We start from the raw sequence: 144,179 nt of genomic DNA on the forward strand, positions 1-144,179 counted from the left end.
CCGGCAGTGCTCACTCACTCATTCAAACACACACATGCACCCACCCACAAACGCACACACAATGCACTTCCACACACTTGGATGAGTGTGAGATGGATGAACCAGTCATACAAGGATTACGTCCTAGTGAAAGTGATTTAATCACTATCGCTCGATTGCACAGTTGATCGAAAAGCTTTTTGTCAGGCCCAGGCTCCCTGGTAGGGGTATATCTCACACTGGCGGTACTTGGTCTCCATCGGTGCCATGTCGCATTATTTGTCTTCGTTATCACTTGCTTGCAGTGGATCAACCGCTCGTTCTCACTGCTTTAGTTTAAACCAGTCCAATTACATTAAGCCAGCAGCACCACATCTCTTTGTGTGTCAATTTGTGGGCCCCTGGAGAGCCAGGAGACAGAGCCATTTGGTCTCTGATTTGGGCACTTTAGACAGGGGCCAAGGGACAAATAGGTCCCTTGTGGGTCAGAATTAATTTCAATGTGCAATATGTGGGCATAGAAATAGTATCTCACCTGATGTACCTAATACCAAAACACCAGTGGAGGCTGGTGACTTGAACATTTTAGGAGTATGGGAGTCTTATTATTTTACTACCTTTTTGTCCCCAATTTCAATCTTGTCTCGTCACTGCAACTCCCCAACGGGCTTGGGAAGCAAAGATTGAGTCCTGCGTTCAAACTGCGCTTCTTAACACAAACCCGCTTAACCCGGGAACCCAGCCACACCAATGTGTCAGAGGAAACACCGTTCAACTTACAACCAAGGTCAGAATGCAGGTGCCCGGCCAGCCACAAGGAGTCGCTAGAACATGATGAGCCAAGTAAAGCCCGCCCGGCCAAACCCTCCCCTAACCCGGACAATGCTGGGCCAATTGTGCGCCGATCACAGCCGATTGTGACACAGCCTGGAATCGAACCCGGGTCTGTAGTGACACCTCTAGCACTGCGGTGCCTTAGACCGCTGCGCCACTCGGGAGGCCCAAAGACTAATTATTTTAAACTAAAGCATTTAATAAATACATTTCTAGTGCAATATTATGGGGAATGGGAATGAGAGGGCTACTAACACGGTGTTGGGAAGGGATCACAGCAGTGATTGAATTAAGGTATGAGGCATGAGTTGAGGTGTTCAGAGGCTTGACTTCAGTGCAGGACAGGCTCATCATGGATAAATAGTGTTGGAGAATAGCTCAACTCTTCAACTGAGGGCAGGACATGATTTGACTGGGAAGACAAAAACAAAAACAATAACATAATACACTACACAGTTAGACAAACGAGCCAAGAATGAGTTAGTCCAAGCAAGGAGTAAAATCATTGATGTTTAATAATGTGATTGTTTTTGTCTATGTGATTGACTCTACAACAGTAATGAGAGAAAATGTACAGGTCTACTGACAGTGCTTGGAGAGGAAACATTCAATGTGCCAGTGGATGAGCAGGCACATGAGACGTGGCTTCAGTTCATGTCAGGAGAAAGTTGACAATGGTAATGGAGTGGAGTGGTCATCACCTTTTAATCAGGGAACAGGAGGGGACTTAGCTGTAAATACAAATAGCAGATATATTCCATTACAGCAGTGACTTTATGATAGGTTTGGGCAACACGTGTCTCCATGAAGTTAAACTTAGACTTCTTAGAATTTCCAATGTCAAACACAGACTGCTCATCTCGCCCACTTGACACGTCAAAGTAGTGTCACACCCTGATCTGTTTCACCTGTCCTTGTGCTTGTCTCCACCCCCTCCAGTTGTCACCCATCTTCCCCATTATCCCCTGTGTATTTATACCTGTGTTTTCTGTCTGTCTGTGCCAGTTTGTCTTGTTTGTCAAGTCAACCAGCGGTTTTGTCTCAGCTCCTGCTTTTCCCCAGTCTTTCTTTTCTCGCCCTCCTGGTTTTGACCCTTGCCTATCCTGACTCTGAGCCCGCCTGCCTGACCACTCTTTCTGCCCATGGCCCTGAGCCTGCCTGCCATCCTGTACCTTTGCCCCATTTCTGGATTACTGACCCCTGCCTGGTATTGGCCTGTCTTTTGCCTGCCCCTGTTGGATTATTAAACTGTTGTTAATTCGAAGTTGTCTGCATCTGGGTCAAACCTGAAACATTTATCAGTAATGCCCTGATCATCCACATACCTGACTATAACTGACAACTGCGAGTAGACTGGTGGCACCATAGGTCCCAGAGTGGTGGGGCAAAAAAAATTATTATCTGGTAACCTAACCTGGGACATTATGGATCATATAGAGTATGACAGTGATTAATCAGTTGTAAAAAGGTTTTATATGGGCTATGATGGGATCAGTTTTTCTAATCCGGTCACATGGTTTAAAAAAACTCCTGGTAAAAACTTGTGGCCCTTGGGAGGATGAAAACCCTATTAAACTGCAGCAACCGTATACTTGTATGAATTATATTTAGACTGGATTAACAGGGGTTCCTCTACCCAGATACAGATAGAACTCAAAGGGCTGAGCTTTATGCATGTTTGCATCATCCAGGCCTATGCAACTGTAGGCCTAATTAAAAATGTACTCACAGTCCATGTCATCACTATTATGTTGATTGATTCATTCCAGTTAATCATTTTGGCTTGAAAATGTGTAGGCAGCCTAACCAGCCCAAGTTTGAATATAAACCAAACCACTTTCACATTTTCTCCTGACAAACAAATGGATTATAAATACATAACCTTACCAATTTGTTTAGCCTGACCAGATGGATACGGCGCATAGGCTGTATACAGCTGCTATTAAAAGTAGCCTACAGTTGATCAGACTGAACAATCGTCTCGTTTTCATCCCATACATCATGTCAGATCTCTAATATTTAGTTAGGCTGCTGCAACATTCATGTAATGAGTTTTTACTTGTCTGCCTGGAGTGATTGTGTTATCACCTTTGCTAAATAAATACTGGAAGAAAGTGGAAAGCCTATTTGAGAGTGTGCTAAAAAATGCTCTCTCTTCAATCTCACTTTTAATGAACGATCAAAATTCATTCTGAATTGATTTCGACATCCCAGAGAAGACAGTAGAAACGTTCATATGCTTAGCAAGTGAAGAATCGTAATGTGCATTTACCTCTGCAAGCTCCTTGTAGTTGGCCTTGTTAGCTGAGCTTTCCCTCTCATTGTGCCCCTAAGTAAAAGCCAACTCTTGCCGATAAGCTTCTTGTGATACTTTCTTCTTACCTTCTCGTTGTGTTGCGCAGTTTGAATAGCGGATGTTCGTCCGTTACATGGTCGATGTGGTTTTTTCCAAGTATCTTGAATCTGATGTGGGGAATGAAAGGGGTTCTTCAACAAAAAATCCACTACTTTGGTTTAAGCATTAGCTAGCTATTCTGCAATTGAAGTCAATGTAACAAGAGGAGGGTGATGAATAGCTGTCCTTCGGTTACACCATGGTGCTAGCCTAGAGTGTGAGTCTACTGTAGAAATTCATTGAAAAACAGTGTTTTAATCAGATATTTGGTGACGTGAATGTATTTAGTATAGTTTTATATAAAAACTAAACTTTTTAAATGTTTCATTATTTTAAATGTTTCTGAAATTCAATGAGTAGGATGGTCCTCACCTTCCTCCTCTGAGGAGCCTCTGCAAAACACCCACATGGAGAGCAAAGAAAACCATATGCTATGGTAGGGGAATCTGGGTAGCTCCTTTTTACCGTACATAATGTATGTCATTGCTAACTTCAGGCATGTATGGGGTAATTTGCCCTGTTAGCTGCTGTTTCTGTGGTAATATAATGCAAAGTGATGCATTGACTCTGTTCTGGGTGCATCACTGCCAAGTTACGGGCTGTTTCTTGAAAGGCTTTCTTGTAAAAGAGATGGACAGGAAAAAGGAGCTACGGTCTTTCTGTCAGGTCATGTCCCTGTCTTTCTGATGAACAGTAATGCTCATGGTATTAAAGTCTGTGCTTTGAAAATCAAGTCTATGAAAAGCTGAGTGTGAAAAGTTTTTAAATATCTACAGTACCAGTCAAAAGTTTGGACACACCTACTCATTCCAGGGTTTTTCTTTATTTTTACTATTTTCTACATTGTAGAAAAATAGTGAAGAAATCAAAACTATGAAATAACACATATGGAATCATGTAGTAACCAAAAAAGTGTTAAACAAATCAAAATATATTTTATATTTGAGGTTCTTCAAAGTAGCCACACTTTGCCTTGACAGCTTTGCACACTCTTGGCATTCTCTCAACCAGCTTCATGAGGTAACTTGTAATGCATTTAAATTAACAGGTGTGCCTTGTTAAAAGTTAATTTGCGTTTGAGCCAATCAGTTGTGTTGTGACAAGGTAGAGGTGGTATACAGAAGATAGCCCTATTTGGTAAAATACCAAGTCCATATTATGGCGAGAACAGCTCAAATAAGCAAAGAGAAACGACAGTCCTTCATTACTTTAAGACATGAAGGTCAGTCAATATGGAACATTTCAAGAACTTTAAAAGCAAAGAAACCACTACTAAAGGACACCAATAAGAAGAAGAGACTAGCTTGGGCCAAGAAACACGAGCAATGGACATTAGACCGGTGGAAATCTGTCCTTTGGTCTGATGAGTCCAAATTTGGGGATGTTGGGTTCCAACCGCCGTGTCTTTGTGAGACGTAGCGTATGTGAACGGATGATCTCCGCATGTGTGGTTTCCACCGTGAAGCATGGAGGACGTGTGATGGTGTGGGGTGTCTTGCTGGGGACACTGTGTATTTAGAATTCAAGGCACACTTAACCAGCATGGCTACCACAGCATTCTGCAGCGATACCCCATTGCATCTGGATTGCGCTTAGTGGGACTATCATTTGTTTTTCAACAGGACAATGACCCAAAACACACCTCCAGGCTGTGTAAGGGCTATTAGACCAAGGAGAGTGATAGGGAGAATGCCAAGAGTGTGCAAAGCTGTCATCAAGGCAAAGGGTGGCTACTTTAATGAATCTAAAATCCAAAATATATTTAGATTTGTTTAATCCTTTTTTGGTTCGTACATGATTCCATATGTGTTATTTCATAGTGTTGATGTCTTGACTATTAACCAACAATGTAGAAAATACTAAAAACAAAGAAAAACCCTTCGTCAACAGGGTGATCCAGCTTGTTTCTTTTGTGTTCAAGGATGGTCAATACCCGTGCAAAATCGAAGAAAAATCTGAACAGACTGGCCTGAACCCACCGTGTTTTTTTCTCGTTTGTTTGTTTGTTTGACTCAGCTGTGATTGTGTATGTAATCCATATTGCACCCACATGGAAAGAAATGTGATGGAGTAGTACTTTCACAGTGTCAAGTTGGATTGTGTACAGTGTCACGACCAGAGTTAGTAAAGGCCACACCAGTGTCTTTGCCTATAGTTGAACATACTCACTCTGGGGCCTTTCCGGAGGAAGACATGTTATGGACTGCTAACTGTCTGGTCTGGACCCTGGTCCACACAGGGGCTATACAGCCTCATGCATTATTCAATCAGTGTAGTCACTTCAACAGAGCACTCTGTCTGTGTTACCATCACTGAAGGGGGGGAGAAAAAAAGAGACAGAGCGAGAGAGAGAGAGAGAGAGAGAAAGTGAGAAATGGGGGGGTAGAATGAGTGAAAGAAGGGGGAAGAGAGAGATAGATAGAGGTAGAGCCATAGAGAGAGAGAGAGAGAGAGAGACGGGGAGTAAGGAACACCACAGGGAATGCAAGGCATATTTGCCATCTGGACCTCTGAGCTGACAGCTTGACACGTTCCAAGAGCAGTGAAACGTAGAAGCAAATTCACAAACTTGGCCCCCTCTTGAGAAAAGTAATGCTGTGGTACGTGGAGCGTAATTATTGGGCCGGTGCAGCGGCTCGGCGCCCGTGGTAAGTGTCACCATGAACAGTATACGGCCGAACAGAGATCAATGCTCCACTCTCCGAATGAATGGGACTAATAATGGTGATGTGACAGGACCATCACTGAGAGATGTGTGGGGAATAGGATAGACTCTATTGAGCATTAACACAGACCAGACCAAACATATACAAATAAACACATACTGTGTGGCAGTCAGTCATTTGCAGTCTCAGTCACACACATTTCTTGTGCTGACATCTTGGTTTGTTGGTACAGTAGCTAGCAGGTACATTGAGTTCATCATACAACTTCATACATGTTTAATACCTGCGTATGGACATAAACACAGGCAGACACCCACCCACCTACACACACACACACACGCACACACACACACACACACACACAGAGACTCAAGTATGGCACTAACAAGCTCATTCAAACACGATTGATACTTTGTCAAGTTTTTGTGCTCATGCTCACGTTTTCTTTGATTTTATTAAATGGTGTACACCCTGAAAATCCATATGCTTAAGAACAGCTTTGTAACAAATGTATATGGTTTCCATTAACGTATGGTAGAAAAAAAGGATCAATGACCATTTCTATTTGACCAATTTCTATTGCTCACCATTGATTCAGTTATTATTTACATTATAAAACAGAAAATTTTTCAGTGAACAAATAATACAGTTAATTATAAAATGTTCAATACCTTTATGGGGAGAAAGCAGAAATATACAGTACAAAATAGTTATCTTTTTAATGTAGAAATCCATTGATACTGTTTTGAGATATGCCAAATGCCTCCAAGCTCAACCCCATTTGAACACTAATGAAGAAAGCAGTGAATATGAGTCCCCAGTCCTCTCTCCACACACACACACACACGTTGGTTTTACTATCCAAGTGTGGGCCGAAAAATGTATTCCCATTCAAAATCCTATTTTCCCTAACCTCTAACCCTAAACCTAACCTTAACCCCAAACCCCTAACCCTAAAACTAAACCTAACTGCTAATCCTAACCCCTAATTCTAATCCTAACCCTAATTCTAGCCCTAAACCTAACCCCTACGCCTAAAATAGCATTTTTCCTTTTGGGGACCTGCGAAATGTCCCACTTGTCCACACACCCACCCACCTACTCACCCACACACACACAAATTCAACACATCTGGGGATTCTGGGGATTTGACATATCCTTTTAAGGAGATTTTGATGTAGACACAGCATGTATTCAGCGTTACTCATAATTTGTTAGCAGTGGCATGAACCGTATTTGTGACACACATACATAATCTCTTGTTCAAAACCACTGTCAAACAATGCAAGCACACTCATGAATGAAGTCAGACACGCTAGACACACACACACACATACACCCACCCACCCACACAGACATGCATGTTGATTTGGCAGAAGAGCATGGTAGTACTATAAGAACGTTGTGGCTTCATCCATCTTCAAAGATTCCAGAGAAATTCAAGGAATCCTCTCTGGAACGTTCCTCATTCTAACACACGCACACACACACGCACACGCACACAGATAAAATGGCTCATACAGAACATCCATTTCTATAGTGTTCTCACCCTATGGCACTAGTCTCATATCAGTGAGAATATCCCCTGAGGCAACTCCGCCTTGAAATGGTTCTGCTGTGAAATCCTCTGGTCCTTTTAATGAGACAGAACCACCAAAGCTAGAGTTCTCCCCAGTGCCCACGAGACAGAGATCCAAAACACCCACCCATAAAGGCCTTTGGTGTCAGAGAGAGAAAGTAGCAACAAATAATACTGTAAATAGTCATATACAGTTGAGAAGTTTGAGTCTCAGTTTTATTTTTAATTTTCTTTCCTGTCCTGAGCCAAGATTTGTAATTACAGTTGTCTGTGTGTCTGGGAATAGATTGAGTTCCTCCACCACCAGGTGTGATTGGCAGGAAGATCAGCTGTTCTCCAGACTAGATCCTCAGACTTCTCAGAAAAGTACTTCCAGCTATTGAATGCAGCTCTCCCCAGGGGACTAAATGAACAATGAGAGCTTTACTCAAATATTACTCAAGAGACAGGTACACGCTGTAAACGTATAAAGCAAACAAAATCCACATGAACACTTCTGAGCCGAGAGCGTAGATGGTTTTGAAGCCATCTTGGCAGAATAGAAATTATTAATATTTTTCGAAACCCCAGCTGCAAATAATGGGTTGTTCAACAGCAAAGAAAAACCATGGACATGTATTTTAAATTACACACAGCAGTTTGCACATTATAATTTTGCTAGGCAGTCAGAACTACTTGTTCAGTGCACATCATCAAATCGTTGCTGGGCTGACACTTCACTGTGAAGCCTGTGGTTCCTAGCCGGGAAAGAAGGGACAATCTGCGTCTGGACGGCCATCGCCCACTAGTCACCTTCATTAACTGTAATGGTCCATATGCTCCACAGCCCATTTTCACTTCGCCAGCCTCCAGCAGAGTGACACCGCCCATCGTGGCACAGGCCGCCCCATCAGAGTCCCAAGTTTCCATGCCAACGGTCAGAGAGGTGCTGCAGACGTGAAGTGTTCCAAACCCCCTCAATCTGGACCAGCCTAATTGGCCAATCAAAGAGTTAACATGGCCAATGCTTTAACAGCAACCTTAGTCATAGTTGGATGAACACTGCTGTAGGGCAGCTGAGAACCTAAGATACAGAAAGAGTATATAGACCTTGTAAAAGAAAACATAAATATTCAGAGTGGTAGAAATCATGAAAGTCATTCTTGCTTCCAAATTAGGTTGTCCATGGGCCTGTTGAGGTATAGTTTGACATATGTCTGTAGCAGATGTTTAGAGAGTGCCACCGTAATGTCAGGACAGACAGTAATGGGGTAGCCATAGTGTTGTAGGCCCTGATTCCTCTTCTTGTTAGCAACTGGCTGGTAAAACGTACATGTCTCCTAGTGAATGGTGGGTATGTCTCCAAGCCAAGCTCCAGGTAGTGGACGGGGACATGTGTATTCACTCTGGGGGGAAATAAAGATACCAAAGTTAAAACAATCTAGCAGCCGGTGAGTATGGTACATTGGTGGTGGTTACAACATAAAGTTAAGTTGAGTTCCTGGTTAATCTGATCATGACACACTGCAGCCATGACAATGCAGGCAAAGCAAATTAGGATAAGCAATTAAGCAGAGAATGAAATTGACACCGCTTGGACGGTTTAGAAGTTTGAAATGGAGTGGCTTCGCTTAATGATAGAGACAGAACTATGAGATTCCACAAAATTAAAATACTGACTCGTCATCCATGTTAATTTTCAAAAATGTTAATTGAAGTTTCGGCAATTAAATCAAATTATTCTATTCTGTTCATTTCACCTTGCTTACATTTGACCTTAAACACATTTTTTAAATCCTTTCTGAATACTAATGGTAATGTGTATTGTGCGCAATGATCATTATCTCCATTACCCTCTAGTTCGATAAAGGCCTCAATGTAAAAAATCGCTCTGGTGCAGACCTACTGTATTAGGCTACATTATGTTTCCCCTTTGAAAGACATCTGTAATTACATGACACGTCTCAGCTAGCAGTTTTCCTCTCTGCAGATATGGGAATGAATTAACCCATGTTGCTCCTCCACACCACAGATGTGACTGTGATTTGGTCTTATGTAGCAAAATTTGAAATTGTGTTTTTTTACTTTGGATAAAAGCAGAGATCCTGAGCTACAAAATGGTATATCATACACCGCATTTGAGGAACAATGGGAAAGTAATTCTGCTGTGAAAGTTGATAAACTTGTAACTTCACTTTTGAGAAAATGGCCTTTGAATGTTTTGGTACATGCTGGAGAGCTCATCTTAGTCTACATCCATTCAGCATCGTTCACACCCTCTTAAGCTTTAGCCCCACCCATCTCTTTAACGGTTGATCCGAGCGGTCTGTCCTAACAATAACAGTCAAGCACTCAAGCTAATTGGCTAACGTGAGAGAACCATTCACTGACCATTTTACTCGCCTTAGCAGAGCTGGTTAGGCTGTTTTTATGTTATCCAGAGTGTTGGTGACTGCATCTATGCAGCTGATAACAATTTACGCTTTTTTGCTAACGTTTACTGACACCGGCCATATTCAACGGGCGTTGTGTGTTCGTAAATTCATCAGTTATTCTGCGCTCTGGTACACTCAGACGAGAGTGCTCTGAAATCGGAGTAGATTGCCAGAGCGAATTTACCAGCTATGTCTATAAACAGTTGTTGCAGCGACATTCTATTGAAATGGTTACTTGCAGGGTGGGTCTTTTGTTAAGACATGTAGCTAGCTAGCTAGGTAAACAATGAGCCATAATCACAACTCATGACGTTACTACCCTGCATGAATCTGCAGGTAGCTAACCAACAAGGTTCAGCCAGCTCATTATCTCAGCCAATAATGGCTAGCGGGAAGGTTCCTTACTTTTTCTGTGGCTAAACCAACTAGGCTCGTAATTTAACAATTGTATTCGTATTTACAGATGGCTGTCACGTCCTGACCCTAGTGAAATGTCATTTTCTATAGTAGAGTAGGTCAGGGCGTGACAGGGGGTGTTTTGGGGTTTTCTATGTTTTCTATTTCTATGTTTTAGTTCTAGTTTTTCTATTTATATGTTGGGGTTGTTTTGGTTAATCTCCAATTGGAGGCAGCTGATCCTCGTTGCCTCTGATTGGACATCATATTTAAGTAGGGGTTTTTCTTCCTGGGTTTTGTGGGTAGTTGTTTTCTGTTTAGTGTATGTCACCTGACGGAACTGTTTTCGGTCGTTTTGTTGTTTTATTAAATTATATTCATTAAAAGTAAATATGAGCACTATCCACGCTGCGCCTCGGTCCCCTTTATATGACCCACGTTACAGAACTACCCACCATGAATGGATCAAGCGGTGTGCCCGTGCAGAAATGGACACCTGGTCACATCAGGAGTGGATTGAGAGGAGAGACTGGACTTGGGGCCAGGTAATCGAGTGATATCGGAGCCTACCTGGGAAGAACGAGAGACAGCCCCAAAATGTATTTTGGGGGGGCACACGGGTAGTTTGGCTGGGCCAGGACTGGGACCTGAGCCAATTCCCCGTGCTTTTTGTGGTGAGCATGTGCCTGCCTCTCGCACTCTCCAGTGCGCCTCCATTGCACAGTACGTCCTGTGCCTGCTCCTCGCGCTCTCCCTCCAGCGCGCCTCCAGAATCCAGTACGTCCTGTGCCTGCTTTGAGCACTCGGTCCTCAGTGCGTCTCCCCAGTCCGGTGAGACCGGTTCCTGCTCCTCGTACAAAGCCTCCAATGATAATCGATGGTCCGACGCCTGTAGAGATGATCCATGGCACTAAGCCTCTAGTGATGATCCATGGCCTGGAGCCTGTAGGGATATTCCATGGCACGAAGCCTGAAGAGGTAATCCATGACCCGGAACCTGAAGAAGTAAGCCTTGGCAAAAAGCCTGGAGGGATTATAAATGGTCCGGAGACTGTAGGGATAAACCATGGCACGAAGCCTGTAAGAATAATCCATGGCACGGAACCTGTAGAAATAATCCATGGTAAGAAGCCTCCAGTGATGATCCTTGGCGCGGAACCTGTAGAGATGATCCATGGCATGGAGCCAGCAGCAACGGTCACTAGTCCGGAACCTATTATGACGCCTCCCAGTCCGGAGCCTCCGGCGACGCATTTCCGTCTGGAGCCTCCAGGGACACTCCTCAGTTCAGAGCCTCCAGCAACGCTCTTCAGTCTGGAGGCTCCAGCTACGCTCCCCAGTCTGGAGCCTCCAGCTACGGTCTGCAGCCCGGAGTCTTCAGTGGCGGTCTGCAGCCCGGAGTCTTCAGCGGCGGTCTGCAGCCCGGAGTCTTTAGCGGCGGTCTGCAGCCCGGAGTCTTCAGCGGCGGTCTGCAGCCCGGAGTCTTCAGCGGCGGTCTGCAGCCCGGAGTCTTCAGTGGCGGTCTGCAGCCCGGAGTCTTCAGCGGCGGTCTGCAGCCCGGAGTCTTCAGCGGCGGTCTGCAGCCCAGAGTCTTCAGCGGCGTCCTGCAGCCCAGAACCTCCAGCGGTGGCCTGCAGCCCAGAACCTCAAGCTATGATCTACAGTCCGGTTGCTTCGACGACGATCCACGGTCAGGTGGTAGTAAAGCAGAAGGATCAGCGGGTGAAGCGGGGAGTACGCCCAGAACCGGAGCCGCCTCCTATGCTGGAGGTTAAGGTTATGTGGACTGCATTTGAGCCGCCATAGACTTTTGTCACCCTCCGTACCCTCCCTTTGTGTTTTGTGGTTGTTTTGTTGGGTTTTGATTTGTTGCATTCGGGGTCTGCACCTTTGGGGGGGGGGGGGGGTACTGTCACGTCCTGACCCTAGTAAGATGTCATTTTCTATAGTAGAGTAGGTCAGGGTGTGTTTTGGGATTTTCTATGTTTTCTATTTCTATGTTTTAGTTCTAGTTTTTCTATTTCTATGTTGGGGTTGTTTGGGTTAATCTCCAATTGGAGGCAGCTGATCCTCGCTGCCTCTGATTGGACATCATATTTAAGTAGGGGTTTTTCTTCCTGGGTTTTGTGGGTAGTTGTTTTCTGTTTAGTGTATGTCACCTGATGGAACTGTTTTCGGTCGTTTTGTTGTTTTGTTAAATTATATTCATTAAAAGTAAATATGAGCACTATCAACGCTGCGCCTTGGTCCCCTTTATACGACCCGCGTTACAATGGCATACAAGTCTGTTATTAAGGTACATGAAAGTTCACATGTTCCAGAAGGCATTTATGCCAAAAACGCATTTTGATAAAAAACTTTATCTTAACTTCAAATGGCTCTCGTGTGAAGTAGTGACCCGCGACATACGCCTAGTTTTCTGAAACGAGTCACATGTGTTTTCTCCCTTGGGTTAAATGTCCATTAACCTGGTAAAAAAAAGATCTTCATTCCTCCTGGAGTGTTTTGAATGCCAATGAAATTCACTGAGCTCCACTCCAGCTTGTATTTAGGTAATGGAATCTCCACACTTACTCTAACTCTAGAGCCACAAGCTGTCAATTCATCTTAAACCCGAACAGTGGACTCAGTCTCTGCCTTACCAAGGTTGCCTCTTTGCCTTTCCCTCCTTAAAACCCCTAGTTTTGCATTTTAACCTTTAAAAAAGCTTATTTTGTGGTCTTGGCTCCAGGTAAATCCAGTTTTAATAATGTACATGTACTGAGACACTTTGGATTTTGCAGTCCTAAGCAATTTCTGGACCTCTTAGAATCTGCATGGAATTATGAAGGTGAAACGTTTTGGTGCCCCAGTTTAGATAACTGTGTGTGAGCGTCAGATCGTGTCTCCCTTTGACGTAAGGCTACATCTAGGACGCCCTGAGCCCAACTCTGATTAAGCCTGTTATCAAACAGCCAGACACAACTCACTCACCTCTCGCTGAATTTAATAATATAATATATGCCATTTTAGTCTCTCAGGTGGGGGAGCTAATGGTGCACTGAGTTAATCTTAGAACTTCATGCAAGTTCAACTTTAACACACCTCCTACAGCCAGAGGGACACACAAACACACAGAGAGAGACTTTGATGACAGACATTCACAGGGACAACCTTTACCTCAGGACACTATAACAAATTCATTCACTGAAGCAAACATGTGACAGAAATGTTACTTATGTGACAGAGACAGATAACTCAATGGGGGTTCTTGTAAAATAGCCTTCCCATTATTGAATTCAGACATACAGTTGAAGTCGGAAGTTTACATACACTTAGGTTGGAGTCATTAAAACTAGTTTTTAAACCACTCCACAAATATCTTGTTAACACACTATAGTTATGGCAAGTCGGTTAGGACATCTACTTTGTGCATGACACAAGTAATTTTTCCAACAATTGTTTACAGACAGATTATTTCACTTATAATTCACTGTATCACAATTCCAGTGGGTCAGAAGTTTACATACACTAAGTTGACTGTGCCTTTAAACAGCTTGGAAAATTCCAAAAAATGATGTCATGCTTTAGAAGCTTCTGATAGGCTTATTGACATTATTTGAGTCAATTTGAGGTGTACCTGTGGATTTATTTCAAGCCATTCCTTCAAACTCAGTGCCTCTTTGCTTGACATCATGGGAAAATCAAAAGAAATCAGCCAAGACCTCAGAATTTTTTTTTTAGACCTTCACAATTCTGGTTCATCCTTGGGAGCAATTTCCAAAAGCCTGAAGGTACCACGTTCATCTGTACAAACGATAGTACACAAGTATAAACACCATGGGACCATGCAGACGTCATACCGCTCAGGAAGGAGACACGTTCTGTCTCCTAGAGATGAATGTACATTGGTGCGAAAAGTGCAAATCAATCCCAGAACAACAGCAAAGGACCTTGTGAAGATGATGGAGGAAACAGGTACAAAAGTATCTATATCCACAGGAAAACGAGTCCTATATCGACATAACCTGAAAGGACGCTCTGCAAGGAAAAAGCCATAGCTCCAAAACTGCCATAAAAAAGCCAGACTACGGTTTGCAACTGCACATGGGGACAAAGATTGCACTTTTAGGAGAAATGTCCTTTTGTCTGATGAAACAAAAATGGAACTGTTTGGCCATAATGACCATCTTTATGTTTGAAGGAAAAAGGGGGAGGCTTGCAAGCACCAGAAATATCTGTATTACTGTTGTTCTACCAACTGAGCCGTGTGGCTCAGTTGGTAGAGCATGGTGTTTGCAACACCAGGGTTGTGGGTTCGATTCCCACGGGGGATCTGTACGGGGTATGAAATGTATGCATTCACTACTGTAAGTCGCTCTGGATAAGAGTGTCTGCTAAATGACTAAAATGAAAAAATGATTTGCGCTTTTCGCACCAAAGTATGTTCATCTCGAGGAGACAGAACATGTCTCCTTCCTGAGTGGTATGACGGCCATGGTGTTTATACTTGCGTACTATCGTTTGTACATAGGAACGTGGTACCTTCAGGCGTTTGGAAATTGCTCCCAAGAATGAACCAGACTTGTGGAGGTCTACAATTTTTGGGGGCTGATTTCTTTAGATTTTTCCATGATGTCAAGCAAAGAGGCACTGAGTTTGAAGGTAAGCCTGAAATACATCCACAGGTACACCTCCAATTGATTCAAATGATGTCAATAAGCCTATCAGAAGCTTCTAAAGCCATGACATCATTTTATGGAATTTTCCAAGCTGTTTAAAGGCACAGTCAACTTAGTGTATGTAAACTTCTGACCCACTGGTATTGTGATACAGTGAATTATAAGTGAAATAATCTGTCTGTAAACAATTGTTGGAAAAATGACTTGTGTGATGCACAAAGTAGATGTCCTAACCGACTTGCCAAAACTATAGTTTGTTAACAAGAAATTTGTGGAGAGGTTGAAAAACTAGTTTTAATGACTCCAACCTAAGTGTATGTAAACTTCCGACTTTAAGTGTATGCATAGGCACCCACCCCGTGTCTTACCAGAGGCTGCAGTTCTACCGATAGAGTGTATAACCCTTCAGCTGTATGTTCTTAATGTCGTAGTTCAACCACTACTCGGTGAAACATAAGATATTACAGTTTTTAATGTACCGTTGGAAGGATATACGTGCTTTCAGCTTGTCCAGTGATTGAACATTAGCTAGCAGGATGGAAGGCAAGGGCAGATTAGCCACTCGTCAACTGATGCTCGCAAGGCACCCTGATCTTTTTCCACAAAATCTCAGTTTCCTTCTCCAGCGAATGACGGGGATCTGAGCCTGGTTGAGTGTCTGTAGTAGTATATCCCTCCCGTCCGACTCATTGAAGAAGAACTCTTCATCCAGTTTGAGGTGAGCAATTGCAGTTCTGATGTCCAGAAGCGTGGTAGCAGTAAAATTATATACAAAACAAGTTACGAACAACGCGAAAAAACCAACAAAATAGCATGGTTGGTTAAGAGCCGATAAGACGGCAGCCCTCCCCTCCGGCGCCATCGTAAAAATGTAATTTTATTTACATACCCTGCCATGGGTGTTAGCTGTGTTACAGATGTAGAATCTTAATTTTCTCACCTTGTTGCTGGATAACTTTCCTGCAATGCAGGACATTTCATATTTGTAGTGTATTTGAGGTTTAAAAAGGTGTCTGAAGTTTGTACTTTACACTTTGACATTTCAAATTTGATTTTCCCTTACGAAAAATGTATCAACCCCTACAAAAATGCCCATTCATTATAATCCACATAATTATTAACATTTCCTGTTGCTGCAGGATTATTTTTCTGCTGTAGTAATCTGGCTCAAATTAAGATTCTACACCTGTAGCTATGATGTAAGGGATAAAAACAGAGCACAAAGACGTATTCATCACAAACAAAGTACAGTTTAGAGATTCCTCACTCCAAAATGTCAACACTTCTTAGACAGTCTTCTACTTTACAGGAAAAATTTAGAGAGTTTGCGACACTGTTGTAATTAGCCTGTTAGAGTGTGTACTAATTAGGATGATATAAACATGAGGTAATTAGTTTGCTCTGTGCCAGAGTAGCGGGAGCTAACAAAGACATATACCAGGCCCTCTTTCTGGGAGCACAGGGTCCTCTCTCCCTATCTCTCCCTCCACCCTGGGCTCCAATTAGCCACCAATTTCTTGTACTACTTTTACTGAAGCTTTCACTCCTCTCCTATTCAACATTATGAGACGAAACAGCAAGCAGAAGAAATTAGAATAGCTAAATGATGCTTCAGTGACCTGTGCATGGATCGTGGAGCGGGTTGCAGTGGCAGTGGATGAACACGGCCAATGCTAGGTCTTTGTAGGGCATGTGATTAACAAGGTCTGCTAGGACTGGGGAGGAGGTGAGTGTGAGGAAGCACACTGGGGACTGTGTGATTCACCTCCGCCAACAAATGAGATCATTATGGACGTGTGGCAGCTCTAATCTTCTCACCAGAAAAGGACAAAAGAGAGAGGGATGAAAGGGGAGTAAAGCTGAGCTTCTCTATCTCCTTCCCTCTGCCTGTCTCTGTAGAGGATAGGACATTGTTAATGATGCATCCTGCTGGTCATATATTAATATACAGTAAAACTCTGGAGCTTTTCACCTCAAATATATTTTGGACGCTCTCTCTCTCCCTCTCGCTCTTTCGCTTTACACCATTCAAATTAGCATTTTGGAAATATCAAATATGTGACTTGTTTCAGGAAACAAGGTGTATGTCGCACGTCACTACTTCAATAAAATCAATCAATCAAATGTATTTATAAAGCACTTTTTACATCAGATGATGTCACAAAGTACTGTACAGAAACTCAGCCTAAAACCCCAAACAACAAGTAATGCAGGTATAGAAGCACGGTGGCTAGGAAGAACTCCCTAGAAAGGCCAGAACCTAGGAAGAAACCTAGAGAGGAACCAGGCTCTGAGGGGTGGCCAGTCCTCTTCTGGCTGTGCCGGGTGGAGATTATAACAGAACATAGCCAAGATGTTCAAACGTTCATAGATGACCTGCGGTTCGTCGCTCCAGTGCCTTTCCGTTCACCTTCACACCCCTGGGCCAGACTGCACTCAATCATAGGACCTACTGAAGAGATGAGTCTTCATTAAAGACTTAAAAGTCGAGACCGAGTCTGCGTCTTTCACATGGATAGGCAGACCATTCCATGAAAATGGAGCTCTATAGGAGAAAGCTCTGCCTCCAGCTGTTTGCTTACAAATTCTAGGGACAGTAAGGAGGCCTGCATCTTGTGACCGTAGCGTACGTGTAGGTATGTACGGCAGGACCAAATCGGAAATATAGGTAGGAGCAAGCCCATGTAATGCTTTGTAGGTTAGCAGTAAAACCTTGAAATCAGCCCTATCCTTAACAGAAAGCCAGTGTAGAGAGGCTAACACTGGAGTCATATGATCACATTTTTTTGGTTCTAGTCAAGACTCTAGCAGCCGTGTTTAGCACTAACTGAAGTTAATTTAGTGCTTTATCTGGATAGCAGGGAAGTAGAGCATTGCAGTAGTTTAATCTAGAAGTGACAAAATAATGGATTAATTTTTCTGCATCATTTTTAGACAGAAAGTTTCAGATTTTTTGCAATGTTACGAAGATAGAAAAAAGCTGTCCTTGAAATACTCTTGAAAGGTTCGTCAAAAGAGAAATCAGGGTCCAGAGTAATGCTGGGGTTCTTCACAGTTTTAGTTGAGATGACTGTACAACTATCAAGATTTATTGTCAGATTCAACAGAAGATCTCTTTGTTTCTTGGGACCTAGAACAAGCATCTCTGTTTTGTCCGAGTGTAAAAGTAAAACACTTGCCGCCATCCACTTCCTCATGTCTGAAACATAGGCTTCCAGGGAGGGCTATTTTGGGGCTTCACCATGTTTCATCGAAATTTACAGCTGTGTATCGTCCGCATAGCAGTGAAAGCTAACATTATATTTCCGAAGGACATCACCAAGAGGTAAAATATATAGTGAATACAATAGTAGTCCTAAAACAAAACCTTGAGGAACACCGACATTTACAGTTGATTTGTCAGAAGACAAACCATCCACAGAGACAAACTGATATCTTTCTGACAGATAAGATCTAAACCAGGCCAGAACTTGTCCGTGCAGACCAATTTGGATTTCCAATCTCTCTCCAAAAGATTGTTGTGATCAATGGTATCAAAAGCAGCACTAAGGTCTAGGAGCACGAGGACAGATGGAGAGCCTTGGTCTGACGCCATTAAAAGGTCATTTACCACCTTCACGAGTGAAATCTCAGTGCTATGATGGGGTCTAAAACCACACTGAAGCATTTCATATACATTGTTTGTCTTCAGGAAGGCAGTGAGTTGCTGCGTAACAGCTTTTTAAATATTTTTGAGAGGAATGGGAGATTCGCTATTTTTTTTATATTTTCTGGGTCAAGGTTTGGCTTTTACAAGGGAGGCTTTATTACTGCCACTTTTAGTGAGTTTGGTACACATCTGGTGGATAGGGAGCCGTTTATTATGTTCAACAGAGGGCCAAGCCAAGCACAGGAAGCAGCTCTTTCAGTAGTTTAGTTGGAATAGGGTCCAGTATGCAGCTTGAAGGTTTAGAGGCTATTTTCATCAGTGTCAAGAGATATAGTATTAAAAAACTTGAGTGTCTCCCTTGATCCTAGGTCCTGGCAGTATTGTGCAGACTCAGGACAACTGAGCTTTGAAGAGGATTCCGTAATTTGCTTTCTAATGATCATGATCTTTTCGTCAAAGAAGTTCATGAATTTATCACTGCTGAAGTGAAAGCCATCCTCTCTTGGGGAATGCTGCTTTTTAGTTAGCTTTGCGACAGTATCAAAATACATTTTGGATTGTTCTTATTCTCCTCAATTAAGTTGGAAAAATAGGATGATTGAGCAGCAGTGAGGGCTCTTTGATACTGCACAGTACTGCCTCCAACTGCTCTTAAACGCTAGTAAAACCAAATGCATGCTTTTCAACCGTTCGCTGCCCGCACCCGCCCGCCCGACTAGCATCACCACCCTGGACGGTTCTGACCTAGAAAATGTGGACAACTATAAATAGCTAGGTGTCTGTTTAGACTGTAAACTCTCCTTCCAGACTCATATTAAACATCTCCAATCCAAAATCAAATCTAGAATCGGCTTACTATTTCGCAACAAAGCCTCCTTCACTCACGCCGCCAAACTTACCCTAGTAAAACTGACTATCCTACCGATCCTCGACTTCGGCGACGTCTTCTACAAAATAGCTTCCATTACTCTACTCAGCAAACTGGATGCAGTCTATCACAGTGCCATCCGTTTTGTTACCAAATCACCTTATACCACCCACTGCGACCTATATGCTCTAGTCGGCTGGCCCTCGCTACATATTCGTCGCCAGACCCACTGGCTACAGGTCATCTATAAGTCAATGCTAGGTAAAGCTCCGCCTTATCTCAGTTCACTGGCCACGATAACAACACTCACCCGTAGCACACGTTCCAGCAGGAATATCTCACTGATCATCCCCAAAGCACCTCATTTGGCCGCCTTTCCTTCCAGTTCTCTGCTGCCAGTGACTGGAACAAATTGCAAAAATCGCTGAAGTTGGAGACTTTTATTTCCCTCACCAACTTTAAACATCAGCTACCTGAGCTGCTAACCGATCGCTGCAGCTGTACATAGTCCATCTGTAAATTGCCCACCCAACCTACCTACCTCATCCCCATACTGTTTTTATTTGATTTACTTTTCTGCTCTTTTGCACACCAGTATTTCTACTTGCACATCATCATATGCTCATTTATCCCTCCAGTGTTAATCTGCTAAATTGTAATTATTCGCTCCTATGGCCTATTTATTGCCTACCTCCTCATGCCTTTTGCACACACTGTATATAGACTTTCTTTTTTTCTACTGTGTCATTGACTTGTTTATTGTGTTATTGGCTTGTTTATTGTTTACTCCATGTGTAACTCTGTGTTGTTGTCTGTGTCACACTGCTTCGCTTTATCTTGGCCAGGTCGCAGTTGTAAATGAGAACTTGTTCTCAACTAGCCTACCTGGTTAAATAAAGGTGAAAAAAAAACTGTCTTTCCAAGCCAGTCGAAAGACTTCCAGTTTGGTGTAGCGCCATTTCCTTTCCAATTTTCTGGAAGCTTGCTTCAGGGCTCGGGTATTTTCTGTATACCAGGATGCTAGTTTCTTATGACAAATGTTTTTTTGCATTTAGGGGTGCGACTGCATCTAGGGTATTACGCAAGGTTAAATTTAGTTCCACAGTTAGGTGGTTAACCGATTTTTGTACTCTGACGTCCTTGGGTAGGTGGAGGGAGTCTGGAAGGGCATCTAGGAATCTTTGGGTTGTCTGAGAATTTATAGCACAGATTTTGATGATCCTTGGTTGGGGTCTGAGTAGATTATTTGTTGCAATTGCAAACATAATAAAATGCTGGTCTGATAGTCCAGGATTATGAGGAAAAACATTAAGATCCACAATATTTATTCCATGGGACAAAACTAGGTCCACAGTATGACTGTGGCAGTGAGTAGGTCCGGAGACATGTTGGACTAAACCCACTGAGTCGATGATGGCTCCGAAAGCCTTTTAGAGTGGGTCTGTGTACTTTTCCATATGAATATTAAAGTCACCAAAAATGTGAATATTATTTGCCATGACTACAGGGTCATGGCAGATAATAAGCAGATGATAGGAATTGGCAGATGATAGGAATTCAGGGAACTCAGGCCCAGGAGGCCTGTAAACAGTAGCTATGAAAAGTGATTGAGTAGGCTGGATAGATTTAATGACTAGAAGCTCAAAAGATGAAAGCGCAGTCATTTTTTTTTGTCAATTGAAATATGCTATCGGAAATGTTAGCAAAACCTCCGCCTTTGCGGGATGCGAGGGGGATATGATCACTAGTATAACCAGTAGGAGAGGCCTCATTTAACACAGTAAATTCATCAGGCTTAAACCATGTTTCAGTCAGGCCAATCCCATCAAGATTATGATCAGTGGTTAGTTCATTGACTATAACTGCCTTAGAAGTGAGGGATCTAACATTAGGTAGCCCTATTTTGAGATGTGAGATATCACAATCTCTTTCAATAATGACAGGAATGGAGGAGGTTTTTCTTCCAGTGAGATTGCTAAGGCGAACTCCGCCATATTTAGTTTTGCCCAACCTAGATCGAGGCACAGACACGGTCTCAATGGGGATAGCTGAGCTGACTACACTGACTATGCTAGTGGTAGATTTCACTAAGCTGGCAGGGTGGCTAACAGCTATGTTGCGCTTGGTGACCTCTGACTGTTTCATCCTAACATCATTGGTGCCGACGTGGATAACAATATCCCTATACTCTCTACACTCACCAGTTCTAGCCTTAGCCAGCACCATCTTCTCCAGATCTGTGCCTCGACACAATCCTGTCTCGGAGCTCTACGGACAATTCATTCAACCTCATGGCTTTGTTTTTGCTCTGACATGCACTGTCAACTGTGGGACCTTGTATAGACGTGTGTGACTTTCCAAATCATGTCCAATCAAGTTGTAGAAACATCTCAAGGATGATCAATGGAAACAGGATGCACCTGAGCTCAATTTCACCTGAGCTCAAAGTCTTATAGCAAAGGGTCTGAACACTTGCAGTATGTAAATAAGGTATTTCTGTTTTTATTTTTAATTTAAAAAAATTAAATGCCTAAAAACCTATTTTCACTTTGTCATTATGTGATATTGTGTGTAGATTGATGAGGAACAAAATAAAATTGAATCAATTTTAGAATAAGGCTGTAATGTAACAAAATGTGGAAAAAGGGAAAGGGTCTGAATTCTTTCCGAATGCACTGTATGTAGACATTTGATCGTTGAATATCTCATTCCAAAATCATGGGCATTAATATGGAGTTGGTCCCCCCTTTGCTGCTATAACAGCCTCCACTCTTCTGGGAAGGCGTTCCACTAGATGTTGGAACATTGCTGCGGGGACTTGCTTCCATTCAGCCACAAAAGCATTAGTGAGGTCGGGCACTGATGTTTGGTGATTAGGCCTGGCTTGCAGTCGGCGCTTCAATTCATCCCAAAGGTGTTTGATGGGGTCGAGGTCAGGGCTCTGTGCAGGGCAGTCAAGTTTTTCCACATCATTTCTGTATGGACCTCACTGTGTGCACGGGGGCATTGTCATGCTGAAACAGGAAAGGGCCATCCCCAAACTGTTGCCATGAAGATAGAAGCACAGAGTCATCTAGAATGTCATTGTATGCTGTAGTGTTAAGATTTCCCTTCACTGGAAGTTAGAGGCCTAGTCTGAACCATGAAAAACAGCCCTATCCCAATATTCCTCCTCCACAAAACTTTACAGTTGGCACCAGTGGGGGCTCCTCAGAGGAGAAAGGGGAGGACCATCCTCCTCAGTGAAATTTCATACAAATAAAAATAGTGAAACACCAAAAAAATGGGATCAGAGAATTAACCTAGTGTGTTTTATTGGGGTTGTGCCGCAGAGCAATATGGGGGGGGGGTTCTATGTGTTGAGAATCTTGGTGAGTTGGTGACATTGTACAGAGATTGAAAAGTGATAGTTGAGCATTTTTTGTATATTATTCCATTCAAATTAGTTTCTTCAAATTACAGGAGACGGAACAGGTAGATTATAAATTATAAATAGGTTAAATCCCCCCCCCACTCTGGGACCTATGGTATCACCAGTCTGCTTTCAGTTTTCAGGTACGTGGATGATCAGGGCTTTATTCAGGAACTTTTCTTGGGCTACTTTGATGTGTCAAGTGGCCGAGATGCGCAGTCTGTGTTTAACTTCATGGACAAACTTGTTGTTCAAACCTAAGATAGCGCAGCTGCAATGGAATGTATCTGCTATTTGTATTTCCGGCTAAGTCCCCTCCTGTTACCTGATTTAAGTGATGACCACTCCCCTACCATTGTCAACTCTCTCCTGACATGAGCTGAAGCCACGTCTCATCTGCCCGCTCATTGAATGTTTCCTCTCTAAGCACTGTGAGTACTCCTATCAATTTTCTCACATCACTGCATGTAGAGTCAATCACATTCACAAACACATTATTACACATCAATGATTTTACTCCTTGCTTTGACTAACTCATTCTTAGCTCTTTTGTCTAACTGTGTAGTGTGTTGATTTATTGTTTTTTGCCACCAGAGGCAGTTTGGAACTCTGTAATGAGTGTTGCAAACCAGGGACAGACAATTTTTACGAGTGCTTCAGCACTCGGTGGTCACGTTCTGTGAGCTTGTGTGGATTACCACTTTGCATCTGAGCCGCTGTTGCTCCTAGACGTTTCCACTTCACAATAACACCACTGCCCCACTCAACCTCAGTTGACAGGGGCAGCTCTAGCAGGGCATAAATTTGACAAACTGACCTGTTGTTAAGGTGGCATCCTATGATGGTGCCACATTGAAAGTCACTGAGCTCTTCAGTAAGACCATTCTACTGCCAATGTTTGTCTATGGAGATTGCATGGCTGTGTGCTTGATTTTATACACCTGTCAGCAACGGGTGTGGCTGAAATAGCCTAATCCACTAATTTGAAGGGGTCCACATACTTTTGTATATGTAGTGTAGTTGGTTAGCTTTAGCTACCTACAGATTCATGCATGGTGGCTAGCTATGACAATCAGTTTGTATTGCTAGTAGTATGGGTTGGCATTATTGCCACGTTCAAAACATCTGGGAACTCGGAAATCTCCTACTTCAGTGCATTCAAGACAAAAGGAAAAATGACTGAATGTGCAGGCCTATGTTTCCCTGAAGGTTTCATGAAAGATGAACAGAAATAGTTTTGAGCCCCTTTGTCTTTGCCTTGTGTTGATCACCGTTTACTTGGAAGCAATCAACAAACATAAAGCATTGCTGCCAGAGCAATGTGCCCCGTTATGCACAGCACGTCTTCATTATTAAAGTCACAAACATTCTAAGATATGTTTACTCAGGACGATACAGCAGGATAATTGCTGGGGTTTATGAGGCTGGGAACTTTAATCGAGCTATTTGCATGTGAAGACATATATGACTGATTGGTCCTCTGTAGCAATTTTTAAAAAACATATATTTTTTTACATTGGATTAAAGTAAAGACTCAGAGCTATGAAATGGTATATCACACACAGCAGTTGAGAAACAATAGGAAATTTGATAAACTTTTAACACCACTTTTGAGAAAATGTCCCTTGAATGTTTTGGTACACCTACTGGAGAGCTCTTCTTTGTCTACACTAGGGTTGCACATTTTGGGGAATATTCAGAGGTGGAAACTTTACGTGGGAATTAACGGGAATATATGGGAATTAACGGAAATATATGCAAATGAATATTAATACCATTTAAATGTTTATGTTTTTTTGCCAGAAACATAAACCTTTGACCTTATCATAAGTACACATAACTGCAAATGATTAAATCCTTCCAATAGAAATAAAACAACTATTTAGTTACGAATTGAACTTTAATTAAATGAGTTGACTCTTCATCTTGGGATGATTTCACTGAACAACATAAGAAAGGGAATATTGAATGATCCCTGATGATCCATCGCATCTCTCAAAACGTTTTCAACATACATCTGTAAAATGATAGTCTAGAAACTAAAGCTTTGGTTGTCTTCCTCTCAGGCTTCCATGTCTTCTCCCTGGACCTCCTCAATGTCCACCTCTTGAATATCAGACTCTGAGGCCTCATCTTCACTGTCAATTTCCAAACTTGTTGAGGATGGCTTGTTGTCAGGCTAGAGTTGGCTAGAGACACGGCGATTCAGACAGCTAGCGGGCCTAGGCTAGCAAGCTAGCAGAAGAGGGACATCGCGACGGAAGAAGCCTTTTATAGCCTCCTCGTGCGGAGCCTCCGGGTGCGGTTGCGTCAGCAGACCAGTCGTGGTGGATTAATAGGGTTCGGTGTAGTAAAGGGGTCCAGTCCAATTGGCAAAATAGGTGTAGTGGCCCAAGAAATTGGCCGATGGATCTCTTCAGCTAACAGTCCAATATGCTCTAGACAGCTAGCGGGCTGCGGCTAGCAGGCTAGCAGATGGGCATTCAGGGGACTTCACAACGTTGTAGCCAGTTGAAGAACCCCCTAGGGCAGATTACATCGGTAGTCCAGTCGTGAAGGATCGGTGGGGCTCCGAACCGGCAGTAAAAGGGGTCCAAGCCAATTGGCAAAATAGGTATTGTAGCCCAGGAGTGGCTGATGGACCTCTTCAGCTAGCTGGGAGATGGGCCTAGCATGGGCTAGCTCCAGGGACAGAGACGTTAGCCAGGAGTAGCCATTCGGATTGCAGCTAGCTAGCTGCGATGATCCAGGTGAAAAGGTTCAGAGCTTACGGTAGGAATCCGGGGATATGGAGAGAAAATAAGTCCAGTATGCTCTGGTTTGAATCGCATTGTGCAAACTGCCGAGAGTTTTCCGAGCTAAAGGGTGATGACCGCTAGCAGTGGTTAGCTGACTACTAGCTAGTAGCTAGTTAGCTGGCTAGCTTCTGTTGGGGTTCCGGTTCAAAAGTAAAGAAGAATAAGGCAGATCCACACCACATTGGGTGAGGCGGGTTGCAGTAGAGTATTCTGACATTGAGGTTTATAAAAATATAAAAAAGATATGCGAAGAAAAAAGATATAAAAAGATATATACATGGGACACGACAAGACGAGGACAAAGATGTCTGACTGCTACGCCATCTTGGTGGTTATGTTGTGTCTGTGCTCTTGTAGAATACTGGTTGAGGGGTGGAGATGATGTAGTTCATTATTCCTTGCCCACGGACATTCAACCACCCCGTCAGAGATGAATGCAATACAGTCTGCTTTCTCTATGATTTGCTTAAACTTCACTTGAACTCTGTTGAACTCTGCATCCAGCAAATGAGTAGATAAAGCATGTCTGGTTGGAAGGGTGTATGCTGGGCGAAGAACATTACAAAATCTCTTCCAATACGCATTGCCTGTGAGCATCAGAGGTGAACCAGTTGCATATACAGCTCCTCCATTGAGTCAAAAAAACTTCTGATTCCAGGAGGACCATGAGCTGTTGCTATCGATAAGGTGTATGATTCATCATTCCCACATCGAATAGAAGTAGAGGGACTTTTGTCAGAGTTTGCTTGTTGTGAGTACTGAGGGAACGTTATGCACTTGGCCAGAAGATTCTACATCTTTGTTGCATTCTTCATAACTCAGCAAAAAAAATAAACGTCCCCTCACTGTCAACTGCGTTTATTTTGAGCAAACTTAACATGTGTAAATATTTGTATGAACATAACAAGATTCAACAACTGAGACATAAACTGAACAAGTTCCACAGACGTGACTAACAGAAATGGAATAATGTGTCCCTGAAAAAAGGGGGGGGGGGGTTAAAATCAAAAGTAACAGTCAGTATCTGGTGTGGCCACCAGCTGCATTAAGTACTGCAGTGCATCTCCTTCTCATGGACTGCACCAGATTTGCCAGTTCTTGCTGTGAGATGTTACCCCACTCTTCCACCAAGGCACCTGCAAGTTACCATACATTTCTGGGGGGAATGACCCTAGCCCTCACCCTCCGATCCAACAGGTCCCAGACGTGCTCAATGGGATTGAGATCCGGGCTCTTCGCTTGCCATGGCAGAACACTGACATTCTTGTCTTGCAGGAAATCATGCACATAACGAGCAGTATGGCTGGTGGCATTGTCATGCTGGAGGGTCATGTCAGGATGAGCCAGCAGGAAGGGTACCACATGAGGGAGGAGGATGTCTTCCCTGTAACGCACAGCATTGAGATTCCCTGCAATGATAACAAGCTCAGTCTGATGATGATGCTGTGACACACCGCCCCAGACCATGACAGACCCTCCACCTCCAAATCGATCCCGCTCCAGAGTACAGGCCTCGGTGTAACGCTCATTCCTTTGACAATAAACGTGAATCCAACCATCACCCCTGGTGAGACAAAACTGCGACTCGTCAATGAAGAGCACTTTTTACCAGTCTTGTCTGGTCCAGGGATGGTGGGTTTGTGCCCATAGGCGACGTTGTTGCCGGTGATGTCTGGTGAGGACCTTGCAGGAGCGGTAGAGATACTCTCAATGATCGGCTATGAAAAGCCAACTGACAACCACTGTGATTAGTATTATTTGACCATGCTGGTCATTTATGAACATTTGAACATCTTGGCCATGTTCTGTTATAATCTCCACCCGGCACAGCCAGAAGAGGACTGGCCACCCCTCATAGCCTGGTTCCTCTCTAGGTTTCTTCCTAGGTTTTGGCCTTTCTAGGGAGTTTTTCCTAGCCACTGTGCTTCTACACCTGCATTGCTTGCTGTTTGGGGTTTTAGGCTGGGTTTCTGTACAGCACTTTGAGATATCAGCTGATGTAAGAAGGGCTATATAAATACATTTGATTTGACCTGCCTTACAACAGGCCTACAACCCCTCAGTCCAGCCTCTCTCAGCCTATTGCGGACAGTCTGAGCACTGGTGGAGGGATTGTGCGTTCCTGGTGTAACTCGGGCAGTTGTTGTTGCCATCCATTACCTATTCCGCAGGTGTGATGTTCGGATGTACCGATCCTGTGCAGGTGTTGTTACACGTGGTCTGCCACTGTGAGGACAATCAGCTGTCCGTCCTGTCTCCCTGTAGTGCTGTCTTAGGCGTCTCACAGTACGGACATTGCAATTTATTTCCCTGGCCACATCTGCAGTCCTCATGCCTCCTTGCAGCATGATGAGCAGGGACCCTGGGCATCTTTCTTTTGGTGTTTTTCAGAGTCAGTAGAAAGGCCTCTTTAGTGTCCTAAGTTTTCATAACTGTGACCTTAATTGCCTACCTTCTGTAAGCTGTTAGTGTCTTAACGACCGTTACACAGGTGCATGTTCATTAATTGTTTATGGTTCATTGAACAAGCATGGGGAAACAGTGTTTAAACCCTTTACAATGAAGATCTGTGAAGTTTTTTTGATTTTTGAAATTACCTTTGAAAGACAGGGTCCTGAAAAAGGGATGTTTCTTTTTTTGCTGAGGGTATATGATTTGGCGGGCCGTTTGGCAAATTTTTGGTAAATTAGAGTATACCCGCTTCTCCAGGAACCACTACACCACTGTTTATTTCTATTGTATGGAATGGGGTACAATCGCCCTTAGTCTGTTCAAAAAGGACTAAATTGTTCAGATTACAATACCAATCAGAGGGCGAACATAAATTGAAAGACTGGTTGCAAGCAGGACTTGTGTAACGGCACATGTATAACTACAACCAGTTAGCAAGTTGGACATTTCAGAGTTTCCTAGTTCTGACTAGCACATGATCGAGGCATAAGGGTAACACCAACATCATCTTTTAGGGGGCCGTAATAAGGTCACCAATAATGAGGCAAATGAGATCAGCCCGTGCTGATGGTTTAATAAGGTGTCAGATGGCGATAATCTAGTTCCATCGATGGTTGCAATAGGCTCCTTGTTATTTGATTAGCCTATCTATTGTCACATAATGAAAGGTGTGAAACCCCATAATAGGCTACAGATTGTGTGTCTCTGGCTGAATTGATGAGTTGATTTGGGCCATCAGTTGATTGACAAATGTAGGCCTACTGTAGAATGATCAACTTTCCTCCAGTGTGGATACTAGTCCACATTTTATAGTTCAGCTATGTATAATTTGTCAATATAGTTCTGTTCTTTGGTGAGGATTGAAAGCATGTATTGTGTGGCTTTAATATTTCATTTCGTAAAGCTGTCAAGATGTTTATGCATGAGCCTATCCAAAGACAATTTTGTTAAGGGTGAGACACTTTTGTTTGATGTGTAAATTATCATATTCATTTTACTGGAAAATATTGAAACAAACACAATTAACTTGTGGGCCTATAGTAGGCTCAGGCTGGTCACTATATCGGCCAGCAGTGCGCGCAAACTCATGAGGCTCGAACCCAGAGGGCACTGCTTGGACCACTGCGCTACGGCAGTTCACGATGCTCTAGCAAGCACCAAGAATATGATTAATACTGATGAAACATAGACATTGTTGTCAGCCTTCCTCAAACCATAACCCAGGGGTAGAGAACTCTGTTCCTAGAGTGCAGGATGTTACACCTAGGCACCACACCTGACCAACTGAGCTAATTGATCAATTTAGTGATGGCTTAAATTCAACACACCCGGTCTTCCAGGTCAGTTAAATCAAAAACATGAAGTGTCTGCGGCACTCCAGGACCAGGGTTGCCTACCCCTGCCATATCCCTAACCTTAATCACTCAGAATTAATGCATAAACTGTTAACCTTTGAGTTGTTTCTGTCTTAACCCAGCAACCACGCAGAATTAATGCATCAGAAATAGATGTTCATCCATGAGCAGTGGACCAGATTCAAACCCATGCCAACTCTGTCATATGTGTGCTGGAGTCAGTGGCTGTGGGTATTGCTTCCCTTCAAAATATAATTAAACAATTGATTTAACAAAAACAGATTTTCCCTAACAAAAATACATCTACCCCTACAAATATGTCAATTTATGATAATCCACATAAGAATTAACACGAGACGTGCTGTAGCCTGCACATAGCCTACATAAGGTACAATGTAGGTACAGTGTGCATTGTATACAAACACCGCTTCCAGCTACTCCCTGGAGGTAATTCAAAATATTTATTCAGATATTCAAATCCTCCTGCTGCAGGATTATTTTCCTGCTGCAACGAAACGGGTCAAATTAGGATCTGACATCGGTAGATCTAAAAACAAACAAGCTAAATGGAGTACCAACCATCTGTAACTATACTGGAGGCAAATTTGATGTTTATAGGAACTCTTTTGATCACATTCTCATGGAGGTCCCTACCTACCGCCCAATATACTGTGCTATTACAGGACAATGTGATCACATCATACGATGTCTAAATATAGTGTTGAATTATTATCTTATTTTGAATGTATACCATTTCCCCCCCTCCTTAAGAAGAAAATAATAAAAGCACAGATTAATTGTAGTGCTGAAAGCATGAATGCATGAATATATAAATCTTGACAGCAAGAGTAATATTTTGCCCAGAGACGTGTATCATGACTCAAACTGGAACGCAAAACTTCAGCGTGACAGGGTGCACAAATCTCCAGGAGCCTTACAAAGGTAGGCAGGCAGCCAGCACAGGCAGTAGCTGAGATATATTGGAACAAATTATCATATATAGGATTTAACTATGGACTGCTGCAGTCACTAAGCATGTGATAGAATAGCGATAAGATCCTGGTGGCGGTGGAGAATGATTGTGTATATACTGTACATGCATTGCAGACAGCAGAAAAAAGACACATAAGCCATGCTTTAGGAATGGTGGTGGCTCAAGGATCTCTCAAAGGAAATGTGATGCAATTTACTTGTAGAGGATCTAACCAAACATGCCACAATGAAATTGTGTGTGTGTGCCTGCGTATGTGTGTGTTATGATTTATGATTTATGACAGTGATGCACGACACCATTAGGAGCGGCAGCTTCCTTCCAACACAATCTCACTCTATACCTCCCTCTCTCAGACACATGCACTCACAAACAAATATATTTTAAAAAATCCAACAAAGTCTTCATCCCAACAAAGAACAAGGCAGTTAACCCACTATTCCCCGGTAGGCCGTCATTGTAAATAAAAACGTGTTCTTAACTGACTTGCCTAGTTAAATAAAGGTTAAATACAAATTAAAATATATTACAAAGAGGTTAAAATAGTTTTCTGTCGCTGACTGAGTGTACCTCTTTAATCCATGTATTTATCCATTTATTCATGTTTTATCAAACGACCTAAATAGGGATAAGCTCTCCACCTTGAATATCTAACAAAGAAATCAGCCTTTTTTATCTGTAATTCGGTGGTTAAATTAGGGCAAACAAGGCTATCTCCTCCCACCATTATTCTTCAAGCGGCATCATTCATTTGTGCACAAAGAAGGATCGTATTGTAATACCACTGAGTAGAAAAGTGGCTTTGTTGGAAAACTGGCGAAAATAAGTAAAGAACACAGGAAGCGTGGGTTGTAGTCTCACTGTGATAGTGACTGTGGCCTAACACAGGCACAGAGTGAACGTATATGCCTATAGGGCACGTTTAAAAAAGATGTGGATCTCGACAAATGTCTCCGTTCCCCTCTGAAAACCACCCTTTAATAATTCAAACATTTGCTAAGAAAGAGAGCCAAAGTCTTTGTGAATTAAAATTAATGTGACAAGAGAACAAAGCTGCAAATAGGTTCTGTAAAAACGTTATGGGCAAAACATTGTCCATGATATAAAACATTTTAATCTTCAAAGCAGAAGTTAGTCGTGTTGATGCCTGCTGGTGCTGTTGATCTGGTTTTCAATGACAGTCTTTCTATTAATGTATTCGTCTTCAGGAGGAGATGACAGAGGTGACACAGGGCATTGTTTAGTCCATTGCTTTCAAAGGAATTGAAGCCCTCTAATATGCCTCCACTCAAGCAACCCTAGGAATGGTACAGTCAAATCATGTGATGTACAGTTAGTGGCTAGGAGGGGGAATCGACAAAAACACTGTTGCTTTATGCTTTTTTGATGGTTCGCATAGATTTTTATTGATACGAGAAAAAAGGGTGCAATGTCTCAACAGCGCAGATATTCAATGCATTTTAGGATCTCCTTATCAAATGATATTGTCTCTATGAGACCTTGGGGCTCTGGACTCCTTAGCTTTGGGCTCTACAATTAAAATAGCCACACTGTGAAGATGCCAAAATGTAACTATTCAGACAATACTCTGAAAGGAAATGTGGTATGTGTATCTACGTATGAAAATACCTTACTTTGTATTTTCAGAAAATAGGTGAAAAGACAAAATCATGTTTTAGAAACTGCCGTATGTGACATGTAATTGTATTCAGCAAGTAAAAGGGAAACAGCTATATTCGCTTGTCAGATGAAAGTCCTTTGTGGTTCCCAGTGTTAACTGGTAAGGTTCACTGTCCTGTAGACCAGGCGTGCCTAGACGCAGATCCATATCTCCTCCTTTACCCTTCAGTAAAGGGACAGACTGAGCTGTAGGACTTAAGCCTCTCTCAAGCGCTGGATCCATGTTTCCCTGATCAAAGTTCATTTAATGCCATCTCCTTGCTGATGGCACATTATCCTCCCACGTCATCTTGATATAGAGTCTGGAGTGCAGGAGCCGCTCATTCTTTGCTTTCAATCCCAGCTGAATCCCTGCAGGCTTTTTTCCCCTCTGTCCATCAGCCCATTTAATTGACCTCTCCTTGCTTATGGACCAGAGGGATACAAGGAAGTGAGGAGGGGAAGGCAGCAAAATAAATGGGGTTGGGGTTTCTAATAAGACAAATGGCTTGACACTGATGACCTGCGTGGAGGCACTTGGACAATACTGTAAAGTAGTTTTTGTCTGTTTGAAAGAATAACACACTCTTAAAATCACCTTCTGTATGTGATTGGACTTTGTGTGTGTGTGCGTGCGTGCGCAAGCTTGAGTGCTAGCCTGCGCACAAACGTGTATGTGTGTGTGTCTGCAACTCTGCGTTGCAGTATGTATACTATAGCAGTGTGTGTGGGTGAGCTGGAAGGTGGGTGGATGTTACTGTTATCCGTGGACACAGTACAAAGTGTCTGCCAGCGCCGGTGGCAAAAGGAAACAGAAGCAGGTAGAAGATTACAAAATTCAATTTAAGGTAATGGAGGGGGTAGCTTTGATATAAGGTGCCACACTGCCACTGCGTTTGCTTCCTTTCGGTGTCACAGCAGCAGATCAGTCTTAGAATCTCTCCCCTCACCGTCTTAGTCTTAGATTTGCTATAAAACAGGCCTACTTTCTCTCCCTATTTGTCTTAGCTCCAGGGCAGCTTTTAAATAACAGCTCAGACGGGTTATAATGGCGCCAGAGGGGATGGCTGCCATTTTACGGACTCCTAAGCAACTGTGCTATTTTGTTTGTTTCTTCGCATTGTTTGTAACTCATTTTGTACATAATGTTGCTGCTACCATCTCTTATGACCGAAAATAGCTTCTGGACATCAGAACAGCGATTACTCACCTCAAACTGGACGAAGATATTTAATGAGTCTGACACAAAGGTTATACTACTTTGTCAAGACAAGGCCCGTCATTAGCGTGAAGAATTTGCAGAGGTAAACCACCACTTCCCTCTGTATTATTTGCCAACGTGCAACCATTGGAAAACAAACTGTACGATCTACAATTAAGACTATCCTACCAACGGGGCATAACAAACTGTAATATCTTATGTTTCACCGAGACTTAGCTGAACGACGACACGGATAATATAGCGCTGGCTAACTTCTCCATGTATCAGCAGGACATGCAGTGTCACGCCCTGATCTGTTTCACCTGTTCTCGTGATTGTCTCCACCCCCTCCAGGTGTCGCTTATTTTTCCCAGTGTATTTATCCCTGTGTTTCCTGTCTCTCTGTGCCAGTTCGTCTTGTATGTTTTCAAGACAGCCAGCGTGTTTTTCCCCATGCTCCTGTTTTATATTCTCTTTCTCTAGTCTTCCCGGTTTTGACCCTTGCCTGTTTTTCTGGACTCTGTACCCGCCTGCCTGACCCTTCTGCCTGCCCTGACATCGAGCCTGTCTGCCACTCTTTACCTTTTGGTCTCAAAATCTGGTTTTGACCTTTTGCCTGTCCACGACCTCTGCCTCATCTGCCTCCTGTGTCTGCATCTGGGTCTCACCTAGTGCCCTTATAGTACGAACTGGCCATGACAGACCCAGCAGACTTGGATCAGCTCTGCCACGCTGTCTCCCTGCAGGGAGCCACTATTAGGAGACATGAGGAGCTGTTACAGGACCTTCTGGGAGGGCTCCGTTCCTTGACGGAATGCCACGACCAAGGGTTTAAGGAGATTATGGAGCAAATCAGGGAGTTAACTCAGAGGCTGCCTGCTACCTCTGAGAATCCCCAACCACCCAGTAATCTTTTCCCTATTAGTGGTGAGCTTGTACAGCCTACCCCAGCTCGCCGAAAACCCCACTTACCTCCTCTGGAGCGATATTCTGGGGATCCTGGTACCTGCCGGGGTTTTCTTTCTCAGTGCTCTCTTATTTTTGAGATACAGCCATCTTTGTTTCCTTCAGACTGATCTAAGATAGCGTTTGTTATTATGCTAATGTCGGGAAGGGCGCTCTCCTGGGCTACGGCAGTTTGGGAGCAACAATCCGCCATTTGTTGTCATCTGGAGAATTTCATGGCAGAAGTGAGGAAGGTATTCGGGAGAGAGGCAGCCAGTAAACTTCTTGAATTACGTCAAAACTCCCGTAATGTGTCAGACTACGCCGTGGATCTTCGTACATTGGCCGCCGAGAGTGCCTGGAATCCGGAGTCTCTTTTCGATACTTTTCTTCACTGATTATCTGAGGTGGTAAAAGATGAGCTAGCTGCTCGGGAACTACCGGTGGACCTCGACTCCCTCATCGCCCTCACCATTAGAATTGATGGACGCCTAAGGGAACGCAGGAGTGAGAGGAGGTCTGGTCTCGGGCACACTCGTTCATCTGCAGTGGCTCGCTCACCTCCGAGGGAACCCGGAAGTCCCCGAGGATGTTTTTTCCGAGAGGATCTGAACCACCTGAGCTCCCTTGAGAATCATCAACGACGGATGAGTCGGAAACCCCAGAACCTATGGAACTGGGAAGAGCTAGATTATCGGCTAGGGAACGTTCACATAAGCTAAGCTCCAACAGTTGTCTGTAATGCGGTGCTAGGGGCATTTCATTGCTACCTCTCCGGTGAGGAGACCTAGATCATTAGTAGGTACAACTACTCTGAGTCAGACTGGGAATTCCCTAATTCCTATTACCCGTACCCCTTTTGCTGTTATTCTGCCGTGGGGAGACCAGTCAAAGTTCGGATACGCGAAGGAGACGAGTGGAAGACTGCTTTCAATACAGCAAGTGGACACTATGAGTACCTGGTCATGCCATTTGGACTCACTAATGCTCCTGCTGTCTTCCAGGCTCTGGTTAACAATGTGCTCCGGGACATGTTGAATCGGTTTGTTTTTGTATACCTTGATGACATCCTGGTTTTCTCCCGTTCTGCCCAGGAACACGTTCTCCATGTTCGACAAGTTCTTCAGCGCCTTCTGGAGAACCAGTTGTTTGTTAAAGCGGAGAAGTGCGAGTTTCACCGCTCCAAAATCACTTTTCTGGGATACATCATCTCTGAAGGGAATGTTCAGATGGATCCAGAAAAAGTGAGAGCGGTGGTGGATTGGCCCCAAGCCATGTCCAGGGTGCAGTTACAGCGGTTTCTGGGGTTTGCTCTTTTTTTCCCCACGGTTTTTCCCGTGCTCCTGTTTTCTATTCTCTTTTTCTAGTCTTCCTGGTTTTGATCCTTGACTGTTTTTCTGGACTCCGTACCTGCCTGCCTGACCCTTCTGCCTGCCCTGACATCGAGCCTGTCTGCCACACTTTACCTTTTGGTCTTAGAATCTGGTTTTGACCTTTCGCCTGTCTACGACCATTCTCTTGCCTACTCCTTTTAGATTATAAATAAACGACAGACTCGAACCATCTGCCTCCTGTGTCTGCATCTGGGTCTCGCCTTTTGCCCTTATATGTGGCTACGTCTGGTAAGACGAGGGGCGGGGGTGTGTGTCTATTTGTCAATAACTGCTGGTGGCGATGTATAATATTAAAGAAGTCTTGAGGTATAGCTCGGCTGAGGTAGAATACCCCATGATAAGCTGTAGACCACACTGTCAACCAAGAGAGTTCTCATGTATATTATTCGTAGCCATCTATTTATCACCACAAACCGATGCTGGCACTAAGACCGCACTCAACGAGCTGTATAAGGCCATTAGCAAACAAGAAAATTATCATCCAGAAGCGGCGCTCTGAGTGGCCAGGGACTTAAATGCAGACAATCTTAAATCAGTTAAAAAATAATTATATTTAACCTTTATTTAAGTAGGCAATTTAGTTAAGAACAAATTCTTATTTACAATGATGGACTACCCCAGCCAAACCCTAACCCGGACGACGCTGGGCCAATTGTTCGCCGCCCTATGGGACTCCCAATCATGGCCAGTTGTGATACAGCCTGGATTCAAAACAGTGGCTGTAGTGACACCTCTAGCACTGAGATGCAGTGCCTTAGACCGCTGCGCCACTCGGGAGCCAAATTTACCTAATTTCCACCTGCATGTCACATGTGAACCAGAAGGAAATAACTCTAGACCACCTTTACTCCACACACAGAGACGCATACAAAGCTCTCCCTCGCCCTCCATTTGGCAAATCTGACCATAATTCTATCCTCCTGATTCCTGCTGACATGCAAAAACTAAAGCAGGACGTACCAGTGACTCGGAAGTGGTCAGATGACGCGGATGCTACGCTACAGGACTGTTTTGCTAGCACAGACTGGAATATGTTCCGGGATTCATCCAATGGCACCTCAATCACCGGCTTCATCAATAAGTGTATTGACGACATCGTCCCCACAGTGACCATACACACATTTCCCAACCAGAAGCCATGGATTACAGGCAACATCGACACTGAGCTAAAGGCTAGAGCTGCCGTTTTCAAGGAGTGGGACACTAATCCGGATGCTTATAAGAAATCCTGCAAAGCCCTCAAACAGGCAAAGTGTCAATACAGGATTAAGATTGAATCCTACTACACCGGATCTGATGCTTGTCGGATGTGGCAGGGCTTGAAAAATCTTACGGACTACAAAAGGAAGCCCAGTTGCAAGCTGCCCAGCAACGCGGGCCTACCAGATGAGCTAAATGGCTTTAATGCTCGCTTCGAGGAAAGCAACACTGAAGCATGCATGAGAGCACCAACTGTTCCGGACGACTGTGTGATCACACAGGTCAACAGGTCAACATTCACAAAGCTGCAGGACCAGACGGATTACGAGGACGTGTACTCAAAGCATGCACGGACCAACTGGCAAGTGTCCTCACTGACATTTTTAACCTCTCCCTGACGGAGTCTGTAATACCTACATGTTTCAAACAGACCATCATAGTCCCTGTGCCCAAGAAAGCAAAGGTAACCTGCCTAAATGATTACCGCCCCTTAGCACTCACGTTGGTAACCATGAAGTGCATTGAAAGGCTGGTCATGGCTCACGTCAATGCCATCATGCCGGAAAACCTAGACCCACCCAATTCGCATACCGCCCCAACATATCCACAGATGACACAATCTCAATCGCACTCCACACTGCCCTTTTCCACCTGGACAAAAAGAACACCTATTTGAGTATGCTGTTCATTGACTACAGCTCAGCGTTCAACATCATAGTGCCCACAAAGCTCATCACTAAGCTAAGGACCCTGAGACTAAACACCTCCCTCTGCAACTAGATCCTGGACTTCCTGTCGGACCGCTCCAAGGTGGTAAGGGTAGGCAACAACACATCTGCCATGCTGATCCTCAACACTGGGGCCCCTCAGGGGTGCATGCTCAGTCCCCTCCTTTACTCCCTGTTCATCCACGACTGCGTGGCCAAGCACGACTCCAACACCATCATTAAGTTTGCTGACAACACAACAGTGGTAGGCCTGAGCATTAAGTCTAGGACCAAAAGGCTCCTTAACAGCTTCTACCCCCCAAGCCATAAGACGGCTGAACAATTAATCAAATGGCCACCTGGATTATTTACATTGCCCCCCCTTTTGTTTTTACACTGCTGCTACACTCTGTTTATTATCTATGCGTAGTCACTTTACAAATTACTAGAGGTCGACCGATTAATCGGAATGGCCGATTAATTGGGGCCGATTTCAAGTTTTCATAACAATCGGTAATCGGTATTTTGGGCCACCGATTTGCCGATATATATATATATATATATAGAGAGAGATTTTTTTAGATATTTTTTTTAACTAGGCAAGTCAGATTAAGAACACATTCTTATTTACAATGACGGCCTAGAAACGGGGGTTGACGGCCTAGAAACGGGGGTTAACTGCCTTGTTCAGGGGGGGATTCGTTTTTGCAACCTTCGGTTACCAGTCCAACGCTCTAACCACCTGCCTTACATTGCACTCCACAAGGATTAACAGGCTGACTACCTGTTACGCGAGGGCAGCAAGAAGCAAAGGTAAGTTGCTAGCTAGCATTAGACTTATAAAAAACTATCAATCTTAACATAATCACTAGTTAACTACACATGGTTGATGATATTACTAGTTTATCTAACGTGTCCTGCGTTGCATATAATCGATGCAGTGCCTGTTAATTTTCATTGAATCACAGCCTACTTCGACAAACGCATTTGCGAAAAAAGTACTGCTGTTGCACCAATGTACCTAACCATAAACATCATTGCCTAACAGGAATATTTAGACTTAGCCACCCGTTAGATAAAATACGTAACGGTTCCGTATGTCACTGAAAGAAAAAAACGTTTGTTTTCGAGATGATAGTTTCCGGATTCGACCATATTAATGACCTAAGGCTCGTATTTCTGTGTGTTTATTATATTATAGTTAAGTCTATGATTTGATAAAGCAGTCTGACTGAGCGGTGGTAGGCAGCAGCAGGCTCGTAAGCGTTCATTCAAACAGCCCTTCACTGTGCTTCAAGCATTGCCCTGTTTATGACTTCTACCTGGGTGGGTATAATTTGTGGAACGTTCCAACAGGAATCTATTCCAAAAACTTCGTAAATAACAAGGTTTCCAAAAAACAACGCATACAAAGTTGTATAGCAGCAGAATAAGATACCGGGTAGGGAGTGGTCTATTTCATTGCGTTTTTCACTCATCACATTTATTCCGAAAAATGTCTGTCCTCACATGTCTGTTTGCCTATGGACAATCATTAAGAATAAGCTACGTGGTGAGTTGATGCCTATTCGGCAGCTAGTTAGCTAGGTTTGTATGCGTTGCTACTTTGTATGCGTTGTTGGTTGACAACCTTTTACTTTACGTTTTTTGGAACAGATTCCTGTTGGAACGTTCCACAAATTATACCCACCCCTTCAAGCCTATCAACTCCCAAGATTAGGCTGGTGTAACCGATGTGAAATGGCTAGCTAGTTAGCCGGATGCACGCTAATAGCGTTTTAAACGTCACTCGCTCTGAGACTTGGAGTAGTTGTTTCCCTTCCTCTGCATGGGTAACGCTGCTTCGAGGGTGGCTGTTGTCGATGTGTTCCTGTTTCGAGCCCAGGTAGGAGCGAGGAGAGGGACGGAAGCTATACTGTTACACTGGTAATACTAAAGTGCTTATAAGAACATCCAATAGTCAAAGGTATATGAAATACAAATCGTATAGAGAGAGAAAATAGTCCTATAATTCCTATAATAACTACAACCTAAAACTTCTTTCCTTGTGTTACTCTTTTTCAATTTTTTTCCCCCACCTTAGTTTATTTGGTAAATATTTTCTTAACTATTTCTTGAACTGCATTGTTGGTTAAGGGCTTGTAATTAAGCATTTCACGGTAAGGTCTACACCTGTCGTATTCGGAGTATGTGACAAATAAGATTAGATTTGATTTGTAGTGCAGGTGGATTGGGATGAGGGAATAATCTGCATAGGCCTGGGGTATCCTATCCATCCAGCCAGTCTTCACACTGGGCGTCCTGAGGAGCTACTGCACACTGACACCAATTTGATGTCATGCCTGCAATCTAGGCAAGGAGGAACAAAGTCATGCCCCTAAGAAACAGAGCTCAGGAGTTCAAGCTTGGGATAACAACATTGGTATGAAAGAACCATCAGGTGGATCATACGTTTGCCTCACAGGCCTCAATGCTATTTAGTCTTGTTTCTGTCAGTCACTGTCTTTTTATAGACAGATTTAGACTCTCCTTGGCAGTGTGATGTAGAGATGGATGGAGAGTTTTCAGGGACTAGTTCATCATCCTCCACCTAAACCCTCCAACCGGGAGACTACCCTACACCCCTATTCTTTACGGAGACAATATTGACCTGATCCCTGAATCAATTCATTTATCAGTTAATTCATAATTAAAGTGTAAGTGAAAAAGATCAGATGACGCACACATTAAGCAGCTCTCTTGCAGACCATAGATCCCGTGAAGAGGGATGAGACGGGATTTGATAAATGGGGACAAAATATCAAACCAGAACCTATTGGATGTTCATTAAGAAGCCTCAGTGGAATGTGTGCGTTTAAGCACTTAATGGCTACTTAAAGCCGATGAGGCAGAGAGAGCGAGAGAGAAAGGGGGGAGAAGGAGATGGAGAGGCAGTGGAGAATGAAAGCATTCTGTAAATGGTGTTTGGAGGAATGCCTGTCAAGTCGAACGGGACTTGAAGGGAAATTAGCCAAGGGAGGCCTTTGTCGGGCTGCAAGACATGCCCCCAGTCTTCAAAGCTGTTTGAGGGGAGGAGGGGCATCTCTGAAAGTCACTCTGTGCTGCAGGGTAGACCCAGTATGAAAGGGGACCCAATGGAGGACCCATTTATTTCCCCTAACACAAGATAGACATGAACAATACCTCAATAGCGGCACTGATTTGACACTGATTTTTATTCATGTGTCTGCCTGATGTAATATTATATTGGAACTTGGATCACAATGCAAAGATTCCGATATATTGTACAAGATCATGTCAGCAGCGATATCTAGAATCTAGATAAATATCCAGGGGTATGAAAACGAGATGATAGTTTATTTGAAATTAAAGAACATTTTACCTTCTTACATACATAGAGGGCTTTGAATAGGGGGCAGCTCTCTTTGAGTAGAGAAGCAGATCAAAAAGGTAGTTAGCGATACCTGACTTGAAATCTTATGACATGGAAATATCTGACACAAAAATTCTAATACTGTACATTTATTTTTCAGTTTGAATTTCCACAGCCGTTGAGGTAGCCAGTAACCTGTTCCTAGCACTCATATGTAGCAATATGTTCATAATCATAACAAACAAGATATCACACTAATAAACATACTGTAGCAACCTTAACCCAACACCTAGCGACCTCGTCAAGCCTGCTGCTGTCAAGCCAACATCTTTGGGCTACCCCCCGAAATTCGCTACATTGGTGTCAGAAGTGGGATGGTGCCCTAGAGGCCATCAGAAAGGCGTGTACATGTGAGGGACTTGGTATACGAGAAGCAGTTCCATTTAGGTTTTAGATGAAAGGGAACATAAAACTGCTCATCGCTGGTGACTGTTAAGTGCCTTTAAACGGCCTATTCTGACCATATCTATCGAGGAAGTAGACAATGTTCAATCACTTAACAGATTACTGAAACAGTTCTATCTAGTAGTGGTGAGCGGAGAGTAGCTCATCATTTCCTGATGAGGAAAAGTGGCTTACTCAATTGAAGCAATGCACCATACTAATACTCAAACTATCATGCTGATTGAATGCTTATCATGATAAGCACTCTTCAATGTAAAATTATTCCATTAATTGCACCAAACCGCAGTTTTTCATCATAAAACCTTGTCTGTTATTTCCTGAGTGGTTCATTGTGTTTCAGCCAATAAGTTCAAATACATCTCTGTTATGACTTCTACCATATGAAAAGGTATTGTGCCTATGCTCTCAGTTTTCTGTCTCAGTGCTATTTTCCATTACCACTGCCAAGAAAACACTCTTTCTCTCTATTTGAAAAGACATTTCAGAGGGGGGCATTGTACAGGTAATTAAATACAAATTCTAGTGTTTTGGAGCTGCCTGAATGTAAATCTCTTCTAATTGAGCTCTTGGAACAAAATGCATGGCCGACTTCTTCTCAATTATTAGAGTTTTGAGAAGGAAGAAGACTTAAGTCTGATTTAGTACGCGAGAGATATGCCTTCCTACAAGGGTCGTTCCACAAAATAAGTCCCATTTGTGACCCTTTACATATTTTAAGTAAAACATTGATTTTAAAAGCCTGTTATATTAAATTGTGTCCTTTAATATAGACCACATTAAAAAAAAATTATATGAATAAAGACCTGCTAAAGTTCTGAAATTCAGCATTTTAACATGTTCCTCTGTGCACACTCTTGTGACTTCTCTGAATATTTTAACCTACTAAACCTCAACATTTCTCCAAGTTTTCACCATCATTGTAAAGCCCTAGTTATTTTGTTGCTTTGACATAGTCATTTCTGAAGATCATAATTATTTAATGTGCTTAGTGATTCATTTTAAGGTAAATATTTTTTTTTAAATATCCCTCATTTTAAGGTCAACCCTGTTACGTGAACTGAACTCTTGTTTTTAAAAATAAATACAAATAAAAATGAATTTCCTGAACCAACACTTCTAGCTCTGCTGATAACCACTTCATTGAGGAAAAGTGTACTTCCTATGCCTGTGATATGTGGTTGTCCCAGCTAGCTATATTAAGATGAATGCACTAAGTGTAAGTCGCTCTGGATAAGAGTGTTTGCTGAATGACTAAAATATAAAATATAAATGTCAAATATGGTGAAACTATTTATTTTTAAAGGGAAAATCCAACAGTCCACTGTTGATACAGTCCCAAAATGTTTTGCATGTCAGCAGTCAAGTTTTCAAGATATTGTACTTACAAGAAGGAAAGTGTCACCGGCCACATCATCATGATGATACAAAACATCATCATTCTGAAATAAAGTTTTGGTGAGTCCGAACATGACCAAATTGAAACAGCCACAGAGGAAAATTCACACCATCTATGATACTTTCTCCTCTGTGCTTTAATTCGGCTTTGACCCGGTATACAGCATTCCTCTCTCATCCTGTTTCTTATTTCATCACAGGCACAGTTGAGATCGTGCCGCAGCTCCCAGTCTTTCTCACCGTTTTCCGTTGGGACTGCCTGCACTGCGCTGAGCCATAATGAAAGGCACAGCCAGCTGTGCCGGCCGGCAATATGGCTCTTTCATCAAGTTAAACCGAGCTGACGCCTGCTCCTCAATTATTAAACGTTCACCGAAATGAGCAACAACATAACATAGAAAAAACTTCTGCAGAACCCCTTTAGTACTTTGCAGAGAACAGGGAGAAGAGTGTCTGTGTTTGAAGGGATGAGATTCACATTGTCACTGTAATTGGGAGAAACAATGAATGAAGTTCCAATCAGAAATAGTATGCCAGCCTTTAAAGTTGAGTTAATCACACTGCAGGTAATAAGAGGTCTCTCTATCTCCATGGATTAAGGGCATAACGCGTTGACAGAGTGCAAAAATAATTAGTTACGCAACAGCTCTCCTTGTCATAGAGTTGCTTTGCCAGTCAGAGGAATTATAATGAATGGCTTGGTAGCTTGGTGCCTATAGGTGATTCATGTCATATTTCTGAAATAACTCATGAAACGTTAGGCATATAAAAATTATTAGAAAAGGTTTTGAGCAGAATAAAATTTTTACATCGGTGCCATGAGAGTTCTGATATTAAATAAACACCTTATTTCTTCAATACAATTAATGATGTTGGAGGCTTACTGAGCAAAAATCTAAACTCTTGATAAAAAAATAATTCTCACAAACTGCAGTCAGCAGAAAGGATAATGTTGAATGTGATAATTAATATGGATAACATGGGCTCTGTGGACTTGTTTTGTTTTGCAGCGCTGTCATTGAATCATTAATTCAACCTGTAAAACCACTGAGTGTGTCAATTAATTTCCTCCTTACAAACCAAACATTTACATGGTTTAAATTTTTGCTTCCTGTGATCTTTGGTTCCTTCCAGTGGAGTGTGTTTTTTCTCTCCTCCTTCCAAAACAGTTCCTCTCTGAACATAAATAATCCCCTTTTACGAAATCACTTCAGGTGAATATCCTTTTATAAAACAGCACATCTGTGCAGGAAAACATGCTTCCTGAGATCAAACGCAGACGCGGTGCGATGGCTGGTGATTGTAATTACCCTGGTACTGGGTATAAATAGGTGCCTCATCTTGGCAGGCAGTTGGGATCCATCCGCATTAATGAGCATTTCATAAGATTTGGGATTACACATATCGCTATGGCTCTTTTGAGATTACCATAAATCTTCCCAAAACAGGCGGGAGCTAATGCCCCTTCCTCTATGCCCTCTACTATTTTACTAAACACACTGTTGAGTTAAGTGGCTAAAGAGATTAGGCTAAAGAGGGCCGTAGCTACTGCAGCCTGGCAGGCAGGTGGACCATGTGGCTCGTACAGGGCCACTGAGGAAGTGAAATAAACCACCAGTAATGGGCATGCAGCCATGCGGACTGGGACCTCTTCTTTTTCTACTCTGCCACATTAGAGGACAGGGAGCTCCAGTCACTCTGTTATGAGGCATCCAATTGAGGCTGATCAATACCTCATTAATCCATGTTGTGATTTGGCTTGAATCGATTTGGAGTTTATTTATTTGGCATCAAATGAGGTGGAGAGCTAACCTTTCCAGTTTGGACAAGTACGGGTAAGCTAGCTGCCTTAAACTAACCCCTGCCCTGTCTTTCATTTTGACCTTGAAAGGCACCTATGGACTAAACACACACACACACACACACACACACACACACACACACACACACACACACACACACACACTCACACTCATTTACTCACACACATTGAGTGTACTACACATAATAAACACTTATACAATCAAACACATATACAGTACCAGTCAAAAGTTTGGACACACCTACTCATTCAAAGGTTTTTCTTTATTTTTACTATTTTCTACATTGTCCTGCTGAAAAACAAATGATAGTCCCACTAAGCGCAAACCAGATGGGATGGCGTATCGCTGCAGAATTCTGTGGTTGCCATGCTGGTTAAGTGTGCCTTGAATTCTAAATAAATCACTGACAGTGTCACCAGCAAAGCACCCCCACACCATCACACCTGCTCCTCCATGCTTCACGGTGGGAACCACACATGCAGAGATCATCCGTTCACCTACTTTGCGTCTCACAAAGACACGGCGGTTGGAACCAAAACTTTCAAATTTGGACTCATCAGACCAAAGGACAGATTTCCACCGGTCTAATGTCCATTGCGCGTTTTTCTTGGCCCAAGCAAGTCTCTTATTATTGGTGTCCTTTAGTAGTGGTTTCTTTGCAGCAAATCGACCATGAAGGCCTGATTCACGCAGTCTCCTCTGAACAGTTGATGTTGAGATGTGTCTGTTACTTGAACTCTGCAGCAGAGGTAACTCTGGGTCTTCCATTCCTGTGGTGGTCCTCATGAGAGTCAGTTTAATTATAGCGCTTGATGGTTTTTGCGACTGCACTTGAAGAAACTTTCAAAGTTCTTGAAGTTTTCCGCATTGACTGACCTTCAAGTAATTACCTTAAAGTAATGATGGACTGTCATTTCTATTTGCTTATTTGAGCTGTTCTTGCCATAATATGGACTTGGTCTTTTACCAAATATTGCCATCTTATGTATACCACCCCTACCTTGTCACAATACAACTGATTGGCTAAAATGCATTAAGAAGGAAAGAAATTCGACAAATTAACTTTTAACAAGGCACATCTGTTAATTGAAATGCATTCCAGGTGACTACCTCATGAAGCTGGTTGAGAGATTGATTTGATGACAGCTTTGCACAATCTTGGCAAAGGGTGGCTACTTTGAAGAACATAAAATACAACGTATATTTTGATATGTTAAACACTTTTTTGGTTACTTCATGATTCCATATGTGTTATTTCATAGTTTTGATGTCTTCACAATTATTCTACAATATAGAAAATAGTAAAAAATAAAGAAAAACCCCGGAATGAGTAGGTGCGTCCAAACGTTTACTGGTTCTGTATATCAAAGCATCCAGTGAGCCATGCCATGATGTCGTAGCAATGACTTGTGTGAGACCTTGAAGCAGGAACAGTGTGCAAGTATACAGGACCTGTCACTGGAGCCATGCAAAAAGTGTGTGCATGATTAAGAATTGTGCTTCAAAACGCTGCTGAAGTGTAACGCTGAACAAAAATAAGCTGATTGGCAAATAAACTATACAAAGAAAAAAGTGAACAAAATGCATTAAAGCCAATGACACATGTGGCAGTGCAATAATGCAGCTCTCTGAACCTGAGCTAGGTTACCGTTGCCTCCTGGTTCTAAATGTAATTTTCATGTTTCCAGTGTCCAATTCAATTTATGAATGAAAACCGCAGAAATAATTGGAAACATTCAAAGTTCTAAGTCGAGCGTGTTATGAACCAAGAGTCAAGGGTGCTTAGCCCTGATTCAAAGTCTCTCTAAACAGTTCATGCCTGAAAAAGGATTTACCTCTCTCTCTTGAGCCTTTGTGTTTTTGCTTTTTGGGTTTTGTTTTTAAAGGCTGATGCGACGGGTCATACCTCGCATTCCCTGGAGCCAGAGATGGTGCAGGTGCAGGAGCCAGTCCCGTTGCCCAGCACCTCCAAGCCCTCCGGGGTGGCGGCCGGATTGTAGCTCATGTAATACTCCTGCAGCTGGGAGCTCAGGTTTTGCTCAGGCTCCGGGCTCTTTTTCCGCCGCTTGCGGCCCACCACGGAGCGCTGCTGCAGGAGCCGTGCCGCATTCGGGTAGCGCCTCCATAACACGTAGATGACGGTCAGGACGAGTGACATGGTGAAGAAGAGTGCCACGCTGCCCACCACCACCTTGTGGAAGGACATGTGCTCCGGCTCTGGGGGCTGAGTCACCACCAGGCTGAGGAGGGAGGGAGGAGCCCGGGGAGGGGAGTCTCTGGGGTCAATCCTTACCCGGCTGGGAAAAGTAGGCCGGGGGGGGGACTGAGGCCGAGGTGGGGGTAGAGGGGCCAGGGTGGTAGGTGGAGGCAGGGGTGGAAGTGGGCTGGTGGGGGCAGGGGTTGGGTCGGGTGTCGTTTCAATGAAATCCGGGGTTGGTGAAGGGGTTTCTGTCTGGAAGTAATCAGCTTCCTCACATATTCCATTGTTCCTCGTAGCCTCCATAATCTTCTCTCCCTGGAGCTGCTTTGGGCTGCTGCATATCATGGTCGTGTCTTTAGTGCCACGAAAGTTCCTCAGCCAGGCCACCAGGGGGCAGATGCCTGTCCCACAGTCCCACACGTTACCTGCAAGGTTGATAGAGTTCAGGGAGATCCATGCAGACACTGCCTCCTGGGACACGTTGGACAGCTTGTTGGACTCCAGGTTGAGGGTCTGGAGGTTAGGCAGGCAATGGAACACGGCAGGGTCCAGCGTCTGGATCTCATTGCCAGACAGATCCAGTTTCTGCAGCGTGTGCCAAGTCCAGGGAAGGCCCTGGTTGACTGCTCGGATGCGGTTCCACTGCAGGTAGAGCGCCCGCAAGTTAGCAAGACGTGGGAACAGAAAGAAGTTGATCCGAGAGAACTGGTTGTGCTCTAGATGCAGCTCCATGAGCCTCTGTAACCCCAGGAAGGTGGTCCTGGTGAGGGCCCGGAGACGGTTGTAGCCCAGGTCCAGAAACTCTAGGCTGCGGCATTCCAGGAAGGCCCGGATGGGGACTATGGTGAGGCCGTTGGAGCGCAAGTGGAGGTTCTGCAGCTTCTTCAGGCCGTGGAACTGCCCCGGCTGAAGCACCTGCAGCTTGTTGTAGGACAGGTCCAGGCTGCGGAGGTTGGGCACCCCGTGGAAGGTGGCGTTGTGGAGCTGAGAGATCTTGTTGGAGCTGAGGATCAGCTCTTTAAGCCTGCGGACTCCCTGGAAGACCCGACTGTCTAGAGAAGAGATCTGGTTGTGGTCCATGTAGAGCCAGAGGAGCTGGTTGAGGTGGGCAAACTGGTAGGGGAGCAGCGTGTGCAGGTCGTTGTAGCGAAGAGAGAGGCCCTGGCAGCCCACTGAGATGTTCTCAGGGACGTCCAAGAAGCCAGCTGACTCGCAGTGGACTATCTTCCCCTCACAACGGCAGCTGTGAGGGCAGGTGCGTTCACCAGAGCAGAGCGGCACCATGGCCTGGAGGACAAGGAGCAGGAGGAGGATGAGGTGCGCCGGTCGTCCATCACACAGCCTGGAACCTAGATAGAGAGACAGCGAGAGAGAAGAAGCAGGCATGTTAGAGAGGAATTTTTACTAATGTTGATCCATGGAAATAGCCATAAAAGGATAAATACTAATAATTGTATAGTTAAATTAGAGTACGTTTATCATGGCCACATTCAAGAAAGCTCCGTACATTGTAAAAGGACATTCTGAAAAATATTTGATTTGAAATGAATGTTTTTAGATTCTCGTTGTAATCAATTTTAAATTGATGCACGAGAAATGAGTACATTATGAATCCCATACCTTCAAGGTCTGTTGCTAGACAGCAGTGAAAAAACATGCCTACTTCATTTGCTATGACAAAGTGCACACACACAATGTTTGTTTTGGGTAACTGGTGTGGTCTCTTTTCACCCCGGTAAACCTGTGCAGTGGTCTTTGTCTTCTGTTACAGCTTTTTACATTTCTAATGCTGAAGCAGACAGCACACAGACTAAGCACATGCCCTGATAAACAGGAGACAAGACCCTACAAATAACACTCCTCTCAACCCCTCGGTGATTCAACGCTTTGATCCTATTCTTTCTTTGCTTTGTTCTCTTTGTGCAGCAGACAGTAACGGCTTGTCTCCATTTTAAACCGTTTGCTGGGAAACAAGAACACCGGTAGATTTAGCTCTAATTGAGACACATTGCTGCCTGCTGTGTGATGTCGTCCCTTTGCACATAAAGACAGCGTGAAGTGACTGTGAGCAAAACGGCTGTGCAGGCAGGCTGAGGTAGCAACAGGATGGGGCTGTTCAGCTGAGCTCTCTCCTTAGACAGACTCCGACCTGACAGCTTCAGATTCTAGTCTCTGGCTGGGTTGGTTTGGCAGTGGAAGGAACCACTTACTAAGGAGAATGGGGGGGGGGGGGGTACTCTGGGCTGGTTTGACAGTGGAAGGAACCATTTACTAGGGAGAATGGGGTGTACTCTGGGCTGGTTTGACAGTTGAATGAACCACTTACTAGGGGGAATGGGGGTGTACTCTGGGCTGGTTTGACAGTGGAATGAACCACTTACTAGGGAGCATATGGGGGCGTGGGTACTCTAGGATGGTTTGACAGTGGAAGGAACAACTTGCTAGAGAGAATGGGGGGGGATAATGATATATACCGATTGATTCTTTATTTTCTCCCCAATTTCGTGATATCCAAATTGGTTGTTACAGTCTTGTCCCATTGCTGCAACTCCCGTACGGACTCGGGAGAGGTGAAAGTCGAGAGCCATGCGTCCTCCAAAACACGACCCCATCAAGTGCTGCTTCTTGACACACTGCTCGCTTAACCCGGAAGCCAGCCGCACCAATGTGTTGGAGGAAATATCGTACCGCCACAAGGAGTCGCTAGAGTGCGATGGGACAAGGACATCCAGGCCAGCCTGACCCTCCCCTAACACAGACGACGCTGGGCCAATTGTGCGCTGCCTCATGGGTCTCCCGGTCACGGCCGGCTGTGACATAGCCTGGGATCAAACCGATGCAGTGCGATGCAGTGCTTTAGACCGCTGCGCCACTCGGGAGGCCCCATACCCATTGATTCTTGAAGAATATAACTTATAATGCCTCATGAGTTTAGTTCAACTGTCACACATCCCGAGAACCCAAAATATAAGCTTATTTTACCAATGTTTGTAAACAATGTAAATGTAAACAAACACTGTATAGCCTTAAAACATGGTTAAAAATATAATTTTGATATCATGGATGGTCAAATCAAATCAAAGTTTACTGGTTATGTAAACAGATTTGTAGATGTTATTGCAAGTGTAGCAAAATGCTTGTGATTCTCGCTCCAACAGTTTAGTAATAACTAGAAATCCAAAACAATACACACAAAATCCAAAAGTAAAAATCTATAAATATCAGCACGAGCAATGTCAGAGTCCGGAATATATATAAGATGGTGTGTATGAACAGTATAGAAAAGGTGTGTACAGCAGTTGTTATATAGGATGAACCATGACTAGAATACAGTATATACATATAAAGTGGGTAAAACAGTATGTACACATTATTAAAGTGAACAGTGTTGTACATAGGGGAGCAGTCTCTAAGGTACGGGTAGAGTACCTAGTGGTAGCTGGCTAGTAACAGTGACTTAGGTTTAGGGCAGGGTACTGGGCGGATGCCGACTAATGGTGACTATTTAACAGTCTGATGGCCTGGAGATAGAAGCTGTTTCTCAGTCTCTCTGTCCCAGCGTTGATGCACCTGTACTGTCTCTACCTTATAGATGGTAGCAAGGTGAACGGGCCGTGGTTCAGGTGGCTGAGATCTTTGATGATCTTCTTGGTCTTCCTGTGACAGAGTGCAGAAGATGTCCTGGAGGGCAGGCAGTGTGCCCCCAATGATGCATTGGGCAGACTACACCACCCCCTGTAGAGCCCTGCGGTTGCGGACAGTGCAATTGCCATACTGGGCGGTGATACAGTCCGACAGGATGCTCTCAATGGTGCAGCTGTAGAAGTTTGTGAGGGTCTTAGGGGCCAAGATTAATTTCTTCAGCTTCCTGTGGTTGAAGAGGTGCTGAGAAGCTGTTTATCAGTTTTTGGGTCCCAGCTTTGATGCATCTGTACTGTCTCTGCCTTCTAGATGGTAGTGTTTCCTCTCCTCTGCAGCCCTGTCGATGTGGATGGGATCGTGCTTTCTCTGCAATTCTCCTGCAGTCCATGATCAGCGCCTTTGTTTTGTTTATTTTTCTGGCACCACTCTGCCAGGGGTCTCGCCTCCTCCCTGTAGGCTGTCTCGTCATTGTTGGTAATCAGGCCTATCACTGTTGTGTAGTCAGCAAACCTGATGATTGAGTTGGCCACGTAGTCATGGGTGAACAGGGAGTACAGGAGGGGGCTGAGCACTTACCCCTGTGGTGCCCCCGTGTTGAGGATCAGCGTAGCAGAGGTGTTGTTGCCGACCTTCTTCACTTGGAGTTGGCCCATCAGGAAGCCCATGACCCAGTTGCACAGAGAGGGGTTCAGACCCAGGGTCCCTGAGCTTAATGATGGGCTTGAAGACTGAGCTGTAGTTGATGAACAGCATTCTTACAAAGGTATTTCTCTTGTCCAGATGGGATAGGGCAGTGTGCAGTGCAATGGTGATTGCGACGTCCATGGATCTGTTGGGGCGGTATGTGAATTGTAGTGGGTCTAGGGTGTCGGGTAAGGTGGAGGTGATATGGTCCTTAGCTAGCCTCTCAAATGACTTCATGATGACAGATGTCTTCACTATTATTCTACAATGTAGAAATAGTAAAAAAAACTGGAATGAGTTGGTGTGTCCAAACTTTTGACTGGTACTGTACATCTCGTGTCTGAGCTGCTGAATTGCGACTCACTTTGTCCCTATACTGTTGTTTTGCCTCTTTGATTGCCTTACAGAGGTCATAGATGGTCTGTTTGTACACGTCCATGTTCCCAGTCACCTTGCCATGGTTGAATGTAGTGGTTCGCACTTTCAGTTTTGTGAGAATGCTGCCATCTATCCACAGTTTTTGGTTGGGATAAGTTCTAATCATCACAGTAGGAACAACATTCTCTATCGACTTCCTGATGAATCCAGTCAGTGTTTATGTCGATATTATTCTCAGAGGCGACATGAACATTTCCCAGTCCGAGTGGTCAGACCAACGTTGAACAGTCCTTACTTCGTATACTTCCTGCTTAAGTTTCTGCCTATAGGTGAGGAGGAGCCGAATGGATGCAATGGCTACAGGGCGGGGGAGGGCCTTGTAGCCATCCTTGAAGGGAGAGTAGCAATGATTCAGTCCATGATGCGCGTGTAGGACAGGAGGTGTCTTGATAGATTTTCGGTAGCGTTTTCCTCAGATTTCGTTTATTAAAGTCCCAGGTTACAATAAATATGGCCTCAGGATACATGGTTTCCAGTTTGCACATAGTCCAGTGTAGTTCCTTTATAGCCATTGTGGTGTTGTTTTGGGGAGGAATATACACGGCAGTGACGATGACCAAAGAAATTATCTTGGGAGGTAATGCAGTCGGCATTTGATGGTGAGGTATTCCAAATCCGGAGAGCAAAAGGAATTCAATTCCTGTACGTTACCACAATCACACCATGAGTTGTTAATAATGAAACAAACCCCTCTGCCTTTCTTTTTCCCAGAATGTTTGTTCTTCCTGTCCCGGGGCTAATATATCCGGAGAGACCCATGATTCCGTAAAACAGAGTATGTTACAGTCCCTGTCTCTCTGTAAGGAGATCCTCACCCTGAGATTGTCTACATTAGTGTCCAGGGACTGAACGTTAGCGAGTAATATACTTAGAAGTGGTGGATGATATCCATGCCACTTGAGTCTGACTAGGGCCCTACTTCTTCTTCCTCTTTTCCGGCGTCAGCATTTCGTTGCAGTCCCCGGATTGAATAGAGCTGCTCAAGTTCAAACAAAGGGTCCAGTTCAGGGAAGTCGAATTTCTGCTCAAATGTCTGGTGAGTGACCACCGATCTAATATCCAAAAGTTATTTTCAGCTGTAGGTAATAATACAAGTAACGTTCTGAGCAAATAATGTAAGTAAAAACACACTCAAAACAAATACTGCAAAGTTGTCTAGGAGCTAGAAACAGGGTGAACATGTCTATCATCACCATCTTGTGATATTACAGTTCTTTCATCCATAGCTCTGTCTATGAATTTGAAAGTTGTTAAATTTCTCTAGGCCCATCCCTCAGATTTATACGAAAACAGAGGGGGGATGCCCGATTAAATTAAGGATTATAGCCTCAGACATGTCATTGGATTCCCTTGAGCACTGACATGTGTCCATGAAGTGGCCCCTTCAGCTGAATTGCTGCTTTAGTTATCAAGGAGGTCTGTAGTCTACGGATGGATGACTGTGTGTGAGATCAGATGCTCTGTACAGTACACTGACATGGTGCCTAGGCTTGGGCGGTAAACCGCGGTATATACAGTATACCGGGGTATTTGGAAATAGCAATGGGATGGTTTTTCAATACCTTCAATACCATTTAAACTATTTCTTTGAAGTTTTAAAAATGTATTTCAATATTTGTAGCTACTTTTAATGTAAATACCTACAGTCAACTTGTGCAATACGTTAGGAGATAAAGCAGATTGCGTTGTTCATTTCACCTATCACATTATTTTTCAATTTGAACATTACCGGTAGTCCCCAGTCAAATGGTGTTTGTTTACAAGCACACAAGGACAAGAGACCAGATCCTTGTGAGTCAGTCACTGCAGCACGCGCCAGGTGATCTACCTACAGTATGGAATCTTATTACTATTAAGTTAACTGTCTAAAATGTGCTAAATGCTCTGCAGTTGTACATTTCGTTTGCTTATTTAGTAGCTAGTTGTCTAGCTAAGTGGTTAGCTTCTTGCAAAATCAAGCTTCTCTTGGTAACAGCAGGGAATCCCCTCCCTTGCTGTCTAATATTTTTTTTGTGCAGCAAACTCTGAGTAGCATTTTTTTGTTACTTGTATAACTTTAGGAGCTGGGATGTCTGTCCTGCAAAGAGTTTGTCAGAGACTGTATACAATGATTGCAATGCGCTCTGTAGCATTTAGCTAGCATTCGCTATAGAATTTTACATGTACTTGTTAGTGTTGCTAATCTCGAATTACAGTGGCACAGTGGGGTTTAAAAATAGCACCCCTTGTGTTCAGTGCCGGTATTACCGAATATCCTGAGATGGCAAAAGGTCAGAATGAAGGTATGACAAGTCTAATGGGGCCCCTGGTCAGAGCAGCCAATTTTCTAGAGCAGTGTTCCTCACTCGATATCCGTGAGGACATAAAGGTGCAACTATTATCTATTGACTGTCCTAATTACCACACCATGCCACTGATGAATGCTAGATATCATGCCCTCAAGAACTTGTGCACAATGAAACTATTGAATACGGAAACTTAAATGTGAAATGTACATTTATGTTCTAAGTCATTTAGCAGACACACTTATGCAGAGCAACTTACAGTTAGTGCATTCATTTTAAGGTAGCTAGGTGAGACAACCACATATCACAGTCATAGTATGTAAAAAAAAATCATGAGATAAAATATTATCTTTTGCAGCTGTTTAAGAAAATTCAACTTAAAAAGACTATTTCCAGTAAGTGCAGGTTTTCCTTTTTCCAATGGAATATCAATCTCTCATTTGAAATGTCCTAACCTATATGGTAAAACCACAGCTAACTGATGAAAAGGACGTATGGTTTTCATGATTTCATGATTTTTTAAATGCAGTACGTGTCTGGGCTTTGAATTGCATTTACATTCTGTGCACCCTCAGTATTTGATCATGTTCTGACCTTGGTGGTTTGAAAGGCCAGACTATTGGCTTTAGTGTCTATTAAGTTCTTTCTGTTTCTTCGTGTCCAGTGGTGTTAGTAAAAGAACTGGACATGCACTAGACATGAAGAAACAGAAGCCTGTTAGTAGCCTGTTACCACCCTGATCAGAGTTCTTGCTTGGTCTTGGATGAATAAATGCGCTGTGCCTTGTTTTATCTTTCATCTCACAGTCCTTTGGTTCTGGCTTTCAGTTGCCTTTCACCCATGTAAACTTGTTTAAACTCTGACTAACAAGTATGGTCACAAAATGATCAGTATCCAATTTGAGGCTGCATTTGATCAGTCACCCATTGCAGCCCCGAATAATCCTGATATTCTGAGGCATCAAAATTAAATCCATTACAGGAGAGGCAATTTCCTCCTATAATCTCTTTTCCCATGATTCTCTGGCTCATAGTTGGAGGAAAAACTCCTCTGTGAGAGAAAATCATGCAGCCTCCAACACTTCTTGTAGTTTATGAAATGATGATTCAAACTGTGTATTGGAAATGATGATTCAAGCTGCTGTGTAAATGAAGCCCTGAGGTCATTAAACCAATACAGTATGCCAGCGCCCTCACCTTCATTAAGAGTACACCAACAGAGCTAGCCAAGCATCCATTGCAATTTACAGACTCATCACTTTCAACTAAATGGTAATTCCATTGGTACGGTTAGCATGTCCCTCCGTAAGCCTACAGAGAACCCTCTCTTCTATTAGATCACTTACACCCCATTTGGTGGCTTGTATGAGCACACGTGCCGCTCCATAGGGAGGAAATCAATAGACACACCTGGACATCTGGGAAAATTCCCCAGATGTAACATATAATCTGGGGAAGGACCATTTTTTCCCATGCTTTGGGCTCATTGACATCTTCGCATGACGGCTACGCTAATTAGCACACGTTGGCACAACATAGATCTCTGAACGGACGTGGAGCGATAAAACCCACTGGAAGTGTCTTTATCGGGCTCCCTCTTGGGCTTTTAAAGAGCGCCAGGCAGAGAGACTTGGCCACGCGTCTCAGATTGATCATCAGGTCATTACTGGTCATTAAACGTGACATCCTGTTCAGCCGTAAGCTGATTTTCCCTTATCACATGGATCTGACATAATATAGGGCCTGCCAGGAGTCCACCTTCCCAAGGTGGGGCTAATGCTCTCTAGAAACCACTTGCCTGACAGAGATGAATCAACAAGCCTATTAGATAAATAGAGTAAAACAAATCGTTATGCCCCTGCCTGCCTCTGTAGGCATACCGAGGGGAATTAAGAAAGAACATGAGAGGTGCAATGACAAAGGACTACAATGACTTACAGACACCGAGACATGCACACACACACACAGAGTGCATACACACACACTTATTTTATATTCATCACAATGCCTAGCTAACATAACCATGACATAAAATAGTTTGAGCCAGATTTTTATCTGGCACCCTCTCTATCCAATGATATAATGCTACACTTAGAGACTACAGCTACTTTTCCATCTGATTTTGGGATGAACACATTGAGCTTGTGCCTCCCAGTGCTCTACTTCAGCCACAATCATCAGTGAGAGGAACATCTCATAAAAGGATAAAAACTGGCAGCTCAGCTTATTCCAATGCCATGTTCAACCGCAACATTCTACTTCAAGGCCGTTGCAGAATGTTAGTACATTCTTTACCTTCTTTACATAGTCGAAGGCATGAAACAAGGTTCTGGTATAAGCATAGTTAGCACATTGCGCTGCAAATAAAAAGGTATCCAAATTCCTCCAGCTTTTCCCTGTTGCTAAAATACTGTACATTGATGGCATCGAGCTCCTCCAAGGTCAGTTCATTTAAAAGCAACTAATTTAAAATCATCTAAAACAGAGGTTGGCTCTTTCATAAGACTGAGTTGGATTCTGGCGGCCACGGCAGAGTCAGCTGTCATCTTCCTTGGCGGGGCGACAAGTTGATATTTCATTTGAATGCACAGTGCTCTTGTGGTGCGCTGACACAAAGGCTATTACCCAGAGTGCCCATGTGAGTAGAGCGGCCAGCACCGTGAGGGCTGCACCGTGGAGCACTTCAGAGAACCCAAAAATATTGCATATAGCCAAAGCCCTCAGCATATAGCATGGGTCAGATACGGTATAGGATGTCTAAAAATAAATCTTATTCAATCACACTCAGTAATAGATTTCCTGGATAAGTATAAATCAATATGGATGTTGAACTACTAGCAATGGGGAAATAAAATTTGGTCTTAAGATAACATGGCTCAAAATGGTTTATTTCTAATGTGTCTTTGAAATTTTATTTATTTTATTTTTTTTATTTCACCTTTATTTAACCAGGTAGGCAAGTTGAGAACAAGTTCTCATTTACAATTGCGACCTGGCCAAGATAAAGCAAAGCAGTTCGACAACATACAAAAACACAGAGTTACACATGGAGTAAAACAACATACAATCAATGATGCAGTAGAAAAAAATAAGACTATATACAATGTGAGCAAATGATGTGAGATAATGGAGGTAAAGGCAAAAAAATGCCATGGTGTCAAAGTAAATAAAGTATGGCAAGAAAAAACACTGGAATGGTAGATTTGTAGTTTGAAGAAAGTTAAAAGTTAAAATATAAATAATATGGTGCAAAGGAGCAAAATAAATAAAATAAATAAATACAGTAGGGGAAAAGGTAGTAGTTTGGGCTCAATTAAAGATGGGCTATGTACAGGTGCAGAGATCTGTGAGCTGCTCTGACAGCTGGTGCTTAAAGCTAGTGAGGGAGATAAGTGTTTCCAGTTTTAGAGATTTTTGTAGTTCGTTCCAATCATTGAAATGAAGAATAAGATTCAACTTGAGTATGTTAGAGGTCCGTAAAAAAATTCAATATCAGTGATTATCAGTGGAGTGAAGTACGTAAGTGCTTCTACACCTGCATTGCTTGCTGTTTGGGGTTTTAGGCTGGGTTTCTGTACAGCACTTTGTGACATCAGCTGATGTAAGAAGGGCTTTATAAATTAATTTGATTGATTAAGTAAATATACGTTGTCGTTGTATCTGAACTGTACTTTACTATTTACATTTTTGAAAATGGTTATTTTACTTCACTACATTCCTAAAGAAATTTCTGTACTTTTTACTCCATACATTTTCCCTGACACCAAAATTAGTTGTTACATTTAAAATGCTTAGCAGGACAGGAAAATGGTTGAATTCACACACTTATCACGAGAATATCCCTGGTCATCCCTGCTGCGTCTGATCTGGCGGACTCACTAAACAGATGCTTTGTTTGTAAATTAAGTCTGAGTGATGGGGCGTGCCCCTGGCTATGCATAAATAAAAATAAGTTAAAAAATGGTGCCGTCTGGTTTGCTTAATATAAGGAAATTGAAATGATGTATACTTTTACTTTTGATACTTACGTATATTTAAAATCAAACACTTTTAGACTTTTACTCAAGCAGTATTTTACTGGGTGACTTTCACTTTTACTTGAGTCATTTTCTACTAAGGTATCTTTACTCAAGTATGACAATTGGGTACTCTTTCCACCACTGGTGATTATGAATCAGGTAGTTTGGGTCCTGGATGCTGATTGGCTGAAAGCAGTGTTATATCAAACATAAAAAACTGGGTGGTTCGAGCCCTGAAAGCTGATTAACTTACAGCTATGGTATATCAGACTGTATACCATGGGTAAGACAAAACATAGATTTTTACTGCTCTAATTATGTTGGAAACCAGTTTATAATAGCAATAAGGTACCTCGGGGGTTGGTGGTATTTGGCCAATATACCACGGCTAAGGGCTGTATCCAGGCATTCCATATTGCCTTATATGAATAACCCTTAGCCGTGGTATATTGGCCACATACTGTACCACACCCCCTCAGGCCTTATTGCTTAAATATACCACAGGTATGACACAAAATTACTTATTTACTGTTCTAATGTTGGCAACCAGTTAATAATTGCAATAAGGAACCTCAGTGGTTTGTGGCATATGGCCAATATACCACTGCTAAGGGCTATATCCAGGCACTCTGCGTTGCGTCGTGATTAAGAACAGCCCTTGCCGTGGTATATTGGCCATAGACCATACCACCTCGGGCCTTATTGCTTAAGTAGAACATCTCTGGTATTCTACCCTGAGCTGCTGCATACATATAAACATGCTCTCCTCTATAGTGGGTAGTTACCAGGGGTTAAAAGAAGAACAAAATGGAGGACTATTAAAAACGGCAAGATCAAACACTTCCTTTATAGTACATTACCCCAGGCTAACTCAAGGTCTCTGGTGTTAAGGTTAGTGAGTGGATAAGGAAAGTGATAGACGCAAGAGAATCCATAGTCTAGAATCATTCTCTGACCATTGTTAGTGTCTCCTTGCGCCACAAGAGCAGACAGTTTAAAGTATGTATTAGTGCTGAGTAGTGTTGCACGGTATTTTTTTGATGCTAGAACATGAAAAACGTTTCGGCACTAGAATTGTTGTTACTTTCGGCACTTCTGTCAAATGTATCTCACGTCAGATACGGATTGAGAGGATCAAGTCTGTCGAGTAATTTGTCTGAATCTTTTCAGGGGGATCAGTAGTAAGCTAGCCTGGCTACTTGTACATGCAGTTGACACAGCAAGAGCAACTTTTGAAGAGCAAGCGGGAAAGAGAGAAAATGTTGACAGCATGACTTCTAACAAAAACATAATCTCTCGCCCGCATCTTGTTTACAAAACTGTCTCCAGAAGTGAACTACTGTAATGATGATGAGGGCCAGCCCACCAAAACAACTAAGAGGTGTTACAAAGCAGTGCAGTGCAAGTGAGGTTTAGTTCCAAAATTACATAAAACTATTTTACAAATGAAATTTGCACTGTAACGTTATTCTTCTAAATTCAAAAAATATCAATGCCGACAGATAACTGGTTCGTATGGCATTACATTTTTTTTTTTTTTTTGTCATTTAGCAAACACTTATCCAGAGTGACTTACAATTAGTGCAATCATCTTAAGATAACTAGGTGAGACAACAACACATCAAAATCAAGTACATTTTCCCTCAACAAATAATCAGATTTAAATGATCAGTGTAAGTGGGAAAAAATAAGTACCTTTTTGGGGGGTACTTCTTTATTATTTAAGATACTCTTCAAAGAGATAGGGTTTCAGTCATTTTAGAAAGATGAACAGGGACTCTACTATCCTGACTTTAGGGGGTATCTTGTTCCACCATTGGGGTGCCAGGACAGAGAAGTGCTGGGTTGAGCAGTAGCTGCCCTCCTCTAGGGGTGGGAGGGCCAAGAGACCAGAGGTGGCAGAACGGAGTGCTCGGGTTGGGATATAGGGTTTGAGCATAGCCTGAAGGTAAAGAGGTGCAGTTCCCCTTGCCTCTCCAAGTGGGGAGCCAGCCAACAGGGATTTGCAGTAGTCTAGACGGGAATTGACAAGTGCCTTGATTAGGACCTGCGCCGCTTCCAGTGTGAGGAAAGGTCGTACTCTACGGATGTTGTAGAGCATGAACCTGCAGGAGCGAGTCACTGGTTTGATGTTTGCAGAGAATGACAGGGTGTTGTCCAGGGTCACACCAAGGTTCTATGCACTCTGGAAGGGGGACATCGTGGAGTTGTCAATCGTGATGGAGGTCTTGAAGTGGGCAGACCTTTCCCGGGAGGAAGAGCAGCACCTCCATTTTGTCAAGGTTGAACTTGAGGTGGTGGGCCGACATCCAAACTGAGATATCTGCCAAGCGCGCAGAGATGCGTGTCGCCACCTGGGTGTGAGAAGGGGGGGATCTTTTTGTGTCTGTAAAATTAATATATGTGAGAAATGGCAGTGGAAACTCCTTTATACGCAAATACTGATATAATAACCATTTTATTGAAGTAAACTTGGAGTCAAGTGATGATATGGTGTGTGGTTCTCCCACTATGACTTGGAAAACATGAAGTTTATTAGGTTACAGATGAAAGAAGTTATGATGAACTTCACAGTGTGATGAAAGTGCAAGGTGATGAGCTTGAGGCTCCTTTACAATAAATATCCAGGGTCTTATTCTGGTGACATGATTATCGATGCCTGGCTGCCGTTTGACAAATTCAAATAATCTTGATCTTTTGTCCATAATAATCTCATAACGTAGGCTTATACCCCGCACTGTATCTGCGAGCTATTAGCTTTAGCGCAGGTGTCAATACCAGAGTGGGCACACAAGGTATATAGCGCCACATTTTCTGTGAGAAAACCATCAGTAGAGTTCAAAATGCGACGGAAACTCTTATGTGCATTACATCATCACACACAGCCTTTTATCCGCAACAAGTCAATTTGATGGAAACTAGGGTTGCACATTTTGGGGATTATTCAGAGGTGGAAACTTTGTGGGAATTAACGGGAATATATGGGAATTAACGGAAATATATGCAAATTAATGTTAATAACATTTAAATGTAGATTTGTTTTGCATTGGATACATTTACCATATCATATGGAGACAGAAACAAAAACCTTTTACCTTATTCTAAGTACACATAATTCCAATAGAAAAAAAAATACAAATTTAGTTACGAATTTAACTTTAATTAAATTAGTTGACTCTTTACATGGGATGAACAACAAAAGAAAGGGATTATTGAATGATCCCCAATGATCCATCGGATCTTCCAAAAACATTTTCAACATAGATCTGTAAAATGATAGTCTAGAAACTAAAGCTTTGGTTGTCTTCCTCTCAGGCTTCTATGTTTTCTCTGTGGACCTCCTCAATGTACACCTCTTGAACATCAGACTCTGAGGCCTAATCTTCACTGTCACTTTCAACCTTGTTGAGGATGGCTCGTTGTCAGGCTCAAAAAGCCTCAAATTTGCCTGGATGGCCACCAATTTTTCAACCCTTGTATTGGTCAGCCTGCAGCGTGCTTTGGTGTGTGTGTTCCCAAACAAGGACCAGTTGCGCTCTGAGGTGGCTGATGTTGGTGAGATTTGGAGGATGATGGAGGCAACAGGGGAAAGAGCCTCAGATCCACAAAGTACCTTCCACCAGGTGGCTGATGAGATATGTTGGCACGACTGCCATATTGCATCTCCATCCCAAAGTCCTTGCTTGGAAGTGTACTTCGCCAGACTGCCAAGAACCTTGCCCTCATCCAGGCCAAGGTGGAGAGACACGGTAGTGATGACACCATAGGCCGTGTTGATCTCTGCACCAGACAGGATGCTCTTGCCAGCATACTTGGGGTCCAACATGTACGCTGCAGCGTGTATGGGCTTCAGGCAGAAGTCTTCACTCTTTTTGATGTATTTCAGAACTGCAGTTTCCTCTGCTTGGAGCAACAGTGAAGTGGGCAGGGCAGTACAGATTTCTTCTCTTACATCTGCAAGCAGAGTCTGAACATCAGACAGGATGGCATTGTCTCCCTCAATCCGTGCAATGGCTACTGCTATAGGTTTCAGGAGTTTCAGACTGCTTACCACCCTCTCCCAAAATACACCATCCACAAGGATCCTCTTGATGGGGCTGTCCATATCGGCAGACTGTGATATGGCCATTTCTCGGAGACTCCTGACAAACATGACAAAACCACCCCAACGGTGTTGCTGGGCAGCTTCAATGTGGTGCTCTTATTCTTCTCACTTTGCTTGGTGAGGTAGATTGCTCTTTGTTGCATTCTTCACATATGATTTGCCACAGTATTTGCAAATGTACACAGCTTTTCCTTCTACATTAGCTGCAGTGAAATGTCTTCACACATCAGATAGTGCCTGTGGCATTTTCCTGTAAAGATTTAAAAAAGGAGTAAAAAAACAAATACAATTCCATGTACAGATTAATAGTTAAGCAGTTAGATTAAACAACTATTTTGTAAGATAAATGTTTTAAAATGAAACATGTATGGAAACAGGTGAATTAACACTCTTCAGTTAGCAGGCTCAAGCAAGCTAAAACCCACATGGTAGCAAACAGTGACTAGCAGAAATTGTTAACAAGTTAGAAATGGTTTAAACACACTTTGCTGTAGGCTACTATTTACTAGTTCATGTAATCATGTATATCATATAAAATATATTCCCCCCACCTGTCAATATCGGGTGTATGAGAGGCGAAGTCAGGTGCAGGAGAGAAGCGAAATGTAACCAAGCACACTTTATTATAGTTCCAAAATACGAGAGCACTACATAAAATAAAAATGTGCTCAAAACCACGGAACATAACCAAAGTAAAGCGCGTAAATCAAACACCACGAAAAACATGAAACAATTACACACAAAACATGATGGGAAACAGAGGGTTAAATACAAGTAGATTGATTGGGGAAATGATAACCAGGTGGGTATGGAAACAAGACAAGACAAATGGATAATAGAAAAATGGATCGGCGATGGCTAGAAAGCCGGTGACGTTGATCGCCGAACACCGCCCGAACAAGGAGAGGAGCCGACTTCGGCGGACGTCGTGACACCACCCAGTATTGTAATCAAAACTTACCAGAAAGCATGTAGTCCTTGGCTCAGACGGTGTAGCAGTGTGGGCTCAATAGCATCTCATTAGTGTGCGAGATCTTGAGAGTGGACATGCAGAGGGTTGCAATTCCATTGAATTGGGGATAGTTTAACCAAAATATGCAACAAGACCTAGAATTGCCTTATGTGTATCCCACAAAAAAGGTTCACTGTTCACTGCTAACTTTTTTGACGAATTTAAGCAAAATTCCACAAATTCCCGGGCTTAACTTCCAATGGAAAGTTTCCCAACATTTCCAAGAAAGTTTCTGACCCTTTGCAACCCTAATGGAAACACATCTGTGCTGGGAAAAATGCGGATTTTAGAACATTTACATGAAAATTTGTCGCCAATTAGAACGAAAACCTAGCTACTAACATGAACATATATTCTGCATGACATTCATGTGAGCATTATAATATGATTACAACAAAAAAAGTCATGTGAAATGCACTCTATGACAACAATATACTGTATTTAGACTACTTCGCGTTTCTCTGGGCTTTCTAGCAGTACCCAGCCAGCAGCCCTGTGAAGGCATTGCACCCTGGGAGTTGAAAAGCACTGAAAACAATTGTAGTATGCTGTGTAAAATGCATTGTAGACTATTGCAATATCGAAGCTTCAGAAATTAGCTTCAAAGTGTTTTGTTTATGTTGTTTTGGAACTAATCTCTTCATTTAATACATTAAATAACTTAGCTGCAATGAATAATGAATCTTAGGTCTAATAAATGTAACTTGACCCAATATTATGGCCATAGATTAGCAAATTAACCCTGCTATGTATCAAATTCCATTTTTAAACAGTTTAGATGTAAAAAATAAATAAAAATGTGTTGTATGCTCTGAGTCCCAGAGATATTGTTCTGTTATTTAATATGGCGTTTAATTTTTTTAAAGAAATTGAATGTAGAAGCTATTCTATTTATTTTAGTTGTTCTACCAGTTATCAACATATTGTGCAATGTTTAAAAAAATAAAGCCAGTGGTTATTCTGTGACTAACTAATAAGCTTTCTTTATTTTTGGTGTGATATTGTTTCGGCATTGAGTACCGTGATACTAAACCTAGTATCTGTGTCGAAGTCAACATTCGGGTTTCATGACAACACTAGTGCTGAGTTAAGGTCTGGCTTAATAGCACTGTATGTGATATACTGCAATACTGAGTGTATTCACTCAGATTTAAGACACATAAAATGAAAAAGACTTTCAAGCCACATCAGTCTGGGACATATTGCCAATGCAGGACTGCCATCATGCAACACAGATTAATTGGTCACACTTAAATTGCAATATTGAAATGAAGTACCCCTTACACACTTTAAACCCATTATTTTACACCCATTAATTTAGAAATTGGAGAGAGCTGTAATTCCAGTTCACAGTAGAGGGGAGCAGTATAAAATCGACTGATTTATGGTAAAAACATATTTCATAGGTAGAGCTAACAGAAGTGTAGCAGCAAAGGCAGAGGTAGTGGAGGCAGAGGTAGTGGAGGCAGAGGTAGAGGAGCTAAAGCTACACTCCTCGAAAAATGTGTTCCAAAAGGGTTCTTCGGCTGTTCCCAAAGGAGAACCCTTTTTAGTTCCAGGTAGAACCATTTTTGGTTTCAGGTAGAACCCTTTTGGATTCCATGTAGAACCCTCTGTGGAAAATGTTCTTCATGGAACCCAAAAGGGTTCTTCAAAGGGTTCTCCTATGGGGACAGCCAAAGAACCATTTTCTAAGAGTGTATAGCACAGCAACAGCTGTAGACGTATAGTATAGGAGCTGGTTACTCAGAGAGAGTAATTGTGAGAGAAATTCAGCCTGGATTACAGCGCATAAATTAGAGCCTTAAAGGAAATGAGGACCAACATCCTTAACCTTAATGATTATTATATATATTTTTTTAACCTTTATTTAACTAGGCATGTCAGTTAAGAACAAATTCTTATTTTCTATGACAGCCTAGGAACAGTGGGTTAACTGCCTTGTTCAGGGGCAGAACAACAGATTTTTACATTGTCAGCTCGGGGATTCGATCTTGCAACCTTTCAGTTAATATTCCAACGCTCTAACCACTAGGATACCTGCCACCAGATTCTGTGTGGCTGGAATGAGGCAGATTTGGAACATCTCTGACCTGCCGAAGCAGAACTGAGAGAGAGAGGCCAACCCACACACATCCCTGGAATCAGAGTGGGAGGCTGGGGAAGGGATTTGCACAGCATAATAAATTATGTCAGAAAAAACATATCGGGGAAGGCTCAAGAGAAGAGCAAGAGCTGCCTTATGCACTCTCTTTGACAGCCTTTGGGGGGAACTAGCTTGCATTTAACTTTTTTATGTTCCTGTGCCATAACTGTGCTTATTAGTATTTGCCAGTGCAGATGATATAATGGTATAGTAGTGGGTCCATTTTGCCATATGATTTATTCTAAATTATGCAAAGCGATATTTTCCAGAATTCCATACTGACTAGAAAACAACTGAAGGGTTAAGAGTTAATGCCAAGATTAAACTGCACAATTATGAGCATTAAGTGCTGATTAGCTAATACAATCACAAGAATGAAAAGATTATATATAATTCTAGGGTTTCATTACCCATTATCAATGAACAGCCTTGCAGCTGAACCAACAACTTATTTTTTAAAGCAGACAGGTATGAAGCCTATAACTTGTTATAAGCATCTATGAGGGGGTCATACATGCTTATGACAAGTTTTACAATGCATTATAACCACATTATAATGCGTTATACCTGTTTGCTTTAAGTTCATATGACAAAACTTTAGAATAAATAATAAGGAATACATTGCAACTAAATCAAAAATAGACCCCTCCATTGTTTCTTTGAAATCCCAACCACAAAGCGTGTTAAAAATGTCCATAAAAGAAAATATCTGCAAGTATCTTTATCCAGTAGGAGATTAAGTAGGTGGCTACATTAAGCCATATGTGATCCCAGGTCTCAATGAAGCTGAGAGCAGTTACTGCATGTCTTGTTTTAGTACACATGCAAGGCAGAGGGGATTAAGCATGGATCCACACTACACTTTGTTTAACAAGCACAATGAACCAGGAACAAGTAACTGAGCATGGCAGCAGACAGATAGAGCCATTGAGGAACCATTCTACATCAGACAACTGGCCATTAGACCATGTCTTCTTATAGCCCCAATGATCTCTCTCACCTATCTGTCATGGTTTTCAACAGTCATTTGTATGTAAGACCCACCAATGAAATGTTGATTGGTCTTACATTTCCCACCACACCAATTCTTAAGAGGCCCTGCGTCAATGGATCTGTACATTAATTGGGTAGGGATGGGATTTTAAGTAGAAGGTAGTATAACTGTTTTCATTTGCTCCATCACAGTTAAAGGTAAAAGGGTAAAAGGTAAAAAAGGTTAAAAAAAATATACAGGTCTCAATTGAAAAAGATTATTAATCTCAAGGGACTTTCTGGTTAAATAAAGGTTAAATAAAAACAGCTGTTATTCATGTGTGTATTGATTTGTCTCATTGTGATACAGGTTCCTATATGTATGAAGCATTCAGAATTCATACAAAGCGAAGCAAGTATATTTATGAAAGTTTCCCAGTGCTACTAATGAGAACCAATTAGTTGGTTGGATTTCAGTCCATCTTTCCTCTGACACATGAGGCGAGTCAAATGTCACCATTATTAAAGCACATTAATTCCTCATTTCTAGGACTTCCACTACACTACAGTGCTGCCAGGTGTACAAAGATCAGGCTTCAACAGCCAAAAACAGGTCATATCAAAATACCCCCCTCCCCTTCCTCCAGTCATGCAACCTTACCAGCACTTGACATTTGTGACAGCTCTTTCCACCCTTAATGTGGAGCCCGTCAGATCACTGGAAGTTACATTTTGACGCACAGGTATCAGTAGGAATAACATATCCCATCAGAGAAGCTATCCATGGCATTGGTAGGTAGAAATGTATGCCTAAAGCCCCAGTCAGACTCTCTCTCCCCTGCTATCCATACTGAGGAGTTAGAGTGAACTTAATGTGCAGTGATGTGGCCCGCAGCAGCTGATAGATTCCTCACGGAGTTATCTCTAGCCACTGATTAAAGGAGTCGATAGCCGAAGCAGTAATTGGGTTTAAAGGTTCAATGCAGCCGTTTTCTTTTATCTCAATAGCTTCTTAGAAAAATATTATTTCTCAAGGAAGAATTTTGCTAGGACTGTCTGGTGTCTGGGAGTAGTCAGAGAGTGGCTTAATTGGAGGAGCCTAATGGGAGGGATGTGTAACCTGAAAACTAGATATTATTGGCAAAGAGGAGCAGGTTGCCTATATACACAGACTTGAAATCATTGGCCATTTTAATAAATGGAACACAAGTCACTTTAATAATGTAACTTTAATCATGTTTACATATTTTGCATATATTGCACTCATCTCATATGTATATACTGTATTCTATACTATTCTACTGTATATTAGTCTATGCCGCTCTGACATTGCTCGTCCGTGTATTTATATATTCTTAATTCCATTCCTTTACTTACAGTTGAAGTCGGAAGTTACATAAACTAGTTTTAATGACTCCAACCTAAGTGTATCAACCACTCCATACATTTCTTGTTAACAAACTATAGTTTTGGCAAGTCGTTTAGGACATCTACTTTGTGCATGACACAAGTAATTTTTCCAACAATTGTTAACAGACAAATTATTTCACTTATAGTCAGAAGTTTACATACACCAAGTTGACTGTGCCTTTAAACAGCTTGGAAAATTCCATAACATTTTCCAAGCATTTGAGTCAATTGGAGGTGTACCTGTGGATGTATTTCAAGGCCTACCTTCAAACTCAGTGCCTCTTTGCTTGACATCATGGGAAAATAAAAAGAAATCAGCCAAGACCTCAGAAATAAATTGTAGACCTCCACAAGTCCGGTTCATCCTTGGGAGAAATTTCCAAATGCCTGAAGGTACCAAGTTCATCTGTACAAACAACAGTACGCAAGTATAAACACCATAGGACCACGCAGCCATCATACCGCTCAGGAAGGAGACGCGTTCTGTCTCCCAGAGATGAACGTACTTTGGTGCGAAAAGTGCAAATCAATCCCAGAAGAACAGCAAAGGACCTTGTGAAGATACTGGAGGAAACAGGTACAAAAGTATCTATATCCACAGTAAAACGAGTCCTATATCGACATTACCTGAAAGGCCGCTCAGCAAGGAAGAAGCCACTGCTCCAAAACCACCATAAAAAAGCCAGTCTAAGGTTTGCAACTGCACATGGGGACAAAGATCATACTTTTTGGAGAAATGTCCTCTGGTCTGATGAAACAAAAATAGAACTGTTTGGGCATAATGACCATCGTTATATTTGGAGGAAGAATGGGGAGGCTTGCAAGCCAAAGAACACAATCCCAACCGTGAAGCACGGGGGTGGCAGCATCATGTTGTGGGGGTGCTTTGCTGCGGGAGGGACTGGTGCACTTCACAAAATAGATGGCATCATGAGGTAGGAAAAGTATGTGGATATATTGAAGCAACATCTCAAGACATCAGACAGGAAGTTAAAGCTTGGTCGCAAATGGGTCTTCCAAATGGATAATGACCCCAAGCATACTTCCAAAGTTGTGTCAAAATGGCTTAAGGAGAAGAAAGTCAAGGTATTGGAGTGGCCATCACAAAGCCCTGACCTCAATCCCATAGAAAATGTGTGGGCAGAACTGAAAAAACGTGTGTGAGCAAGGAGGCCTACAAACCTGACTCAGTTACACCAGCTCTGTCAGGAGGAATGGGCTAAAATTCACCCAACTTATTGTGGGAAGCTTGTGGAAGGCTACCCGAAAAGATTGACCCAAGTTTAACAATTTAAAGGCAATGCTACCAAATACTAATTGAGTGTATGTAAACGTCTTACCCACTGGGAATGTGAGGAAAGAAATAAAAGCTGAAATAAATCATTCTCTCTACTATTATTCTGACATTTCACATTCTTAAAATAAAGTGGTGATCCTAACTGACCTAAGACAGGCAATCTTTACTAGGATTAAATGTCAGCAATTGTGAAAAACTGAGTTTAAATGTATTTGGCTAAGGTGTATGTAAACTTCCGACTTCAACTGTAGATTTGTGTGTATTGGGTATGTGAAATTGTTAGATACTGCTGCACTGTCGGAACTAGAAGCACAAGCATTTCGCTACACCCTCCATAACATCTGCTAAACACGTGTACGTGACCAATAAGATTGGATTTGAATTTGACATTTATTGTCATGAGTCTTGTCCTGGAGCCAGAACTGGGCGATGTCCCCTTGGATAGGCCAGCTGCAAAGTCAAATTGGCTATATTGTACAAATTCATGAAAACAAAAATGTGCCTTTTGATCTTAAAGTTAGGGTTAGGCATTAGGGTTAGCAGTGTGGCTAAGATTAAGGTTAGGTTTAAAATATGATTGTATGACTTTGTGGCTGTGCTAGTTAGTAACCACTCTGCAGAGCTGCCTCCAGAACAAGATTCATGACGAAAAACGCTAACCTGCCAGAGAGGTGGGCAAACTCTCTTTGTTATTCGTCTATTCACTTACACTGAGTATACCATATACCAAACATTAGGAACACATTCGTCAGGACATGGACGCTACAAGGTGTTGAAAGTGTTCTACAGGGATTCTGGCCCATGTTGACTCCAATGCTTCCCACAGTTGTGGCAAGTTGGTTGGATGTCCTTTGGCTGGTGGACCATTCTTGATATACATGGGAAACTGCTGAGTGTGAAAAACCCAGTAGCGTTGCAGTTCTTGAAACATACTAACATACCCCGTTCAAAAGCACTTAAATATTTTGTCTTGCCCATTCACCCTCTGAATGGCACACATACACAATCCATGTCTCAATTGTCTCAAGGCTTGAAAATCCTGCTTTAACCTGTCTACTCCCCTTTATCTTCACTGATTGAAGTGGATTTAACAGGTAACATCAATAAGGGATCATAGCTTCCATCTGGATTCACCTGGTCAGTCTTTGTCATGGAAAGAGCAGGTGTTCTTAATGTTTTATATACTCAGTGTATACCGCCTGGTGATGCCACCCAGCCAAAGAAGCTGAAAGAAGCTATTTTCAAACAACTCTCACACTAAATGTGCATTATCATAATTTTCACAATTTCACAGTATTATCCCAACCTCACAGTGTGGAGATATATATAAAATACAAGAAAATAACGTTTTTGACTGCATTGCCCCTTTGACCTGCTGGGTCCTGCCTCACTGCTTAGTAGTTAGAAGTAAGAACTAGCTGTACCAGGGTGCTGCAGACTGGCAGGGATGGCTCATCAGCTAGGTCCACACTGGATGACTAAGGGGGCAGAGGTAAAAAAATATATATATATATATATATATATATATACAATAAAAAAAATACAAATGAGACCAAACAGACGTTTTACCTATTAGGATTACCAATGGGGCGGCAGGTAGCCTAGTGGTAAGAATGTTGACTAGTACATGAAAGGTTGCAAAATCGAATCCCAGAGCTGACAAGGTAAAATGCTGTCGTTCTGAACAAGGCAGTTAACCCACTGTTTCTAGGCCGTAATTGAAAATAAGAATTTGTTCTTAACTGACTTGCCTAGGGGAAAAAAGTGTAATCCTCATACAGAGCAACACTTTGGCAGAAGTAGAATATCTCAAAAACTGTCCATAACGCATTAGTGCATAGCCTATGCATATTAACAAATACATCGTTAAGCAATTAGCAACATTCAATGATCTGTAAACAAGTGCACCACACCTTTTATAGCCTTCCAATTAAAAGCAGGAGACACATGCGCATTTTAAAACAGTGGTATAATGGTTCATATTATGTCCATTACGCTTCGAATCTTGAAAATGACAAAATATTCATCTCACACCCCTCAATCTCCTGTTACCTGTGCAGACTGCAGCCACTCTACCCTTGTGTGAGAAAAAAAAATTCACTGACTCAAATCATCAGCTCTTGATTGAAAGATAGTGCTTGACTATTCATTTATTAAACTGAACAGTAGGCTACCAACGGGTCCCCACCACAATCGTTTCGAAATCGGACGGTCTCCACTCACCCATATCGGCGTCCCTGGCTTGTCTGCGGTGTTCGGAGGCGTAATCCCCAGCACAGATCACTTCGCTGTTCTCCGCCGTACAGATCACTTCGCTGTTCTCCGCCGTACAGATCACTTCGCTGTTCTCCGCCGTGCTCCAACACTCCGCTTCGTTCTTTCCGCGGGAAATGCGCGCAGCCCCTCACTAGACAAACACGAAGACTGGCTCACCTGCTCTCATGTTAAACAATGAATCCAAACGTTATTAGTTTATATACCCCAAATTCAAGTGTTCCCCCATGACTATAGGCTATCCACGATTTGTTAACTTTTAGTCATATTCAGAATTTCGTCCAAGTTAGGCATGAATCTAGGTTATTTTCGACGTAGCCTAAAGACATTTTATTACCGGCGCACTGAACTCATATTTTTGTGGGATGTGGTTTAACCCACAGCAGGAATACACAAAATAACGAAAATGCTAAAGGCAGGATGAAAAGTTTAAATAAAACTCTCTACGTTTTGCTAAAAGAATAAGAACAGCCTTTGTCGATGCCCTCATAGCTGTCTTGCCACAAACATCCAGAGAAATCGTCGAATTCTGAGGGAGAGCAGAGAAATCAGGGCTGGCATTGTAGTGTGCAGTCTGATGCGAGCGTGCGCCCGTGATTGCGCGCGCCTGAGCTTGCCTGTGTCCCTGATGCCTGTGTGTGTGTGTGTGTGTGTGTGTGTGTGTGTGTGTGTGTCAGGTAGAGCTGAAGCAGTGGAACCGACAGTTTAGTCTGCAGATGTCTCTGTCAAAGAACTGCTCTACACAGCTCATGGTTTCCGATTTATGTTTAATGCAACCCTTTTCTTTCTACCTCCTCTTCCCAAAACACTCTGTATCGGCCTACCGACTTGATTCAGAAGATAAACTCACACACATTGAGGAGTACTGAAGGCTATTTATATGTATGTCATCATTATGATTTACATGAAGCAATCATTATACCATGGGTCATCATAACTCACTGTAGGTAATTATAGGGGATGGAAATTGTAGACCTGCGAGTCAGATCTGAACAAGAAGAGACACATGCTGTTTGAAAAGCATCAAGGGCCAAATTATTCTCATTAATCTGCCGGTCAGACAAGCCATCTTATTTTCAAGCTGTTTCTATGATCTGAGAGCATGTCAACGATGATCTAAACTCAAGTTGAAAAGGTTAGCAGGAGAACTCAGGTGCAGAACGCAGAGTTCAGTATCAGACTGGCAGCTTTGACATTAGAAGTTGATTAGATGTACAAAAACCCCCTTGGTGTTAGTTTCCTAGTTAATTAGCCACCATCATCTCATGCAACCAATCATACACATGAACAGGTGTCATATCAGGGACAGGGACACCACTTTGATTCAAGTGTCTATGATTAATCTCAAGGCCATTGTTACATCAAACATCACATACTGTACAGTACCAGTACTGCAGTGAACAGAGAGCTTACTATCAGTATTTGTGGATGGTTCCTTTCAGGCCAAGCAGGGTTTAGCCCCTTCCTGCAGTCAATTAACAAAAGTGCCCTCCTTGTCCTCATGGGTGAGAATGTTATTCATATTTTTCATAATTTCATAATTCATAACGATTATTACAAATAAAACGACGAAAATCCGGTGTTATATGTTAAATAGGTTTGTCATATTTCAGACTTCTGTGATGTATATTAAGTGTAATATTGGAATGCAAACTCAAAATTGAATACATTCCAACTCTATATCTGACATGGTGCACATGTCTTCTTTTTTGTTGTTGCCCATAACCATGTGTGTGAGGTGTTTACTTTTGTTTCAAAGTAGATTTGTGTCCCTGATTTAGCCCACTGCAGTAAAGGTTAATCGCTTGTGTTTGAGGATTGACTTGTGAGGCTAAATGGCACATGTCACATGCATTTTACATAAGTAAATCTATGGGCACTTGTGTTATGTGATACTCTTGACATGAGCCAGGATCATTCAAGCACAAAAGGTCATAATTAGCATAATTAGCAGTTGTTATCGTCACCAACCATTTCCTTCAGAGCGGGTTTATTCACAGCCATTAAAACTGAAGTCTAATACAATGTTTTTTGTCTCCCGTTATTAGCTTATTCTCTCATTATTGAGCATTATTAGCTCTAGGCTTTGTTTTGAGTAGGCTGAAACAGGCAGCTTACTCCCACTCTTCACCTTAGTTTCACATTTCAGCATAAAGCATAAAAGAGAATGAGATGGCTTTAAACAAGGTCTGTTGTATTGTGGAGAAAGTGTTTGTTTCTATCTTTACTTACACAGACTTGCAATGTATTGTTATTTATAGCAATAATTGCAACTAGTGTCATTAAATGAAATGTAATACATTTCAACTGAATTTAATGAATTTCAAAATAACTTTGTCTCTGAAGAGTAGTTATTTTGCAAAGCCTAATGCACATCAAAGCATAGACGTTTACCATTCACAGAGTATGACTAGAAACAACTGACATAGAAGGTTAGAAGGTTTGTTTCTTCTACAAAGTAATAAAGTCTCTTTCATCAGAAACTCTGCTAATATGAACTTTTCACAACAACCTGTGTCACTGTCAGCGTCACTCAATATTCAACAAAAAAATGGATTCTTAAGCACATCGCACTATCATAGACCCAGTGCAAACATTTTGGTTGCATATTACAGCTGTTGAAAGGCAGAAGAAAGAAGAGGATCTTAAAACCTCCTTCATTGCAGCTTGTGGCTGTCGTTTTTGTATTGATTTAGAGGACACAATGTATGAATCAGAATGATTGGGTGATTGGGTTGGAACGATAGTGAAGACTGAAATTTCACTACATATGAGAGGCGAACCTGTGACCTGTTCAGATACTCTCAAGTCAGAGCAGACCCAAGGGGTTCCCCTCATCCCTGTCAGTTAACTTTCCTTACTAACATGAATTGTCACTTCAGCAGTGCCATGTGTGTACTGTATGTGCATGTCCTTTCTTTCGTTCTTTTTTTCTTTCTTTCTTTTTTTCTTTCTTTCTTTCTTTCTTTCTTTCTTTCTTTCTTTTCTCACCAGAATCTGAGGAAATGGAATGTGGATGTGTTACTGTCACGCTGGTATAAAGGATTTGGAGACAGGCGCAGGAATACACAAAAGGGCTTTTTAATACCCCCAAAACAAACACGTATACAAAAACACTGGGCTGTACTCAAACAAAAGAGCGAGGGTAAACCTCGTTGAACGACACAGGACGATACCCATAATACACAATATATAAAGCACGCAGCATAACAGCTACACCAACGCATAGGTACTCACACGACCAACGGACATGGGAACAATAACCGACAGAGACAGAGGGAACAGAGGGCATATATATAACATACTAATCAGGGGAAATGGGAACCAGGTGTGTGTAATCAGACAAGACAGTCCGGGGTTGATGATAATGAATCCCGTTCAGTGAAGCCTAGAAAGCCGGTGACGTCGTCCTCCAGAACTGGTGAACAGAATGAGCAGCAGTACCGGGGGGGGATCCGTGACAGTTACTTTATGAACTATTCTCTCTGCTGAAGATTTTGGGGATTAGAAATCGTTGATACTACCCATAAAACCGTAGGCTTGTAATTGAAAAATGTTATCACATTTGGAAAGTTAGAGCAGAAAAGGAAAAATGCATTACTGTGTTAGTGTGTGTTTTCAGTGAATTTCTGTAAATCATGAAGCTCATCTGCATTTCCTGCATTGCAGCAAAATTGTCAGCAACAAAAACCTGTATATGATCTGATTCTAGGAATTTCTCACATTTATTGTTCAAGGTCAAAATCTCTGCAGCATAAAATAACATAAAATAATTAACTTTGTTTGTCTAATTGCACAGTACTGTACTTTACTGTACAACATCCTGTAAATTGTTTATCTGCATTGCAACAATACTTCTACTGTTAAATCTAATTAGTAGTTTATTGACATGCCATGGATTCAAAATGACTGAACATAATTGCGTTCTGATGAACACAATAAGTAGTCGAACGTTTGTTTACTAATCTATTATTAATTAAGAGTAGAGCATAATTACTTTTGATATGAATAAACCACTGTGTGCCAGCCAACCTATCACTCTACTGTTCCCACACAGCAGCAGAGCACATTATCTAAGAGCTCTTTTCAATCCATATCGCTGAAGTTCAGCGCTACAGTGTGATTGTATTGATGGAGTTCAGATGAAGGTACGTTGATGAAGGAGGAATGTAAACAATGTCTTCTGTTGTGGACGGCCCTGATTCTCTCTCCTCTGAGCCTGTGTGTTTCTCATGCGTTCACTTCTTTTACACTGAACCTGATGGTTTTACCCCTCCCAATGGTGTTCAGACTTATATGGGCCTTGTAAACTCATGAATTAGTAAAGAAAGAGGGAGGCAAACGTGCTGTAATTCCATTTAACACATCTCTCCTGGCTCCTTGACAACATGGTTCTTTAACCAGCAACGACGAGTTAGCCTATAGGGAGGGGGTAAATGAACTGGCATTATGGTGCCAGGACAACAACCCCTCCCTCGACATCAGCAAAACAAAGGAGTTGACTGTTGACTCCAGGAAGCAGAGGAGGAAACATGCCCAATCCACATCAATGAGACTGCAGTAGAGAGAGTCAGCAGTTTTAAGTTCCTCTGCATCCACATTACCGAGGACTTGTCATTGACCAACAACACCAACACTCTTGTCAAGAGGCTCCCAAGTAGCGCAGCGGTCTAAGGCACTACATCTCAGTGCTAGAGGCGTCACTACAGACCCTGGTTTGACTCCAGGATGTATCACAACCGGCTGTGATTGGGAGTCCCATAGGGTGGCGCACAATTGGCCCAGCGTCGTCCGGGTTAGGGTTTGACCGGGCTAGGCCGTCATTGTAAATAAGAATTTGTTCTCAACTGCCTAGTTAAATAAAGGTTAAATATTATTTTTTTCTTAAAAGCATCTCTACTTCCTAAGGCAGCTGAAGAAATGTGTCATGCCATACTACTGCTACACCACCGAGAGCATCCTGACTGGTTGCATCACGACCTGGTACGGTAATTGCTCCACCCACGATCGCAAGGCCTCCCAGCGGGTGCTGAAGATGGCCCAGTACATCACTGGGACCGTGCTCCCACCCATCCAGGACATCTATTCAAAACGGTGCCAGAGGAAGGCCTGCAGCATCATCATGGTCCCCACCCCAGTCACAAGCTGTTCACTCTGTTTGATACCAACAGGCTCAGAGACAGTTCCTATCTAAAAGCCATCAGACTGCTGAACTCTTAAACTGGACTGACCACCTGCTCTGATTCTCCGCACCTTAGTACACACGCACTGACTCATCGAGGAGCAAAACCAATCAAAATGTAATAACTGCTGCTATGCTCTTAATTTACGACACAATCTCACCAGAAATACTTGGGGGACAGTTTACAGGGAAGTGAACAAAAGGAACAGGATACAAGGGAATCTACTGGCCCGATTAGCCTGTCCATCTTGACATTAATAAAACCTCTTTGGTCGAGCAATGGTCAGAGTCTCCAATCTTTCTCTAATTGGACATTCACCAGTGTTGGTTGGAAAGCACTTAACTGTAGTACAGTTACTCTAATTCTCAGAGTAAAAACTAAACAGACACTATGAAAGCTTAACCCAAGTTTATTCTTCCCAGAGGGTCAATACAGCTGCATTTAGACAAAGACATTGTTCATACAAGCACTGATATTTAACCCTTTCTCTATGCTGAGTCTCCTCTCACACATCTGAACAAACATTGTATCTTTATTGCTTAAGCACGAAACTAAGTAATACGGGCCATAAACTTTTATTTCTCCTTTAATGTGAGCTGACCTGATCTCGACCCCCCTTCATCACTAATCCATGGCTCTCTCCCCTTATCAATGCCTGCCACATGTGATCGCTTTCCCTACACTCAGTACATTCCAAGCTTAATTGCCCCCACCATATACTTTCCTCCTATAGATAACCATTCACTTCTGGTGTAGACCCTCTAAATCTAAGCACTCCCTCACTGACACGATTAAGTATATTTCATATTCTCAGAACCCAACAACAGTAAATGGCCTACATTGCTGACATGACCACATCAGAGTAAACCTTGATGACCTAAGGTCATACATGTATGACTCTTATTGCCTGTATCATTTGTGGTAATTCGTCTTATTCTGTGTATTAGTGACAGACTGTGTTTGTACAGTATGTGCACTTTGCTCATACCTTGATTTACTGATGGCAATGTGAATACAACCTAAAGTGTGCACATTAGTATTAGACTTGTACAACTATTTGTACTGATTGCTGGTAAAGGAGCTTTGTGCAGAGACATTGCATTTGATGGTTATCATAATATCAGGACACATAGGCTCCGCCCTGACCCGGTTCCTGTCCAATACATCATGTACTTACAGTCCTTGGGACCAATAGCGTAATCCCTGTTTCTCCCTTCTGCCTTCATGAAAATCCTCTGTGTGTGTTTGTGCCTTACAACCAAGTCTCCTTCTACAGAATGAGATTAAGACTGGGAATGGCAGTGGAGCCTCTGGCCCCCCTGAGACCAGTCTGACCTGTCATCTGGGAGATGTTGCAGGGGCTAAATGACTCCCTGGGGGAAGTGGCCTCCTGGTAGCTCTGACACCCAGCCTGCCTGCCTACCTCAGTATCTGAGAAGAGAAGCACAGCACACATCCGAAGGGGATTCATTTCAGTCAGACACACAGCAAGAGACAAGAGACAAGGGGTAGCCGGCATTGATTTCTCAGCCCTTGACTATGGCTAAGAGTAGAATCATGCCCTGAGATAACAGGGTTGGAGCCTGACCTTGCTACTGTCGAAGGGAATCTGTGTGTCGAAAAGGAAGAGAATTCGTGTTGATAGCACAGAGCACAGTGCAACACAAACAGAACAGGTTGACCTGACCCCACACCCTGACCTACACTCTACTCAGTCTCTTGCTCCTAGGAAAACAGATGTTTAGCTGCAGAACTCACCTTCAATGTGAGATGTAGAAGAGACCCTGCAGAAAGTGTTCACTACAGATGGTGGCCAACTAAGAGGCGCTGACTGTTATAAGGTGGACATGGGTGGCAAAGTGATTGGTTACACTTGAATCATGTAATCTGTGATTGGAGGGTTTGAACTGTGCATGCTTTCTGCTAATTGTTTGTTGTTAACAGATGTTCTGGACAATTCCACCTCAACCAGGTCCTGAAAAGAAAAGGACCCTTATTATCAGCTGTCAGAGCATGAACTTGTTTCAACCATACCAGAGCCTGCACTCTCAGTGTCAGAATACTGTATATCCATCTCCTGAGTACATCATATCACCATAGATAGGCCTCCCCATTGTTTCAATATGGATCACCACCTGCTTTCATGAATAATTTGAGAAACAATTAAATTGCACATGCATTCACTTCTGTTTCTGGGCGGATTGGATCCCAGCGGTCGGCAGATTGTACCCATGGCAACATGAGCCACTGTGGAGTGGTACAGTACATATGGCTGTGGAACATAAAGACAGGTTTGTATTGCATGGGGTTATTTACAGTACCACTGCAGGTGTAAGTAGGGATCAGGGTACTGCATGTGTACTGCCTCCTGCCTGGAGGCTGTATGAGGCTATTTCTAGTGCTATAGTGCTAGAGTGCGTCCAGTGGTGGTCGGTGCCGTTTAAGATGAGGGACGATTTTGTTATTTTCATGAGCATGGCCTTATTTCTATTATAGCATATTGGATGACTGTCATACATAATCCATTCACCCAGTTCAATGTAACATTGATAGGTTTAGGCTACTACATGATACTTACATTTTCCATCATGAGGTTGCTACCACCTAGCTTATGAATGAAAGTTTACAATGTTGATTCACATAGGTCGAGAGAAAAATTGGAGGTGACACATGGACAGACAGTGACACATTCAATGCCGCCTTGCACACTCTTGCCTGCATCTAGCTGATCTAGGGTGTAATAATTAGTCCAACAGTTGCAAACAAAAGTTTCTGTTCGAGAAACTCAGCTATGTTTATCCCCGTTTGGTTCCGTTGGGTTCCGTTTCCGTTTTTTTGTTTTTTTATCTGCGGAATAAATACACCCCTGATCATGCGTAAACACAGTTCACTTTCATAGCAGCCACATTGTATTCCTTTTTGCATCTATGCACTCTCCTCCTCTCACCTTTTCCCTTTGTTTGTGGACTTCAATGCACAACACATCAGCTATATGTGACCAGGTGAAAAAAACCTTTCCAAGCCAAACCATATCATAACCACTGCACATCATTGTCACCATATTGGCGCTGACAGAGATGGTCACCTCACTTCCTGTTGGGCTGTATCACCGCCTGGTATGCCAACAGCACCGCCCTCAACCGCAAGGCTCTGCAGAAGGTGGTGTGGTCTGCACAACGCATCACCGGGAGCAAACTACCTGCCCTCCAGGACACCTACAGCACCCGATGTCACAGGAAGGCCAAAAAGATCATCAAGGACAACAACCACCTGAGCTACTGCCTATTCCTCCCGCTACCATCCAGAAGGCGAGGTCAGTACAGGTGCATCAAAGCTGGGACAGATAGACTGAAAAACAGCTTCTATCTCAAGGCCATCAGACTGTTAAACAGCCATCACTAACACAGAGAGGCTGCTGCCTACATACAGACTCAAATCATTGGCCAGTCTAATAAATGGATCACTAGTTACTTTAACTAATGCCACTTTAATAATGTTTACATATCTTACATTACTCATCTCATATGTATATACTGTATTTTATACCATCTATTGCATCTTGCCTATGCCGCTCGGCCATCGCTCATCCATGTATTTATATGTACATATTCTTATTTCATCCCTTTACATTTGCGTGGACAAGGTAGTTGTTGGCGAATTGTTATATTACTTGTTAGATATTACTGCATTGTCAGAACTAGAAGCACAAGTATTTCGCTACACTCACATTAGCATCTGCTAACCATGTGTATGTGATCAATAAATTTGATTTGATTTGAGCTAAAGTAATGTCATAGTCAACATAGCTAATAGAACACGTTAGTAAACACGCTACAATCATGCAGTAACGTTACAGTGTATAGTCAGTAAGCAGATTAGCAGTTACACCGGCGGGCCCCAGTGACAATAAATTAGTCAAACCAAAAGCTTATCTTGACTTGGAAGAGTTCCAGTGTTGTGTTGGATAGTCATAGCCAGCTAGCTAACATAGCATCCCTCTGTTTGAGTAGGGTGTTTGAGTAGGCAAAACTAGTTAGCTGCATTTGCTAGCTAAGTAAGTGAAACTGAAAGTGAAAACAATGATAAACTCTGTCTCTACTTTCTCTTCAACTATTGTCTTTCTCTCTCCTTGAGTCAATTACTCACCACATTTTATGCACTGCAGTCCTAATTAGCTGTAGCTTATTCTTTCAGTACTAGATTAATTCTCTGATCCTTTGATTGGGTGGACAACATGTCAGTTCATGCTGCAAGAGCTCTGATAGGTTGGAGGATGTCCTCCGAACATTGTCATAATTACTGTCTATGGAAGGGGGTGAGAATCATGAGCCTCCTAGGTTTTGTTTTGAAGTCAATGTACCCAGAGGAGGACAGAAGCTAGCTGTCGTCTGGCTACACCATGGTGCTACCCTACAGAGTGCTGTTGAGGCTACTGTAGACCTTCATTGCAAAACAGTGTGTTTTAATCAATTATTTGGTTACATGTGAATATATTCAGTATAGTTTTATCTAAAAATGATAACTTTTTGAATGTTTTACCATTTTATTTTTATGAAATTCACTGAGGAGGATGGTCCTCCCCTTCCTCCTCAGTGTCTAATGCACTTGTGGCAATGGTTTGTGCAATGCTGTCTATTGCCTATATAACTATATACTGTATATATAGTAATATTAATCTTGTCATGTCAAATATCTTTAATGAAATCATACGAATCTGTTTTGGCCATGTTTAGGCCTTTGACTAAACTGTATTAAATGTTTGGGCATGATTTCACAATACGCATTATGGTCAACTGGATGTTGCCTATGCTGTTGTGGTGATAGGGGCTCTGGCAAGTGGACTTCGCTGTGCCTCTGGGCGTCTTGGCCTTTCACCAAGATCCTGCAGGGAATCCAATGTCTAACTGAGCATGATGCACTTCAGCAACCCACAGCAGTTGTCTGGTGCCAAATACTAAAGGAGATGATGTTTATCGTCCACTTCCCTTGACCATGTATACATGGTTATGACATGGTATTCTCTAAACTTTCCTTTAGTAAAAGTTCAAGAGCCCCGGAGTTTCCAAACTGAAGATTTGAATACGTATGACATTTGGCACAAAATTGTGATTTCTATTACCATAATAACTTTCAAACCAAATTTGCAATTCATTTTTAGGTCATTGTTAATGATGCATTTCCTCTAGTGACAAACAATGAGGTAATCCCCTTCTTCCTGGTTAGTGTGATGGCTGTTGCGTGTGAGACTATTCCTGCCCTATGTGTAAATCATTTTCTAGAGACAATTTGAACGTTTTTTAGATTTAGTCAATATCAGACACACACAACTCCCATGATATTCATATTGAAAACAAAAGGTAAATCCTTACATTCTAAAAAGATGTATTGGTGAATGTTATTAGATTAAAAAGTGTCTTGTGTACTACAGTGTCCAACAGTGCCAGGGGGAAGCACAGTATTTCCTCCAGTGACAAACAATGAGGTTATCCCATTCTTCCTGGTTAGTGTGATGGCTGTTGCTTGTGAGACTATTCTTGCCCTATATGAGTAAATCATTTCTAGAGACAATGTCAAAGTTTGTTTAGATTTAGTCAACATTAACCACACACAACTCCCATGATATTCATCTTCATAACGGATACTAAATCCTTACATTATATCGGGGAATGTTATTAGATTAGAACGTGTCTCATGTACTACAGTGTCCAGAAGTGTCAGGGGGGGAAGTACTGTATATGAGTAGCTGGGTGTCCATCCAATTTGTGACAGATTTTCATATAAATATTCTAAAATCTGCATAAAATGTGCATTTTCCCATCAAACTGATTTATAAGTCTGTGCGTGTTAAAGTAGTGCACATAAAAATAACATTTGCAGATAAAAACCTAAATAAAAAATAAATAAAAAATGCAAGTTCATTCTTAAAAGTCTAAGCAGTTGGGGGAGGGGTGGGTTCTAAGCCAACATATAGAACTGTTTTAAAATGGTCACGCTATGGATTCTTTAGCTATTTGATTTCGAATTTTAGGACCCCTTTATGTATAAAAAAATATTATATATATATATTGTTTTGTAAAATATTTCATTTGGCCTTAAATGCTAAAGTAACCAGTGTGTCAATAACTGCAGTGGTCTAAATCAGCGTCACACAGAGTGTTTCTTGGTAGTCTTAAACAAATCTAATTTGAAACAAAAGTATACACCTCACACACATGCTTATGGTCTTGGTTATGGTGTATTACATTTTTAGTTTGCATCCCAATATTACACTTTATATACTGTATATGTACGGAACAAAAATATAAATGCAACAAGCAACAATTTCAAAGATTTTGCTGAGTTACAGTTCATATAAGGAAATTAGTCAATTTAAATAAATTCATTAGGCCCTAATCTATGGATTTCACATGACTGGGCAGGGGCGCATCCATAGGTAGGCCTGGGAGGGCATAGGCCCACCCACTTGGGAGCCAGGCCCAGCCAATCAGAATCTGTTTTTTCCCCACAAAAAAACTAAGAGGCAAAGCGCCACTCACTGGCGCCCCGTGAATGAGGCGATGGGCAAAAAAGAACCATGCGCGACCACTCTGTAGGGACTGCGACCTTCCAATTGCTCATTGCTAACTGGGAAAACATTGTGTGACTCCAAGTTTAATTCAATATAATGGTTCATGTATCAATATTTGCTCATAAAGACTTTTCCACCTCAATTTCCTGCATAATTACATTTACAGACACCAAAAAATCCCACCATGACCAACGAACAAATTGTCTGTCGGCATTTTTAAAATTGTACCGGCACATCCTGTTTCCATTAGCCCGGTCGTGATTTTTTTAATGCGTCAGGTAATTCATCCTCATGAAATGGTTGGATGGAAACCTGGTTATTGTCACACTATTGGAAAATAATGTATCTTTACAACGCATCTCTCTCGAAACAAGTAGTGCATTATTTGCCAATGTTGATAAGACTAAGGGATCCATTCAATCCGTATCACAGAAGTTCAGTGTTGCAGCGTGATTAACATTTAAAGACAATATTCCCACGTTAGCGGGTACTGCATTCACGGTAAACGCTGCAAATGTCGGCTCAATCTGAAATTACCTTTACATTTCTATCACGCAATCTGTGACGCTTCAGCGATGCAAATTGAGTAGAGCCCTAAGGGCAGTGACATTATGAGCACTACATTTTTATCATTGTGCTGCTGAAGAGTGTATTTAAAGAGAACATGCAAAAGGAATTGTGTAATTATGTTAATTTAGAAGGATCTTATTAACAATATCTTACTGAACATTACCAGATATGAGGAAAAGCCTTGGGTATCCTGCTATATAAGGTCTATCTCTATATCTTGTAAACGCATCTAAAGATATGGCTTCACAGGCTGTTAGTGACTGTATTTTTGTGCTACTTACTTTTTTATGAACGGAAACAATCTCTAGCTTTTTTGGGGGGAGATTGCGTGGACCCAAAGGAAAGTTAAAACATCCGAATCACAGTGTGAAATACTGCTTTCATTCTGTGAAACGCATACTGAAGAAAACCCACAAGGGTACAAATCAGTTTCTTAAGTTGAAAATCATAATTTTTTGGGGTCCAATCAATATTTAATGAGATGTCTTTTTTGCCCCAATCTTAATGCATACATTTATCTCTCTACAAGATAAGAAAATTATATTGCCATCCAATATGATCTTATTGTCAACAAAATGATCCTGAAACATCATGCAGGCCAATACAGTGTAGGTCTTCCTACATGTAAGTGGTATTTAAATAATATGAAATTCTTTGAAAACTATACTTTAAAAAAATCATTATGGACACATTTTTGGTTTCTTTTGGGATTATCCCCACTATGTTTATGTAAAACCGAATATCACTGAATGATCAATTAAAAACATCTCAAGCTTACAAGCAAGCCAAGGTAGTGTGTATATTGGCAAGTGATAAGACACCTCTGGTAGCTGTACTGCTCTAACTCAGGTAGCATGTAACAGAATGTGTATGGCTTTTGTCCCTCAACTGAGAGGATGATAAGTGGGTGAAGTAGGCTGTAACACATTTGATTAATAACTTAACACACCTCTTCTTTTAATTGACCCTGACACTCTCTATTTTCTGCTCTGTCTACATTCCCTCCCTTCCAGGCTTGTACAATCTGCAGACATCTCCCTGGAAACTAGACATGAGACAGGCCTTTTCAGTGCATACATTATGAAGAGTTTCATTCCAAAACGCTATATCCACTTCAAGAAATGTTGAAAGAAATTATGAAAGAGATTGGTGTGTTTTTTCACTATCTAGTCATGGCATATGGTTGTTCAATGACATACTGTATGTATTTAATACGGTAATATGAGATCGGTATGTAAAACATTTACATTTGACATTGTAGCCTTTCAGCAGATGCTCTTATCCAGAGCAACTTGCAGTAAGTTCATTCATCTTTATTGAGATAGCTAGGAGACACAACCACATCAGTCACATATACAGGATACAAACCTTTCATTCTATCTAAACAATGGACATACAGCGTTTTGCAAAAATCACATTTTGATACACATCTAAAATCTATTAATACAAAATCTGAGAATAGTAATATTTTACACACACATGAAGGTACCCATAAGCAACCATTTCTGATGACAAAACACAAATGTGAAAAATTGGTGGATGTAGCGTTTCTGAGCTTAATAGCTTAATGTTTATTGATATTTAATTCTTAACAGTCTAAACCAAGGGGGGGGGGGGGGTGTTATGCTAACATATGGAATTGTTTTAAGATGGTCTTACCAAGGATCTTTTAGCTATTTGATTTACAATTTTAAGATCCCTTAAGGTATCAAAAAAATATACTACAAAATTATGGGATGAAATATAGAATTTTGCATTACTGCTATTAGCCATTAATAACAGATTCACTACCTTGAACAACAGACAGTCGCAAAATAAATTGAAAGGAAGTTTGTTGTGAAATATCTGTCCTATATCTGAGAGACATAAGAAAGATCAGGAACCTATTTTTTTTAGCCACTAAACATTAGTATCTCCATATACAATACAGTGCATTTGGAAAGTATTCAGACCCCTTCACGTTTTGCACATTTTGTTACAGCCGTATTCTAAAATTGACTGAATAAAAATGTGTCCTCATCAATCTACACACAATACCCCATAATGTCAAAGCAATAACAGGTTTGTGAGAATTTTTGCAAATTTATAAAAAATGTAAAACACAAGTATTCAGTTTCCATTGATCATCCTTGAGATGTTTCTACAACTTCATTGGAGTCCACCTGTGCTAAATTCAATTGATTGGATATAATTTGGAAAGGCACACAGCTATCTATATAAGGTCCCACAGTTGACAGTACATGTCAGAGCAAAAACCAATACCAATAAAAACAATATTATCTGGTCTGATGAAACCAAGATTGAACACTTTGACCTGAATGCCAATCATCATGTCTGGAGGAAACCTGACATCATCCCTAAGGTGAAGCATGGTGGTGGCAGCATCATGCTGTGGGGATGTTTGTCAGTGGCAGGGACTGGGAAACTATTCAGGATGAGGGAAAGATGAACTGAACAAAAGTACAGAGAGATTCTTGATGAAAACCTGCTCTAGAGTGGGACGAAGGTTCACCTTCAAACAGGACAATGACCCTAAGCACACAACCAAGACAACACAGGAGGTCTGAATCCTTGTGATAATTCATTTTTGTTGTCATTATAAAAGCCAGTTTTAGCTGTGTCATTATGAGGTATTGTGTGTATATTGATGAGGGGGGAAAAACAATTTCATCCATTTTTGAGTAAGGCTGTAATGTAACAAAATGTGGAATAAGTCAAGGGGTCTGAATACTATCCGATAGCACTGTATACTTCCATTCATTTTTTAAAACTTCAGACGGGTATTGTGAGGCTTGTGAGCATCCTAGAGCAAAATGGAGAACACTTTCATGTTAGTGAGAGTCTCATAGAGTGGTCATAATAGTTTGTAGGCCAAACTGTTCGGATGCTACAGATGTTTTCGTCAGAAGACCAATTTTCTGGATGTCTCATGGTCTGACAAGCATTGCTTTAGCTCTGCCACCTTTCACCGCAGATGCGGAAGGGCGATATCAGCGGATGCGGTGGATTGAGATGCAGGCCATGCAAACTGATATCTCCCTGCTGCTATAATGTTTGCTTGGCCCCTGGTTTATTGGGTAACATGACTAAAGGCCTGCTTCTCTTTCATGTTGCATTCAGCATTGCACAGAGCCAGGGAGACTGCAAATCTCTTTTTCCACAGTGGGTGAGAACCAGGCAGGCACCCCACTCACTGGGCATGGTGCATGTTCCTCTGTGTGAGAAGTGGGATTGATAACCATGGAGTGTGGGAGCGACCCTCTCTGCATGCATTAGCAACGTCTTTGAAGGAATTGTGCTACAGCTTATCGCTGCAACGATAGGTGATGCACTGACAGAGCTCCCCGGCTCTGACTTGACCTCCTCCCTCAGCTGGTAGGCTGAACAGCGCCCACACTGCCTCACTGACTCAGAGAGAGCCTCTACACGTTCTCTACTGAAAAGACACACCATTTCACCAAGACCCAAGACTTAATTAATTAGAAGGAGATGCATGGTCCTTGGAGGAATGGCAACATGCTACTGTATACAGGAGTATAAAACAATACTTTATTCATCTGTGTGTAAACAGACTTGAACATTCGTTCCAACTGGCATGTACAGTATGTGGACAATCCGAAAGTGTTTTCTTCTTCAGTGCTGTAGTATGATTGACTTCCTGTGACCAACAAGTGTGTCATCATACCATCTAGGCGTCCTAAAATTATGTTCCACTAATGTATGTCCATGGTATAAAGTTGCCAATTATGATTTTATCCAACGCTATTGACATTATAAAAATACCATGTGTTTTTCCGTTATTTCCAGAAAAGGAGCATAATTTACTCCATAGCTCATCCCGGACCTGTGCACAGAGCCAGCTGACCTCATGGTGGAGGGCTTTAATGCCTGATTGGGCCCGACAGAGCAGATACTGAACCACAGAGCCTGCGGTCTCTCACCCTCAACCTCCCTCATCCTCCAATCATCCACTTGGGCACCCAGAGCAAGGTCACTCTCAGAGGTGTGCTCCTCTCTGCTCTCACAGCTTACCTAGGGATTAAAGGGCTTTGACCTCTACAACCTACTGCCACCCAGGCTCATCTTGTAGCCGTTTCCCTCTAGTGACAGAGCCCTCCCAGCCTGGCCCCAGATAGACAGGACCCTATGGTCAGTGTGGTTTATGCGTGGCAGAGCCATGCTAGTCCAGACACCTCATTATCTGCCCAACCTTATTCACCCAATTACCACAACCAATTACTTCAATTTCTTTACTTAGCGCACAATCTGGTTTGTCCCTAATTCATTTATCATACCACTTCATGGCGATGCATTCACTAGAGCAGTTTAACTCTGGGAGCTATTTGGTCACAGGCCTGTGTGTCTAACTGTTAGACCTTGGCCACATGCTAATGAAAATTGTGTTGAAAATGTCACAGTGTCTGTCCGATCTACTGCAGTAGAGGAAAACAAGTCTCAAAATAGCAGATGAGAGAAAATGTTCATTTAGCAAATCGTTTTCAATTTAAAACCAAATGGAACATCTGTAAAATTGGCTTTCTCATTAAGTATAGGCCCAATACTACCAAAGATGGCTTGTGGCTTTTGAATTAAACATCTATCTTGTCACTGCCAGTTATGGTAACATTATGTAGGCCTACTTAGACAATCAATCATTATCAGCAACAACCTATTACTGATACCAGTTTTAACATGCTCAACCAGTCATCCCCCTCTCAATCCTTTAACGTGCAACAATGTCAGGCTGTGAGATCAGGCTGGATCTTACATCAATGCAGCTCTTGAGGCATTTGACAAAGTTTAGGAGAGGGAGGTAAATTTGTATGTGTGTGTATGCATGTGCACTTATTCTTCTCTCCTTGTGGGGACCTGAAATCCCCAAATGTCCTCACAAGGACAGTAAAAGAAGGAACATTTTCCCTGGTGGGGACATTTCCCATGTTCCCATGAGAACAAAGGCTTTAAGCAAAATAGGATTTTGAATGGAAGTAAATTTGAGGTCCCCACGAGGATAAAACATGCGCAAACCTGGTGGCCAACTATAAGAAACGTCTGACCTCTGTGTGTGTGTGTGTGTGTGTGTGTGTGTGTGTGTGTGTGTGTGTGATTTCACTTTTTCATAAGCCTCTGGGAACTTTATAAATAAATAAATAAAATTATAAACTTAAAAAATGCCTACAAAAAAGTTGATGTAAATTGCTACATTAAAAATAAATATACATTATTCAAATGCTAATTCGCTTGTGCGGTCAATGAAACTGAAACTCTTTTGTTTATCACTAAATGGCCAGTGTGTTTTTATATTCAAACCACTACCCACTCCTGCTTTGCAATTGCCTTCAAGGATCAAGAGTGCTACAATAACATTTGTTATCTCTTGAATAATATAAAAATGTGAATAAGTATTTTGTACATTTTGAGAGTTGAATGCACCAAGATTTTTCTGGGATTTATTTTTCACTTTTGCAGTGAGCAGAGATTCTCATAAGTCTTGTTCATTACCGTACTTACATTTTTTTAATCAAAGTCCTAAAAACACAGAAAGTCATCAAGGTTCACATAAAATCCTTAGTTTATCCAGATTTTAAACCGTCAACCATACAATCAAAGGACTAAGATGCTTCACTTACCTCTCTCTCTCTTAAATGTTTTTATTTAAAAAATGACATAAAAGGTACACCCCTGGAACTCACCTAATAGTTTAATCAAAGGATTCATAGACCAAATGTACCTTCAAGGCCATCAGGCTTATATTTATTTAAATGTATTTTATTTAACCTTTATTTAACTAGGCAAGTCAGTTAAGAACAAATGATTATTTACAATGACAGCCTGGCCAAACCCTAACCCGGCCTGTGTGTGTAAGCTCTGTACCATTAGTTTACCCAAGATCATTCTGTTCTATCCTTTACTGCACTAGTCAGAGGTAAGATGACACACATCTTACAAAGGGCAGCTTTAAAAGGTTTCATTGTGTAATCTGTCCTATAGGGTTGGATAGCTACTGGTAATTTACCAAAGTTACCAGAATCTTCAGTCATTTTTGGTAACAGAAAAGCTTTTGCAATCTGTTATAACTTTGGTAATTTATACTTGAATAACTTTTTTTTTTATTAAAGTTTTAATTAATTTATTAAATCTGTGTCCATATTGTCCATGAGTTTCTAGTAAATAGACCATATGGTTCAAGAGTAAACAGTCTAATTAATGAAGAAAGCATCCAATCAGCAATGGCATTGTTTTCAATTAACTCTGCAGCTCTTCCTACTATTGACTTTTTTCACAACTGCCACCAGTTTGACGGCAAAAACATTGACAACAAATACATATCGACATAGTAAAATAAATAAAGATGGTAAAAATGTATAAAAGATATTTCATGCTGAAACCCTCTATGCTATTTACTAAGTTGACGGTTTATATTTATTTAGGTAAATCTTTTACAGTTTTGTCATTTTATTTATTATTTCATTTATTTGACATGTGATAAGGCCACACAGAGGGCCAGAGATAATTACAGACACCTATGATAATCTGAAGTACCCAAAAGTGCAACTAGATGTCTTACATAAAATCTTTGAACAATACCAACATTTTGGTAGTTTACTGGTAAACTTGTAAAGTTTACAGTAGTATACCATCCCTGTGTAACCCTAGTCCTACTTAATTGGTATGGTTTGAAGGGAGATCATCCATTGACTGCAACAAACTCTAAAAACATATTTATTTATTTTTTACAGTCAACTCAGTGATGGATCAACAGTGTTTGTGCTGCAACGCTTTTATTTAATATAGTAAAACAAGTCCAGTGTGTTAATTACTGCAAACATTATTCAGAACATTAATTCTCATCTAACAGGGTAAAGATATTGTTTAGAATCAAGCACGTTTTATATTTTTATTAGCAATCATCAGGAAAAAGCTAAGAAGCTCTCAGCCATTCTCTGACGGCTTCATTGAACAAACTACAGGCAAATCCTTTCTTCTCGCTCATCATCTCTGTTTGAGGCTGAAGGACAGCTTTGCATGGATTCCAACATGTACATGTAGGATGATAATAACATGAAAAGAGAGCAGAACCTTTCACCCTGCTGTGTCCAAAAAATAGAGGTGCTGCTGTAATCACACAGCACAGTGAGAAAGCTCATAAAGATGTGATTCAGGGAGACCGTTCCTAGAGTGATCTTTCCTTGTCCTATCTAATGAAACAGAGAGGAAAGCCTGCCAGTCACACTGCTACAGCAACACCTGAACCCCTCACCCTGTGGAACATTACAGTCAACAGCACTACCAAGGCTACCAGTGGGCGTAGAGGTGTAATAGTGCCCTAAACACCTCCATCAGTGTGTTAGTAAGAGAACTCTTGCAAATCTGAGGAAATTATTCAATGTTTACTCAAGAAGAGTAATAGAATGACATGAAAATGTAATGTTGTAGTGTTGGTAATGCCACCTTACCAGGCACGCTACTACATTTGTAGGATCTTCCTGCAATGCAGGAAATATAAAACTTTTAGTGTATTTGAGGTTTAAAAAGGCTTCCGAAGTTTGTCATTTCAAATTGGAAATTTCAGACCTGACTTTCCCTTACAAAAAAATGATCAACCCCTACAAAAATGTTCAGAGAAAAAAAACGAGTCGACGTCCGTGCCCCTGCACAAATCTAATTAGCATAATACAAATATAAAAATCTGTCTGTTTAAGATAGAGATTATTGCATGAGCTGCATCTCAATTCACCTCATCCGCCGATGTCGGCATTCCTCATCTGCGGTGGAAGGTGGCAGAGCTACAGCGCTGTTTGTCAGACCAGGAGAAATCCAGAAAGTCTATCTTCACACGAAAATAACTGTAGCTCCGAATGGTTTGGGCTACAAAATATGGAAAGATGAGACTCTCGCGAACATGATGTTGTTCTCTGTTTTGCTCTACGACCCCCACAAGTGTCACAGGACTAGTCTAAAGGTAACTCGGTATATGGACAAAAAAATTATGGAAGTGAATGGGGCATTTCCTGGCAGTTGAGCAAATTTTGACAAACAATTTTCAATGAAGTAAACATGAATTCTGTTTAAATGAAATTTGTTTGGCATATTAGTAATGCCATTTAGTAAAATGAGCATGTGGTTTTCATAATCGGAATCCTTTATGTTTAAACCAGGAAGTGAACTTTAGCAAAACCAAACCTCATTAACCACACATTTTGAGTAAAAAAATGGGAAATTACAAGACTGTAAAATGTTGTTGACCTCTGAAGCATCATTTTGGAATGATTTACATGTTTTATAATTTTAGGAACTCTTGAAAAATATGCTCCACCAGGCAGTTGAGTTGCCCATTAAAAAAATGCAATTATTCAAAGCTAGGTATTTTGGACTATGGAGAAATATTGTTTTGGGATTTTTTTTGTCTGTGCTTTAGAAAACTCTTTTCATTATCATATCAGTGTTTACTGTCTGCCTGCTATCTTAAATATTTCACAATATTTCACAATATTCACAATATTATTATTAAATATGTTTCACAATATTGTTCAGTACATGACGTTTTACAGGTATAATGAGTATATCTATTTTTTTTAAATTTTGCCTTTATTTAACCAGGTAGGCTAGTTGAGAACAAGTTCTCATTTGCAACTGCGATCTGGCCATGATAAAGCAAAGCAGTTCGACACATACAACAACACAGAGTTACACATATAAACAGTAAACACATTCATTTACATATTTAAATATTCATATTCATACAAATAATATTTTATTCATATTTCATATCAGTCCTCATTTAACGAGGCATGTCTTCTAGTACAAGTAACTGAAACAGACATAATGTTAATAATGTCAATGGAAATTCCAATACAAAATTAGTTTACCCTAAATGAACAACTCAACCGGCTGGTTGAGATTTTTGAGATGCGTTATCTATCAAATTTTAAGTAATGCAAATAAAAAATATAAATGTATGGCCTATATTAAGGCTAAACACACATACACTATATAAACAAAAGTATGTGGCCACCCCTTCAAATTAGTGGATTTGGCTATTTCATCCACACCCGTTACTGACATGTGTATAAAATCGAGCACACAGCTAAGCAATCTCCATCGGCAAACATTGGCAGTAGAATGGCCTTACTGAAGATCTCAGTGGCTTTCATTGTTGGTACGTCATAGGATGCCTCCTTTCCAACAGGTCAGTTGGCCAAATTTTTTGCCCTGCTTGTCGATTGTAACTGCTGTTATTGTGAAGTGAAAACATCTAGGCGCAACAACGGCTCAGCCGCGAAGTGGTAGATCACACAACCTCACTGAAAGGGACCGCAGGGTGTAGCGCATAGCTCTGAAGGGTGTAGCGCATAAAAATTGTCTGTCCTCAGTTGCAACACTCACTACTACTTACAAACTGCCTCTGGAGGCAACATCAGTGCAATAACTGTTCGTCGGGAGCTTCATGAATGGGTTTCCATGGCCGAGCAGTCGCACAGAGGCCTAAGATCACCATGTGTAATGCCAAGCGTTTGCTGGAGTGGTGTAAAGCTCGCCGCCATTGGACTCTGGAGCAGTGGAAACGTGTTCTCTGGAGTGATGAATCACGCTTTACCATCTGGCAGTCCAATTGACAAATCTGGGTTTGGTGGATACCAGGAGAACGCTACCTGTCTGAATTCTGTGCTTCCAACTTTGTGGCAACTGTTTGGGGAAGGCCCTTTCCTGTTTCAGCATGACAATGCCTCTGTGCACAAAGCGAGGTCCATACAGAAATGGTTTGTCAAGATCGGTGTGGACAACTTGACTGGCCTGCACAGAGCCCTGTCCTCATCCCCATCGAGCACCTTTGGGATGAATTGGAACGCCGACTGTGAGCCAGGACTTATCGCCCAACATCAGTGCCAGACCTCACTAATGCTCTTGTGGCTGAACGGAAGCAAGTCACCGCAGCAATGTTCCAACATCTAGTGGAAAGCCTTCCCAGAAGAATGGAGGCTGTTATAGCAGCAAAGGGGGTACCAACTCCATATTAATTCCCATGATTTTGGAATGAGATGTTCGACGAGCAGGTGTCCACATACTTTTGTTCTTTTAGGGTATTTTTCTGATCCCCCTCCAATATTTAAATCCTGATGTGCCAGTTAAAGGGTTATATCTCTCAGATATAGGTCAGACACTTCAAAACATACTTCCTTTTTATTCATTTTTGGAGTATCTGTTTTCCCATGTATAAATATGTTATTCAATGAGTTCCTTTTTTAAAATCATTATTATATATATATACACTGCTCAAAAAAATAAAGGGAACACTTAAACAACACAATGTAACTCCAAGTCAGTCACACTTCTGTGAAATCAAACTGCCCACTTAGGAAGCAACACTGATTGACAATACATTTTACATGCTGTTGTGCAAATGGAATAGACAACAGGTGGAAATTATAGGCAATTAGCAAGACACCCCCAATAAAGGAGTGGTTCTGCAGGTGGTGACCACAGACCACTTCTCAGTTCCTATGCTTCCTGGCTGATGTTTTGGTCACTTTTGAATGCTGGCGGTGCTTTCACTCTAGTGGTAGCATGAGACGGAGTCTACAACCCACACAAGTGGCTCAGGTAGTGCAGCTCATCCAGGATGGCACATCAATGCGAGCTGTGGCAAGAAGGTTTGCTGTGTCTGTCAGCGTAGTGTCCAGAGCATAGAGGCGCTACCAGGAGACAGGCCAGTACATCAGGAGACGTGGAGGAGGCCGTAGGAGGGAAACAACCCAGCAGCAGGACCGCTACCTCCGCCTTTGTGCAAGGAGGAGCAGGAGAAGCACTGCCAGAACCCTGCAAAATGACCTCCAGCAGGCCACAAATGTGCATGTGTCTGCTCAAATGGTCAGAAACAGACTCCACGAGGGTGGTATGAGGACCCGACGTCCACAGGTGGGGGTTGTGCTTACAGCCCAACACCGTGCAGGACGTTTGGCATTTGCCAGAGAACACCAAGATTGGCAAATGCGCCACTGGCGCCCTGTGCTCTTCACAGATGAAAGCAGGTTCACACTGAGCACTTGACAGACGTGACAGAGTCTGGAGACGCCGTGGAGAACGTTCTGCTGCCTGCAACATCCTCCAGCATGACCGGTTTGGCGGTGGGTCAGTCATGGTGTGGGGTGACATTTCTTTGGGGGGCCGCACAGCCCTCAATGTGCTCGCCAGAGGTAGCCTGACTGCCATTAGGTACCGAGATGAGATCCTCAGACCCCTTGTGAGACCATATGCTGGTGCGGTTGGCCCTGGGTTCCTCCTAATGCAAGACAATGCTAGACCTCATGTGGCTGGAGTGTGTCAGCAGTTCCTGCAAGAGGAAGGCATTGATGCTATGGACTGGCCTGCCCGTTCCCCAGACCTGAATCCAATTGAGCACATCTGGGACATCATGTCTTGCTCCATCCACCAACGCCACGTTGCACCACAGACTGTCCAGGAGTTGGCGGATGCTTTAGTCCAGGTCTGGGAGGAGATCCCTCAGGAGACCATCCGCCACCTCATCAGGAGCATGCCCAGGCGTTGTAGGGAGGTCACACACGCACGCGGAGGCCACACACACTACTGAGCCTCATTTTGACTTGTTTTAAGGACATTACATCAAAGTTGGATCAGCCTGTAGTGTGGTTTTCCACTTTAATTTTGAGTGTGACTCCAAATCCAGACCTCCATGGGTTGATAAATTGGATTTCCATTGATTATTTTTGTGTGATTTTGTTGTCAGCACATTCAACTATGTAAAGAAAAAAGTATTTAATAAGATTATTTCTTTCATTCAGATCAAGGATGTGTTGTTTAAGTGTTCCCTTTATTTTTTTTTGCAGTATATATATATATATATATATATACTGTAAATATATATTTTTTTCTCCCCAATTTTGTGATTACTCAATGAGATTTCATTTAAGGTCAAATTCAATGTTTCATAAAATACATTATTATTATAAATTTTTTTACCAACAAGAGTCCTAAAACTAAATAATAAAATAGATAAATGATCCTTCGTATGACCATCTTAAAACAATTACATATGTTAGCTTAGTAGAAACCCAGCCCCGGGATCTTAGACCAAACTCTTGTATAATTCCAGCCAGTAGTTTTGAAAGTGGTTCACACAAGCCAAAAACCGTCCTTGTTTTTTGCGTATTACATCATCAAAGTGTGTACTACATCGTCCATTTCGCATGATATGTTACCTCCTGCAATTCATATAATATGTTACGAATCCGAATCATACTACATGTTACACATTTTTTGTGCTTCTGATCCTGGAGTGCATATTTATTTACAATCCACATAATAATTCACATTTCGTGTTGCTGCAGGATTATTTTCCTGCTGTAGCAAACTGGCTCAAATTAAAATCCTACATCTGTACATGGTGATAGAACTACTGAATTAGTTACATGGTTTTGAAATGAGTTCATCTACCACCAAGTTACTGGAAAATATGTTGTGAAATAGGCCTACTGCAGCCTGAAATGACCGCTTCAGCAAACAGACTTTCTTAAACTTCGATCTCTTGCTGTCTGTGTTGTGAGTGCTCACTAGTTTTAATTACAGAAATGTCAACAACAATGCATCTGATTGGATCATAGCTGCAGGCATTTATTGAATAAGGTAACACCTAATCTCCTCCTTGTACTCATTAATTAAATACTTTTTCAGGAATGTTCACACATTCAGATATGCAGTGAGGCCAGAATGTAAGGCTTGACAACAATAGAAGATTTGACTACAGAACATAAAGTATGGGAACAGGCTAACACCCACAGTATGAAGACAACAATAAAACCCTGCATAAACATGAATGTTCACAATGTGAATCCACAGGGATTTCCATACTCTCTTCTGCTTACACATTTAGTATTTTTTTATGGCTACACAATATTGACAGAGGAGGTTCAGAGAGAGTGTTTTTATTCCCTCTCCTCAGCTAGCAGAGGGTGAGTTTGGTTTGTGGGCAGTGTTCAGAATCCTCCACCGCACCGTTCCATCTCTTCAGCTCAGCGCCCACAGACTGCTGTGGTGGTTTCTATAGGGGAGGGCATGTGGGAGGAGGCGTGTGTGTGAGCTTGTGTATGTGCACCTGCGTGTGCGCATGCCTTTATATCACATCTCCCTCATTGCAGATCCATTGTGGAGCCAGAGCTGTGGCTGGCGAGCAGAGAGAGAGAGAGAGAGAGAGAGAGAGAGAGAGAGAGAGAGAGACGCTAACAGGCAATGTGCTGGTGCTGCATCTTTGTTTTCTCTCCAATTTATTTTGGTCTGTTGCTGTGCGATTCCAAACAGGAGCTGCAGAATGAAGGCATGGCTTCTCAATTTTTCTCTGTTGCTCTATGACAGAAACATACAGGGGAGAGAACAGCCAAGGGCTATTCCCTTTTGCCTAGGTTGTAATGAGAACAGATAGTGTAGGGGAGGTTCCTTGCTGCTAATGGCCAGGTCTACAAGCCATACTACTTCTATAGATCCATTCAGCACCATTGTTTACGGAGTGATGTGTTTATCATGGTGTCTTCGGCCTAGATTTAATCAGATCAAGCGTTATCCCGCGCTAGCCGACACCCTCATAGCTGGTGTTTTGGCGGTGTCAGAGGTGTAACTGCATTGGAGCCTTCAAATCTGTGAGCAGCTGCTCTTGATCATTGTCATGAAGCCACACCGGTTTCACCCGTGTTAGAAGTTCAGAACGAGATAGCGTAGGCCATATAGAAATAATGATACTCAAAGTGAAAATATTTAACTAAATAATAAGGATTTATATCAGGCTAATCTAAGTGTAGATTACATCACACATGCCAGTGTTCGAACTTGAAACACGGTTGAATGGGATTTCTACTAATGTGACACGATGCATCCAATAGCAATGTCGACCGCATGTGAATTTGACAGCTCTAAGGCAGTTCCACCTCTGACACCGCCAAGACAACCGCTATGCAGGTGTCGGCTTGCACAGATATGATTGAATCTAGGCTTTTATCTCTTCAGGCAGAATATATTGAAGCTGTTGACAAGCTGCCCAAATGCAGGGTGAGCTCTCCGATCATCTGTCTGATCTGATTCCAGCATCAACATTTTATTGCCACACCAGACTACTAAAATGGCTACAAGACTTGTTTACTTCTCTTATGTTAGAAATAAGTAGAATTCTGGATGTGTATTGATCTAGTTTATACTCTTCAGTCATCTTCAGGAAGTGCTTACAGCAAACTTTCAGCAACAGTTAACTGCCAAAATAATGGAAACTTGAGTAAATAAGGGATGCGAAGTATATTGAAAGCAGGTGCTTCCACACAGGTGTGGTACCTGAGTTAATTAAGAAGGCCATTATTTTGGCTACCATGGATATGCCCCCATACGATGACAATGCCCCCATCCACAGGACACGAGTGGTCACTGAATGGTTTGATGAGCTTGAAAATGATGTAAACTATATGCCATGACTGTCTCAGTCACCAGATCTCAACTCAATTGAACACTTATGGGACATTCCGGTGAGGCGCCTGTGACAGCGTTTTCCACTTCCATCAACAAAACACCAAATGATGGAATTTCTTGTGTAAGAATGTTATCGCATCCCTTCAATAGAGTTCCAGACACTTGTAGAATATTTGCCAAGGTGCATTGAATCTGCTCTGGCTTGTGGTGGCCCAACGCCCTACTAAGACATGTTGCTGTGTCCTTTATTTTGGCAGTTAAACTCTATACAAATGTTGATACTAAATTACAGTCCAGCTGACCTACACATGCTTGTCTGTAGAGCAGGTGTGACCATACTACAGGGATTTCTCAACTGGTGTTGATCGAATCCAGGTACAATCACCAGAGACCTATTTATCTCCAGGAATCTTTGTATATGTATCTTTTTTCATCCCAAAAGACTTTGGTTAAGCTGTTGCTGCACGTATGCTGTTGAGCTGCCCTCAGTGGGCACAGTGAGAGCATGAATAGTCCTAATGAATACTGCTGTTTGTCTCTGCAGAGAATGCACCCAGTGTTTCTTCATCTCAAAGGAGGCAGGATGCTACTTGCTATTTAATGCCAGTTACTGCATGTAGGACTTGATGTAGAGCGCTATCTCCCAGGGATTAATGTATTTCAAGAGCCAATTAATGGAAGGCACAAGTTTAAACTGAGGCAAGCAAATAGCTGAGAGCCAAACAAGTTATTCTAATCCACGCTTTTTATTTTGCCTAATGAAATCACGCTCCCTAACAGGAAACAATTACCAGAGTACCCAAGGCCATAGGGGGGCGGAGAGGAAGTGAGAAACATGCTTTTGGAGGAGAACAACAAGACTGTATACAACGTTGAGATTCCTTTATTCCTGTATGGGGACAGTTTTATATGCATAAATTCCATCCTCCAAAGATGGAGGTGAGGCAAATGAAAAGACAATTTCTCATCAACGGTCGTATTTTAACAATCTGTAGCAAGGGATTGCATGCATATTTTGTTCAGACGGACTCCTAAATCCAATTAATCTCCAGACTTCATCACATGAAAGAAGCTGGAGCTGAAATGAGTTAGATACTCTCAGTGAAACTCTCACAAGTTTTTGCATGACATGTAAGCAGACGTGTGTGAGTTTAAAATGCACACGTCACATTGGTTATGATAAAGAAACACAATTTTTCAACAATGTCTCATCCTCTCACTCTCATTAAACATGGATAATTACAGTGCCACATTAAGACGCACAAGGAGTCGCAAGTCATTTGTCTGTAAGACATTAACATTAAGCCAAGCCTGTGAGCTTGTTTTTTCACTACCCCTCTTTGCATAATGCACAACTATTAGTTGTTTTGATAAATTGAAAGGGAAGGCAACATGCTGTCATCTAAGGTAAAAAATGAATGGGAGAGAAGAAAAGAGGAAGAAATCTTTGAAAATTCTGTGAAATTAGTGTTGAATGTATCTTGACATACTTTACAGCCATCAGTGTCAGTTGAGTGGAGGCAGTATGAAGTGGCTCATCCAGTCTTTAAAGCGGCTTGTTTGCAGGTCAGTGGATACAGATGTGGCACTGAGCAACGGAAATGAAAGACAAACTGTACAGACATGAAGTCATAACATGAATACAATTTGAATTTGGTCTGAACTGCACATACAGAACTAATATCAACAGCATTAATACGGATATTTTTTTTAAATGAAATGTATGCATTCACTACTGTCAGTCGCTCTGGATAAGAGCGTCTGCTAAATGACTAAAATGTACATGTAAATTAATGCCAGCCTTTCCTGGTTGAGGGTTGATGAGAGATTCATTTGCTTCTCTTCTAATTATGAGAAATATTAATGTGATGAAAACTGTCTGCATAAGCAAAAAACATACTGCTTAGACACCCATACATCCCATGCCAGACATGCCACCAGTGGTCTCTTCACAGTCCCCAAGTCCAAAACGAAATCACGGCAACACACAGTATCATACAGAGCCATGATCGCATGGAACTCCCTTCCATCTCCAATTACTCAAGCAAACAGCAAAATAACATCTCATGGTACAATAGGGATTGTGAAATGACACACACACAAACACAGGCACACTCTCACTATCTATCACGCACAATCTACACACCTTATTTTGTAGTTGTATTATTTGTATATCATTGTATTTTAAATGTGTGTGACTGTTCTTGTCTATCATTGTATTCGTGTTTTGTTACTCGTCGTGTTTTATGTTTTTGTGTGGACCTCAGGAAGAGTAGCTGCTGCTTCTGCAAAAGCTAATACAGATGCGAATAAACCAATAACCCAAGCAATTTCCTTTGCCCTTTTGTGTAAGGGTTTTCGTTCAATAATACATAATGGTAGTACTATTGTAACACAATGGACAAAAATACAGAAGGACCGAAGAGGTTGTGATGGCTTAGTTAGTTGTAACAATTTGTTTTCCGACACCACAGTTGTAGATAATTTGATTTGCACTTTCTTTGTGTGAGGATTTTCTTTCAAGAAGGCTTTTCTATAGAAGGAACCAACCAATATAAACATGATGTATATTACTACTGTAACACCAAGGACAAACAGCAGGACAGAGGTGGTTGTCTTGGCTTATTTGGTTGGAATGTGTATAATACCAGAGTTGAGGATTTGATTCCAGCATCAACCAGACAGTGAACATAATAGGTGCTAACTCTAAATTGATCTGAATAAAAATGTCTGCTAAATAACCATACATCTATGAATTATTCAGTGAATGGGGTTGTTAATTAATAAGGAAGGAAAAAGGGCGGATCCTTAAGAGGTTTTAAGATAGAGATATCTGGTTTTTTTTGCATGGGCTGCGTCTCAAATTATCCGAATATGTAGGTCTCCTGCATCTATGGAAAGAGGAGACTCTCACAAACATGATAGTACCAATTTAAAAATGAATGGAAGCAGAGAAGAAGAGTATGAGAGAGGCCTAGTTCTGCAGAAAATCTGTCTCATTCCAGTAAGTGCGGTTTTTCATTGTTTTGCCCATGGAGGTCAATGGGAGAGTGTAGAATTTAGTCCAAAAAAATGTAATGGTTATTGCTACTTGAGGTTTATTTGACCTAATATAAGTTTTGTAATGCTTAAATTGTTACAAGTGTACTGATATAAGTAGGACATGTGACATCCCGGCAACTTTGAGAAAAAACACTTTATATCGTTGTCTTGAGATGGTTATGCATATTCATAATATGAGGCTAGTAGCATAGCATCCATCTCCATTGAATACAAGTGGTTGACATCAACAACCCATATCTAATATTCAAAAAAGGATTACAATAATGAGATTTATACCATGGCATTCTTTAATACTCATTTGTGATTAGCTTCAAGAGCATTCTATAGTGTGCATTATTTCCCTATAACGCACAGTATATCAGCACGGTAAAATTCAATGGCTATTGTTCATTCTTACTTGTTCTATCAAATGAAAACATTATTGGTATTGTGGAATTGGATTTTCATAATAGCAAGCTAGGACTGATGGTTTGGTTATGTCATGTCCTGACCATAGTAAGATGTTATTTTCTATGGTAGAGTAGGTCAGGGGGTGACAGGGGGTGTTTTGTGTTTTTCTATGTTTTGTATATCTATGTTTAGTTCTAGTTTTCTATTTCTATGTTGTTTTTTGGGATGATCTCCAATTAGAGGCAGCTGGTCCTCGTTGTCTCTAATTGGAGATCATACTTAAGTAGGGGGTTTTCCACCTGTTTGTGGGTAGTTGTATTCTGTTTAGTCTATGTTCCTGACAGAACTGTGAGCTGATCGTTTTCTGTTTGTTATTTTGTCTTTAGTGTTTTTGAGTTAAAATAAATTTCATCATGAGCACTCAACACGCTACGCTCTCTACGACAGTTGTTACAGGTTAGGTAAACTAGCAAATCTGTCTGTTTGGTTACCAAGTCAACTACTGTAGCTATTTACATCAGTCGATGTTGAACACATTTCTACCTGCAAATGAACACATATCTTGCGGCAAATGTGTTAAATTATAGCCATGGTATAAAAGGGATTATAAAATGGGTGGTTCAAGCCCTGAATGCCGATTGCCTGACAGCCGTGGTATATCAGACTGTAAACCACGGGTATGACAAAACATTTATTTCTGCTGCTCAGATTGCGTTGGTAACCAGTTTATAATAGCAATAAGGCACCTCGGGGGTTTGTGGAATATGGCCAATATACAGTACCACAGCTAAGGGCTGACTCCAGGCACTCCACATTGCGTCGTGCTTAAGAACCGCCCTTAGCCATGGTATAGTGGCCATGTACCACACACCCCGTGCCTTATTGCTTAATTATCAACTCCCTTGTTGATTATCCCTTACGTATCCACCAATCCAGAGAAAGGATATGCCAGAGCTAGACAGCCCCTGCGCCGCTTTGGACAACAACTCCCATTGTTAGGGTAGAGAGACTTGTATCTTGTCAGTAAATCCACAATCTTTGGAAGTATGGAGGTAGTTTTGTGCCAACAAAACATGTTAATCTGTCTGGGAACCTGGGACGCTTGCGTCCCACCCTAGTCAACAGCCAGTGGAATCGCGTCGCGCGAAATACAAATACATCTATATGCTATAACTTCAATTTCTCAAACATATGACTATTTTACACCATTTATAGATACACCTCTCCTGAATCGAACCACGTTGACCGATTTCAAAAAGGCTTTACAGCAAAAACAAAACATTAGATTATGTCAGGAGAGTACCCAGCCAAAGAAAATCACACTGCCATTTTCAAAGCAACTAGCATGCATCACAAATACCCAAAACACAGCTAATTGCAGCACTAACCTTTGACAATCTTCATCAGTTGACACTCCTGTTACACTCCTGGACATCATGTTACACAATACATGCATTTTTTGTTCGATAAAGTTCATATTTATATATAAAAACAGCATTTTACATCGGCGCGTGACGTTCAGAAAATATTTTCCCTCAAATGCTCCAGGTGAATCAGCGCTACAATTTACAAAATTACTATTTGAAAACATTGTTAAAATGTAATATTGTCATTCAAAGAATTATAGATTAACATCTCGTGAATGCAACCGCATTGCCAGATTTAAAAATAACTTTACTGGGAAATCGCACTTTGCAATAAACGAGGTGGTATGCTCAGAAAAATAGGCTAGGCGATACAGATTAGCGCCATCTTGGAACCATCTAAAATCAAATATACTATTGAAAATATTCCCTTACCTTTGATTATCTTCATCAGAAGACACTTCGAGGGATCCCAGGTCCACAACAAATATTTTCACATCCGGATAAAAAAACGTACCCAATTTAATCTGGTTATTACTACTGCCCAGAAACTAGAATATGCATATAATTTGATTTGATTTGGATAGAAAACACCCTAAAGTTTCTAAAACTGTTTGAATGGTGTCTGTGAGAATAACAGAACTCATATGGCAGGCAAAAACCTGAGAAGATTCTGTACAGGAAGTGCCCTCTCTGACCATTTCTTGGCCTTCTACACTCTCTTTATTGAAAACAGAGGAGCTCTGCTGTAACATGACACTTTGTAAGGCTCCCATGGGCTCTCAGAAAGCGCCAGAACGTTGAATGATGACTCTGCTGTCCCAGGCTGAAAAACAGTAGCGCATTTGGTAAGTGGTCGATCTGAGAACAATGAGACGGGGGCGCACGTGCACGAGACGACTCCATTTTCAACTTTGAGTCTTTGAACGAAAACAGGGTTTCCCGGTCGGAATATTATCGCTATTTTACGAGAAAAATCACATAAAAATTGATTTTAAACAGCGTTTGACATGCTTCGAAGTACGGTAATGGAATATTTAGAATTTTTTTGTCACGATACGCTTCCGCGCGTCACCGTTCGGATAGTGTCTTGAACGCAAGAACAAAACAGAGGATATTTGAACATAACTATGGATTATTTTGAACCAAAACAACATTTGTGGATGAAGTAGAAGTCCTGGGAGTGCATTCTGACGAAGAACAGCAAAGGTAATCCAATTTTTCTTATAGTAAATCTGAGTTTGGTGAGCACACACACCACTAGGCAACCCCAGTCCTTGGCTGTCATATGCCAGGGTGATAGCCTTCACAACTCAACGAGAAAGATGCTGGTTAGAAAGCGCCCTACCCTGAGCTGGATTAAAAATGGACAAAAAGCTGGTCACAACGCGGATACCCTTGTTCCTATCCATGTACGTGCATAAAGCACACACCAGACACAGGCCATGCAACCTCCATTGTTCACTGGAAGCAAACGGAACAGCTTGAAAGCCAGGGACCTGTAAGACATAGGCATAACCTTGGGAGCAAAAGCTGCATTGGGACATAACATCACATTGGAGTCCAAACAGAAAGGGTGTACTGATAGCACGTGAAGATCCCCAATACAGACCTTCAGGTCCACAGACCCCAATGTTGCATACGGAGGCTGCTCAGAGGTTGTCTACAAGGTGTTGAAAGCATTACACAGAGATGCTTGCCCATGTTGACTCCAATGCTTCCCACAGTTGTGTCAAGTTGGCTGGATGTCCTTTGGGTGGAGGACTATTCTTGATACACACAGGAAACTGCTGAGTGTGAAAAACCCAGCAGCGTTGCAATTCTTGACATACTCAAACCGGTGCTTCTTCCACCTACTACCATACCCTGTTTAAAGGCACTTAAATATATTGTTTAACCTGTCTCCTCCCCTTCATCTACACAGATTGAAGTGGATTTAACAGGTGACATCAATAAGGGATCATTGCTTTCACCTGGATTCACATGGTCAGTCTTTGTCATGGAAATGTTTTGTACACTTGGTGTACTGTACATAATAGTATTTTGTGCTCTTTCCCTCTGCGTGATCTAAAAACCACTTGTTGTCAATGCTACATGAGCATGATTAATCTCTGTTAGCATGCATGTCAGCCTATATGTGTTCTTCAAGATCAATGCATGGTACCTTATATAGTGTATCACCTATCAAACCCTGTTTAAAGTCTATTGACACTCAGGTTGCTATGATATCCATTGCACATTGTGGAGCTTTCAGGAATGCCACTGGAGTCTCCATTTCTAAAGATCCATCCTGACAAAACAAATGAATATTTCTCATGTACCCATTCTATAGTATTTATTGACTCACTTTTCCATGCAGCAAACCTATTTTTGTTCTACAGAAAGAAATGCCATCTGCCACAGGTATCTTGTCAACCTGAGATAATATAATCACCTTCCATTTGATGGAATTTGGAGTTAGAGACCTTCTAAGCAGTTAGAACACAATGAAACTGAAGAGAGAAAAATAGGAGAGGATATAGATTGTTGAAAAGCTGAGGGGAAAAGTTTAATCAATCACATGACCACTAAATATTAGGCAATGTGAAGCAAGTCACCTTTTCTCTGTCAACTTTCTTTATTAACCTGTTATGGATAGGGGGCAGTATTTTCACGGCCGGATAAAAAAACGTACCCGATTTAATCTGATTATTACTCCTGCCCAGAAACTAGAATATGCATATAAGTATTAGCTTTGGATAGAAAACACTCCAAAGTTTCTAAAACTGTTTGAATGGTGTCTGTGAGTATAACAGAACTCATTTGGCAGGCCAAAACCTGAGAAGATTCCTTACAGGAAGTGCCGTCTCTGACCATTTCTTGGGCTTCTACACTCTCTTCATTGAAAACTGAGGATTTCTGCTGTAACGTGACACTTCCTACGGCTCCCATAGGCTCTCAGAAGGCGGCAAAAAGCTGAATGATGTCTTTGCAGGCCCTGGCTGAAAAATACTAGCGCATTTAGATAGTGGTCGATCAGAGAACAGAGACTGGAGGCGCATGCACGAGGCGACACCATGTTTTTATTCTTTCATCTTTGAACAAAAACAACGACTCCCGGTCGGAATATTATCGCTTTTTTACGAGAAAAATAGCATAAAAATTGATTTTAAACAGCGGTTGACATGCTTCGAAGTACGGTAATGGAATATTTCGATTTTTTTTGTCACGAAACGCGTCGGGCGCGTAACCCTTCGTCACCCTTCGTCACCCTTCGGATAGTGTGTTGAACGCACGAACAAAACGCTGCTATTTGGATATAACTATGGATTATTTTGAACCAAACCAACATTTGTTATTGAAGTAGAAGTCAAAGGTAATCCAATTTTTCTTATAGTAAATCTTAGTTTGGTGAGGGTCAAACTTGGTGGGTGTCAAAATAGCTAGCCTGTGATGGCGAGGTATCTACTCAGAATATTGCAAAATGTGCTTTCACCGAAAAGCTATTTTAAAATCGGACACCTCGATTGCATAAAGGAGTTCTGTATCTATAATTCTTAAAATAATTGTTATGTTTTTTGTGAACGTTTATCGTGAGTAATTTAGTAAATTCACCGGAAGTGTTCGGTGGGAATGCTAGTTCTGAACGTCACATGCTAATGTAAAAAGCTGGTTTTTGATATAAATATGAACTTGATTGAACAAAACATGCATGTATTGTATAACATAATGTCCTAGGCGTGTCATCTGATGAAGATCATCAAAGGTTAGTGCTGCATTTAGCTGTGGTTTTGTTTTTTGTGACATTATATGCTAGCTTGAAAAATGGGTGTCTGATCATTTCTGGCTGGGTACTCTGCTGACATAATCTAATGTTTTGCTTTCGCCGTAAAGCCTTTTTGAAATCGGACAGTGTGGTTAGATAAAGGAGAGTCTTGTCTTTAAAATGGTGTAAAATAGTCATATGTTTGAGAAATTGAATTTTTTGAATTTTTGAGGAATTTGTAATTCGCGCCACGCCTATCATTGGATATTGGAGCAGGTGTTCCGCTAGCGGAACGTCTAGATGTAAGTTAAACTGATTAGCATCTATGAGACAATACAACTGTGGATGTCCGACTTGCAAGTTAAAACATACAATTTTACTTTGAAACGTTTTTATTAACTGTACCTTTTAAAGAAGTATAAGGTTTTTGGAACTCCATAGTAAAGCATTTCAATATGTTATTACTTCACAACTCTTTCGACAATATGTTACTGATAACATAGAGACTGTGGTTTATCATTGCACTTTTGCAAATACAGGTTGTATCCAGTTTACCTGATTCAGAACGCAACGGGAAAAAGTCAATGCAGACAGAACACATACGCTACATAACCAAAAGTATGTGGACACCTGCTCGTCGAACATCACATTCCAAAATCATGGGCATTAATATGGAGTTGGGCCCCCCTTTGCTATAACAGCCTCCACTCTTCTGGGAAGGCCTTCCACTAGATGTGGGGATCTGCTTCCATATTAATGCCCAGGAGGGAATTAATGAGTTGATGAGGGAAGTGAATAATGGGAGAAGGTCTCTAGAGATGGTCTGGAGAAGGGAGGAGGGGAACGGGTCGAGCAGGTTGTTGGGCGGGGAGACCTCACTAGTCACAGAATTTCTTCTGACAAGGGGGCGGCAGGTAGCCTAGAGGTTAAAAGCGTTTAGCCAGTAACCAAAAGGTTGCTGGTTCAAATCCCCAAGCTGACTAAGTGATAAATCTTTCCATGTGCCATTAAGCAAGGCACTTCAAATCAAATTTATTTATATAGCCCTTCGTACATCAGCTGAAATCTCAAAGTGCTGTACAGAAACCCAGCCTAAAACCCCAAACAGCAAGCAATGCATGTGAAAGAAGCACGGTGGCTGGGAAAAACTCCCTAGGAAAAACTCCTGAGAAAGGCCAAAAACCTAGGAAGAAACCTAGAGAGGAACCAGGCTATGAGGGGTGGCCAGTCCTCTTCTGGCTGTGCCGGGTGGATATTATAACAGAACATGGTCAAGATGTTAAAATGTTCGTAAATGACCAGCATGGTCAAATAATAATAATCATAGTAATTGTCGAGGGTGCAACAAGCACGTTCGGTGAACAGGTCAGGGTTCCGTAGCCGCAGGCAGAACACTTGAAACTGGAGCAGCAGCATGGCCAGGTGGACTGGGGACAGCAAGGAGTCATCATGCCAGGTAGTCCTGAGGCATGGTCCTAGGGCTCAGGTCCTCCGAGAGAAAGAAAGAAAGAGAGAAAGAGAGAATTAGAGAGAGCATATTTACATTCACACAGGACACCGGATAAGACAAGAGAATACTCCAGATGTAACAGACTGACCCTAGCCCCCCGACACATAAACTACTGCAGCATAAATACTGGAGGCTGAGACAGGAGGGATCAGAAGACACTGTGGCCCCATCCGATGATACCCCCGGACAGGGCCAAACAGGCAGGATATAACCCCACCCACTTTGCCAAAGCACAGCCCCCACACCACTAGAGGGATATCTACAACCACCAACTTACCGTCCGAAGACAAGGCCGAGTATAGCCCACAAAGATCTCCGCCACGGCACAACCCAAGGGGGGGGCGCCAACCCAGACAGGAAGACCACGTCAGTGGCTCAACCTACTCAAGTGACGCACCCCTCCCATGGACGGCATGGAAGAACACCAGTAAGTCAGTGACTCAGCCCCTGTAAAAGGGTTAGAGGCAGAGAATCCCAGTGGGAAGAGGGGAACCGACAAGGCAGAGACAGCAAGGGCGGTTCGTTGCTCCAGCCTTTCCGTTCACCTTCACACTCCTGGGCCAGACTATACTTAATCATAGGACCTACTGAAGAGATAAGTCTTCAGTAAAGACTTAAAGGTTGAGACTGAGTCTGCGTCTCTCACATGGGTAGGCAGACCATTCCATAAAAATGGAGCTCTATAGGAGAAAGCCCTACCTCCAGCCGTTTGCTTAGAAATTCTAGGGACAATTAGGAGGCCTGCGTCTTGTGACCGTAGCGTACGTGTAGGTATGTACGGCAGGACCAAATCGGAAAGATAGGTAGGAGCAAGCCCATGTAATGCTTTGTAGGTTAGCAGTAAAACCTTGAAATCAGCCCTTGCCTTAACAGGAAGCCAGTGTAGGGAGGCTAGCACTGGAGTAATATGATACATTTTTTTGGTTCTAGTCAGGATTCTAGCAGCCGTATTTAGCACTACCTGAAGTTTGTTTAGTGCTTTATCCGGGTAGCCGGAAAGTAGAGCATTGCAGTAGTCCAGCCTAGAAGTAACAAAAGCATGGATTAATTTTTCTGCGTCATTTTTGGACAGAAAGTTTCTGATTTTTGCAATGTTACGTAGATGGAAAAAAGCTGTCCTTGAAGCAGTCTTGATATGTTCTTCAAAAGAGAGATCAGGGTCCAGAGTAACGCCGAGGTCCTTCACAGTTTTATTTGAGACGACTGTACAACCATCCAGATTAATTGTCAGATTCAACAGAAGATCTCTTTGTTTCTTGGGACCTAGGACAAGCATCTCTGTTTTGTCCGAGTTTAAAAGTAGAAAATTTGCAGCCATCCACTTCCTTATGTCTGAAACACAGGCTTCTAGCGAGGGCAATTTTGGGGCTTCACCATGTTTCATTGAAATGTACAGCTGTTTGTCGTCCGCATAGCAGTGAAATTTAACATTATGTTTTCGAATGACATCCCCAAGAGGTAAAATATATAGTGAAAACAATAGTGGTCCTAGAACGGAACCTTGAGGAACACCGAAATTTACAATTGATTTGTCAGAGGACGAACCATTCACAGAGACAAACTGATATCTTTCCGACAGATAAGATCTAAACCAGGCCAGAACTTGTCCATGTAGACCAATTAGGGTTTCCAATCTCTCCAAAAGAATGTGGCGATCGATGGTATCAAAAGCGGCACTAAGATCTAGGAGCATGAGGACAGATGCAGAGCCTCGGTCTGACGTCATTAAAAGGTCATTTACCACCTTCACAAGTGCAGTCTCAGTGCTATGATGGGGTCTAAAACCAGACTGAAGCGTTTCGTATACATTGTTTGTCTTCAGGAAGGCAGTGAGTTGCTGCGCAACAACTTTTTCAAAATTTTTTGAGAGGAATGGAAGATTCGATATAGGCCGATAGTTTTTTATAATTTCTGGGTCAAGATTCGGCTTTTTCAAGAGAGGCTTTATTACTGCCACTTTTAGTGAGCTTGGTACACATCCGGTGGATAGAGAGCCGTTTATTATGTTCAACATAGGAGGGCCAAGCACAGGAAGCAGCTCTTTCAGTAGTTTAGTTGGAATAGGGTCCAGTATGCAGCTTGAGGGTTTGGAGGCCATGATTATTTTCCTCATTATGTCAAGAGATATAGTACTAAAACACTTTAGTATCTCCCTTGATCCTAGGTCCTGGCAGAGTTGTGCAGACTCAGGACAATGGAGCCCTGGAGGAATACCCAGATTTAAAGAGGAGTCCGTAATTTGCTTTCTAATGATCATGATCTTTTCCTCAAAGAAGTTCATAAATTTATTACTGCTGAAGTGAAAGCCATCCTCCATTTGCGAATGCTGCTTTTTAGTTAGCTTTGCGACAGTGTCAAAAAGAAATTTCGGATTGTTCTTATTTTCCTCAATTAAGTTGGAAAAATAGGATGATCGTGCAGCAGTGAGGGCTCTTCGATACTGCACGGTACTGTCTTTCCAAGCTAGTTGGAAGACTTCCAGTTTAGTGTGGCGCCATTTCCGTTCCAATTTTCTGGAAGCTTGCTTCAGAGCTCGTGTATTTTCTGTATACCTGGGAGCTAGTTTCTTATGACAGATGTTTTTAATTTTTAGGTGTGCAACTGCATCTAGGGTATTGCGCAAGGTTAAATTGAGTTCTTCGGTTAGGTGGTTAACTGATTCTTGTCCTCTGACGTCCTTGGGTAGGCAGAGGGAGTCTGGAAGGGCATCAAGGAATCTTTGGGTTGTCTGAGAATTTATAGCACGACTTTTAATCTTCCTTGGTTGGGGTCTGAGCAGATTATTTGTTGCAATTGTAAACGCAATAAAATGGTGGTCCGATAATCCAGGATTATGAGGAAAAACATTAAGATCCACAACATTTATTCCATGGGACAAAACTAGGTCCAGAGTATGACTGTGGCAGTGAGTAGGTCCAGAGACATGTTGGACAAAACCCACTGAGTCGATGATGGCTCCGAAAGCCTTTTGGAGTGGGTCTGTGGAATTTTCCATGTGAATGTTAAAGTCACCAAAAATTAGAATATTATCTGCTATGACTACAAGATCCGATAGGAATTCAGGGAACTCAGTAAGGAACACTGCATATGGCCCAGGAGGCCTGTAAACAGTAGCTATAAAAAGTGATTGAGTAGGCTGCATAGATTTCATGACTAGAAGCTCAAAAGACGAAAACGTCATTGTTTTTTTTTTTGTAAATTGAAATTTGCTATCGTAAATGTTAGCAACACCTCCGCCTTTGCCGGATGCACGGGGGGTATGGTCACTAGTGTAACCAGGGGGTGAGGCCTCATTTAACACAGTAAATTCATCAGGCTTAAGCCATGTTTCAGTCAGGCCAATCACATCAAGATTATGATCAGTGATTAGTTCATTGACTATAACTGCCTTGGAAGTGAGGGATCTAACATTAAGTAACCCAATTTTGAGATGTGAAGTATCACAATCTCTTTCAATAATGGCAGGAATGGAGGAGGTCTTTATACTAGTAAGATTACTGAAGCGAACACCGCCATTTTTAATTTTGCCCAACCTAGATCGAGGCACAGACACGGTCTCAATGGGGAAAGCTGAGCTGACTACGCTAACTGTGCTAGTGGCAGACTCCACTAAGCTGGCAGGCTGGCTAACAGCCTGTTGCCTGGCCTGCACCCTATTTCATTGTGGAGCTAGAGGAGTTAGAGCCCTGTCTATGTTCGTAGATAAGATGAGAGCACCCCTCCAGCTAGGATGGAGTCCGTCACTCCTCAGCAGGCCAGGCTTGGTCCTGTTTGTGGGTGAATCCCAGAAAGAGGGCCAGTTATCTACAAATTCTATCTTTTGGGAGGGGCAGAAAACAGTTTTCATCCAGCGATTGAGTTGTGAGACTCTGCTGTAGAGCTCATCACTCCCCCTAACTGGGAGGGGGCCAGAGACAATTAATCGATGCCGACACATCTTTCTAGCTGATTTACATGCTGAAGCTATGTTGCGCTTGGTGACCTCTGACTGTTTCATCCTAACATCGTTGGTGCCGACGTGGATAACAATATCTCTATACTCTCTACACTCGCCAGTTTTAGCTTTAGCCAGCACCGTCTTTAGATTAGCCTTAACGTCGGTAGCCCTGCCCCCTGGTAAACAGTGTATGATCGCTGGATGATTAGTTTTAAGTCTAATACTGCGGGTAATGGAGTCGCCAATGACTAGGGTTTTCAATTTGTCAGAGCTAATGGTGGGAGCCGTCGGCGTCTCAGACCCCACAACGGGAGGAGCAGAGACCAGAGAAGTCTCGGCCTCCGACTCCGACTCGCTTAACGGGGAGAACCGGTTGAAAGTTTCTGTCGGCTGAATAAGCGACACCGGTTGAGCATTCCTACAGCGTTTCCCTCCAGACGCCATGAGAAAGATGTCCGGCTGCGGGGACCGTGCTAGGGGGTTTATACTAACGTTACTATCTGTACTTGCTGGTGGCACAGACGCTGTTTCATCCTTTCCTACACTGAAATGACCCTTGCCTAACGATTGCGTCTGAAGCTGGGCTTGCAGCACAGCTATCCTTGCCGTAAGGCGATCGTTCTCCTGTATATTATGAGTACAACGACTGCAATTAGAAGGCATCATGTTAATGTTACTTAGCTTCGGCTGTTTGAAGTCCTGACGAACCATGTCCAGATAAAACCTCCGGGGTAGGAAAGTTGAATGAAAAAAAATAAAAAAGTTGAGTGAGGGAAAAAGTAAAAATATACGGTAATGAAAAAGTAAAAACCGTCAGGTAGCAAAGTAAAAACGGCAACAAAAACGCACAGCAGCGTAAACAAGTCTGCAAGTTGTGACCGGAAACAGGAAACAGTCCTCCTGAGTCCTCCTGAGTATTCGTGAATAATACACTTAACCATAATTGCTCCTGTAAGTCCCTCTGGATATGAATGTTGACAAAATGACTAAAATGTAAATAGAGGGAAGAAAGAGGTGAAGACGTAGGGTAGTTCTGTGGGAACAGGTTGTTGGAACAACTTGACTTGCCTGCACAGAGCCCTGACCTCAACCCCACTGAACACCTTTAGGATGAATTGGAATGTTGTCTGCAAGCCAGGTGTAATTGCCCGACTTCACTAATGCGCCTTTGGCTGAATGGAAGCAAATGCCTGCAGCAATGTTCCAACATCTAGTGGAAAGCCTTCCCAGAAGAGTGGAGGCTATTATGGCTGCAAAGGGGGGACCAACTCCATATTAACGCTCATGATTTTGGAATGTTCGACGAGCAGGTCCCGAATACTTTTGGTCATGTAGTGTATATTGAGTTATGTATTGCTTGAACAATTCCCATATCTCTATGGAATACTGTGTTGTTTATGGTTGCATTGAGGGTAAAACTCATCACTGTACTGTCCTTGATTTTTCTATACTTTAAGATTGCTTTTTAACTACTACCCTGCAGACTGGTATGCTGGTTTTTTACATACAAGGTTCATTGATATTGTATGGGTCAACACTGAATGTTATGCATAATTATTTTCATGGTTCAATGATTGCCAACTATCAACAACACATGATAAATTATGAGATGAGGGTCAGTACACTTGTCAACACCAACTTTCTGCTTTGTTATGCAAGTGTAATAGCATACAGACTAAATAAATGTATGAGTAGTGAATTCTCCTGCTCAGATCTAAAGCTCCTCAGATACAGGTATTTATTAACTTCCAGCACTCTACTGAAGTATTCAATACACCATTGTTTTTTGTAAACACGCACTACACTCTACAGGAGGGCTCTCATACTTGGGTAGAAACCATGTTGTTTTCTCAATCAGGCACAATCAGTGTCTGCACCTGCACTGGTTATCCTCCATTACATCTTGTCATGACTCTCCTGGTCGAGGATCTAAGGCCTCAGATCAGCTTGGCAAATGGATGACAGATAGCCAGAGCCCCCTCTCTCCCACAGGAGACCTGTTTTATGACACCTCTTAAGCAGCAGAGAACCCTCTCCTGTTCTTCAGTACCAACCAAAGGAATGCCTTTGTCCTCCAGGAAACTTTTGCCGCCAAATCTATAACGTCCCAAAAAGTGAATATTGTATCAATATTTCTAAGATAGGAATGCTAGGAATGGTCAGTGGGGATCTAAAGAATAATCATGTCATATTGCTTTCCGTTTTGTGATGTTATTAAAAACTGTATGAACCAATTTCTGGAATATAGGAAGGAAACTCCCTTCGAATGTTAAGTTTCCATCCAATATGATGTTAAACCTCTCTGGGGTATGTGGGACGTAGCAGGGCGCCAAATTCAAAACGACAAAAATCTCATAATTCAAATTTCTCACACATACAAGTATTATACACCATTTTATAGATAAGATTCTCGTTAATCCAACCACATTGTCCGATTTCAAAAAGGCTTTACAGCGAAAGCAAAACATTAGATTATGTTAGGACAGTGTCTAAAAAATAAAAGCCACACAGCCACTTTCCAACCAAGGAGAGGCATCACAAAAACCAGAAATACAGCTAAAATTAAGCACTAACCTTTGATGATCTTCATCAGATGGCACTCATAGGACTTCATGTTACACAATACATGTATGTTTTGCTCGATAAAGTTCATATTTATATCCAAACTATAGTTTTGGCAAGTCGGTAGGACATCTACTTTGTGCATGACACAAGTAATTTTTCCAACAATTGTTTACAGGCAGATTATTTCAATTATAATTCACTGTATCACAATTCCAGTGGGTCAGAAGTTTACATACACTAAGGTGACTGTGCCTTTAAATTCCATAAAATGATGTCATGGCTTTAGAAGCTTCTGATAGGCTAATTGACATCATTTGAGTCAATTGGAGGTGTACCTATGGATGTATTTCAAGGTCTACCTTCAAACTCAGTGCCTCTTTGCTTGACATCATGAGAAAATCAAAAGAAATCAGCCAAGACCTCAGAAAAACATTGTAGCCCTCCACAAGTCTGGTTCATCCTTGGGAGCAATTTCCAAACACCTGAAGGTACCACGTTCATTTGTACAAACAATAGTACGCAAGTATAAACACCATGGGACCACACAGCCGTCATACCGCTCAAGAAGAAGACGCGTTCTGTCTCCTAGAGATTAACGTACTTTGGTGTGAAAAGTGCAAATCAATCCCAGAACAACAGCAAAGGACCTTGTGAAGATGCTGGAGGAAACAGGTACAGAAGTATCTATATCCACTGTAAAACGAGTTCTATATCAACATAACCTGAAAGGCCGCTCAGCAAGGAAGAAGCCATTGCTCCAAAACCGCCATAAAAAAGCCAGACTACGGTTTGCAACTGCACATGGGGACAAAGACTGTACTTTTTGGAGAAATGTCCTCTGGTCTGATGAAACAAAAATAGAACTGTTTGGCCATATTGACCATTGTTATGTTTGGAGGAAAAAGGGGGAGGCTTGCAAGCCGAAGAACACCATCCCAGCCATAAAGAATGGGGGTGGCAGCATCATGTTGTGGGGGTGCTTAGCTGCAGGAGGGACTGGTGCACTTCACAAAATAGAATGCATCATGAGGTAGGAAAATTATGTGCATATATTGAAGCAACATCTCAAGGAAGTTAAAGCTTGGTCGCAAATGGGTCTTCCAAATGGACAATGACACCAAGCATACTTCCAAAGTTGTGGCAAAATGGCTTAAGGACAACAAAGTCAAGGTGTTGGAGAGGCCATCACAAAGCCCTGACCTCAACCATATAGAAAATGTGTGGGCAGAACTGAAAAAGCATGTGCGAACATAGAAGCCTACAAACCTGACTCAGTTACACCAGCTCTGTCAGGAGGAATGGGCCAAAATTCACCCAACTTATTGTGGGAAGCTTGTGTAAGGCTACCTGAAACATTTGACCCAAGTTAAACAATTTAAAGGCAATTCTACCAAATACTAATTGAGTGTAAGTAAACTTCTGACCCACTGGGAATGTGATGAAAGAAATAAAAGCTGAAATAAAATATTATGACATTTCACATTCTTAAAATAAAATGGTGATCCTAACTGACCTAAGACAGTGAATGTTTTACCAGGATTAAATGTCAGGAAATGTGGAAAAACTGAGTTTAAATGTATTTGGCTAAGGTGCATGTAAACTTCCGACTTCAACTGTATATGTATTTATATTCTTGAGTTTAATTCGGGAGATGGTAACTCGTTAATCAACTTCTTCCGTGGCGCCTCAAATTCCTAATGAGTTAATTGTTGCATAATTCATTTAATCGGGTAACAATTAAACATAGTTAAATGATTCAATAAATAACAGTCATCACATTAATCAAAGTCACGTCATGACAATCTTATGTGGTAATCTATATGTGTATACCGTATATAGCGTCGCCTGGTATCACCCAGGTGGGTGCTACATGATGTTTGAGAAGTGTTTTACCACAGTCTACAGAGAGCTGGGCGTGCGCTGATGCCCTGATCAAAGGCTCCAGTCCGGACCTGTCCTCCCACACTTTTAGAAAAAAAGTGCTATTTAGAACCTGAAAGACATTTTCGGCCGTCCCCATAGGAGAACCCTTTGAAGAACACTTTTTATTTCCAGTTAGAACCTTTTTGACTTCCATGTAGAACACTTTACATCAATAATTTTCCCATAGTAAGGAAGCAAGAAGAGGCTTGGCTTACAGTATATACTACTTAAAATCTAAATCTAAGATGTGGTTGACTGCTATTACGGGTAGAAAGAACACTTAATTGGAGAACATAGGGGCTCCTTCCTTCATTTATATTAATGTTCCTGTTAGCCAGGTACAGTACAACACCTACAACAGTGACCAGTAGTGCAATAGAACACCATTCCACCTCATAAAGCACAGATTGTTTCTGTAGTTAAAACCAGATAAGATTAGCATTCCTAAAACATTCTTTTGTTGAAATAATACAATAATTTGGGTCCAAATTAATTGGACCCAAATTGGCCATTTTAATTTATCGGATTCATATAATCTTCAGTAAATATAATACCTAACATCTGATTTGGACCATAATTCTTCCTAACAAAACATACATTTTGGTCCAAATTGGATGTTGGGTACTATATTTATTGAATATTATGTGAATCTTATAAATTTAAAGGGCCAATTTGGGTGCAATCAATTAGCTTAATTTCAAATTAAATTTCAACAAAATAATGTTTCAGGAATCTTTTTTGTTTCTAACTACAGAAACAATCCCGGACAATATGAGATGGTGGGTGTCATGATGGCTTGCTGAAATAAAATGGAATGACCCATCTGTGAACATTTTAACAGTCTTTTCAGATCAGTCCATTTTCATCTTTAGCTAACATCGATTGATTGGGGCGTGCTGTATTTCATGTGTGTAGCCTCTTCATCTGCCCCCCTGTCCTCCATCATCCTTGCCAAGCGCCTTAGGTTCCTACGTCTCAAGGACGGTACACAGGTATCAGTCTCCCTTGTCACAACAGGAGGAATCAGGAGAGGGACGCGCTGAGGAGAGACAGGTGGATACAAACACACCGTCTCAGTCAGATGATGACGCCAGTGACAGATTGACAGCCGTTAATAGTTAGTTACCATGGTTACCTTGCTTTGTTTGCACCGGCAACTCTGTATAGTTTAGCCCATGCTGCTGTCTGTGAAGACGGCGCTGAACAGAGTGACCGACACAGAGAATCCCTGCTATGTTTCTGTCCAAATGGTGTCATTATGAGGCGGCAGGCAGCAGGTAGCCTAGTGGTTAGAGTATTGAACTATAATCGAAAGGTTGCCAGATCAAATCCACAAGGTACAAATCTGTCGTTCTGCCCCTGAACAAGGTAGTTAACCCACTGTTCCTAGGCCATCATTGAAAATATGATTTTGTTCTTAACTGACGTGCCTAGTTAAATAAAGGTAAAAAATACAAATGAGCACAACTTTCTGTCTGTCACTATTTCATAACAAAGGGTGTGTTTTGGCAGGTGGAAGGGAATTGAAAAATGATTGTTGAAGTAAAAAATGTAGTGAGGTTGAAAAATTAATAGTAAATATGTAAAAACGCACAGGTTCTTATTATTCTGAATGCAACACCACCACACGATTCAAGATGATGGACAAATTCTCGAGCTGTCTTTGTAGTTTGTGAATTGTTGTTTTTCGATTTAATGAGCAGCATAACGCAAACTGAGATGGCCCCAATTAACCATGATAATTGTCTTAAGTGAAACATAATTGATGATGGAACAAACCTAATAAACCCTTTCTGTCAGTGGAGGCTGATGGGAGGAGCTATAGGAGGACAGGTTCATTGTAATGGCTGGAACAGAAATCATGGAACGGTATCAAACAAATGGAAACCATGTCTGACTCGGTTCCATTAATTCCATTCCATTACAATGAGCCCGTCCTTCTATAGCTCTTCCCACCAGCCTCCTCTGAGATCTGTGAGAGAGTCTCCTACATATTGGTCTATGACTACTCTCATAGCTTTTATTTTAATATTGTAATCAGCTATGTACATTCTCAGTAATTATTCAAGTGCCAAGGATGTTGACTTTCCCTGTGGTGCTGTGTGTCTTCTTGTCTCATCTTTGGATAGCACACTGATACACTTCCGTTGGTTTGGTACCAATATGAGCTTTAAACTAGTAGACTGGTGGTTTCACTGGGAGCTCTGTTATGAGTGCACCAGGGACCTTTCTGGGTCCTTTCTGAACTTTGATCAGAGCTACCTGGTTCTCACAGATGCTCAAAAAGTAATGAGGCCTGAGTGCTTTGTCTTGTTGTGCATACAGTCAGCTTGTTCTTTTAATGGCTTATCTGGAACCAAGCAGTTCCTTCCCCCTTCTTGTTTTTTAGTCCAAGACGAACAACAACGCTCAGCTGATGTCAATGTAAAAACAGCCTTGGTCCCTCAGTCTCTGTCTGGTTGCTGTGTCACATTGGGTGAAGGCAGGCATTTTCCTAGTGGGATTCGTAGGATGCAGAACTCCCAGACAAGCTTACATGAAATGTCCAATATACGTCAAAGAGGAAAATAAATCCAGGCAGGTCACCTATGATACAAGTCAATATTCGACATTCATCTATGTCTGAGGACGTTGGAAGATTACGTTGGAACCGACCACTAGGGGAAATAGTGAGCGCTGTTACCTTCAAGTAGGTTTTGGTTTTGCTAAGGCGTTGTGGACAGTGATGGTGGATGGGCATAATCGTCTGTCTCTGTTTCAAAAGGTCACATGTTCAAATCCAGCAAAATAAAGTTATTTTTGTTTTAAGCCTACCCCAAACCTTAACCCTTACCTGAAGCATTCAGAATTAATGCCTAACCTTAGGAATTTGGAGTTCATTCCTAAACTTAACCCTAACCTTAAAAATTCTGAGTCAATGCCTGAACATTATCCTTAAACACTTGAAATTTGACATTTGGAACAACTTCAAAATTTGACTTTTGAGAAACAAGGTCTAATTGTGACGTGAGACTGTGAGAGCTTGTTGAACAAATCACCATGATCATGATTAGGCCTTTTCACTGCATGGTTCTTAGCCCCAGGATAGCATAGCCTGTGTTCACGCAAGCATTTGTTTACCGTGGGCTAAGCTTTAGCCCTGGGCTAATGATTCACACTTGTATTCCAAGTGTGAAAAATTGATCTCGCCCCTATACAGAGAATGCTGTGCACGGACGAGACATCAACTTTTCTGATCCAGGCAAAATCACACAACAATAGTATTATCATGGATATATGAAATTAAGTGTCGAACAAAAGCTATGAAAACAGAGGAGAATTGAGCGTTTGCTGCCCTTCCAGCTGTAAAGTTTGTAGCTTTAGTTGGCTAAGTGAGAAGACTTTGATAGGCATAGCAAGCAATGTTTTTGCAGAATTCAAGTATTTCGTTTTATGTCCATTAAATAGTATGAACGTGCAGAACGCATTACAAGAATCACAAGCATATGCAAATTAAGTGAACGTGCCACTTTTATAATTGGACAGTGAGCATTCTAAGCGTTGTTTTTGACCCCGTTTCACACAGGCTATTTTCGCGTTGAGTTTCTGGGGCTAACCCTGAAAAGTCGGCGCTAAACCAGCTCTGGAGCAGGGCCAGCTAGCCCTGGATAAAGGTGGGTGCTAGACCACTTCAGAATGTGCAAGTGTGAACACTGACTTAGCCCAGGGGGCTCTTAGCCCTGGGCTAAGATGCAGTGTGAACGTGCTTATTGTGTAACACATTTTTTGAAAATTGTCCCTCTGGGTTTAGATAGAAGTCTGTTATTTTAAACATAAAAGCTGCTGCTCTCACCCCCTAATTAGTACTTCATCAACCTGCCTCTTGATTCTGATTTAAAAAGCAGCATGCAGAGAAAGATGCTTTTTATTATTTAGTGAGCACACTTGGTAAATGATCAGGATCATTCTCACTCACTCTGCTCTTTCATTGCATTTGAGATTGATAGATCTAATTAAGGAATATGGCTTATTAGATGACAAGTAGAAAACACATTCAGCTTGTAATTGATCACGTGAATGTGTGATAGTCATGCTCCCTACAAAGAAAAATCTAACAAGTTAATTACATGACAAATGATGTTACAACAATACGGTGACTTTCTTCAACCATGGTAAGTTTGTGTTCAAGTGTGTGTGTTTGTGCCATCTGCCGTCTTTCAGACGTGGTCAGAAAATAGTTTTCTTTATTATACCATTCCATATTAAAATGTACAAAGATACCAAAGGGGATAAAGAATGTTCCCTCTCAATGGTCACATGTGCATACCATATGTGACTGTTTTACTATAACCGTAGCCCTGTGTGACTGTTTTACTATTCATGTATATTTAAGCAATAAGGCCAGAAGAGGTGTGGTATATGGCCAATATACTACGGCTAAGGGCTGTTCTTTGGCACGACGCAATTGGCCATATACCACAAACCCCCGAGGTGCCTTATTGCTTTTATAAACTGGTTATCAACGTAATTAGAGTAGTAAAAATAAATGTTTGTCATACCGTCTGATATACCATGGCTGTCAGCCAATCAGTATTCAGGGCTTGAACCACCCAGTTTATAATAACACTTAACCAATGTGACTGTGTTACTAAGACCGACACATGATGGACATCTAATTATACACTGTGAGGAGAGAGGCCCTGGAATTGGACACCTAAGATTGTAACATAATGATGATCATCAAATATGGATATTTTCATCTGCTGTGGAAAAAATGTGTTTCGTTGCAGATTCTTAGAACTCACATCGAGGAAGAACATTATCACTGTCGAAGGACATCAGCAAAGATTCGGGAGAGAAAATAATACTGATGTGGTCTTATGACTAGACTCAAGGATATAGAGAAAATAAAGTGTCTGAATAGGACCTTATTTTCACAAGTGTATTGTACATCAAACCATTTCTTTCAGAAAGGATTCAGGACAGAAAATAACTGATGTTTTCTTATGAATGCAACATAAATTGACAAAAAAATTGTACATCACTTATTTCAATCACTTTACTTCAGCATCCCTTTTCACTCACAGCGAGCCTGACAATGTTTTTTCAGATAAAATCCATTTGGCAGAATGAGTCAATGGAAAGTAACTATCATCAGGTCTGTGACTATCAAAGGAAAGAAACCTGTTGGTAGTGCCGGATTAACGAAGGGGTTTACCGGGGCTGAAGCCCCTGTGGGGCCCAAGAGCCAGCAAAAAAATATTTAATAATAATAATAATAATGAAGTATATATTATATTATATATATATACACTGTGTGCACAATTATTAGGCAAGTGAGTATTCTGATCTTATCATTGTTTCTATTCACATTTTCAAACTCCAAACCATATAAACTTGAATGCTTATTGAATTTCATCATTTTCAGGTGATATGTATTTGTGTAATGAGGGAGGGTGTGGCGAAAGTGAATAACACCTTATATCAAGGTGTGCATAATTATTAGGCAGCCTCATTACCTCAGGTAAAATGGGCCAAAAAATAAATTTAACTGACACTGAAAAGCCAAAAATGTAAAATGCCTTTCAGACGGATGCGACACTCTTTAAATAGCTAAACTATTAAGGTGTGACCACCGGACATTCAAACGTTTTGTTGTGAATAGTCAACTGGGGCGCAAAAAACGCATGGGGAAGAAAAGGCGCAAATTAACTGCAAAAGACTTGAGAAGAATTAAACGTCAAACTACCAGGAACCCATTATCCTCCAGTGCCACCGTATTCCAGAACTGCAACCTACCTGGAGTGTTCAGAAGTACAAGGTGTCAAGTGCTCAGAGACATGGCCATGGTCAAGAAGACTGAAACAAGACCACCGCTGAATAAGATTCACAAGTTGAAGCATCAAGATTGGGCGAAGAAATACCTGAAGACAGATTTTTCAAAGGTTTTATGGACAGATGAAATGAAAGTGACTCTTGATGGACCAAATGGATGGGCCCGTGGCTGGATCAGTAATGGACACAGGGCACCACTTTGAGTCAGGTGCCAGCAAGGTGAAGGAGGGGTACTGGGATGGGCTGCTATCATTGAGGATGAGGTACTTGGACCTTTTCGGGTTGAAGCTGGACTGAAACTCAACTCCCACACCTACTACCAGTTTCTGGAAGATTCTTTCATCGAACAGTGGTACAGGAAGAAGTCCTCAGCATTCCAGAAGGCCATGATCTTTATGCAGGACAATGCTCCATCACATGCATCCAAGTACTCCACTGCTTGGCTAGCCAGCAAGGGCCTCAAAGATGCCTGAATAATGACCTGGCCCCCTTCCTCACCCGACTTAAATCCTATTGAGAACTTGTGGGCCCTTCTCAAATGTGAGATTTACAGTGATGGAAGACAATACACCTTTTTCAACAGCATATTGGGAGGCTGTGGTTGCTGCTTCAGCGAAAATTGATCGTGAACAGATCAAGAAACTGACAGACTCCATGGATGGAAGGCTCATGGCAGTTATTGAAAATAAGGGTGGCTATATTGGTCACTGAATATTTTTGAAAGGCCAAAAATGTTATAGAATTGTCATTTTTACTTATCTGTTACACTAACTCTAAAAATTTAGAATAAACAAGTGAGTTGAGAGAAATTATTTTTGTAATTTAGTTGCCTAATAATTCTGCACACTAATAGTTGCCTAATAATTGTGCACACTTATTTATTTCCCTGAGAAAGACAAAACTCACTTTTCATTTGTTAAACATTCAGGTTTGAGGTTCAGTAACATTTTGTATTGACTGAGAGCATTGTGTTTGTTCAACAATAAAATTCATCCCAAGGAATACAATTTGCCTAATAATTGTGCACACAGTGTATATATATATTACATTTTTTATTGCAACTGCCAACTACAGGAAGACTCAGGAGCCTGTTCTCATTGACTGTAGACAGCCTGCTGCTGCCTGCTGCCGCTCTGATAATCATCAGATGGGGAGGAGAGGAGGTAGGGGGCGTGGGTAACTGAGGGGCCCTGCCTTGATTGGGTAACTGATCAAGGCAGGAGGTACAACCCCATTCTCTTTGACGGAGCTGTAGTGGAGCAAGATGAGAGCTTCAAGTTCCTAGGTGTCCACATCACCAACAAACTATCATGGTCCAAACACACCAAGACAGTCATGAAGAGGGAACGACAACACCTATTCCCCCTCAGGAGACTGAAAAGACTTGGCATGGGTCCTCAGATCCTCAAAAATGTTTTACAGCTGCACCATCGAGAGCATCCTGACTGGTTGCATCACTGCCTGGTATGGCAACTGCTTGGCCTCCGGCCGCAAGGCGCTACAGAGGGTAGTGCGTACGGCCCAGTACGTCACTGGGGCAAAGCTTCCTGCCATCCAAGACCTCCATACCAGGCGGTGTCAGAGGAAGGCCCTAAAAATTGCCAAAGACTCCAGCCACCCTAGTCATAGACTGTTTTCTCTGCTTCTGAACGGCAAGCGGTACCAGAACGCCAAGTCTAGGTCCAAGAGGCTTCTTAACAGCTTCTATCCCCAACCATAAGACTGCTGAACAGCTAATCAAATGGCTACCCGGACTACTTGCATTGACCACCCCCCCCCCCTTTTTTTAAGCTGTTGCTACTCGCTTTTTATTATCTATGCAAAGTCACATTCACTTTACCAATTATCCCCAACTAACCAGCACCCCCGTACCAGTACCCGCTGTATATAGCCTCGTTATTGTTATTTTATTGTTACTCTTTTATATTTCTACTTTAATTTATTTAGTAAAATTTTTCTTAAAACTGCATTGTTGGTTAAGGGCTTGTAAGTAAGCATTCCATGGTAAGGTTTACAGCTGTTCTATTCAGGCACATGTGACAAATACAATCTGATTTGATGAATAAAAAATAATAATAACAAACTGCATAATAAATGTTGCTCACGCCAAATCTTGACTCTGCCATCAGCATGACACAACACGAATCGAGATTTGTTGGACCAGGCAATGTTTTTCCATTACTCAATTATTGTCTAGTGTTGGTGATCGCGTGCCCACTGGAGCTTCTTCTTGTTTTTAGCTGATAGGAGTGGAACCCGATGTGGTCGTCTGCTGCAATAACCCATCCATGACAAGGACTGACAAATTGTGCGTTCCGAGGTGTCGTTCTGCACACCATTGTTGTAATGCGCCGTTATTTGACTGTTTTTGGCCCGCCTCTTAGCTTGCACGATTCCTGACATTCTCCTTCGGCTTCTCATCAATGAGCTGTTTTCAACCACAGGACTGCTGCTAACTGGATGTTTTTTGTTTGTCACATCATTCTCGGTAAACCATAGACGCTGTCGTGCGTGAAACAGGCGCGCCTGGCACTGACAATCATACCACGCTCAAAGTCACTTAGGTCACTCGTTTTGCCCATTCTGACGTTCAATCGAACAGTAACTGAATGCCGATACCTGTCTGTGTGCTTTATATAGCGAACCACGGCCACGTGACTCACTGTCTGTAGGAGCTAACCATTTTCGTAAACAGGGTGGTGTAACTAATAAACTGGCCACTGAGTGTATGCCACTAACTGTTACCAATGTGCTGTCGAGAGAATGATTGTTGAGAAATCTCCACTTAATAGATTCACTGTTGCTATCAAATTAATTTAGAAGGCTAGATTTAACAGAGAAAATGAAATGTAACCATACTTTGCTCAATCAATCATACATCATCAATTCTGCTACTTAGGCCGATATACCATTTGGGAAGTCATCAACAGCTATTGTTTAAATTTAACACTGTCTTCAACTAAAAATAGATAATACATATAGGCAATGTTCCCTCTAAGCTGCACATGTGCGCACGGGCGCAGTAGCCCGAGAAGGCCACGGATGATGGCCAGGTCGCAATTGTAAATGAAAACTTGTTCTCAACTTGCCTACCTGGTTAAATAAAGGTGAAATAAAAAATAAAATAAATAAATAAATAAAAACTCTCAAACTGATGGTTCATGAAAGTTTAATATGGTAGCATTTCCATAAACACACTGCAAGAGCTGATAGAGAAACAAACAAAAATGGGCTTACAATATGAACAATGGCCTTCCCTGTAGCTCAGTTGGTAGAGCATGGTGTTTGCAACGCCAGGGTTGTGGGTTCAATTCCCACGGGGGGCCAGCACAGAAAAAAATGTATGAAATTGTATGAAATGTATGCATTCACTAAGTCGCTCTGGATAAGAGCGTCTGCTAAATGACTAAAATGTAAATGAACAATATAGTCTACAAACAATAGACTTTTACACAACTTTACATTTGTATGCTTCAGACATCAAATGCATCAATATGCATGAGAATTTCTACCCAAATAGTTGATATTACTGCTAACAGCTTGCTAATGTGGCAGAAGATTAACTAATATTAGCCAGCACAAACAGTGGAGCTAGGCTACAGCTAACAATGTCATATTGATAGCAGACTTCAGAACATCAATTACAACACAAATATCCTTTCAGTACATGTTCAAAAGATTTCTGAAACAAGACCAATATTGAAGGACTCTTGTTCTCTTTCCAGCTAGGTGCTAAGATTGATGTTGTTTCTTGGACGCTTGAACAACCTTAACTAAAAACTTATTTTCCTTTTTTCTCTCACGCCTGTTTCCCACATGCCCTTTGCGGATAAAAACAGAGAAGGCAAAAAAACTTGCTATCAAAATAAAAGTCACACTAAACTGTGAAATATACAATGGGGAGTGAAAGCTTGTACAACAAAAATAAAAGTCCAAATATAGAGCACATTGTGATCTGACACTCGTTTTAAGGGATTCATTTACACTCCCAACAAATCATGAGTTAATTGGAACAATGTATATGGTACACACAAATGTCCCATGACTAGAAATAGGGTATCAGAAAGGTATGGAATCATAGCACAAACCATTTAAAAGTACAAGAGATCATGATTAGATACAGTATATGATGTAAAGAGATTTGGGGGGCTTTTATCTCCAGCAACAAGACCAGCTTCTGATCTGGGCGTTCGAACACTGACAGTTTGGTGAGACACTTTTGTCTAAACTTCCGATCACCAACGCATATTTTGACTTTCCGTACTAGTACATCTTTATCAACAGAAGTCTCTGAAACTCTACCCAACCACCACTCGTTCCTAGGCAGATCATCTCTCATCATCACTATGTCACCGATTTGGGTTGTGCCAGCGCTGCCCAATGGCGATGTTGGCAAGATACTCTTTTCGCCAGCATCTTCAAAACTGTTCTGCTAGATATTGAACAGGAGGCCACCTTTTCCGAGTGTACATGTCCTCCCTGATGAACTTGCCTGGAGGAGGTAGAGCTGTGGTAGATTTCATAGTAATCACATGATTAGGGGTGAGTGGCTCAAGATTGTTTGGATCATTGAGGTTGCCAATGGTAAGTGGGTGATTGTTTACAATTGCCATTGCTTCGTAGAAGGCTCGTACAGAATAATAATCTAGTCTACAAGAAGAGAGTGAAAGTGTGGAGCTAAGGATACCTCTCACTGTCTTGATCTGTCGCTCCCAGACACCGCCGATGTGACTTGAATGGGGAGCATTCATGCTGAAGTCAAACTGTTTCCCAGCGAGAAAAGTAGTCAGCCTGTCCCTGTCAACTTCCTTGTGAGCTTTTTTCAGCAAATTTTTGACTCCCACAAAGTTGCTTCCTTGGTCACATTTAATTTGACAAACTGCACCAAGTATGGCTATAAAGAAGCACATATTATTGAAGGCATCTGTTGACATGTCATCAAACATTTCAATATTTATGGCACGAGAGCAAAAACAGGTGAAGAGAAGACCATACCTTTTGTGCACTCTTAAATGGGCCAAAACAATCCATACAATCTGTATGTAAAGGGCATGATGAGTCCACATGCTCTGGAGGGATATCAGCCATCTTTTGCTCTTCTGTGGGTCTCCTGAGCATTCTACAAGTGACATATTGGTGAAGATGAGATGCTACAACCCGATTGATACCTGGGATCCAGTAGTCATTTCACCTGATCTCATTAATGGTGAGGCCTTTACCCTGGTGTTTCACCTTTTCATGGTAGTGAGCAATTATCATTTTTTTGATGTGGTGTTCCATGGGAATGATTGCAGGGTGTTTGACTGCGTTAGGAAGAGATTAGTCACAAAGTCTTCCTCCCACTCTGAGCACACCCTTTTTGTCTAGGAAGGCATTGAGGCGGTACAACTCATTTTGGAGTGGCAGTCCCTTTATTTAGTAACTTAAGCTCATCTTGATATACAGAAATACCTGTCCATGCACATCTTTGAGACGCTCTGTGTTCACCCGTTCCATTACTGTTGAGAGACCATTTGGTTATGTCCACCTTGAGAAGTCCGAGACCAGGATGAGAGGTTAGACAGGTAATCAGCAAGATTTACTTGTTCTGTAGTTCTCTTGTTTAGTGCTTGAGCCTTTCTGACTTCCAGGTCTCCTAATGGCAACTCTGAGACCACATCTTCTGTGAGAAATATTTATTTCTTCCATAAAAATGTGGGTCCTGTGAACCAATCAGATTATTGCAGTTCATTGACAGTTAGGCCTCTGGACGCATGATCTGCAGGATTTTCGTCTGTCGGGATGTATCTCCATTCCTGAGTTGTGCTGAGATGTATCTTCTGCACTCGGTTGGCTACAAATGTGGAGTTGTTCTGGAATAACTCTTCAAAATCAGCATTTCCAAGCTCCTCCTTGAGTCGCGTTGCTTGCTTTTACTGAGACAACTGTAGCCGTGAGTTCTAGTCTAGGAATAATTGACCTTTGTGGGAGTGACACAAGACTTTCACATGACTAGAGCACAATGAACGTCTCCCTCTTCATTCTTAAGTCTCAAATATGAACAATGACCATATCCATTCGTGCTTGCATCAGAGAAATTATGTAGCTCTGTTTTGGTAACCTTTCCAAAGTCAGCAGGTGCATAACTGCGGGTATGTTCACCTTCTCCAAATGAACAAGATCTTTTTTTCCAGCGTTTCCACTTTGGTTGAAGTTCATCAGTTAGAGGGTCATCCCAACCTGTGCGATGCCTACACATTTCCTGCAGCACTCTTTTTCCATTGAGCAGGAATGGAGCTACAAACCCGAAAGGATCATACAAGGAGGAAACTGTAGACAGTATACCTTGACGTGTTGCAGGTTGGTCCTTAAGATTGAAACTGGCTCAAATAGCCAACCAATCAGCCTGTTACCAACCCTTAGTAAACTTCTGGAATAAATTGCGTTTGACCAGATACAATGCTATTTCACAGTAAACAAACTGACAACAGAATTTCTGCATGATGTAGGGAAGGACACTCAACAAGCACAGCCCTTAAACAAATGTCTGACGATTGGCTGAAAGAAATTGATGATAAAATTATTGTGGGGGCTGTCATGTTAGACTTCAGTGCAGCTTTTGACATTATCAATCATAGTCTGCTGCTGGAAAAGCATATGTGTTAAGGCTTTATACCCCTGCTATAATGTGGATAAAGAGTTACTTGTCTAACAGAACACAGAGGTTGTTCTTTAATGGAAGCCTCTCAAATATAATCCAGTTAGAATCAGAAATTCCCCAGGGAAGTTGTTTAGGCCCCTTGCTTTTTTCAATTTTTACTAACGACATGCCACTGACTTTGAGTAAAGCAAGTGTCAATGTATAAGGAAGACTCAACACTATACACGTCAGCTAATACAGCGACTGAAATTACTGCAACAGTCAACAGTCAACTGTGTTAACACAGTGTCCAAAGAAGGGCCAGAAGTATACAGAATGGTTTCGTCTGCGTAGAGGTGTATCGGAGAATCACCAGCAGCAAGAGCGACATCATTGATATATACAGAGAAAAGAGTCGGCCCGAGAATTGAACCCTGTGGCATCCCCATAGAGACTGCCAGAGGTCCGGACAACAGGCCCTCCAATTTGACACACTGAACTCTATCTGAGAAGTAGTTGCTGAACTAGGCGTGGCAGTCATTTGAGAAACCAAGGCTGTTGAGTCTGCCGATGAGAATGCGGTGATTGACAGAGTCGAAAGCATTGGCCAGGTCGATAAACACGGCTGCACAGTACTATCTTTTATCGATGGCGGTTATGATATAGTTTAGGACAGTGGTTGAGGTGTACCTATGACCAGCTCGGAAACCAGATTGCATAGTGGAGAAGGTACGGTGGGATTCAAAATAGTCGGTGATCTGTTTGAGGGCTAGGCCCCTTTTTTTCTCAATTTCCGCCTGACTGACATGCCCAAAGTAAATTGCCTGTTGCTCAGGCCCTGAAGCAAGGATATGCATATAATTGGTACGGTAGATATGGTAGGAGGAAATCCAAAGAAAAACCAACCAGAATATTTTTTTGATAGAGACCATGGTCTTATAATGGAAAGTATAGGGGCATACTGAATTCTAGCTCCCAGGATGCAATTCCTATGTCTTACACAGGGTGTCTGCAGTCTATGTTCAAGGTTTCAGGCTTGTAACTTCCAAAACGAATAAGAAATATCCGTTTTAGTACAGGGACACAGTCTTGGTAATTCGTGTTTGGGCGCGCGATGAAGACAAGACGCACCTGCTAAAATCGGTTTCCTATTGAACATACTTCTTTCTGTAAGAAATATTATATTTTGATTACATTTTAGGGTATCTGAGGAGTAAATAGAAATGTATTTTGACTTGTTGAAACAAAGTTTAGGGGTAGATTTTCGGATTCTTTTCTCTGTATGTTGAACGAGTGGATTACTCAAATCGATGGCGCCAACTGAACTGACTTTTTGGGATATAAATAAGGATTTTATCTAACAAAACAAAACTACATGCTATAGCTGGGACCCTTTGGATGACAAATCAGAGGTAGATTTTCAAAAAGTAAGTGAATATCTAATCGCTATTTGTGAATTTATGAAACCTGTGCCGGTGGAAAAATATTTTGATCTGGGGCGCCGTCCTCAAACAATCGCATGGCATGCTTTCGCTGTAATAGCTACTGTAAATTGGACAGTGCAGTTAGATTAACAAGAATGTAAGCTTTCAACCGATATAAGACACTTGTATGTACCTAAATGTTTAATATCGATAATATGTATGATTATTTATTTGAATTGCGTGCCCTCCAGATTCACCGGAAGTTGTCCCGCTAGCGGGACGTCTATCCCTGAGAGGTTTTTAACTTGGCTTTCGAAGACGTTGTAAAGTCAGGGCAGGATGGATATAGGTCTGTAACAGTTTGGATCTAGAGTGTCTCCCCCTTTGAAGAGGGGGATGACCGCGGCAGCGTTCCAATCTTTATGGATCTCAGACGATACGAAAGAGAGATTGAACAGGCTAGTAATAGGGGTTGCAACAATTTTAGCTAATTTTAGAAAGAGAGGGTCCAGCTGATTTGTAGGGGTCCAGATTTTGCAGTTCTTTCAGAGCATCAGCTATCGCGGGGGGGGGGGGGGTGCTTGGGCTGCTGTGGGGTGTGCAGAGCTGTTGGCCGGGGTTGGGGTAGCCAGGTGGAAGGCATGGCCAGCCGTAGAAAAATGCTTATTCAAATTCTCGATTATCGTAGATTTATCGGTGGTGACAGTATTTCCTAGCCTCAGTGTGGTTTGCAGCTGGGAGGAGGTGCTCTCATTCTTCATGGACTTTCCAGTGTCCCAGAACTTTTTGGAATTTGTGCTACATGATGCTAATTTCTGTTTGAAAATGCTAGCCTTTGCTTTCCTAACTGACTGTGTATATTGGTTCCTAACTTCCCTGAAAAGTTGCATATCGCGGGGGATATTTGATGCTAATGCACTACGCCACAGGATGTTTTTCTGCTGGTTAAGGGCAATAGCTGTTCTTCGTTCTACATTTTCTGAATGGGGAATGCTTATTTAAGATGGTGAGGAAAGCCCTTTTAAAGAATAACCAGGCATCCTCTACTGACGGGATGAGGTCAATATCCTTCCAGGATACCCGGGCCAGGTCGATTAGAAAGACCTGCTCGCTGAAGTGTTTTAGGGAGTGTTTGACAGTAATGAGGGGTTCTATGGTCGGACAGAGCGTCAAAGGCCTTGAGGTTCCTCGTAGACGTCTTGAAGTTGACCTTGGAAGTCGTTCAGAGCTTTTTCTTTGGCTTGAATTTCTTCCTCTATACGATGTCTCTTTGTAGTCTCCATTTCATTTTGGAGCACATCCTTAAGCTCTTGAATATCTTGTTGAAAACATTTAATCTGCTTCTCTAACTCTCTTAAAATTGAAGGAGAGGTAACTGACTACCATTTAACATTTAATTTACATTGAAGTTGGGAGAAAGGGACATTAGCACATATGACAATTGAAACAGCCAAATATCAACATAACGGTGTATCAATCAGACAACAATATACAGCTGACCTTAATACACTTCAGATGCAATAATAATTTTAGACAATGGGAAAATATCTTTAGTTCTGTCCAAAGATAGTTGTAGATAGCCTTTACTTTCTTCTTAAACAATAGAAGTGAGCATTAATGATCACTGACAAATGATAATTCCTTCAATGTCAGTCTTAAATTATCAGTTTATGAATAATACTCACTATTTCCACTGCATATGATTGTCTATAGTTATGACCAATACACCAAATCCATTTGTCCATGGAGGTGCCAGACTGACCTTTTAAGTCCTAGTGTTGGTGACCCAAGGGGAGATTCAGGACTTCTCGATAAAAGCTCCAAAGTCAGCAACACCAGATGAAGTAGCAGTGTGGCACCGTGAAGACCCCTCGTCGTGGACACCATTCGGAGATGCAGCAGGGCGGCAGGATTGATGAGGGTCAAGCTCTTACTGTAGCATCCCCAGCTGAATGATGGTCAACTCTCAAACGGATGGTTCATAAAAGTTTAATATGGTAATTTTTCCATATAAACACTGTAGGAGCCAATGGAGAAACAAACGAAAATGCTCTGAACAATGCAGTCCACAAACAATACACTTTTACACAACTTTCCAGTAGCGTGATTCATACATCATATACATCAATATGCATGAGAATTTCTACCCAAATAGTTGATATTACTGCTAACAGCTTGCTAATTAGCCAGCACAAACAGTGGAGCTAGACTACAGCTAACAACGTCATATTGATAGCAGACTTCTGAACATCCTTTACAACACAAATATCCGTTCAGTACACATTCAAAAGATTTCTGAAACAAGACCAATATTGAAAGACAGTAAACACCTTGTTCTCTTTCCTGCTAGGTGCTAAGATTGACGTTGATTCTCAGACGCTTGAACAACTTTAACAAAAAAGTTATTTTCCTTTTTTCTTTCGTCCCCGTTTCCCATATGCCCTTTGTGCGAAAAAACAAAGAAGGCAAACAAAACCTGCTATCAGAATAAAAGTCACACTAAACTGTCAAATATAAAGTGAGGATTGAAAGCTTGTACAACTAAAATAAAAAATCGAATATAGAGTACATTGGGATCTGACCCTTGTTTTAAGGGGTTCATTTACAATCCCCAGGACTGCCGCGCAGAAATATCATCCCATAGAGATAAGCAGCAGGTTGAACTTTCTAGAGCAGTGGTCACCAACCAGTCGATCGCCAGCCACTGGTTGGCCTCCAAGGCAATCCTATTCGATCGCCAAACATTTCTGTAAACATCAATAAAATAAAATGTAATTTGTCACATGCACCGAATATAACAAGTGTAGACCTTACCGTGAAATGCTTACTTACAAGCCCTTAACCAACAATGCAGTTTTAAGAAAATATTTACTAAATAAACTAAAGTAAAAAAAAGTAACACAATAAAATAACAATAACGAGGCTATATACAGGAGGTACCGGTAACGAGTCTGTGTGGGAGTACAGGTTTGTCGAGGTAATTGAGGTTATATGTACATGTAGGAACCGGTAAAGTGACTATACATAGATAATACACAGCGAGTAGCAGCAGCGTACCAGGACTTGTACTCAGAGCATGCGCTGCACCAACTGGCAAGTGTCTTCACTGACATATTCAACCTGTCCCTGACCAAGTCTGTAATACCTACATGTTTCAAATCAAATCAAATCAAATTTATTTATATAGCCCTTCGTACATCAGCTGAAATCTCAAAGTGCTGTACAGAAACCCAGCCTAAAACCCCAAACAGCAAGCAATGCATGTGAAAGAAGCACGGTGGCTGGGAAAAACTCCCTAGGAAAAACTCCTGAGAAAGGCCAAAAACCTAGGAAGAAACCTAGAGAGGAACCAGGCTATGAGGGGTGGCCAGTCCTCTTCTGGCTGTGCCGGGTGGATATTATAACAGAACATGGTCAAGATGTTAAAATGTTCGTAAATGACCAGCATGGTCAAATAATAATAATCATAGTAATTGTCGAGGGTGCAACAAGCACGTCCGGTGAACAGGTCAGGGTTCCGTAGCCGCAGGCAGAACAGTTGAAACTGGAGCAGCAGCATGGCCAGGTGGACTGGGGACAGCAAGGAGTCATCATGCCAGGTAGTCCTAGGGCTCAGGTCCTCCGAGAGAAAGAAAGAAAGAAAGAAAGAGAGAATTAGAGAGAGCATATTTACATTCACACAGGACACCGGATAAGACAAGAGAATACTCCAGATGTAACAGACTGACCCTAGCCCCCCGACACATAAACTACTGCAGCATAAATACTGGAGGCTGAGACAGGAGGGATCAGAAGACACTGTGGCCCCATCCGATGATACCCCCGGACAGGGCCAAACAGGCAGGATATAACCCCACCCACTTTGCCAAAGCACAGCCCCCACACCACTAGAGGGATATCTACAACCACCAACTTACCGTCCGAAGACAAGGCCGAGTATAGCCCACAGTATAGCCTGCTCCACATGTTTCAATCAGACTGTGCCAAAGAACGCCAAGGTATCCACCCTTTCCCAACTGGACAAAAGGAACACCTACGTGAGAATGCTGTTCATTGACTACAGCTTAGCGTTCTATACCATAGTGCCCTCAAAGCTCATCACTAAACTAAGGACCCTGGGACTAAACACCTTCCTCTGCAACTGAATCCTAGACTTCCTGATGGGCCTCGCCCAGATGGTAAGGGTAGGTAAACACACATCTGCCACGCTGATCCTCAACACGGGGGCCTCTCAGGGGTGCATACTTAGTCCCTTCCTGTACTCCATGTTCACCCATGACTGCATGGCCAAGCAAGACTCCAACATCATCATTAAGTTTGCCGACGACACAACGGTGATAGGCCTGATTACCGACAACGATGAGACAGCCTATAGGGAGGAGGTCAAAGACTTGGCAGTGTGGTGCCAGGACAACAACCTCTCCCTCAATGTCATCAAGACAAAAGGAGCTTATCATGGACTACAGGAAAAGGAGGGCCAAGCATTGTTGGTGATGTGGACACCAAGGAACTTCAAGCTCTCGACCTGCTCCACTACAGCCCTCTCGATGTGAATGGAGAGGGCTGTAGTGGAGCAGGTCGAGAGCTTGAAGTTCCTTGGTGTCCACATCACCAACAAACGAACATGGTCCACACACACCAAGACAGTCGTGAAGAGGGCACGACAACACCTATTCCCCCTCAGGAGACCTGGGTCCTCAGATCCTCAAAACATTTTACAGCTGCACATTGAGAGCATCACCACCTGGTATGGCAACTGCTCGGCTTCCGACCGCAAGGAGCTATAGAGGGTAGTGCGTACAGCCCAGTACATCACTAGGGCCAAGCTTCCTGCCATCCAGGACCTCTATACCAGGCGGTGTCAGAGGAAGGGCCTAAAAATGGTCATAGACTCCTACCACCCGAGTCGTAGACTGTTCTCTCTGCTACCGCACAGCAAGAGGTACCGGAGTGCCAAGTCTATGTCCAAGAGGCTCCTTAACTGCTTCTACCCCCAAGCCATAAGACTGCTGAACAGCTAATCAAATGGCTACCCAGACTATTTGCATTGATAAAAGTCCCCTTGTTGGAGAGAGATTTACACGGTTATCAAAACATCACGCCAGGGTAAGCTTACACGAAACAAACCTTATTTTAAGGGTTTCTAAAATTCCCTATGGGAAAAAATGAATGATTCGAACCCTTTCCCTGATTTTGCTGTGCTTTTAAATGGTTGAAAGGGCAGTGCTATCACATTAGGTGACAACTAAACCAAAACTCAGGCATTGTTTTCCATAGAAATTTGGTTATGCTTTTAGATGATTGAAATCAGTGATAACACATTGGGAAATCAACAAACTCATTTTTGAGTGGGTGACAATAGGTTGTAATCTCATTGATCAACGTATCAACCAAATATTACCAAATTCTACACGTTGAAATTACGGGGTGTGCGCAGTGGGATGATACGTGGTATAGAAAAGTACAATCTTCAGTGCATTCAGAAAGTATTCCTTTTTCTCCCAAAAAATTACATTATAGTTTTTTCCCTCATCAATGCATACACAATGCCCCATAATAACAAAGAAAAAACTGTTTTTTATATATTTTTTGCAAATGTAAAAAAAAAAGAACTGAAAATACATTTACCTAAGTATTCAGACCTTTTACTCAGTACTTTGTTGAAGCACCTTTGGCAGTGATTACAGCCTTCAGTCTTCTTGGGTATGACGCTACAAGCTTGGCACACCTGTATTTGGGGAGTTTCTGTAACGTGCGTCGCATAGAGGGGACCAAGGCGCGGCGTGTTGAGTGCTCATAATTATTCTTTCATGAAAAACAAAACACTTTAAGAGAGTGAGAGTTGCACCCCTTCTGAAAAAACCTACACTCGATCCCTCCGTTGTCAACAACTACAGACCAGTATCCCTTCTTTCTTTTCTCTCCAAAACTCTTGAACGTGCCGTCCTTGGCCAGCTCTCTTGCTATCTCTCTCAGAATTACCTTCTTGATCCTAATCAGTCAGGTTTCAAGACTGGGCATTCAACTGAGACTGCTCTTCTCTGTGTCACGGAGGCTCTCCGCACTGCTAAAGCTAACTCTCTCTCCTCTGCTCTCATCCTTCTAGACCTATCTGCTGCCTTTGATACTGTGAACCATCAGATCCTCCTCTCCACCCTCTCCGAGCTGGGCATCTCCGGCGCGGCCCACGCTTGGATTGCGTCCTACCTGACAGGTCGCTCCTACCAGGTGGCGTGGCGAGAATCTGTCTCCGCACCACGTGCTCTCACCACTGGTGTCCCCCAGGGCTCTGTTCTAGGCCCTCTCCTATTCTCGCTTTACACCAAGTCACTTGGCTCTGTCATATCCTCACATGGTCTCTCCTATCATTGCTATGCAGATGACACACAATTAATTTTTTCTTTTCCCCCTTTTGATTACCAGGTTGCGAATCGCATCTCTGCATGTCTGGCAGACATATCAGTGTGGATGACAAATCACCACCTCAAGCTGAACCTCGGCAAGACGGAGCTGCTCTTCCTCCCGGGGAAGGACTGCCCGTTCCATGATCTCGCCATCACGGTTGACAACTCCCTTGTGTCCTCCTCCCAGAGTGCTAAGAACCTTGGCGTGACCCTGGACAACACCCTGTCGTTCTTCACTAACATCAAGGCGGTGACCCAATCCTGTAGGTTCATGCTCTACAACGTTCGCAGAGTACGACCCTGCCTCACACAGGAAGCGGCGCAGGTCCTAATCCAGGCACTTGTCATCTCCCGTCTGGATTACTGCAACTCGCTGTTGGCTGGGCTCCCTGCCTGTGCCATTAAACCCCTCCATCTCATCCAGAACGCCGCAGCCCGTCTGGTGTTCAACCTTCCCAAGTTCTCTCACGTCACCCCGCTCCTCCGCTCTCTCCACTGGCTTCCAGTTGAAGCTCGCATCCGCTACAAGACCATGGTGCTTGCCTACGGAGCTGTGAGGGGAACGGCACCTCCGTACCTTCAGGATCTGATCAGGCCCTACACCCAAACAAGGGCACTGCGTTCATCCACCTCTGGCCTGCTCGCCTCCCTACCTCTGAGGAAGCACAGTTCCCGCTCAGCCCAGTCAGAACTGTTCGCTGCTCTGGCACCCCAATGGTGGAACAAGCTCACTCACGACGCCAGGACAGCGGAGTCAATCACCACCTTCCGGAGACACCTGAAACCCCACCTCTTTAAGGAATACCTGGGATAGGATAAAGTAATCCTTCTAACCCCCCCCCCCTTAATAGATTTAGATGCACTATTGTAAAGTGGTTGTTCCACTGGATATCATAAGGTGAATGCACCAATTTGTAAGTCGCTCTGGATAAGAGCGTCTGCTAAATGACTTAAATGTAAATGTAAATGTCTTTACAAAGAAACAAAAACGACAGCAAACAGTTCCATCAGGCAAGATACAACTAAACAGAGAACAACTACCCACAATAGAAAAAACCAAACTTAAATATGATCTCCAATTAGAGGCAACGAGGACCAGCTGCCTCCAATTGGAGATCAACCCAAAAAACAACAACATAGAAGAAAAACTAGAAAAACTAGAACTTAAACATAGAAATAGAAAACATAGAAAACCACCCAAAACACCCCCTGTCACGCCCTGACCTACTTTACTATAGGAAATTACATCTTACAAGGGTCAGGACATGACAGTACCCCCCCCCCAAAGGTGCAGACTCCGAATGCAACTAAAAAAAAAATTCAAAAAAAGAAACCACAAAACAAAAAGGGAGGGTAGGGAGGGAGGGTGACAATTGTCTATGGCGGTTCTAGTGCAGTACCCAGAACCTTACCATCCAGCAGATCCTCCAGCAGCAGAGGTGGCTCCGGGTCGGGGCATAACCCCGGCTCCGCCCGCAGATCCCTCTGCTTCTGTAACACCGGACAGTGGATCGTCGTCGGAGGAACCGGACTGTAGATCATCGCCGGAGGCTCTGGGCTGCGGGCCGCCGCTGGAGGTTCCGGGCTGCGGGCCGCCGCTGGAGGTTCCGGGCTGCGGGCCGCCGCTGGAGGTTCCGGGCTGCGGGCTGCCGCTGGAGGTTCCGGGCTGCGGGCCGCCGCTGGAGGTTCCGGGCTGCGGGCCGCCGCTGAAGACTCCGGGCTGCGGGCCGCCGCTGAAGACTCCGGCCTGGGGGCCGCCGCTGAAGACTCCGGGCTGCGGGCCGTCGCTGAAGACTCCGGGCTGCGGGCCGTCGCTGAAGACTCTGGGCCATCGCTGAAGACTCCGGACTCGGGAGCGTCGCTGTAGGCTCCGGACTGAGGAGCGTCGCTGGAGGTTCCGGACTGAGGAGCGTCGCTGGAGGTTCCGGACTGAGGAGCGTCGCCGGAGGTTCCGGACTGAGGAGCGTCATTATAGATTCCGGACTAGGGACCGTTGCTGCAGGCTCCATGCCATGGATCATCTCTACAGGTTCCGTGCCATTGATCATCACTGGAGGCTTCGTACCATGGATCATCTCTACAGGCTCCGGGCCATGGATCATTCCTACAGGCTTCTTGCCATGGATTATCCCTACAGGTAACGAACCATGAATAATCCCTAAAGGCTTCTTGCCATGGATTATCTCTTCAGGCTCCGGGCCATGGATTACCTCTGGAGGCTTCGGGCCATGGAACATCCCTACAGGCTCCGGGCCATGGATCATCACTGCAGGTTTCGTGCCATGGATCATCTCTACAGGCTTCGGACCATAGATTATCACTGGAGGCTTTTCTTGTGGAGCTGGAATAGGTCTCACCGGACTGGAGAGACGCACTGAGGACCGGGTGTGCAGAGCAGTCACCGGCCGTACTGGGCTATGGAGGCGCACTGGAGGGAGAGTGCAAGGAGCAGGCACAAGACGTACTGGGCTATGGAGGCGCACTGGAGGGAGAGTGCGAGGAGCAGGCACAGGCTCACCACAATAAGCACAGGGAGTTGGCTCAGGTCTCACCCCTGGCCCAGCCAAACTATCCGTGTGCCCCCCCCAAAACAATTTGGGGGCTGCCTCTTGTTCTTCCCCAGTAGGCTACGATACCTGTCTATTACCTGGCCCCAAGTCCAGTTTCTCCTTTCCATCCAATCCTCATTAGACCAGGTATCCATCTCTGCCCGGGCACGCCGCTTGATCCAATCGTGGTGGGTAGTTCTGTAACGTGCGTCGTATAGAGGGGACCAATGCGTGGCGTGTTGAGTGCTCATAATTATTCTTTAATGAAAAACAAAACACTTTACAAAGAAACAAAACGACAGCAAACATTTCCGTCAGGCAACATACAACTAAACGGAGAACAACTACCCACAAACACAATAGAAAAAACCCCCAACTTAAATATGATCTCCAATTAGAGGCAACGAGAACCAGCTGCCTCCAATTGGAGATCAACCCAAAAAACAAAAACATAGAAATAGAAAACTAGAACTTAAACATAGAAAACATAGAAAAACACCCAAAACATCCCCTGTCACGCCCTGACCTACTTTACTATAGAAAATGACATCTTACAAGGGTCAGGACGTGGCAGTTTCTCCCAATCTTCTCTGCAGATCCAATGTCAGGTTGGAAGGGGAGTGTTGCGGCACAGCTATTTTCAGGTCTCTCCATAGATGTTCGATCGGGATCAAGTCTGGGCTCTGGCTGTGCCACTCAAGGACATTCAGAGACTTGTCCCGAAGTCACTCCTGCGTTGTCTTGGGTGTGTGCTTAGGGTCATTGTCATGTTGGAATGTAAACCTTCGCCCTAAGTCTGAGGTTCTGAGTGCTCTGAAGCAGGTTTTCATCAAGAATCTCTCCGTACTTTGCTCGGTTCATTTTTCCCTCAATCCTGACTAGTTTCCCAGTCCTTGCTGCTGAAACACATCCCACAGCATGATGCTGACACCACCATGCTTCCCCGTAGGGATGGTGTCAGGTTTCCTCCAGAGCGAGGCTTGGCTTTCAGGCCAAAGTGTTCAATCTTGGTTTCATCAGACCAGAGAATCTTGTTTCTCATGGTCTGAGAGTCCTTTAGGTGCCTGTTGGCAAACTCTAGGCAGGCTGTCATGTGTTTTTTTTCTGAGGATTGGCTTCCGTCTGGCCACTCTACCATAAAAGCCTGATTGGTGGAGTGCTGCAGATATGGTTGTCCTTCGGGAAGGTTCTCCCATCTCCACATAGGAACTCTGGAGCTCTGTCAGAGTGACCATCGGGTTCTTGGTCACCTCCCTGACCAAGGCCCTTCTCCCCTGATTGATCAGTTTGACTGGGCAGCCAGCTCTAGGAAGAGCCTTGGTGCTTCCAAATTTCTTCCATATAAGAATGATGCAGACCACTGTGTTCCTTCAATGCTGCAGAAAGTTTGTGGTACGCTTCCCCAGATCTGTGCCTCGACACAATCCTGTCTCAGAGTTGTACGGAGAATTTCTTCGACCTCATGGCTTGGTTTTTTCTCTGACATGCACTGTCAACTGTGGGACCTTATATAGACAGGTGTGTGCCTTTCCAAAGCATGTCCAATCAATTGAATGTATAACAGGTGGACTCCAATAATATTTTGAGTCTCATAGCAAAAGGTCTGAATACTTATGTGAATAAGGTATTCCTGTTTTTTATTTTTAATACATTTGCTAAAATATTTGTAGGTAGATTGATGAGGGAAAAAAATGAACACATTTTATAATAAGACTGTAACGTAACAAAATGTGGAAAAAGTGAGGGTCTGAATACTTTCCGAATGCACTGTATATCTGTGCAGATCTATCTACTCTATTTGGTCAAAATCACTTATACAGATCCCCCTCCACTGGTATGGATAACTTGTAATTATGTCTCCAGAAAAACCTAGATTCAAATGAAGGTTGTACTTATCAAATTACTATAGGATGATTTAGATGATTTGGGCTGGGGTCAAAATGACTTAAAAGTCCATACTGATACAGAAACATTTAACAGTTATTTAGATTTGTTAACAACAAGTTGATTGAAAATGTCATAACAAATTGGAAGAATTGATTTAAACATCTTTGGGCTATGAGAACAAATGTGCCTCTGGGGTCCAAATAACCCCAGTCGGTAGCTTAAGGGTTTTATTAATGCTTCATAGGTCTCCCGAGTGGCGCAGCGGTCTAAGGCACAACATTGCAGTGCTTGAGGCGTCACTACAGGCCCGGCTTTGATCTTAAGTTGTCACAGCCGGCCATGAACGGGAGACCCATGAGGCAGTGCACAATTGGCCCAATGTCATCCGGATTAGGGGAGGGTTTGGCTGGCTGGGATTTCCTTGTCCCATCTCGCTCTAGCGACTCGTGGCAGGCCAGGTACCTGCAAGCTGTACTCGGTTGCCAGCTGGATGGTGTTTCCTCTGACACATTGGTGCGGCTGGCTTCCGGGTTAAGCAAGCATTATGTGAAGAAGTAGTGCGGCTTGGCTGGGTCGTGTTTTGGAGGACGCATGGCTCTCGACCTTCGCCTCTCCCAAGTCCGTAGGGGAGTTGCAGTGATGGAACAAGACTGTAACTACCAATTGGATATCACGAAAATGTGGGGGAAAAAATAATATATTGCTTTATATAGAAATGCAGGGCCACACAAAACAACTATTACATTGTAGTAACTTTCATTGTCACACAACCAAACATTTCCTCAGGTATTCCCTAATTAACACACACGTCAAGTCTGACTGAAACATAAATAGAGATACAAATATATTTATTTGTACTTCATTGTCTATCAATATTCATTTGCCATCTTGTGTCTTTCAGTCTGGGCAGAAGCATCCCAGCCCGTCTTGTGAAGGTACACACACAGAAGACACATTTGGAAGCTCCATTTGCTTTAGGAGAAAGAGGTTGAGTTGCAGTTCTCAGAGAGCAAAGCAGCTTAGAGCAGCCTAAAGGAGATGCATGGCCCAGGCAAACACAGGGAGTTTCTTGGCCAGGCAACGCCGCTCCTCTCCCTGCCAACTGTGAGTGTGTAGCACGCTGAGGGACACCACAGGAAGCCATGGTGAGGCACCATTAAGGCAGCTCCCAATTCCAGCTCATTGATCTAGGTTGGGAATTGGGACTGATGTCTAAAAGAGAATTTAGGGCTCTATTCAATCTGTATCGTGTAAGTTCAGCATTACAGCGTGATTTAAATATAAAGGCAATGCTCCCGGTATGTCGGCTCAATCGGAAATTACCTTTACATTTCTGTCGTGCAATCTGTAATGTTTCACCAATACAGATTGAATACAGCCCTTAGTCATGAGACGAAAGGTATTCAAACGAGTTAGTAATTGTATTCTGGTTGATTGTTCTCTTTTCTGTCTAGCGTGCACCCCAAGTTTTAGGTCATGCTACGTGTTGAGTTGCCATGACAACAACTCATGCTCCAAAATAACCTCTTGAGAACTGGAATGCACTGAATTTAACCACATATTTAAGCCAACTTGCATTTCTTTCAGCGGAGCAACGTAAACTACTACTTAAAAAATGTAAAAGCATTCCTTTTTGAGAAGCATAGATAATGATCCTCACTTCCTCTTTACAGGTCAATGCAATTTCTATGACATCAGCACATGATGTTAACATATCCAATCACCACAACTCTCTCTGTCGAGAAGAAGTCTTGTCAGCAAACTCACAACATACTGGAGTGAGATATGCTGAAGTGCAGGGCTTACATTTTGCTGTCATTAGCAAAACTGGCAGCTTGGTACAGTTATTCTTGAAATTATGATATGCTTCGTGATTCATCTCCAGTTAGGCTTTTACAAGGCAAAGCTGGTCACAATTTTGAAAATTGAATTACCTTGGGAAAAACGTGTTTAACTTAATGAATAGGTTTGTGCCAAAATGGGTGTTTTGGCCATATGTAAAAGCATGGGGTTCACGTCTCATTCAGCAATCTTCTCATTGTACCCTGTCACACAGAGATGGACTCTGGGGGACATTTGAAAGACAACATTCTATCTCCCAGTCAAGTAATTTACACTGAGATGCAGTCACATTACCATGCTCCTTTGCGTAGCTGTGCACAATCATGTACCAGCGTAATTTCCCTCCCACTCTGGTGAACTATGCATAGCTGTATGCAAATGTGTCAAGGATTACATAAACATTTCTAAATTTGAAGGCAATTCCTCAGGAAAACAATTACAGTATCACGGCACTCAACAGTACACGACTAGCTTGTAGTAACAGGGCCAAGAGAATGGGAGAACAGTCGTTTTAGCATAGGCCTCTGTGGAGGATACAGTAATTGAAATGCTTCCCACATTAACAACACAACAACTATCTAAACAAAGGAAGAAAGAATGAAGTGTGAAAAATCATGTAAAACGTTTTGGCCAAGGAAGATGGGGACAGTAGTGAAAAACAAAAACAATATTATACAAGATAACAATACATATAACAATACATTAGAGGCAACTACTATTTCAAAACATTGCCTATATTCTACTAATTAGGAGTTCTTTGAAATCCATTACCTTGCCATATAACACACACAGTAGATATTACAACATAAAAAGAACATGCACAGCTTGAAAGAGAATAAGGTGCGTTTTTCACTGGGCAGTGGTATCTACTCGATATAATGACTGACACTACATTATTTACCAGAGTAGTGAGAGGTTGACATAATAAGGGGGCAGGGCAGGCCAGCATACATGATGCAGTCTTACTGTATATGACTGGGGCGGCATGTAGCCTAGTGGTTAGAGCGTTGGGCCAGTAACTGAAAGGTTGCAAGATCGAGCTGACAAGGTAAAAATCTGTCGTTCTGCCCCTGACCAAGGCAGTTAACCCACTGTTCCTAGGCTGTCATTGTAAATAAGAATTTGTTCTTAACTGACTGCCTAGTTAAATAAAGGTAAAAAAAAAAAAAGAAAAAAAAAATATATATATATATATATATGCTAATGGTAGAATACCTGCCAATAAAAAACAATGTTCTATCCAGTGGCATGTATTTATGGATGTCA

The 144,179-nt window shown here is 42.2% G+C and overlaps 1 protein-coding gene across 4 annotated transcripts; it reads right to left on the reverse strand.

Moving 5' to 3' along the window:
• Positions 1–6,289: 6,289 nt before the first annotated feature.
• On the reverse strand, positions 6,290–71,666 carry LOC115204149 (leucine-rich repeat transmembrane neuronal protein 4). Of its 4 annotated transcripts, none has more exons than XM_029769508.1 (3): positions 71,043–71,666; positions 46,517–48,159; positions 6,290–8,838 (listed from the first exon to the last, which is right to left on the reverse strand). In XM_029769508.1, exons 1-3 carry the CDS (start codon positions 71,044–71,046, stop codon positions 8,773–8,775), a joined length of 1,713 nt encoding a protein of 570 aa, XP_029625368.1. In that variant the 5' UTR covers positions 71,047–71,666; the 3' UTR covers positions 6,290–8,772. The 4 variants fall into 4 exon arrangements, 2 of the variants coding, with proteins under 2 accessions (XP_029625368.1, XP_029625369.1); XR_003880312.1 differs by having other exon boundaries at positions 8,773–8,838; positions 46,446–48,159; XR_003880313.1 differs by lacking the exon at positions 6,290–8,838 and adding an exon at positions 42,923–43,272 and having other exon boundaries at positions 46,446–48,159.
• Positions 71,667–144,179: the final 72,513 nt, after the last annotated feature.

This window comes from Salmo trutta, chromosome 12 (genome assembly GCF_901001165.1).
Source record: "Salmo trutta chromosome 12, fSalTru1.1, whole genome shotgun sequence".
NCBI lineage: Eukaryota > Metazoa > Chordata > Actinopteri > Salmoniformes > Salmonidae > Salmo > Salmo trutta.

What these genes read in the sequence shown, in the direction of transcription:
- LOC115204149 (XM_029769508.1), bottom strand. An exon ending in CTGGCTCCAGGGAATGCGAG is followed by an intron (nt 8,839 to 46,516) that starts GTATGACCCGTC and finishes ATTTCCCCCCAG; the next exon opens with AGTGAATACACATGTCCCCG.